General features: G+C 40.0%; 1 protein-coding gene across 1 annotated transcript; it reads left to right on the top strand.

Moving 5' to 3' along the window:
- The first annotated feature begins 15,939 nt into the window (after positions 1–15,939).
- Positions 15,940–122,449, top strand: doc2b (double C2 domain beta). Its single transcript, XM_022738995.1, has 9 exons — positions 15,940–16,258; positions 67,882–67,961; positions 89,683–89,757; positions 100,357–100,466; positions 103,590–103,716; positions 114,458–114,615; positions 118,487–118,568; positions 120,374–120,470; positions 122,316–122,449. Exons 1-9 carry the CDS (start codon positions 15,940–15,942, stop codon positions 122,447–122,449), a joined length of 1,182 nt encoding a protein of 393 aa, XP_022594716.1.
- Positions 122,450–124,924: the final 2,475 nt, after the last annotated feature.

Here is a 124,924-nt window from a genome sequence, read left to right as displayed (position 1 = left end):
TGTTTTAGTTCGAGTGATATTCATATATGATTTATCTTTTTGTGGCAAAAACAAATCTCTTGTCACATTATTGTATCAAACACTTTGTACATTTTAATTTTTTCTCTGTGTGTGTGTGTGCGTGTGCGTGTGCGTGTGCGTGTGTGTGTGTGTGTGTGTGTGCGTGCACGTTGGTGGATGATTGAGAGGTTGTTGGGTTCTGCTCCTAATGGTTGTGATACCTTTTTCGCTCCACATTGAACGATGCTGGGACAAGTCTTCCTAATTCTGACGTGTATCATATTCGAGCATGCACCTGTTGCTTTTTACCGTCATGGCCGTCTCCTGTGTGCTCACGATTGGACTCTTTATGAAGGATCTGGCAGCTCTCTCTGGACGGGTGGAGATTGTGGGTGTCGGATGGGAAGCGGGTGGGAGGTTGGCAGGGTGTGTGTGAGTGGAGGGATCTTAGAAGATGTGAATGAAGCATGCCATATTATTGCCAAACCGTCATAAGTAACGTTGGTGACCTGCATTTACTTGCGTCTTATCCCTCTTTGTGTGATTTCTCTGTCTTCATCTTTGGTTAGAATTGCGTCTCTAATTGCAAAATGCCTTAACATTGTCTGTTTTTTTCGGGGGGGGGGGTTTGTTTCACATATCACGTATTGTAAAACGCACCGGCTTTCCAGAATCAAATCCAGACACAATGCTCGTGTTTCCACCTCTGAGCTCCAAGAAGCTCCAATGACCACGCTTGCTGTCGTAGCTTTGAATCTGCTCCACTATATCACTGAGGACTGGAGTTAAAACAGTGGAGCCATATTCTCCTCCCTGGCTTTTACATAAAGCAAAACACACACAGGAGTCTCGTATATAAGGCTGCCATTTCACCTTGATATCCTTTCTGTCATATTAGCAGCGCTTACAGGCTAGTATTAAGCCAACTCTGTGCCTTCTGCACTGTCGAGCTGCATCCTCTTCCCTGTACATACAGTAGATAGGACCATAGGTTTAATGTGGCTAGGATGTCATTCAAATCCTTTTTCCCTCTCCAGTGGAACTGCTGTACATGAATTCAAGTTTAAATAAACTGTCTCTAAAGATCAACACCACCTTGTCCCTGACACTCCTTCTATCCATATAGTTTATTTTGTATCTTCTTTCTACCTGGAGATTAATGATGTTTAATTTGAAATTATTTCCTACAATAGCAAATTTATTCAACAAGAGTAAATTGTGTTTTTGTTGGGGACTATTTTCAGCTTGATTTACTTGATTTACTACAGTGCCCCCACTCATTGATATGTTCTAACAACATATACAGAACACCAGACCTATCATTCAAAGTTAGATTCTAATCCCAGTTATATGAATTTAAAAAGCTCTTTTAAAGATTTGCTCACATGAAAAAGTTGTTCACACATTAAACTATTTATCAGTGAGACTCAAAGGGCAGATGTCGGCGGGGCAGAATTACCAAGCAGGCCTAACCACCGCAGATCTCGATTAACAAAGGTCAAACTAGCCCTCGAGACCCAAAACCACCAAGCAGACCCATCTGCCCCGGTGGCAGCCCCTGAATTGGTTACTCTGAAACGGGATGAAGGTGTAGCTCCAAGAATTTTTGGAGGCAGAAATGGTTTGATTAATGCCTGAAGAAACTACATTTTTTTAACCATTCTAGCTATAGGGATGAAAATGTCTGCGTTCTGCTGGGTTAGGTTTTGTGTAGCGGCGCATGTGTCGCAGCTCGTGCTTTGAATTTCAGCTTGCATCCAGGAGGTGGGAAGAGACAATAAACAGCTCTTAAGTACAGTGTACCAGAACATTTTGTTTGATCACTTCCTTCCCCTCGGTAACAGAACCAAACACAACAACAAGCTGTTTGCCCACAACACACCCAGCTGAGACTGAACACTTTACAGCCAGTGTGATTCATGCTGGATATTTCCAATCAAGAAAGTTCAATGTTGGCAAAAAAAATCAGCCCTTAGAGGACAAAGTTGGACATTTTATCTTTTTCACACTGTCAACAAACCCCTTCAGCAGACCAAAACTGACAGATGGATCCTATTACAAAGTCTTGCATGTGTGGCCAAAGCCTGATTTGATTTATTTCTCTGTAGTTCAGCACATTTGTTGTCCATAGACTATTAAAAACATCTGCCACACCGTTGCACTGATGACATGTTCCTTCATTACAATAAACATGGCCATTGTAGTTTTTGAGTCAGTCCCACATGCACCATCCTGCTGCTGCTCAGCAGAGCACCAAGTGTGTGTTTATCCACGGCTGAAAATAGTCACCAACGAATGCACTGTTAACTGCACTTTGCTAAAAATGAACGTGAGCAGCTACTTAAGGAAATTCATGATTCATGTTTTTGAAATAAAATTACACTTTGTATTTGTTGGTTTTGGTCTTTTCATGGGATTTGTTGATGAGAAAACTGAAAGACTTATTCTTTAAGAAAATGACTAGAACATCACACACACACTCTCCATAAATACATAATTACAGTTTAGCATTTATGAAAAACAACATTCATGATTCATTTGGTGAGCCAAAGCAAGTAGCATCCACAACTACCCAGCAGACTGCGAATGTACAAGACCTGTGCAGGCACGGTAGTAGTTAAAGACTGTTCAAGCAGAGCTGAGTGCTGATATCTAAGATACACATCAGAGGGTGAAATCAAGTGTAATTTCAGAGCGAGGCTGTTGATTACAAATCAGCCACTTAGCAGTGCTGACAGTTCAGCAGGTCGGCGCTTGTGTACTGAGTAGGAGGAGGCAGAGAGGAACCAGACGGTGAGGGAGGACATGAGGATGTCCTCTGTTAACTTATAATATTTGACCAAGTCCGGTCTGTGAAACCCACTGAATGTCATTAACTGAAATGTTATTTTAAAATCTGTCTCTCAAAAATGTGTATTGAAAGTCAGAAGATATGGAGTGATTAATATATATTTTTAAAGTCACATCCTGTTGGAAACTGATTATTCCCACACAGATAAGAGGAGAAGCCTTTAAGTCAGAGACTTGTGCAAGAGCCAAAAATGTTATCACTGTTGCTTCTAATAGTTAAGGGTGGGGGTGTTTCAAAGTTAGTACAAACAACAGTAAGTAAGAACATACAGTATCACCCCTGAAAGAAAGACTGTGCTTATTTTATTTTGTATGCAGCAGCCAAAACCTGAATGACCTTTCCAGTGACTATCTTTTTTTAATGCACACGGCGAAGAGAAGAAGGATCCAGAGCACGGCCAGGATTTGAGCCATAAAACCTCGAGCAGTCAGTGTCGATGCCAAACAGACGTATAAACACACACAGTAAAAAAGAAATCCAAAAAATATTATTGACTGGCACAAACCCTCTTTGGCTTATAGTACCCTTCTCCTTAAAGCTAACTTTGGAGTTCCCCTCAGCTCTGCAGCTTTTTCAGTCTCTTTTAGCTCATTATTTTGGTTTTCCAGACTCCGTCCTTATCAACGGCAACACAGCAGGCAGCTGTTTTCAGCAAAAACCTCTGATAAACACACTGTACCCCATCTGCCCAGCACTAAACAAAAGACAGACAACATTAGCGACTGGAAAATGCTTTAAATGCAGACAAATACAGGCAGACAGGACAGACAGGAGTCCACGACATAAAGAAACGTGACGAGCAAAGCATAGTCTGGCAGGCAGCAGGAGGAAGTGGCTAGAATAAACACTGGCTGGGATGATGGGGAAACTGGGAACAGGTGTGTGAGTGAGCTGGGGAGGTCCGGTGTTAGGGAACGGAGGGAAAGTTCGGGGACATCTGATGGCTGGGATATAAAGCCAATCTACAAATGTGACCTGCAGTAACTCGGTATCATTTTAATATTGCTAACTCTTCAGATTCCCTAAGACATCCATCTGCCCCCCGCCCCCTCCCCCCACCCCTCCCCCCACACAGCACACACACACCACTACTCACACACACCACAATTTTTTTGTGATGTTTGGCCCAATGTAGGGGCACAATAGACCTTTTCATGGAAGACATTATGACACGTCATTGCAGGAAAACCACAGACATTATAACATTTATAACAGATTGCATGCTCTCTCACTGGAACGGTAACCGGGACATGTGATGGAACTGAGGCGTCATTAAGCAAATCAGTCGTAATGTTTATGAGATGCTCTAAGCTTTGGAGTGGAACCTGTTTGGTTGCAGTTGCTCAGCTTTGCACACAACACTGCACCGTACCAACAGTTACAACGATTCTCCGTTAGTCATTTCAAGAGCTCATTGGAGAAAAACCTACATGAACGCACAATAGTCTCTGTCCAGACAGGCCTTTTCACAGTGGACAGCTTCAGATGTTATCGAAAGGAAAAGCACAGGCGTAACTAATGACGTTAATAATGGGTGGATCCCATTTAGGGCTCATCAGTGCTGGCTCTCTCACAGTGTTTACTGGAACGCCTGAATGGACCTGAGCCATCATTGATATAATTAATAATACCCGTGCTTTTTTTCTGTTATCACATGTCCACATAACTACAGTAACAAAGACCTGTGAGGAATTATGTGGCCTGTTGTTTACAGGCTCATGAATAAACATTTTAACAGCACTAGGAGAAAGTTTTGATCAGGAAGAATCAAAATCAAAAATAAGACTCCCAATATATAATATTTAATACATGACAATACATTTGATAGACCTAAGGGGTGGGGGGGTAGGTGCTCTTTAAAACCATCAACAGGAGCAGGCACAGGTTCTTGGGAAGCAACAGCTAATAATAACTAGCAGGCGTGCCAGCTGCTCACTTGCATCAGTTCAGCTGATGATGTCACAAACCGCTCTTGTCCACACTCCACAATGTTTCAATCATCCATTTCAATTTTCCCAGAAACACCGGGAGCAGGCACACTCAACGATTGTGTGGAGGGAAAGCACACTCCTGTGAATACTAAAACCAAATTTGTTTGTGGAAGCAGAAGATCCACCGCATGTTGTCACCAGCAGAGGGCAGGGTTGGCAGACATATAGATGAGAGGCAGGTCTACTGTGTATCCTCTCTTATATGAATCTTTCATAAATGACTGTAGACATCACCTGAGGCAGATGACACAGACTTTACTGGCAGTGGATGTTTGAAGGGCAGAGACACTCAATTCATTTAAATCTAAAACTGAAAACTCTTGTACCCTGAAAATACTGTATTCGGTGTTTTGTCAGGAAGTCCAGTAAAATCCACCCTGACAGCTAAACATCTTTTTTGTTTTATGAGTGCTTTATTTTCAATTTGAAACATAAGCATAACACAGGCCTTGTTGTTCCTCAGTCTGCAGGTTGATGCAGCTCAGGAAGGACACAGATTGCCTCTGTCCCTGAAAGCCATTTATAATGGATCAAATCAGTCTCAACATTATGTCAGACACTGAAGGGCAGTGTCTGACATAATGTTGATCTGTTTTACTGTATGGCACCTGAGGAGAATAAAAATCAGTGTTTGAACTCATGTAAGGGCATGTAAAGAGGAAAAATACAAAACACTAAAACTGAAGTTTTTAGGTCTTGATCTATTTAGATCCCGGGCATTTACCAGAACCATAAAATTCATGAGTACAGTTGGTTCCACTGAAAATGTTTCAGCATGTTTTCTTAAAGTCAAGAGTGAAATTTTGGCTCTGCCTACTTGTTTTAATCTGATTACATGTGAGGTTTGTTTATTTTATTTATTTATTTGAATCCCCATCATTGCCAAGCTAGCAACTATACTCTCCCTGTAAACATGACGGAGGGAGACAAAAAAAACAACAACAAACAAGCAAACTACAACAACAAACAAACAAACAAACAAACAGGTAAACAAACAAAGAAAAGAAAAGAATCAACAATAAAACTACTAATAACGAAAACAACAACAATGACTACAATTACCAACACTATATCTAGTCACAAACAATTCAAAAATTAAAACAATGGCTATTAAAATCAAATAAAATGAAACAAAAATGAAAAATAACCAAGAAAGTTTCTCCTTAATGATCATATGGTCAGATTATTACGTAACAAAAGATGGTCTTCTGTGCCATTAGATATTTCTTTAAACTGTTAAAGGAGCTATTTGTAAGTTTTGCTATTGCTACACAGCCAGCGTTAGCATAAACAGCTATTTACTTACCAGTCCTGCCCAGAGCTTCAAACATTGTTGTGTTTACAAGACAACATGTTATCTTGCTGCTGGTTAGCATGCTAGTTTCAGTAAAAGAAAAGTAGTGATAGATATAGAAGCAAAACAAGAGGTTTGCTTTCCAGTGAAGGACAGTAAAGGAATAAAGTTTGATGCTGAACTCGCAGCATTTCTTTTAGACTGGTAAGTAAACAGCTGTTAAGGCTAACGTTAGCTATGTAGCCACAGCAAAACTTACAAATAGCTTCCTTGAATGTGTAATGTCTAGATGGCAAACCATTCCATATTTTCATTCCACCGTACATAACAGAACGTTGCCTCACATTCGTTTTTGAGACAGGAAGTGAAAAACAGCCTCCAGTATTAAAGTTGTAGCCATTACCACTAAATGATATTTCTGTCCTGACAGCAGTTCTACCTCAGAGCAGTTTTATAAAGCTAAAACTTCAATGCATGCGCCTGTTGATGTGGGATGTGAGAAGAGTCATTCTATGTTTGTGTCTGTGTGCTTGAACCATGTGCAGCTAAAATTAAGGGCAGAATTTCAGGCGTGAGTATGGGACATTATGAACAAGCATATTTGAAAAGGTCACTCTTACCCTTGACTCCCTCATTTACACTGAATTCCTGGGTGACAGCAGTGGCAGAGCCTCCTTGGAGCACTTGTTAAGAGACCATTAATCAGATTTTTCCAGACATGGCATGCAATTAGGGAAAGATTGTTTATCCCTTTTCTTTATGTGCACTCTTGCTCTGAATAACAACGGCGTAAACAAAGACTGCTTTAGGACACAGTTATGTACAAAGCTGCTTGTTTGTGTCCAACAGATAGCTAACCGTTGTTTAGCGGAGAGAAGTGAGCGGCCGAGGAGGAAGTTGCAGTCAATACAGTCAGTCGACGGATTTACTTCCCTCTCTGCAGATATTTAATGATCAAGGACACAGCTGGTTAAAAAAGGCAGCAACAGCTCATTCGCCAACAGACGCACATTGTCAGAAACAGCAGAGTGCACAGGCTGGATGAAATATGGACTGACTAAAGACTAATATTAAAAATGAAACTCACAATAAAAGGTAATGGGCTCGTGGAGAGCCAGGAGGTCTGCTTGGCTGGAGAATTATTCACTTAATTTGGCCAAAATCATTACATAGAGAAACTTTTTCAACAAACATTTTCTTCTTTTTGTCGTACATACAGAGAGTGTTGCCTGTCAGGATATGCTCTAGATGCACCGCAATGAACTCAATAAATCGTAATTCGAAGCTCAATTGGATCTTTTTTTTCTGGTCGTTGCTGTTGTTTCTACAAGTTATCATAAGTAATTTCTGAAATCTGGAGGTAAAACAGTAAAGTGAGCTCACTTGAAATGTCAGTAATTATCTCTCACTGCAACTACGGCAAGAACATTTGCTCAAAGTTAAACCAGGCAGTCGGTCTGTAAACTCTGATGAATATTTACAACTGTTTGGTTATTAATTTTACCATTTATCATTTAGGTAGATACATTTGCTAAAACCTTTCTGACTGTGTGACTTCAAGCGATGGTGCTCATGTTTCACAGATCTCAGCTATTAACTCAACAAGAACAATGTTAGGTTCATTAATACTGATACAATTTATGGCCTAAAAATAAGATCCAGTTTCTTACAGAAGATAATGTAACTTGCAGGCTCGGTTCAAAAAGTATTCATCAGTTGAAAGAAACACTTAATGCCAGAAGCCAGTGGAACAACAGCTTTACAGGAAGTGGAGTCTGGCTCTCGGTAGCTGCTGTTGACAGTTATAATTTATGATAAAAACCTGCAAAACACTACGAGTTAATAGTTTCAGTGGAGTTCCAGGCATGTTCCTTCCTCCTGAGCACCAGCAAAACACCAGCTCACTTGTTCCATTAGGTCAAGTTAGAATATAAACACAAAGACCCTCTTAAACACTGGAATTAAGATGCATGATTGAAGCATCAGGTTATAATTGTTTGGTTGTTGCCACACACACAATTAAAATGCAAAGTGAACAAAGATAATAATCTGATTGTCCAGACCTCCTCTTTTGGACGGGGATGCACTTTGCCTCATTATCAAAAGAAAAAAAAAGGTCCTATTGTGCTGTAGAACGATTGCAGTGACCTGGGTCAGGCAACATGTTAATTTTGTTGGACACAAGTGGATTTTTCCCCATTCTGTAATTTCATGGTGCACCGTGTCATTTGTTGCACTAAAATGAGCACTTGTGGGAAGAGTAAATACAAACTGGGTGATGCGGTGTAATTTTCTTTCCCTCTCAGATCAGCTTGAAGTGTAGTTGAAGGTGCTCTATGCATTTTTAGCAGGCTGACATGGCAGACACACGCACACACGCACACACATACACACACACACACACACACACACACACGCCTCTGCACATGCACATCAAAAATACAATTTTAAAATGCTTAAGACAATGAAGACTAGAAGGTAGAGTGTGCATTGGCTTCGATCTAGCTGTGATTTTTTTCTGAATGAAATAATCTTGTAAAAATTGGACTATAGGTTTATCAGATTTACTAAATTAAATTTATACTAAATTAAAAATATTACTACATTTGATGATGGTGGGAAAAAGAGTGTGTTTTGTTAATCCAATACAGCTGCGATTTTTTTCTTCTCTGGATTTTCATATATCAGAACTTCAGTGAACAGTAATACTGTCATATAAACAGGATTATTGTACAGAGTTCAGTTCATGAAATCATCTAGACATAGTCTACTGTCTTACAGTATTGGCAGTAATGCCATCTTTGAATGCATATAAATGCATACCTGGTTGTAATTATTCAATGAATTCAGTAAATTCTTTTAACCATTATTTAACCAGGAAAAGTCTCATTGAGATTAAAAACCAGAAACAGGCAACATCGTAATTAGCAGACATACATACATAAATTTGCAATGAAAATAAAGAATACATTACAGAAATTCATCAAATATTCATTACAAGAAATCAATATCTGGGATCAAATGGGCAATATGAATCAGACGAAACATCTACAGTCAGATGTTTCTGTCTCCAAGTCAGTTAAAATGACTTTAAATGCATCTTGTGAGCCCAGATCCCTGAGATACAGGTAGTTTTGCAACTGATTCGAAACAGAGGGAGCAGAATACCTAAACACCCTTTTACAATTCAGTACAGTCTTTAGGGACAGACAGTAGGAATAAGTCCTGAGAGCAAGCATAATAACTTGCCAGCAGACCAAGAATAGCCTCACAAATAAGAACATGCAAAAGATTAAGTCTACAGGTGGACAAAGTAGATTATCCAACCAGAGAATACATTGATCAAAGGTGAGTAAAAGCTTTAAACCTCAGTTTTCTTTCATTATTCATTTGAAGTTAAAATAAGCAGACAAAGAGCCTGGACTGGTGTAGACACAGAGTAGTACATCACAATATCATCTGCATAAAAGTGGACATTTGCGTTTAGAACATTTTGATTGACACTGTTGATATATATAATGAATAGGAGTGGTCCCAGGACCGATCCCTGGGGTGCGCCCTTAGACTAAGGGAGCTATAAGCGATACCTGCTGCCTGCACACACTGAGATCTGCCTGATAGATCATTTTAAAACCAACAGATATTTTCTGACAGTCTTACACTGATTTGCTTCAATATTGCCTTAGATAAGTCAATAAAAAGGGCTTCACAATCTTATTTGTTGTCTAAAGACTGAATAAAATCATACTACTTTTAAGGCCGCTGTAGTAGAGCTGTGTTTTTTCCTAAAACCTGATTGAAAGTCATATAAGATATTGTTAAGAAAAAAGAACTATTTCAGTTCACTCACAAGGGATTAGAGAAGCTTAACCAGCACAGACAATTTGGAGATGGGCCGATAATGATTTAATACTGTAGGGTCACCCCCTTTAAGCAAGGGAAGAACAAAGGCAGATTTCCATATAAGAGGAATTTCGTTCATGTCCAGAGAGAGAGAGAGATTAAAAAGATGCGTCAGAGGTTGTGCAATGAAATCAGCTTCTAGCTTTAGAAAAGAAGGCTCAAAATGATCAGGACCCTCCGATGTTCTGGTGTCAAAAAGTTTGAGGCCTTTATGCATCTCTGAGACTGGATTGACACTAAAGGACTGATTTACCATATCATGACCGTCAGAACAAACAGATGGGGAATTCTCATGACTAATGTTCAGAGAATCAAACAAGGAGCAAGCATTTCGACATTATGAGAAACTTAATGTGAAACGATGCACGGAGGAACCTCTATGCCATTTTTATTTTTAAATAAGGATTTAATAGTTTAAACGTGAAGGGATTATTTGGATTGTTTGTAGTTTCTGTGAGGAAGCGATCAGCTTTGGCTTTTCTAATTGCAACTGTGCACTCGTGGCACAGTTGCCTGAAAAGCAAAAAGAAAAAAAAACCCAACTGAATTAAGCCTGCGCTCATGAAGTAAATTGGATAAATCTGAACTGTGCATCATTTCGGCCTTTAACTCTGTCCTTTCTGAAGGGAGAGTGCTGGTCAACAGTTTCAGTAAAAAACATCATAAAAGAATTTCCAGGTATTTTCAATGTCAGTAATGAGATTAATTTTCAAAACAGGCCATGAACAAAACCTTGTTGTGTAAAATGTTTCATGTGGCTCTTAATAATGATGTGTTTTGGGAGTCCTTGTATTTATAACTGTGGCAACAAGACAGTGCTTACTAATGTCATGTGCGATTACAGAAGCAGCTGTGTATTCATGAGGAACATTTGTGGGATTAGAACAATAAAACGTGATTTTTCTTCAGGTCATTTCAGATAGTCCCACTAGACCTATTCTGAAATGTCCTGAAAAATCACATCTGATTGATCTAATCCTAAAAAATGTTCCTCATAAATACACAGCTGCTTCTGTATTCGCAAATGACACTAGTGAGCACTGTGTTGCTGCCACAGTTGCAAAATACAATAAATAAAATGAACTGACGAGCACAATGAAACATATTTTATAGACATGCATATCTGCTTCTGTACATAACTTTCAACAGCTCATTATTTCTTACACAGGTACACAGACATTTTTTTTTCTGTCATTCGGATGCTACAGTTGCAGCGAGGTGATGACATGCCATCAGTATCCAAATTGAAATTGCTTGGTGTGCCTCATTACCCACAGACAACGTGATCACCAGGCTGTTTGTATCTCCACAAACTATTCCATAAAGTCAGCTTCAGAGGGGAAATCATCTGCCCTGTATGGCATATTTAGTGAGCAGTATATTCATGTTTGAGGTGTTTCCTATTTAAACCTTTGGACCCCAAGAACATTAATTTAAGTTTGAGAGAGACTGGTCTGGCCCCTCCATGACAAAACTCTCAGTGACTCACCAGAGTGCACTTAAAATTGAAGAATACTTTGTGACTTGTCATTAGCAGGAAACAGGAAACACAAGCAAAACAAACAAGGTAACACACATTTGTCAAGATGTTGGACATGGACAGGGGAAGAATGAGTCACAGTGAGCTTAAAGACCCTCTCCGATGAAAATATAGTTTTTAACCTTGTTATCGTTAATGTTTTTTTATGTAAGACAAGACATGGGTTTTCATACGTCAGGACCCAATCCCGTCAATTTGTAGAGACAGAGGGTGAGGTAAAATAAACCCGAAACCTTGTCAGCACAGAGAGTGAGAGTTAGCATTAGCACAACCACTAACACTGTATCAGCCACTGTCAGTTGCGAGCTAACAAACAACATAAACAAATAACAGACTGCGCTAACCGTTACGTCTGCTAATCACCAGTTTTGATGCGCAACAGACTCCTCATCTGAGTCTGGGTCTGACTGAGGCTCAAACATGAGGCTGAGTCTGTCTGATGTTTCCTCTAATGCTAACCAACCTGATACACACCTGTCACCGAAACCTTGTCAGCACAGAGGGCAAGAGTTTGCATCTGCACAACCACTAACACTGTGTTAGCCACTGCTAGTTACAAGCTAACAAGCTGACAAACAGCATAAACAAATAACTACACTAAGGTCTGATACATATGCTTGTTGTTTGGTCACAACAAACTCCTGAGTCTGGGTCTGACTGAGGCTCAAGCATGTGGCTGATTCTCTCCGGCGTGTCCTCCGCTAACTATCTTGATGCGCGCTGCTCTTTCACCTGTCAAACCTAGAGTATTTTTACATAGTTTAAAACATGTCTGGAGAGGAACTTCAAAATACCCAATCAGTAATCAGAGTGCTCTTTCTTAACCCAATCACCTGCACGTGAGTGTGCTGCTTCCAGCTCATAACACACACTAAGTTTGCTCAGAAAAGTGCAATATAGAATACATCTAATTTTTATCATTACTGAACCTGTGATAACTGATTTTTTTTACTGACAATACTGACATATCGTCACCTTCTGTTTTGAAATGTTGAACAAATAGTTGCTTATTTAGACACACATTAGTTGTACAGCAACATTCATCAGCTTGTGGAGTACAGTGACTTTTTAGAGCTAAAAGGAAGTGAAGGAAGGCACGGCAAATGATTATTTAAATACACCACAGGACTCAAGATGAAGTGCAAAGGCTTCATTATGGTTCAGAGAATGTATTTGAAACCCACTTTCTGACGGGGAAAATCAGTACGTGACGGCGTTTGACAGCTTTTGTGATTTTTCAAAACAGAACGATCAAACAATTACTCCTGTTTTACATAGCAATTGGACTGGTGTGCAGAGATGTGAAAGCAGGCAGTGTCTGAACTTCTCAACTCTTTTTTTTTTATCTAGCTTATCTTCACACAACTACCGGCGCTGCTTTTTATGTGTACTTTCTGTTTTTCCAAATTTGTACAGCTCTTTGCGTTGTGGCTACCAAGACACACAGAACACACTTCTGGAGGAGAGATCAGGGAGGGAGTGTGATGCAGCGAGGAGGAAACTATGAGAAGCTTATTGCCCCATGCTTGTGTGTGTGCATTTGGAACAGGTATAAACACTTTCGCCGTGAGACGGGGTTGAACAATATACAAATTAGTCAGTTTGAAGGATCATGAGGCCGTAAACTGTAATCTGCATTTTATCAAAAGTCATTTGTATCTGCAAACTATTCTGTCCTGATGTAAGAAAAGTAAGTAACAGTTTGACAGTTTGAGGATTTAAATGCATACTATATTGGAAACACAAAGTACACGGAGTGCCAAGTTTGCCGAGGAAGAATTTGTATTTATTCTTGTCTTCATTCTGTAACTGAAGCTGATGCTATTTGTTATGGATTTCTTCGTTTTTGTGTTCTTGTAGAAAGGGCTACCTGCTGCTCTACTTGTGTTTACTGTTGTCTCTCTGCTTATTTGAGATAATTGCCTCAGTGTGGCTAGGGATTAAGAGAGGGCTACTTTAAATACCCCAGAGTCCCACACTGCCATCTCTCACTGCATTATTACCAAGCAATTGTAGTTTCACTACATCTCTCTGAAGCCCCCATTGTGTATGTGTGAACATACACACACACACACACACACACACACACACACACACACACACACAGACACACACACACACACACACACACACAAACCACACAAGCCTTTAATCTTCAAACTCACAAAAAACCTTTCCCATGATGAAATTTTAAGAAAGGCTCTGTCCTCGATTTTACAGTCACAACAAACTACCAAAGAATATTTACTATAATTTTTTCCTCAAAATAACAATGTCCAATCTTATTACCTTGTTGGACGCGGATGATTTGCCAAATCAAAATAAACTGATCCACTGGACCTGATGTTTATCAGAATGACTTTGTCACCTCTGATGACAGGCAGGAAATCCTCAGCGTGTGTCCTGTGGGGACGCCACGGGACTTAATTGAGGCCACCTGTTCCGAAAGGCACAAGAAGAGAGGCGTTTTCTGGAGGTAAAATCACTTCCACAGCAGCGATGTCAAGTGTCCTTTGCTGGTTCATAACGCATAAGGGATGTCTTTTGTGTTTCTGGTTTGCTTTAGAATAAATAGAAGAAGACACAGGCAGGTAGCACAGGTAGTGAACAGGAAACAGCTGAAAAGAGCACCACCACCTGCAAAAGCTCAAACTTCATCAAAGTTCTTCATCTGGTGTCAAATTATCTTATGAAACTAATATAACCATCTGTTAGGGGCACAGCCTCTGAATTTCAATCTTCAGAAAGCTGTAACCTGTTGCTAACAACTGACACAAGAGGGAGCTGCATCATCTGTTCACTGCAGACATGTTTGTTCAGTTTGTGAATGAGTGAATGGGATTCTCAGTAAATCCGCAGGCACAGCCTCTCCTGAGAGCCCGCAAGTCGCTTTGTTATGCAATGTAAGTTGCATTTAAAGTGTCTGAGCACTTTGCTAGTGTGCCTGGTGGAGAAAAAACGACTTTGATATATTGTGAATATAAATAAATTATATTCCTAGTTTTGGATTTGAAGCTGCACATGCATCTTTTGCAGGAGGGGGTAAGTGTTTGTATTGTTGTTTGACTCTGCGGCATCTTTATCCAGAAATCCCCTAAAGCGATGTCATTAAACTAATTGTTTTCTTCTCTGTATGTGTGAAGTCCTGTGGGATAGCTTGTGGATCTAGTACCACTGATGTACAATGAGAGGACAGGTGTAATCTTACACAAAGGTCTTGCCTTAGTGAAGCCGGATGGTGAAATGTGGAAATATTATGTTTATTAAACAAGTGTGAAAGTGTACAGCGTCACAGATTTCCACTGCAATCCATTAAAGTGCAACAGACGGCAAGCAATTAAGTAACGTGCGATAACATCAGGAAGGGCAAATAGGTCTGTGCATTTGAACAGACAAGTGTCATTGAGTGAAAGAATTAATGAAAATATGTGTTTTGAAAAATCAGGGTGTGATGGCAGAGAAGTGGCAGGAAGCAGGTGTGGTATTAGCCATTTTGGGGCCTTGGGGGAGATTTTGGCCGGGGCGGTCCCCTCTGCACCTTTTTCTCCTTGTGATTTTTAATTTAATTTGAATATTTACAGTTGAAACGTGTTCAGGTGAAAGAGTGTAAAAGACTCATTTTAAGTACAAAAAAAACCAAAACATCCTGGACATAATTCTCAAACACAAAACATCAGTTCATGGTTCACTGTCCAGGTTATCATTCCAGAGGTGTACACATACACACACACACACACACACACATTTGCACGTGCATGAGTCCGGCACTGCACTGGATCTTCCCTCCCACTGACAGATGGATGGGGTTAATATCATAATTAAGCACCTCAGCCGACGGTTCCTGTTTACCACTCGGTTGCTAGGCAGTGACATCAGCTGATCCCTCCCCCCCATCCTCTCTAATCCCTTCCCTCTCCCTCACACTCCCTTACACACACACACACACACCACTCTCTCTGCTCTCTCTCTCAGATAGGCAGCACAGACGTGGGCAGAGTGTGGGGGTATAGGAAGAGGAGAGAGCAGGAGGGTAGGTAGTAGTGTGTGTGAGGCTGTCAGACAGCATGGTCTGGGTCTGAGGACAGCACAGGAAGACGCAGCAGCAGCAGCAACAGCAGCAGCAGCAGCAGCAGCAGCAGCAGCCTCCAGATCTCCATGTAGACCAGTGTGGTGACATCCACAGATCACCTGGACCACAGCACCCACCCAGGACAACACCCACCTCTTCCAGGGAAGCAAGAGGAGGAGGAGGAGGAAGAGGAGTACGAGGGGGGTGGGTCTGTTTATCTTCTTTTTTTTTTTTTAATTTCTTTTCTCAGTTTTTTGGTTTTGGGAGTAGGCTCCGGGCTGGACCGCATGCATGACACAACGCAAAGGCGAGAAACCCACCATCAGCATCCAGGAGCACATGGCCATTGATGTGTGCCCTGGCCCCATCCAGCCCATCAAGCAGATTTCTGACTACTTCCCCCGTTACCCACGGGGCCTCCCCCCTGCTGCGCCCCACGCCGGGTCCCTGCGCTCTGCCCTCTCCACCTCCTCGGCCGCCGCCACTCCCGAAAGTGACCGCCCCAATGAGGACAACCCAGACCGGGCTTGTGCCGGAGCCTCCGCCTCCTTACAGGCCGGCAGGAGGGACGAGGAGCCTGATGTGGAGGGATACGACTCAGATGACTCAAGTGAGTGATGATTTCCCCTTTTTGGTATCTCCGTCCTACTGTTTACCATGGTGTTTTCCAACATGTCTACATGTGTGTGTCTATCCCTTTTAGTTCTTCCTCTCCCTCTCCCTTTCTCTTATTACTGCATCTCCATTTTTGCCACCGGTTGCCAGGCATCCCTCCAGCCGTGTGGCTTTGTGGCTTTATCTGTCACCTTTTCTTCTCTCAGCTTCCTCATCCATCTTTTTCTATTTCCGATTGCCCAGTGTGTGTGTCTGTGTGTGTGTGTGTGTGTCTCTCTCTCTGCATGTGTGTGTGTGTGTGTGTGTCTGTGAGTCTGTCTGTGTGTGCATGCATGTTGTGTGTCCCCCATGTGTGCGTCTCTGTGCTGCACCTAACTCTTTGCCTCTCAGTCGTCAGACAGCCAACTGTTGCTGCTGCAAAGGATACAGCTCCCCCTCCTTCCCTCCCTCCCTCCCTCCTCCTCTTCTCTCCTTCTCCAACTGAAAGGATGATATGTGTGTTTTTACTGAAGCAAACGCTTGCAATGTGTCTGCCAACGAGTGTATGTGTGCATTTTTCATATCCCCAGTGTGTACAGGGACGCTCAGTCTGTACTGTCGGTCGGTCTAACCAGGTTGAATCACTCAGCGCTTGTTGATGAAGCTTCACATTAGTCGCAGTTTTGCGCTCAGCGGAGTCTGTCTGCATCTGTAAGCTCGTCCACATACTGTACTGGCTTGTGGCAAGACGGGCAAGTTCCAGCTGTGTGAGCATTAGTGTTTGTCCTGTCGGTCTGTTGTGTTTTCCAAAGCATAAAGATGTGTGTGTGTCCATATCTGTCTTCATCACAGAGGGGAGGCTCCTTTGAGAAAGCCTTTGCTGAATGTCATTCCGTAAATCTAACACATTCGAGTGGCTGAATGATAATGGGAATTAATGGCACACAGAAGAGCTATTAGAGCAATAACATATCACAGAGCTGGATCAAGACCTCTATATACTGTGAAACCATTTTCACTGCCAGCAAATATCTTCACAGACAGATGATGCGTCTGCACCAGTGCTGAGAACTCGAATAAATGTAGTGCCAGAATGAAAGCTGCTGCTACCTGCATCATCTTTTTTTTGTTGTTTTTTTTTTTAAACAAACCTCAGGATCTATCTGACAAATTAGTGAAACCGTGAATTAGTCTCTGTTTTAGCATTCGGTTCCCACTGAACTTGGCCCGGCTGCAGCTCGCTCTGAGCGACGTGTTGCTCTCACTGTACACGAAAACAGTGCAAACACCGCACAGAGCGTTTGTATCAGACTCCCGTTCTAGAGGTTCGTCGCGTGTGCTCTCCGCACAAGAGACTTGTGATTGCAGGTTAATGTGTGACAGCAGGGCAGCTTCTCTAAGACTTAATCCATGCAGAGTGGCATGCGGAGAGAGAGGGGGGGGGGGTAGGTTTAGGCCATCTCTAATCCAGAACTGGACAGGCAGGAGGGGGGATGGTAGAGTGCAGGGGAGGTAGGTCGGGCCTGGCAGATGTTGCTCTCTGACCTCTGCCAGGCAACCAGGATTTCAGTCCCTGGGGGAAAAAAGAGATGGAGAGATGCGTTCTCCTAATTTGTCAGAGCAGTCCCTCGATCTGTGGTACACTTGACTTTTGCACAGGGATGTGACTTTCTGAGGGTGTTAGCTCTTTTGTTTACCGCACTTGGGAACTATTGCCAGCTGCAAGGAGGTACGTCTTGCCCTTGTTTTTGAAGCTTTTCAAACAGTCAACCAGTTCTGTCCTGGCGTTTGTTATGTAGTAAATGTTACTGTTAACCCCAGGTAAAATACATATTTCATACACTCTCATTTACAATAAGCTACAGGTACATGCATCTGTGAGCCAGGTAATAAATCCATCTTAGTTTCGCCGTGCAGATCCAAGAGGAGTGTAGACATAAAGTATCACCTTACATCCTCTACATGACCATAAGTACTGAAACCACAGGAAGTGCTTTCTACTTGTTGTCCCCACGTGCAGCCAAGCATAAGAGAGATAACTTCGGCAAAGACCGGAGCCGCTGTTGATCAGGAGACAGACCATTAGTCAGACGTTTGGCGGTTTGATCCCAGCTCCTCCTGTCCAAATGTCGGGCTTCTCCTGCCCGCATGTTGCTCCTGATGGGCAGGCCAGTACCTTGCATGCAGATGGGTGACTGACAGCGTGTGAGAATGGGTGAATGAGAGAGCGCTTTGTCCACTTATAGGTAGAAAAGTGCTACATAAGTAGAGTCCATTTACCATCGCCTCCCGTTTTCAAAGGGACGAGGTGCAGAAGCAAGGCAGGGTTTGAACTTCTCTTTCAAGATTTTTCCTTTTTTTCACTTTTTCGTGTATACATCCAAGTGCAACACTATGAATGGCTGTGAGGAGCCTCTGCCTAAAACTGTCCACCCTTACCTGATTTGTACAGTTCATCATACAGAGACTACAAAGGCTTCCAACCCCACTTTAGAGTGGAGCCATTCAGGAGCGGGTATGAACTCCTTTGCCTTTAGACATCATTTGAAGACACGTCATATGTCCTAGATCAAAGCACACTGAGGTCTCAGAGGTTACGTATGCAACTAGGAAAGACAGATGTGGACCTTTAAAACATCTGGATAGAACGTGTCTTTGGTTCTAATCCATCTAATGCCTTTTGGTTTCATTTACACTTGACTTTTCTTGGTAACAGTAGCAATCCAATATGCTTTCAACAGCGAAGTCTAAATGTGGTTGGATACATGCAACAGGTGATGGGATGTTGTGGCGTGCATACAGTTTCTGTAACTTTATCAAACTGCTGTTGGTGCGCAGCTACTAACTTACTTGTTGCCAAGGTGTCAGTTGAGGATCAGTCACAGCGCAGGTTTATGTAAGTGTCAAACCACAGCTTCTCTCCATCCTCCCTGCTAATAAGGCAATTAGACACAAACATCTGCCACAGCATCATCTTAATGATTTTACAATCACTTGAAGAGTCATCAGTGATGAAGGATAATTACGATTCCGACTCCAAGGAAAAGAAAAGTGTTGTCAATGTAATTAGAATTAATTGGAAATAAAAAATATTGGATGTTTGAGTCAACTGGTGTAGGCTGGAGGCACTAGAATGAATAAATGAAAAAATAAATAACAAATGGCCGTTTGGGTCTGATGCAACATCCAAAATAATCCCAAGCTACTGCTGCTGCCATGGGAGGACAAACCTAAGGTGTATAAACAAAATACTCCTGCAGCACATGAGACTGCTTTAAAGGAAGTCACTACTGCTATCAGTTACTGTACATTAGCGTCAACAAAACACTTTACCAAAGGTGATATACTTTGCATTCCTGGCTCAGGTTTTCGTGTATTTTCCTTGTTCCTGTGGTGACAGAAAACATCACCTCATCCTGGGACAGTCACAGGTGCACAGGTGCAATGCAGCTTTATAAGTCAAATATCATCAGTGATCATCAGGTCTTTTCCAGAATGCCTCACTTTGCACCAAAGCTTCACAGTCATCCATTAAGAAATTCTTTGTACAAACAGACTCAATGGACCAAAACGCACCGAGACAGATTATCTTTTTGTGTTTGTGTACGTGTTTTCGATTAGGGAGAAAAACTCTGACGTGAGAACTCTGAGAAATCAACTTAATTCTTTATAATTTGAAAAGATTTTGACGCCACAACCTTGTACAGCAAAAAACATTGCTTGAAGAATAAAAAAATAAAATAAAAATAAGTAGTGGAGTATGCAACAAGCATTAGAGGCTGATACTGTGCAGTACCTTGAAAGGATTTCTCCTTTTATATTGCTCCCATAATATGGAGCATTGAAAGATCTGCTGAAGGACAGCTGAAACCAAGGCTGTTTGAGAAAAAGCTCAGTATATAAGCCAGGAACACGTCCTATCAGTTATGAGCAGAGAAACAGCTTCCACTGGACAGCAACGGGCTCATAAGAATAACAATTATGAATGGTGGAATTTCTAACCACTTTCTCCTGCCTTATCAGCTCAGCATGTGTATGGGTTGATAAAGTTTCAACACACTTGTTGTGAGGTTGATCTGATAATTCTTGGCCTCATACGTATGAGTCACACACTGAGGTAAAGTAATTTCTCTTTGCTGGCAGTGCAGCAAGCAGCGCTGTGATTTGTTAGACTTTCGAAAACCTGCGCAGGAGATTTAACTTTGACTCTGTTGCTGTGTGAAATAAGAGGAAGGAACTCTCTGCTTCCTGTTGTTTGTGATTTAAAAGAGCCAGCGCTGCCCCAAATTGGCTGCTCATGGTCCTGCGGGACTTGATCCAGTATCTGCATGCGTCCTCTGGAGGGGGGGTGGAGCGGCGTGGCAGTGTACTCCCTCATGAACCAAATCACACAGGGACATCTCAATCCTCGCTAAGAACCTGCTGGTTAATCTGCATAACAGCAGCATTATCTGATTCATCCTGACTAAAACTTGAGTTTAATTGAAACGGAAAAGTGCATCACCCACCAAGTGTCCCTGCTCCCCTGCGAGAGGGGGTAATCAGACCCAATTGGACATCCGGATCTCTGCCACATCAATTAGTGGTTGTTTACGGTGGGTGTAGAGGGCCACATCCCTGCCGGGGACCAGGAGAAATAGCCGGTGTGACCCACATGACAGAGCAGGCTGTTGTGTTTTTTGAGAGATAAGCCTCAGAGCCGTATCTGTTGACAGGGCAGTGCCGGATGGGTTGGTGGGAGGTGGCGGTGGTGGTGGTGGTGGTGGTAATGTATGCACACACAGGTCTACTGCTGTCTCCTCAGTACAAGACTTGAGCTACAGTGTTTGCTTGTAGATGTCAACTGGTGAGGTGCAGTCAGAGCAGGAGGGAGCTGAGCAGAACAAGGCAAAATGATGTGTCAGAAAAAGGAAGTAAAATCTATATTTAGTTGAGGTTTGTGAAATGCGACAGAATTTTCTCAGTTGTTTCCTGACATCTTTGAGATTGTGACTCACGCGAGATAGAAAAAAGGATGTAGACACAGTTGTACACACTGTTGAAAGTGTGGATGGTGTTAGGTTTAACGCCGGTTAGCAGCAACATCAGATAGTCAGCAATTTGACAGACGTGGTCCAAAAGGAAAACCAGCAGAAATAAAACACTATCATTTAGTATGTCTGGAAAATCATGACAAAATGTTCGTGTCACAAACTGAAATGAATCAACAGGGATATACAGTGTGACAGACATGTTGAAGCTCAAACTGGCCTGCAACACAATATATTTTCATGTCTGTTGCAATGTTTGTAATGGCCATTATATATTATATTACATTATATTATATTATATTATATTTAGGCATATTTACACAGTTTTTATTTAGCTCCAGCTCTCCTCAGTACTTGCACACAGCCTTTAAAGGTACTTGGCAGGTAGATACAGTCCTTCTGTAGATTTAGGCTGTCTCGGTGTCTTCATGTAATCCCGGACTGACTCTGTGATGTTGAGATCAGGCCTCTGTGAGGGCCAGACCATCTGTTGCAGGACTCCTTGTTCCTCTTGTTGCTGAAGATTGGTCTTTATGACTCTGGCTGTGTGTTTGCAAATTAACCCCATGCATACAGCCTAAAGTGCCTAAAACATTTGTACAGCACTGTGCCAATGTACCTTTCAAAAACCTTAGAGGTCAGTGCTTTCTGCATACAGGATTTTAATGTGAAGTTTAGTGAAGCCTTTTAGTTAATTAAATGAATTATAGAATTGATTCTAAAACAAACAATCTTTGTAATGAGGATAAAACTGTAATAATTCTCTTTCTAAGCTCGCATAATTTTCTCAGTGGCCCGGTGAGAACACCTATCCACAAAAACATGATAATGTCAGAAAATGAAATGGCAGCACCGTTGTCGCCTGCGGGAGAGAAAAATAATTCAATATTTCCCTATGTACCATCCCAATTTACACTCAGAATATGAGGATTGTTGCTGTATCTTTTGTCTTTTCGGAGTAATATAATTTCAAGACTTGCATGACTAAATCAGAGACACCAAAATCATTCATGACAATACTCCATGCTGACATCCTCAGTGGACTGTGGAGAGATAAAAGGCATTTTCCGAACAGCATACCGACGATGCTTCAGGTGAATAACAATTCTCTCAAAGCAGCTGCTATTAGCAAACAGTTTAGCAGTAATGTGTGAATGATTTTGGTATCTGACCAATGGGATAATCTCCTAAAAACTGTGTATTCCTGTAAGGGCAGAGGAGAATGAAGTGTATTGTGGAGCCATCTGTTGCCGAACCCAGACCAAAACCCATTTCAGACCTTTGCAAAACAGAGGGCTGCATCAATCCACTTGAAAACATCCCTTGAGCCTCATAATGCTCAGTTCAATGTAAAGAGTGACTTCAGCACTGCCGTGCCCAGCACAGTAGAATCCTATTAAGAGTCTATCTGCAAGCTGTCATGCAGTAGTAATGACTCACTGTAGTGTCCCATGTTTTCCTGTGACTAACCCAGCACTAACAAAGCGTACTAGATTGTCAGCCAGTTCACATTATGGGTTATTATTGCTGGTGCTGTCTCTCAACGGGAGCCATCGAGTGTTTTAAGTTAGCAGCAGTTCTGCTTCATCAGATGCAAACTCTGCCTCTGCCCTCCCTTCATCCCACTAAGCACATTATGTAATGATAATGCCAGCTATTACACAGATCCATTTGGCGTCTGCGGATGTCATCAGTGGGAGAAATTTTGTTTGGCTTTAGTATGTCACACTTTGCATGCACACATTGAGGGAGTGTGTTTAAATATCGCAAATGATACATGTGTTTCTAAAAGCTTCAGTGTTTAGTTTTGTTTGTTTTTTTTAAATGAAAAATCCAACTGCTTTTAACCAGCTTAAATCTAAAAGTGCTTCACACCCCCCTGCTGAGAAGACATAGACTCACTCCATTTGCCTAAATTAAATCCCGGTGTCTGATCACTTCTCTGCCCACACCGAGTGATGAATCAAAACTTAACTAACTTACCCACAGCTGCATAGAGTGGGCACTCTGTCTACAGAGAGCTCAGATCACCACTATTAGATTTTTAAAATCTTGTCTCTCTAAATGTGCTGTGTGCAGTTTAATGAGGCCACGTTGAAGGATATCTGGATATGAAAGTTCAAAGCTTTCAAATTGTTACTTGTGACTGCCATTTGCAGTTACGAGCAAAGATGTCCAGTATAAATGATCAGAGGCGCAATATTATGAGAGGCAAGCCAGACAAATGTTTGGAGTTCCCGAGGGGAAAAGAGACCTCCGGCAACTATAAACCCCCTTAAACTTCACATAAAGACACTATACAGTGTTCTGCTGTTGCCCCAAAACCCACCTAATTGGGGCCCCTATGCTGTAGATATAGTGTCTGCCAATAGTCTGCATGTGGGGAGTCTTCAATGGGCATCGATGGGCTTCTTTGCCTGGGGCCCCCCAGAGTTTAGAATCTCCACAATGATGTCAATTTTTACATGTAATTTCATTAAGAACAATTTAAAATTATTTAAATTTATGTTTTCTGAATGGATGTTCTATGGGTTTTGTTTTTGGCTTACTGCTCTGATGTTGGCAGCTGCTGGAGCCACAAAATTGCAAAATTCAGTCATAAGGGAGGATGCCTGGTTGGAGCTATGGTAGTTTACTAATTTCTAATACCTGACTTGCATATTGTATAGCTGAGCTGGAGTCGGTTTCATTTATGGTATTAGCTGGGAGTCATTTAAAAGCAAACAAGTTCTGATAATCAAGTGGACACAAACATGACTCTTAATCAATCCTAATTTTGCTCTGTGCCTACTGGATATGTAAACTGGCATCAGTTTGCTAAAATATTAGCCATAACTCCTTTTATAATGTGATAACCTATTCAATGTTTTTATTTAAGTATATAGCATGAACTGATGGCATGTGCCACATCCTTTACATCCTAGCTAATTTACAATGCCTGTCCCTAGATGGGCATTTAAAATATATACATTTTTTATTTGCCCGTGTCTGTTTTGGAACATACATGAAAGCATGATTGGGCCGGTGCCCGGCGGCCTCCGACCTCTAGGGGGCCACCAACTCATTCTGCTTTTTTTTTTTTTTTTTTTTTTTTTTTTTTTTAAATCAAATCAATTAATTGAGTTTGTGTGTTTTCAAATGCGAACCAATGAATGAAGAGTTACTTTATTTGCAAATAGGAAAAATATTACGACTGGTTTGCTGGCTGTGTACGTATCATGATGATGACGCGTCAGGGCAGAGGTCAGGTGGTGACCGTGGAAATTTAGCGGCAAAGCCGGTCGTCCGGGCGGATAAAAAACATCCTGAAAAACAAACGTTGGAGCAGTGGAGCAGTAAAGAGAAAGACCAGCAAGGAAAATGATAACACAGAAACTGAATTTCGGACAAAATACCATTTATCTCGACTTGTTTCAGAAGTCGAGATTAACGCTAGCATGCTAGCAGATAAATGCTAGCATTAGCAAACGGCATGGAGATGACGATGCTAACGTCGAGGAGGAGGAGAAAGACCCTAACGTTTCTTCAGCCACAGCCCCGCAATAGTCACCTGTTTATCTGCACCACCCTCACCTTTACTTGAGCAGGTTACTTTTCAACTATTTTCCCCACATGAGGAGAATCGAAAATGAACTGAGAACGTGGACGAGGCAACAACGCTTGAACTCTATCAGTGCTGGCAATAGAGGAGGACGAAGTCTGGACTTCAATGATGTAGTGGAGGGCCAGAAAGAAGAGGTAGGCTTTCTCTCATATTGTTAATCACACATAATAGACTCTCCTAAGCTAAGGTATATATTCTTGTCTCCAAGGTTTTGTGTTTTGTACAATGAGAAGTAGTTGACATTGGTTCTTTTTGGAAAGCACAGGAGTATTTTATTGTTGTCTCTATTCCAGGATGTGTGATAAATAAGAAATCCTGCGTAATACAGGTTATATATATTATTATTTGTTATAGGTCTACCTATGCAAAGCAGTATGAATGTTTGTGATTGATGGAGAAATCTGAGTCATAGAACCTGATGGAAGTGGGGCAGTATGTTCTTGTCTATGCTATTCAGCTACACATTGAAGGTTAATAGGTTCACGTTGTCGCTGCTGGCCAAGGGAAGTACTGTTGCAGTCATGTGGTGTAAATCCTGTATGAGAGAATGTATCTACAGGTGTTGATATTGTCCGTCAAGTTGTGACCATTGGCTGTAACCTGTCAGCATAAATCCTGTATAAGATACAGGTGTTTCCAACAGATAGTGGCCTCCGCTGACAACCTGTAATTTAAAGCCTGGATTGCATGTGTGTGGAGAGTGGACCTCCAAGATTGTGTGCCTAAGGGCCTCTGCATTCTTAATCAAGGTTTACATACGTGGACCTTAACCCAGAGGCATTTTTTTAATCAAAAGCAACAATAAATGAAGCATTTTGTATGAATGAGCTAGCACTAATGACTAGGGCTGTCCCAAACGATTATTCTTTAAACGATTAATCTAGTGATTATTTTTTCAATTATTCGACTAATCTAACGATTATTTTTTATTATTATTATTATTATTTATTTATTATTTATATTATTATTTTCCTCTTTATGTGCTCGTGCATGACTGTCGTGCTAGAGTGATATGCCAGATGCACTTTGCAGACTACCGCACTGTTGGTGTCAAGATTAAAGTATTCCCAAACTTTGGAGGACCGTGTGCGAGCCTTTTTTGCCGCGTGTTGCTCCACACGCTCCGTCGTACTGCTGGTAGACGCCGACATGTTGTTCAAATAGATTACACAGACGCAAATCATTCACGTAGTCAATGACTTCAATTACGTCACCGCGTTGTCTCAGCCCTTGCGCTGCGCTTTTATCCGGGTAAACCAAAGACGATGGATATAAACGGTCCCATTAGAAAGTTCCGGTTTTGTTCTATTAACATTTACCCTGTGTGGTTTTACACGACGCGTCGACACTAAAATTCCACGTCGAATAATTTTTATAATCGACAACGTTGATTACGTCGGATAATCGTCCCAGCCCTACTAATGACCCTACGAGATGGTCATTTGTTCCAGCTGCAGCAGTTTCCCTGTGTATTCAGGAATGACTCCGCACAGCAGTGCTAAGGGGCCTCATTTAAATACTGTATTTGTCAATAATTGGTAGCCTGATTTTAAAATCAATTCTCCAGTTGTTCCAACATTTCTCCCCCAGTGTTATCTAAAATTGTGTAGTCTTTCATATAGTACTACACATGTACCTGTAATGTATAAAAAGTAAACTTGCTGTGATTTTCTCAATGGACTGATAGTTGGGCTCAGCTATGCACAAAAGAGTCCAGCACTTGTATTTCTTACTTGACCGAAGCGGCTTCCTTTCTTTCCTCTTGAGTTTATCCTCAGAGAACATGCATGAATTCATGTTCCTTAACAGTTTCTGCGTCCCACCTCTGCTGGATCGATAATAGGTCACTGCCTTGCTTCTTTGGACTCTTGGAAGTCACATCTTAGTATGTCAGTCTTTCAGGTACTCCTTCCACAGGAGAGACAACTCAATGAGTTGTACAAGACAGCTCTGCTGTAGGCAGGCCACAGACTGCACTGTCTGGCCCCAGAGTGGAGTGTTGGGCTGAAAATGCTTGCTGAGCTCACCTGGACTAATACCAGCCAGGCAGGAGGATTTCTTGTGTAGGTGTATTGTGTGTTTCCTTTATTGTCTGCTAAAGTAGATTTAATTTCCTTGGGGTTGGGGCTGTCTGTCTTGCCAGATGGTCTCCAGACAACTGCAGGCTTAAAGATTATGTATGGAATCTCTAATCATACTGTAGTAACGTCACATAGAAATTGCATTTTCATGGTTATTTAATATATTTTAAATATGAACAGGATGAGGGGGCAGAGCAGGTCGGTCAGAGGACAGAAATTGTCATCTAAGTCAAAGAGGAAATGCAATGGAGTCGTCAAAATTCATTCACTGACTGACTTTATGATGTTCTTGCTCTGCAACTAAAGCAAGAACATTACAGCAACTAGGTAGATAGATAAGCTTTGTGGAATTTACTGAATATATATTTAGATACATTTTTGTTTTCTTAGATCTATAACTGATGGCCATAATTTTATCCTATGGCATGTTTAAAGCCACTGTCTGTGGAATCTTTAATTTTTTTCTGATGGGATGACTTTCTATTTCTAGAAAAAGTTGATAATGCAACTCAACATCAATGCAGTCATAACTGTTTCCATCCACCTGCATTTAAAATTTTTGCAAAAATTGAACACTTTTGTTGTTTTTGTGGAGACACCATGAATTTTTGAGAAAGTTTTTACACTTTGCTTTGTAAAAACAAAATGTGACCAAGTGTGGACACAGACTTGTTAAATTATTAAATTAAATAACTTCTATGAAACTTCCAACGCCACTTGACAGACAAGAAAAAGCAGCAGACAGAGACTGTTACCTTTCTAAAATTAATACATACGTCATCACAACATCTCGTTGCGTCTTATTCTGCAGTGGTTTAATGGCGTACAACTGGAGAGTTAGTGCCACCAGCTGTTCATCTTGATGCACTCAACTCCTGAAATTCACATCTTAGTGGATGGAAATGTTTATTGATTAGCATTAATTAGCATTTTCTGTTGACTGCTTCTGGAAATTTGCTTATAATTAATGCTAAATTTGGATGGAAACCTGGCTTATGTGAAGCCCTTTAGATTATGCTATACAGTATCTCGTGATCTACATTGATGTTTTGGCCGGGAGGTGGCTCAGAGGAAAGCTAATGAAATATACAAAATGCAAATTAGTCATCCTCAGGGGAGCATGAATGAGCTAATTAATTTTGTGTCTATCAGATACTTGATATATTTTTTTGTGCAAGTGCAAATTTTGGCCTTTTGGTGGTGCTAGAGTAAAGATCAGGGGCGGTCACTAGTAAGATTTGAAAACATCCTCGAGGCAGTATTCATTTTCACAGCAAATCCGGTGGCCAATATCTGTCAAGACACCTTGGTCTGGACTGACTCTTATTCTCCGCCTCAGGAGGTGAACAATGACACAGTATTTTCCAGGAAGTAAAAGGAATAGGACTCTGAATGAAACTGAGAAAAGTATTAGTGACTATTATGAGATGAATGATTTGGCAAGGTTAAATTAGAGCATAAAAGTCACAAGCAGCTGTTCTGAATTCAGTAAGGCAATATTCCTGCTTCATTTGAAAGATGAGGTGAAACTAATACCACTGAATTATAAATCAGGCACTGCAAGACATTTAATTGTCATGTTGGGCATTAAAAGCACATTTCATATGCATGCTGTGCTACCAATAAAATTCATCAAAATATCATCACCACAGAGAAGCTTACATAAAGATCCATGACTCAAACCCACAAAGTGCAACAGAGCTTGAGTCATCTTTTCGGGAGACCGCGGGTCTGTAAAAACTCAGAGGGCCAAAAAAATGACATTTTCCCATGAAAGTCCACTTGTATCAATAAATGCTGGGGCGTTCTTGATGGTGTTACTTTAAACCTCCACTTTGGGTGAAGAGGGAAATGAAGAGGAGTTGTAACTGTAACCATACCTCACATCAAAGGAAAAGGCTTTTTTCTTTTTTTTTTCTATTTAAATACTGTAATTTCATTCGTTCAAGAACTTTCATAAAGATACAAACTAAAGTTCCTACTCATGATTAGGAAGTCCAGTATCTTAATTTTCAATAAGATATATTTATTATCTTTGTAGTTTCACCTAAAAAAGTAGGTATATACTGTAATTATTCAGTTCATACCAACATATTTTTAGATATACTTCATTAGCATTTACAGCAGCTTTTAGCTCAAACTACCCGTGGTGTCAAAAAAGAGCATAAATGCGCTGTGTGAAGGCCCTATGCAACCCTCGACTGAATTGCTTTTCCTCACATGCATGCTGGGAAGTCACTTGAGACAAGTTTCAGTGCACTCTGTCCTTCGGTCACCAGTTATAAAGTCACACAGTGATGAGTGGTCAGAAGAAGCACTGCGATGAGTGGCTGATAAGACAAGAAAAGCGCTATATAAAAGCAGTCCATTTAACATTTACCATCTACATATTCTTACTGGTAAAAATCCATTCAAATTCCACTAAATGCAATCTGCTTTCAGGATTAAGTATTTGACTATAGGACTCTAATAGTTCTACTGGTGTTTTATATTCACACAATCACCATCTTATATCCTGTATATTCTTCTTGACATTCTGGCTTGAACTTTTCATAGTGAGGATGGGTGGATGGAAGTTCATGAAAAGCAACTCTGTACTGCCAGCCACTGTTCCCTTTGATTCTCAAAGACACTTGGAGGTGTCTGTGGCAGCGTTGCCTTCCTTTATACACCCTAAGGTTTAATGTGATAATGAAGCATATTATTTAAATAGCTTGTACTACTTTCCACTGGATTAGCAGGAGCAGTCAACTTGAGTGTGTATCATAAAAAACACATCAATAACACCTTAAAATGTAAATCCTCAGTCTTGAATGCAAATCCTATCTTTGTAGTTGATCTGCTGTGACACTGAGTGAATGTTTGATGGAACATATATGTATTAGTAGTGTTTGGGGTGGGGGTGCTCTGTGAAAACATCACACTCTACACACCCACGTTCATCTGCCAATAATAGCACTATTATTGACGGTAACAACCTCTCAGCCTGATAAAGGCCCACAATTATGCTATAATATTATGAAAGCCGTCATTCTTCCCTGTATCTGATCACAGCACATTATATAACTTATCTGTAGGAAAACATTTTTGAAGGCTTCAGTCATTTCAAGCTACTTCCAGGCATTTAGCTGTAAAAGGCCTCTCTTCCTCAGATGAAGCCAGGTGTTGTTACACGGAGCTTTTTTTCCCCCTGTTTGTGTGGATAACCACTGTGATACAGATCAGATGGTTACAATGTAACTTATTGTTCTCCGTCCAAGTGAGTTGGAACGTCCAAGCGCCATCGGCACAGGACGGGCCATGTTTGACAGGAATGCAGCAAAAGAACAAAGTGGGCTGCATCAGGCTCTCTGGGTTCTCAGAGGACCATCCACCATGACCTCCAGTGTCTGTGCAGTATAACAATGTCTCAATTCCATGATTGGAAATGTAATCCAGGCAGCAACTGAGCTTCCTCCAAAATGTATTTGGCAAAGCAAATTAGTCCAGATAAACATCCAGTGTTTTGTTCCTATGTTATCTTGAAACCTGTTTTACGGAACTTGTGTTTCCATCTTCTGGCCGTGAGAGTAATTACACAAACACGGTTGGATACCGATACATTTCCACAGTTCCTGGATAATAATCCATTATTCAGGTGCATGCAATAGTTATGTTGCCTACTCTAAATATTTTACAAACGCCAACCTGTCCAAGAGCAACAAGGTGACACCTGTAACCAATGGCAATCCGTGTTTGTCCTCACTGTCAGTCATTTTCTTTTTCAGAGTTTTGATCAGATTGTGAACACCGAGTTTCTTTTTTTATCTGAAGCATCAGAAACTTTTCTACAATGCTTCCTAGGTTTTTCCACCAGAGGCTCCGCCATACTCCTATTCCATTACTGTAGCCTACTCTGTCTATGTTGTTAGATACATAAAACGCATTGCTACCAGTGTGCAGCACGGGAAAGTTGCCACAGGCACTAGATTTGTCTTATGTTTAGTTATTCCTCTGCCTCCTTTAGTAATAATGATACATGTAATGAAAGTACTTTATTTGCTGTAATGGAGATGAGGCTCATTGTAGTGGAAGCCCTCCTCTGCTTCCCTGCAGCTTCAGAGCAGCCAGGAAACCAGGAAAACCGCTGTTGCAGTCCATCCAAAAATTTTTACTGTAGTACCACACTTGCGTAGATCTGCTTTCCACCACTCCTTAGAAGTAAACTTAAACCTACAAAGTGGAAAAAGCCTACAGGTCTTTGCTCATCTCCACTGGATTAGCATTTGTTCTCATCCCACCAGGTACAAATCTGTATCTTACTGAGGGGAGCAGCAGAACAAAAATCCCACATAGTGCTCCAAACAATAATTTATAAGGCAGCTTCATTGCACCACTTCCTGCAGTTTCTTATCTTTGTGTGTGTTCTGACTCATGATGTCTCTTAGTTTGTTCTGAGTTGTTTTAGTCTTAAACCTGCAGTGTACACCATAGCACAAACACAGTAAGCACAAAGTATTTCATCCTGTCATGAGTGAGTAGTTCTACCTCATGGCAGTTATTGATCAAAAGAGCTTAGAAAACCCTCAGTGTTCAGTAGTGGCTAGTTTTCTTTTTCCAGAAAGAGTGGGTTGACTGCTCTCAGACTTCTGTTTGGCTAAAAGTGAAATAACTTTAAGCCAAAGAAATATCACTTCTCACTTAGTTTTTAAATATCAGAGTCCTAGTCGCCTACCAGAGGACCAGCGGAGTATTTACAGGAAGGAGAGCCAAAGTGGAAATGGGAATGCTGCCTCCCATTCTGTAGGCGGGGAAACTGACAGAAAGATAAAAATACATACAGTATATGTACATGAAGTGTGTCAAACAGGATGGAAAACTCTTGGCCACATTATTTACTTCATGAATCTAGAGCTGCAGCCTGATTACTATACCAATAGTGCTGCACAAACTCCCATTTTCTCTTATGTAAACCTTTATTTAACAGAGTAGGATTAGAGAATTGTGTAATATATCATAAGTTTTGAATTGAAACTGTCAAAGGATGTCTTTTATTTGCCGTCAGTGTCTCTCTAAAGCTCTGCCATTAGTGAATGAAATCTACACATACAGCACAGGGTAGGTTACTGCAAAACAACCACATGAGCAGAAATCAATATTTGTGTCAGTCACAATGCCTATCCGGGATATTCTCCACTTCCTGAAGTCACATTAAAATGAAGAAAACCCACAGACTTTAGATACAAACCTTCAAGCTTTCAGCAGATATTTAATTGCATAACTGAGTATAGAAATGAAGATCTTTCATCTCCTAATGCACCCACCAAGCTCTCTCAATGTCAGACACTCATTACAATGTGGGAGAAGATGAAGACCACTTGGTGCCATTGGTCATAACATGCAGTAGACTCCAGGACTGAGGTACACCACATAACTGGTTGATATACAGCATGTGTGTGCAGACCATACCAACCATCTGATTTTTGCCTTCAAAGTAAATCTGACTTTGGCTTGATGCGCTCTGACGCATGGGAAGTAGCTGATTGCAAGAACACGAAGTGTGATAAATGCTGCTTGGGTGTTTGAATCATCTGTGAGTTCTCGCTCAGGGTAAAGTACTGATCCAACCCTGCATCGAACAAGTGTGTCTTTGTTTGCCAACAGATACATACTGACAGTCCCTCAGACATATTCATGCTACTGTATGTCTATAATGGTGCTGTAGTTCTTCCTTTTGTTGGCCAGTACATTGTACTGTTCTAACCCCATGACCTAGCAGCAGATGGCCAGCTGACGGCTACCATGCACAAGCATTCTACATGTTAGGAAATAATTCACCGTACTACAGAGTGGTATTCATTCATTGAGATACTCGACTGTCTGATTGTACCCAGTAGGTCAGCGGTAGTCTTGGTGTCCCAGGTCGGCAAGTGTCCAAATTCTCATAATATGTCCATTAAAGAGATGTTAAATTGTCACATGAAATTAAAGCACCAATGTGAAAAACTTTCATGGAAATAATCCTCCAAATTTAAAGACAAAATATGTTCTTTATAACCACTTAAAATTAGATCTATTTCTTATATGATGCCCCTATCAATAGGACATCATCATTTGTCTGTGCCTTCCAAAAGTATGTGTGATTAGTGATTATGTGACAATGCTATAGTTAGTTAGGTTTGGGAACAAAAATGACTTGATTTTGGGCAGGGAAAATAAGGGTGAAAATAAGTAGTATTTCATTAAGGTTGGTGGACCTTCATTGTCATGGTTACAAGAATAATCACTCAGTTAAGGTTCAAGAAGGATCATGGTCATGCTTAAAGAAAACCAACAGTGACTGTCAATAGGAAATGGGAAACTAACAGTGCTGAGGTTTCCCATTTTGTTGACCCATCCATCCACCCTGACCTCCTCCCTGTGTGGACTTTGTTGCTCTATAATATTGTCACCTGAATTCCTCTATTCCTGTCTCAATTGCTGCAGCTCCCTTGACTCTGCTAAGATAGCAGTTTAAATGGCTCCTCGCTTGGCTGTCTGTAAAGATGGAGACAGGGGGGCATATATTAAAACATTTGTTAGCAAAAATGTATTTGAGAAATGTTACTTTCTGAATCCCCCATGGCCACACATGCTTTTCAAGTGACCCCAACCCCAAGGTTAAGAAACTATACTACACATTACATACACACTGAAGGCATTCTGAGCAGCTGCTTTTTGGTGACATGAGTATTTGCAGGTTGAGACATTAGCAGTACAGATATGAGTAAATATTGCACAGTGGGGCTTTAAATTACTGTTGACATTGTTGAACAGTGATTGAAAAACTAAAACTAAACATATACTGATTTTTAATGTAATCATATTAAGTCAAATGATACAATTGGAGAACATACAGTGCAAGGCCCTTGGCAATCAATTGTAAAATGAAATATAAACGAAAAGAAACGGCATAACCATGTGTGGTTATGTTCTAACAGACATGTTTACTGTAATGTGTTGCTCCATATTCTGGGCACTTTTTTCCTGCTGGTATAACATGTTATAGAAAATTGCTCTCTAATAGTCTATTCAAAGATTCAGTGTGCTTTGCATCATAGCTTTGTTGCAAAACAGAATTTTACCATCCCTCATCAAGGTCAACCCTCCCCTCCTGCACTCCCGCTGTAGAGATTGCGGTTTCTCTGAAAAGCTCCATTTGTATAGATCTGAGTGCAGTTTGATCGGATCCTGCTGGCTCTAATGAGTCGGCAACACCTTGGTAAGCTGCCCCTTGATCCCTTCAGAGATGCATTTACACCAAACACCAAATAAGGTCTCAAAGTAGCACAATGGTGCCATACTGCTGTTTGACTGCAGTGTCAGGGCCTCTCAGGTTCCTCTGCAGGCTTCCAGTTTCAAGTCTATTCATGCTGGTTCAGTCATGTTCTGTTTTATTGAATTAGTGCAGGAAAATGTTGAAATTTTTTGTACATGTCTGGAGTGTCCATAATGTCACCACACAAAAGCCTAGGAAAAACACTGTACACTGTATCAATATGGTGTATGGTGTCTGCATAAATGGCAGTGCATTGCAGATAACAAAGGTAGATATACAACACAGAGTGTGAGGCTTCTGGTACAGGCCTGGATAGAGATATGAAATGAATTCCTTGGTCTAAAGATGGATTGGATTGTGTTCTCTGACCTGCACACATGACATTTAAAATCAAAACAAACTCACTCAGCACAAGTACACCAGGGCTCCTCTTTGTTTAGAGTGATTGCCTGGAAAAGGAAATCATTTTAGTCCATTTTAATACATATTCAATAAGGGCCCATTATTCAAAAATCCCTACTTTCATTTGTGAAATATTCCAGCTCAGTGCCCATGTTCCAAGTTGGGTTTAATAGTTTGTTTGTATTAATGTTTTTGTTTTTTTCTTTGTTAAACAATAGAGGACTAATCAACAGGGACTAGACCTGAGCACTGCTATAATACCATCTCTGCTTCAGTTCAGATGGATTGATCCTTCTCATCCTGATGATGCCTGACTAGTATACAATCCCTGAATGGTACAGATGTCTGCTGTAACAGTGAGTTTCTGCTAATACCAATACAATATTTGTGTGAGAAACACATGACTCTTCATTAATGACTTTTACAGTGTTTTTACAACTGCTGACTTAATGTTCATTGCCCTTTAGTAGTGACTTATTTAACTCCTGAATTAACAGTTTATTACCATTTATTAATGACTTAGTTACATATATAATTACTGACTTAATATTCATTATACTTCATTACTGACTTACTGAGTCTGAAGCCAAAGACTTGAGGCTTTATTTGAAAACAAGACATTCTTTATTAATGAGTTGAGTATTAAAAACTCACCAGCTGGAGAGATCGCCCATAACCCTGCAACCCATTTTTCTTATTAATCTTATAAATGACTTCTTATTATCGGCCTAAACCTAATCTTTTAATCTTACCTTATTAGAAAGTGGTGCCAGCATAACAGAAGGTGTAAGGACGGAGGGAGGGAATGTGGAGAAACTCTGAGAACAAATGCTATCTTCTGGCATCAAGGCAGGAACATGAAAAGACTGAATGAGCATTTCACAGTGTGCACCTGACATGTCGTGCTTGACTGCACTCTGTGATGAAGCCCAACTTCTAAATGCTCTGGCAGGGTTCACGTGTCTATGAATGTCTTATGCTGTGACATTGTCTCGCTTTATTGCAGCTCGTGTGCTGTGTTTATTTCATGGTTTTTTATCAATGAAGGTGCTATCACACAGCCTGTGTTTTTCTATCATTACTGGTGCACAGTTTATGGTCAATATGCCCTGGTGGGTGGATTCTTCAAGCAGAAACTACACATTCTACAATCTATACCCAATCTGTTCTTCGTTGGGCCTCACTGATTTTCAAGATTTTTTTTCTGTGTGTGTGGCATTTTAGCTTCTTTTTTCATGATAGTTCACAGTGTGGTGAGACGGGGAATACTGTGAGACAGAAGAGTAAAAGGAAGAGGAGGGCATGTAATCAGGCCCTGAGCATGGCACAAACCATGGATGTCATGTTTACATCCCCTCAGGCATCAGGATGCCCTCTGAGTTAGAGAAAAAAAAAAAAAAAAACATAACCTGGACCCCTCTTTGGAAATCTGACTGCAGATCATTTCAAACGTCAGAAAATGTCCTCGAGGACTGACATTGCACTGTCACATTTAAACCTCAAAGAAGCACCACATGAATAATGGTGTCCAGTTTTTAAAAACACATTGGCCTTGCATTTCAAACATCAATACGATTTACTTCTCTGTCAGTTGGTCCATATCTCAACAACTATTGGATGGATTGCCATGAGATTTTGTGCAGACATTCATGGTCCCCCATCATCGAAGCGTACTGACTGGTGATCCCGCAACGTTTTATGTAGTACCACCAGAACATCAAAGTTTAACTCTGTCAGCTGACTAATATGTCTCTGGGAGTAATATGTGGTGTTACTTCTCAAAACATAAACTTAATTCTTCCTAAACTCTACAACCTGTAATGCACTCTGAGGTTCCCTTGAGAGCACAACACTAGAGGTGTTGCTTTTCATAACATCTCTCAGAGAACCACTCAGTGCTGGTCAGTCTACATTTGAAATGATTACATCCTCTTCCGACCAGCTGCACCCACGTGTGAATCTGTCATTACAAACAAGAGGTCAATCATTGTTAAAACACTGAGTTTAAATTCTCCGATGGTTGTGTGTTTAAATTGGTGTGTGCATCCACTAATGCGGCTGTACATACTCTACATCGGGGGGAGATCTAGGGCTCAAAGGATGATCAAATTTTCATATCAGGTGAGATGCACTGTGCTTTTCAAAATAAGGACCTTCAGGCACACTTACCTCTTGGCCTTTGTACATGAATGATCATTCTCTTCTTCCTTTCTTGAAGCGCAGTCTTCACTCTCATCCTCATCGTCTTCGCTTTGACTCCTGATTGAGAACGACTAATATATTGTTTTGAAGTGCCTGTAGGCAGGACTTCACATTGTATTACAGTCTGGGGAAAACCCTTGCATCTTCTATTTTCACACTCCTCCATTGTTTTTTTTTTTTTCTTTTATCCCTTAGGCTTTGGAATAGTTGACATTTTTGGAGATGCAAGGTTTTCATGTGAGAACAGTGATTTGTAATTTGCTGGCTTGTCAGCTACTAAGCTTCCGCCTCAGGCAAGCTTTGAGTAAAACAAGGGAAGGAACGGGCTCTGCTCATTGGCTTTGTATTAAATCTCTTAAAGTCCACCACCAGCTACCAACAAGGAGAAAAAAAATCAAATCTGAAGTCACATACTCATAGGGTGAGCACACACATTTTCTTCTTGTATCATTCTTTTGATTAAATCATTACCAACAGTCCACTTACACACATGGGATTTGGGGCTCTGCCCCTCTCAGTGTGTGTGTGTGTGTGTGTGTGTGTGTGTGTGTGTGTGTGTGTGTGCGCACATGTGTACATGAGGTGTGTTATATTGAGCCCAACACCACCCTCAATAATCAATCAAAGCTTTCTTATCATACATTCTAAACAGTCTTCACTTGCTTCAGGATACTAGGGATGATATAGTAGGTTTAAAACATTAATATAATGTGTTTAAAAGCTTAACTGGGAGATTCTGATAATCATTCACCATCAGCGACCAATTAAAGCTAGATTGCTTATTAAGAACGACTCCCCACTCCGTTGGTCATTTTTGAACAACATAAACACAAGTGCACTCTCTCTTTTCATGCATCATAATTATAAAGAGTGGCGGTTCTCACATTAGGAAACCATCTTTGACTCAGTGTAATGAGCATGGACACCGGCATCCTGAGAGCAACAACAAAGAGTTTCATTTTGTATTTTGGCTAACTCACAGGATTAAAGTTAATTAGCTACAGCTGAGTAAATCTACTGGCCACATGGTTGTCATTATAGCTCCTGAAGTGATGGACGAATACAGCTCGTTAAATGTTTAAACATTGTTATTGACATAAGACATTGTGGCTCTTGAGATATAATAACATTAAATCCTTCATCCCTACTAACAGGCATCAAACAGACAGTTTCCAAACATGTAGGCTACTACTGATTCATATACTATTCATTTCAAATATATGTATTACTGATTAGTTCTCTACTCTGTGAACAGCTGCCTTCCTTTTTTTTCCCTTTCTTCCCACCTCTGAGTAGCTAGTTCATTTCCATTTTGGGCCAACAATGCCCATCAGTACCACAATCAACAACTAATTTTGATTTGCACACTGTGCTTCATTTAGTGATTTTTACAGTGTGAACATGTTACAAACATAGCATTAGTGTTACAGTTAGTATTGCTAACTGTAAAGTAGTAGAGATGCATGTTTTAGTTCAGGAGGTGAGGACTGGGTCACTAAGTGTGTCCACTGTTGCCATCTACATGTTGTCAGAGATTGTATCGTTTGGCGGGTGGCGTCTGCTCGGTGCAGATTCAATAAGGTGTGGCACTGATGGCTCCATCTTCACTGTGTAGGCTCAGCGGACTGCAGTATCAGTCTGCTCCCACAAAAGTACAAAATGGGTCCCAAGGATAAAAGCAATTAGAGGTTACTTTTTTCTCTCCTCCTGGCTGTCTCTCTTTTGCTTTGTTCATAGCGAAACAATGATCCTTTGTTTCACAAATCTCCTCCTGATTTCTCACTTCCTGGAAGATGAATTGGGTTATTAATTGGAATTGAAATGCTGAACATTCTAATGAGCCCCTGCTCATTTTTCATGAGCAGAAGCACTTTTTACATTTAGCCCAAGTGGTCATTTCCAATTAATCCCAGGGCTCACTGTAATTGGCTCCCACGCCCAGACTGTCAGAATAAGAAGACCCATTATTTATTTGCTTTTCTTTAACAATGTCCACTTGCAACCTCTCTGTCGCCTGTTTCCTACCAATGATATGCCTCCCATCGCTTCATATAGATAGATAGATACTTTAGTTATCCCCTAGGGGTAATTCAGGAATTTATAACTGATTTTTATTCGTCATTATTTTTTATCATATGTATTAAGAAATTATAATTACCTATAATATTACTGATTCATTTATTACAAGTGAGTCATGTCCCCAACTTTTCACCCCCACCATTATGCCCCTCATGGCCTTGTGGCACTGTCATCAGCCACCAGATCTTTGGGGCTTATGTTGGGGGTTTGTTTTTGATCTGCTGTTCTTGTCTCATAAAATCAAACTAAACTGGAAGTGAAATCAAGGTTTGCAAAACAAAAACAAACAATAATCCAGTTGATGAACATAGATCCTTCCACGAATTGGGTAACATGATCATTTTTTGTCAAGTAATCTTCTCTGCTTTTGGCATTAAGATGGATAAAAGCGCTTACGCTCATTCACTTTTATTTGCATGTGCAACAACCATGCATCTACAAACACACTTAAAAACAAACACAATGACAAGCAATTAGACCCCACATGTGAGAAACTTTCTGTTAGAAACTACATGCACACACGGAAATACAATTCAGTCTGTGTATCTGTGGTGAAAATCTGGTATGGCCCTGCAGAAGCACTCAGCAGGCGTTTTCCTGCTGGCTTGTTCAACACAGTATCTGACCACAGACTCCTGCTGGCTAACATAATGCAATCCGTCTGTCTCCTCCTCTCTGCACTCTTAAGACTCTTTGTCCCCTTATATTTGATCAGAAGATGTTAAAACAACCAGCTTCCTTTTTTATTTGCATCACTGCTCACGCTCAATACAGTGCACATACATACAATCCAGACAAGTATTTGGACAGTTTTTTGTTCTTCAGAGCTTCAGCACATTCAGTTTGAAATAAAGTAATATATACTACATTAAAGTGCCAAGTCTCAGTTTACTTTGAGTAGGCTTACATCAGTATACTGTAATCAAGAAACACTGTGAATGGCTCTTAACATAAACTCCAGAGCGTTCGTTGGTATAGCAACAAGTTTACAAGGTCGGTGTTTAAAATGAATTCTGTTCTTAGTCATCCACATTTTCTGTGGCATCAAATGAGCCTTTTTGAAATCATCAATAGGTTGGTTTTTGCTGTAAACACAAACGACGGCAGACCTGTTGGACTGGTTCTAAAAGGCCTCTAATTGAATTATTAAAAAACTGTATCAAACTCACAGTCACACCACAGGGTATTTTGTTTCCCGAGTGCGGACTGGAAGGTGGCTGACTCCTCCAAAGTTGTTGACAATGAACAGTCTTGCCTTAGCCATGTGGCTTTGTGCCTCGCTCATATCCCTTGTGTCTGGAGGTGTGAATGAGGAAGCGGAGCCTGAATTGAATCACATGGAAATGAAGTAGGAAAAGCAAGTTTGAAATTGTATAAGCAGTTAAGAGTCGATAATGATTTACATTTGAAACTTGAAATTCAATGGCACCGCACTCAGCGTCTGCCTTAATGTTATTTTCAGAATTGTTTCTCATAATTGTGATGTCTGTATCTCATGATTATGAGATATATTTTACTGGATAGGTGAAATTGTTGAAATTGACGCGCTGGTGGCATCAGAAGAGAAGTGAGTTGGGAAGTACTTATTTTAACCAAACTAAACTGCCTATTTCTGTTATTCCTATTATGCTTAGTTTTGATATTTCAGGACATGTTTCTATGGGTAGGATCACTAAAGTAAATAGGATTCATCCTTGGGGCACCATGGATATATGTACCAAATGCTATGACAATTTATCCAGTAGTGTTGGAACAATGACCAACTGACCAAACATTACTGCCATCCCTAGAGCCACACCAAAAATGTGGCGAAAAACCTTGCAATTATGACATACAGTCCGCTTTCTTCATTCATCACATTTTATTTTGCTTGTTAGCCACTTTTCTTTCCTCACCTCAGCAGCATCCTGACTGCTTAATGGAACAGGTAAAGAGGAACACCCATTTCTCTGGGTTATGAATTTAGATAACTAATTAACTTTATGATATCTCCAGTGGAAGCTGTTTCAAGCCCTCACTGAAGATATGCTACTGTGTCTGAGCAGGCAGAAACCCTCAAACTGTGTTACAATCAAGTGTCTCAAACTGTGACCTGAGCAGGAGTTCACTGCAAAGGTTTCAGTGGAGACGGGTGTTTTGTTAACTCTACAGTGTTTGTGGATCATCCTCTGAGTTATCTGAGAACAGCTGGTATTATCAACCTTATATTGAAGTAGTAATTCTTTTGCACTCCTGAGGAGATGACTCTTGCACAGTCTATTAACTAGAAATCATGGATACTTTACATGTCTTCTTACAAATCTGCATGCTGCAAAGTTTCTATTTTTTAATGTACTTTCCCTGCCTTCCAGACAGACATTTGACAGATACAATCCATTACATTGAACAGAACATTTTGGCCCAAGCTCCATTATTATTGTATTGTGGAGGTGGTTTATGGAAACCAACTGCTGCCTGGGAAGTTGGAAAAAACTCATGGAAAATTACTGATATGGTGCCTCAAAGCTCAGAGTCTAGCAGGCAACAATGTAGGACAGACAGATCTTAGCCCTTATGCACATACATGTCATTTGAAACAGTGAGTTATGATAATTTTAATTGTAGATAACCCTCATGCCTTCATAGACATACATGCATTAGGAGGAATGGCTTGCCCATACCAATATGGCAGCTGCATTGACGCAGAAACAGCAGCAGCCGATGATTTATTATATATGGTTTGTACTGTAATGAGATGTTCAAGGATTTATAATGGGGCTTTTTTTTTTTTGCTTAAGTTTCAATGTTAGCTGGGCCAATGCTTTAAAGGAAGGAACTGGCTCTCGGAGTGAGACATCAGCAGAGCAACAAGATGTAGGCTGATGTGTATTGAAGCAGTTGATCAATCAGGTTTGAGCAATATGATCGAGGTCAAAATAAGACTTATGCTTTGATCTTGTTCCAGCTCATAAAAAAACGGCTATAAAATGGCATGCTGGAAATACATAATATGTCATAACAGTCATGTATGATGAAATGATATTACCAGTCTCCGCCACATCCTGTGTATGTACACTGACAGGCCAAGCGCAACTTTCCATCACTCCTCAGAGCTTTTAAAGGATCCCATCAAATGGGATGACTCTGTCTCTCAAGGCCGCTGTTATAAAATGTGAAATTGCCCCTTCAGAGAAGCTCTCATGCTGAAAGGCAATAGCCCTCCTCAGGTGTGATCCTCAGGCAAAATTAAAGTGCAAAGTGTCCTTTGGACTGATTATTTGATTGGCCCTTGCCTATCTTAATTTGGCTTCAGATAATTGGACAAATCTTTGGAAACGCTGGCTCACCGGGGGCTTTGAAGCAAGTGAAATGGACTGACGCACTTTCAACACAAAAGTAAATGTGTCAGGTAAAGAAATTTTGCCATGGCTTTATTGAAAATATCAATGATAAGGAATAGTAGTCATCACCACCTACTAGGTAATTCACTGTATTCAAACTGTATAAGGGCTAACTAATGCAAAATGGAGAAAATCTTATAATTATCCTCCACCGCCAAACACTCAGTATTGAACCTTTACTATTGTGGCTCCACAGAAGCTGCCGCTGTCATAATCTGGCAAAAATAAGCTTATCTTGTTGATCAGCACAACATTTCTTCATTGGAGGATTATTTCAAGATTAAAATTTCATTTAAAACCTTCCCTCAAAACATAACTGATATTATTCTTATGATACTCAAATGTTTCATTTTCTCTGTGACCCATCAGCGTTAACCAAAGGCATCATCTGCATCATTGACTTCTGACTGAACAATGAAATGAGCCCAGTGAATAGCAAGGCTAAACATCTTGATTTCTCCTCTCCCCCTCCCACCTCTTTCAAACATTCCACGCCACACAGCCCCGAAAACAGCAGGATGTGTCTCCTCCTCAAGCCCACTGTTACATATGAAATGTGAAACAGTCCCTTTTTGCCTGATGCCCTTTCTTTTAAAAAAAATATATTGTGTGACATTCAGGATGAATTAAAGCCTAGAGGTACCCTTTCCTACTGATCGCATGATTGGCCCTTGACCTGCTTTCTTCAGAGACGATGATTGGAATCCGCCTTTTCAATGCCAGTGCAATCTGAAAGGGGAATTTGGTTCCTCTCCCCAGTTTGCATGCTCATGCTTTGCAGCTCAGCAATTCCCAGCAGAAAAGCTGTTCCCCCTGCCACCTCATCATGCACCCCTTGCCTCAATATCCACCAACACTGCTGAGGAGAGGAGGGGAAAAATGAAAGCATTTTTACTCTTGAACCATATTCAAATCTAGATCACAGCAGCAACACTTGTGGAATGCTAAATTAATGGAGTATTCAGGTTGAATCATCTAGTCTGAGTTGTAGAGAACATAACACAGAGAAAGACTTTTTTTTTTTCTTTTTTTTATTTTATTTGATTACCACAACAACTGCAAGTAATCTGCAAGTTTACAGCATCACAGTTTGTGTACTAGTCCAACAGGATGATGGAAATGTAAGGGGTGGTTCAGTTGGCCTTTCACCACAGGGAGCAGCCACACTGAGTCACTGCATCTGTCTGTATACATTATTGCATTATATACTGTCTGTAGTTATGAATACTGAAGGATTACATAAACAATAATAAGATGGAGACAACTGGGATTACATTTTAGAATCAGGTTTTTATTAAATTTACATCTATAAAATCTCTACTGTATATTTGTATACCGATATAAGCAACAGCATATTTGACATTATATGTTTTCTCTTTATTGTCTCTATATACAGTTGCCCCTCTTCCACCATGTAGACATGGTTAAGCACAACCCAGTGAATTCAGTCTGCGTGGCTCTGGGTTTTATATAAATCAGTAGAAAAATGCCATTCTTCTAATGAAAGCGCTTCAACAATGAAAAAACACTTCTTCTTTTTTTATTTCTTAGCTATTATTAAAATTTATTCTGAATCTTCATTATGCTGATTATCACAGACCCATTGCATGCCTTTAAAAAAGAAAAAACGCCTACACAATCAAAACCAGACTGAATGGAAGGAATAAAAAAAAAACAAAAACAGACTGATCTTAACCTGGCATATGGACTCAGACTCAAGTGCGTTTTGACGTTATATCCAATCCCTTAATGTTTCTTCAAATCAACACAGAGAAGGGCTTTGTTTTCAAATTGATATGATGGCACAACACAATAAAGGTTCTGTTGGTGCGCATTAATAGCAATAAGCCAAACTACATTAATGCTTGTAAACGCTCATCTGGTGCTATTCTCAGTGGTACGATAAACACTTTCATTACTTGTGTAGGCAGATACAGTCTTTGCATAAAGACAATCAAAAGCTTTCACTTTACCCTGTATTGCCTGACAGTAACACTGTCTAACAGGCAGCCAACACAAAAAAGAGCCACAGAACACACACACACACACACACACACACACACACACACACTGGAACAAACAACCCACAATACATTAGCTTTCTAGCTAATGACTCCTTCTTATAAGCGTAGACGCATGTTTCATGTTACATTTACCCGGCCTCTTGAATGGCTACCAAACAAGGAAACATCCACTTAGGAAAAGTGCACTGCTAACATCATCTTACAGGCTAGATAGCCAATTAGCTAATTAGCTATAGCACACTGAACAGCTTAATAACTTACCTGGACATTGGTCCATAAATGCTAAATGCTGTTGTCCTTTTTTCTTGAATACCACTGTGAAAAAATGCTGTCTGTCTTTGGCTTGTAAGCAACAGGTGGCAACACGGGCGCTAACAGATCATTTCACAGCTCAGACATTTTGACAGGGTCATTGCTGGGTAAGCCAAAGGTGTAATTAATAACACTGATAATGGCTGCACTCCATTTAGGTTCAGTAATTATAAGGTCCTGTTACAGTGCATGCTGAGTCTGGCTGTGCCTGAAATCAACCCCTCATTACTACCTATATAATAGACACAATAATCAATAGGTTACTCTACAGTGAGCAGTAAATTGAGACCTATAAATCATCCTTGTTGCAAAAAGTCAATTTTCACATATATAATATGTGACGTTTTTTTTTGCTTCCATTGTGGGAAATTATTGAGATAATGAACAAAATTCACACTTACAGTTCAGACATTCAAGTACATAGAGTGCAGTATATAGTCACTAGGGAATGATTCTGGACTCCTCCTTGGCTTATTGAGGCACTTAAATGGAATGAAGCCATAATTAATGTTATTGATTACACTTGTGCTTTACCTGCTATGAGAAATGCCTGCTGGGAAAAAGGTCTGTTGACAGGTGAGCAACAGAGCATTTCTGATGTATCTCCACAGAGATTTTTTTTCTCTTCCTTTCTGTAACAAGAAACATTAATACATTGTCATGAAAATCACTTTGACACAGCAACAAATAGAATATAAGCTGTGATTTTATTTGGACTTTTCTAGCATTTTCTTAACACAGTGTTAAGATTCATTCGTCGTGTTCCGACACATTACTCTTCATGTATCAGGTGACCGTTCTGAAAAGAAACGCAAGGTCACACAAGGATAACACAGTCCTCTACACGACATACGTTTTGTCACCCCCTCCCTTAATTTCTCTCTAATCTTGAAAAGAAGCATCTACACGCTGGCTCAGTGTACCATGAGATGTTTTGGTATTCAACCCAGAGATAAGAGCAAGATCACTCAAGTCATGTCTGACAGCAGGTTATCGATCTAGAGCCAATTTTATTCCTGCATCAGGAGAAACGAACCGCTACCCCCTCCCTTAATTCTCTGTGTGGCCAAATCCTATCGCTCCTGCACATCTTTAATCCGCTGGACGGCTGGCGGATTGGCTGGGGGGGGCGGCTGAAAACGGTAGAGATGTGTGTGTTTGTCATTTGTCATTACCACTGTGGGGCTGATACACTGTATCTCCATTCATTCATAAATCTCGGCTCTATTAGGTGTGACTCTGTGAGTTCCACCGCTGCTTAGTCAAAGAACATGCATCTACTGTTCAAACATACACACAACCCAACATTTAATACATTTAGTATCTTGTAAAACAGTTTTCTGATCTCTGATTTTATCTTCAACTTCTGCCATGACAGATTATCACTGTCTTGATTATTTTTACACTATTTTCCCTGAAAGCTTTTTTCTTTTTTTGATGTCTAATGTCCAAACAACCTTCACAAGTTCAAATATTGCTCTGCTCAGCAATGGCTTAAGGAGGTCTACATTTGGGTCTGAATGTCAAGTCAAAATGTTACTTTTCAGACCTGAGACTTCATTACCAGTCTCCCCTCGTCGTCTTGTGGGGATGAGAATAGCTGACGTCCAAAACAGAGACGGAAGCCCTGTCACCGGTTGGTGAAAGAAGGCTCGTCTGACGCTCACAGCTGCCTAAGACAGCTTTACTAATTACATCAGTGATGTTGTGTTGACGCTTGCTAGCTGCTAGCTGCTAGCTGTTAAAACACAGCGATGCAGTAACTAGCCTGCAGGTGATCTTCATGCTGACTCAATGAAAGCAATTTACAGCCTCTATTTTGAGAGAATGAGATCATTATTCATTGTTTTTAGATGATTTATTTAAAAGACCACAAGATACTGCTTTACATGGGTAACATTTTTTCAGAGGTTCCCCCTGCAAATTCAGTTTTTATTAAACTTTATATTTATTTATTTTTCTTGCTTTTAGTTATAACAAATACTCGCCAATGATGTTTAAAATGCAGGAGCTGGTTAGGAAGATCTTGTAGATGTGAGCTTTATTCATGCAGAATGTTTTTGCATGTGCACCCTCTCATTTTCACACATTTACTAGCCTGCTAATTAGCAGTGTCAAAGTTCATAAATGTTCTCACCCCTCCGCTTAAAGAGCTGAATTACTCTATAATATGCAACTACAATCTGCATATACAGTATAACATCCCCTTAGTCTTTGTGCTTTCTTCATAACAAATCTAGTGACATATCTTACCTTGCTTGATTCCCTGTGTAGTTGTGTGTGCAGCGCTGTGGCTCTGCAGTGATTGTTCGCTGGTTGGATGATTAGATGGGATGAACTATAAGAGTGGAAACAAAGAGGCTAACAAGAAGGGAGGTACAGTAGCTGAGGGTAAGAATTGCACAAAGCACTGAGGGTAGGTGTTAATTTTGTTTGGTCAATGATATAAAAAGATACTGGTGTGGACCAGATTTCACAGGAAAGGAAGAGCAGCTCAGTTTGTTCATTGTTCCTTGGTGGGAGGAAATGACATGTGAGCCACACATGAGATGTAATGTATGCTGAATGTACAGCGTATATCAGTGGAGTGGAAATGGAGGCGCCGATGCAGACTGTCCGCATAGCAGGGGAATATTTGAAACATGATGACAGACCAGTAAGAGATGATTTGAAGGGAGAATAGGTGGACGCAAAACACTGAGCCTGAGAGGGAATCACGATGTGCGGTGAACAAGAGACTGTATCCATGAAACCTGTCAGACAGGTAGGAGGAAACCTATGTAGAGCTTTGCTGGAAACCCCAAGATGTGTGAGAGTGTGTAAGAGTAGGTGGTGGTTGACAGAGAATAGGCAGGCAGCCTTAAGTAACGCTGAGTCCTCCTTAAAAAGTAGGAGTACAGTCTCAGTTTGAAAGAGCAAAAACCTGACTAATGGAGCGTGCTTTTCCAGGCTGAACATGAGCGAACATCCACAGGTGTTGTTCTGAGACCTTCACATGGCTGCTTCTTATACTTACAGAGGCAAAAAAAGTGATTACCTGCATTTATGTATAAATTTGTCCTATAATAAAGTAATCTAAGTTACTATTACAAACAAACACAATCTATTTTAACTTAAAACACAAAAATCACTGTAGTGTTCTTATCCATATTGAAAATATTATTTAAACATTCACAGTGTAGGTTGGAAAAATGTTTTTCTTGCCAATGTATATGTCCATGTAACACATATTTTTCTTTTTTAAACCGCTCTACTAACAGCAAGCACAAAGTCACATGGTGCGCAGTTAAAATTTAGGTTGTGTGTGTAGAGATGTAACAGTTACCCGTTTCACGCTATATCACAGTAGAAATGCCAGACGGTTAGTATCACCGCTTAAATCTTAATTATCACTAACCATGTATTACCGTGATTAATTACTGTGGTTAATTTGTCTCACGTAAGGTTCTGTACAGCATCAACTAGCAACAGTATCTCAGGCTCTCTACTGTTTCTCTTTAGGCCTAATAATAATGAAAAAACTTCAAAATTAAAAGCTTCTGTTACTGTAAAGGAAATATGACTTGCCTGCTTGCAACGTAAAACACACTAATGTCACAAAATGTCTCTTGAGGGCCAACTCTGAATTGCATCCTTTGTCATTTCATATTTAAATTGTATATAGACTGAGCTGCAGTCTATTTCATCCAAACCTTTATGCAACAAAGTCTCCAAACAAACATTTATGGAAATCACTGAGGATATCCATGAAAATGACTGAATGTAATTGTCACTCTGAAAGCTGCTGTCAGGGACAAAACCACTCCTTTGTTCATTTCCATGCATCTCTTGACCCCTGCTAGCCTTAAATCATTCAGCCACACAATGGCCACATGCAGCCACGGTACATTTTCTAATATGATTGTTTCCAGCCAAATGCATATCCCCCGTCCACAACCACCCATTTATTTCCCCTCTTGATATTAGATCAAGTCTAGCTCAATGTGGTAAGCTATTTGATGGGGATACAAAATTGTCTGTCTCATCCATTCCCCAGCTTGCCCAGTTCCTAGCAACCAACAAGATTAGACTGTCTGTTTCTCAGTGGTTTAGAAAGACCCAGAGTGCAGGCAGATACCATAATCATATTATGCAGACTTAATGCATGCATGCAAGCACACCAGATAAACACATATGTGCCTGCACACACACTCAACAACACACATACATTCACACTCACACTCTCACAAGTGATAAGCCAGTGACTCAAAAGAAGATGTGGATATAGACAAAATTCTGCTATCTTCATTTATAATAACATTCAAAAATGTCACGAGGGTTAACCTGCAACAATTCACTTTACCCCTTACTGCATTTATAAATAAAGTTGAGCAGATGTGTCCGGCTGACATCAGTTTTTATATCAGATATTCAAAATTTTAAATAAATGTCAAGCGGGTGTACGTGAGTAAAATATATTTTAAAAGAGCACTCACTGAACCAGTGGATCCCAGACGTCTTTCTGTCCCTTTTGTGGTATTAGAAGAGAAAAGAAGAAGAAAGAAAGAAAAAGTCCTCCATGCATGCAATCACACCAGATAAACACACATGTGCCTGCACGCACACCAAACCAATCACACGCACACACACTCACACACACAAGTGGTAAGCCGGGATTCAAAAGAAGATGTGGACATAAACAAAATTCTGCAATCATCATAATAAAATTCAAAAATGTCACGGAGGGTAAATCTGCAACAATTCTCTTTACTCAATATTTTATTTATAAAATTGAGTTAAGTAATTCTGTCTGGTGGATATGAATTTTTATATCAGATACTCAAAATGAAAAAATACTGTCAAGTAGGTGTGTGTGAGGACTGAACTGAACCAGTGTGTCCCATCTCTCTGTCCCTTTTGTGGTTAAAGAAAGAAAGAGCCACATCCCACCACAAACATCCTTTTGTGACCTGGATACAAAGAAAAGTTCAGTCTGTAACATTTTACTGAAAGGTGGAGCAACACAGTAGCATCTAAAGTGTGATTCAGGAGGTTATGCTTACATGAAGACAACTCAAAGCACTTAAATTTGGGGAAAGATCATTATCCTGGTTAAATATAGAAAAAGTCATCACTGACATGACAGTTTTACAAGGTTTTATTTCATCAAAAGTTTGGTCAGTTTGTTACCTTAACTACATTTTAGTAGAATAAACCCAACCACACTTGTAATGCAGGAATCCACCCCATCCTCTTAACTTGTGTTTGGTACAAGAGCAAAATCAGGCAGCGATTACATTTCTCCTAAAAGGTATTTAGCAAAGCCAATAAGTAATATAAAAACATAATTTTTAAAGAGGCAGGGTTGCACTAATGTTAAAAGAAATTACTGCTATTTTTATAAAACATTCATGGTAAAAGAGGAGAGGAAGTACGACATGAGTCATGATCTGCCTAATGCAGCTCAGCAGGTGGCAATAATAGACAGATCAATCAGTCACATTGTACTTCCGCTTAAGTTAATCAGGGTAGCATATCAGTGTGTGTGCGGGCGGGGTGATTCTTGGGTGTTTGGGGGCCTTCGGAGTTTTAAAAACTGGGAAAAGTCAAGACAAACGTTTCAGTCTCAATCAGCTGGGGATGTGCAATGAGAAAGCCACGCTGCCAAGCTGAAGTAACTTATATAATTACCACCTACACATGCTTTTTACCCATAATACGCTGCATTTGGCCGCATCATATTTTCCTGCCTCTGTTCCTCGGGTCTGTGGCGGTGCCATAAACTGAGTTCAACCCCTGCATTTCCCGTCGGAAATGATCGTATTGCTGCAAACATACCCACCAGAATATGTTTTCAGAACAGGGTCAAAACCAGATTGTGTGCTTCAGAGTGTAAATGTAAGCAAAGCTGGTAGGTTACTTACACATGTTGCCTCTCTCTAACATGCTGTTCTGTCTCCCTTCATTTGAACCTGTGACTGATGGTAGATTAGTTGGATGTAAGATGCCTGTCAGTCCCTGAAGGCCATGTTTGTGATGAGCAGCAATAAAAAAAAAAATAAATGAACTTGAACTTGAAACCACCAGCTGGTCAAGTCAACCTTGGTCAATGCTCACAGATACTTAAATGAAGAATCCTTTTGTGCAATGGGGCAGGCAGGAAAACATCCGGGATCAGCAACATTAGAAGAGACTCCAAGCTGAGCCCGGCACTGTTGTAGCTGCAGGGACAAAAACTGCATAATGGACAATAACATGGACAGTGATGGTGAGATAAGAAAACAAGCCAGAGTAAAAGAAACATGATGATAGATGGGATTACTGTCAAATAAGCTGAACCATTGCTCGGTAAAAATCACAGTGTGTGACAGGCACCTGACAGAGAAAGGACAGACAGCTACACACACACACACACACACACACAGGTGGGCATGTGAAACTAAACCCACACACTCGAAGCAGATACATTCAGCAACACTGATGTGATGTTTGTATTGGATGTTGTTGGACTTCGTCTGCTCTCCATTGCCACACAACTCAACATACAGACAGTTCATGAAAACTGGTGGACAAAATAAGAAGGGAGATAAATATAAAAACAAGAAACTCAAACTCAACTCAATTTAAGATTCTTATATATGTTATATGAAACTGATTCGTCCTGCTATTGCTTGATGTTTGCTGTTTGTTCCTCTACTACTGTATCTGTAGGAGCCCTTGGCTGTGGTGACACACTGCAGATCCAGGCAGGTGGTTTGCGGTCGATGCTCTCAGCACTGATCAGACACAAAGATTAAGCACTGCATCAATCAAGCAGCACTCCATCACACAGACCCAGCTTGTCGTCGCTGCAGTACATCTCAGTGTAACAACACTGGAAGTCTGTAGCATGCATATTTATATAGCATACATCTTCCTAATGGAACACAACCAGCATTGCTCTATCATCTGCAGCTCCTGGTGCTGTCTGACTCCACATTTTAGACGAGTAGAGCACTGTGTATTTTGCAGCCATTGACACAGTGAAATCAATCATTTGGCCATAGAGGTTTGGTGACGTCATGACCACTCGCTAGTGGTGGAAAGTACATTTACTCAATTGCTGTACCTTAGTATAGTTTTGAGGTATTTGTGCTTTACTTGATTATTTCAATTTGATGCTACTTTATACTTCTTCTCCACTATATTTAAGAGGGAAATATTGTACCTTCTACTCCACTACATTTATTTGACAGCTTTAGTTACTAGTTACTTTCAAGATGAACACAATGGATAACACAGTATAACACGCTTTTAAATTAAAGATTACACCAGTGGTTTTAAACCTTTTTTTGCTTCTGGCATCTTACAAAAAGCAATGTGTAGTCAGGGTCACATTTCAGATGTCTATGAGTTGTAAACAGCTCCACCTGATAGAGATTTTTCTCTCTAAACTTCACACATGGTTTCATTTCAGTAAATGTTCAAATGTAGTGGGGCCTCGTGGTAATATTAGCAGGTGTGCTGCTACACTTTGGTTAAAAACTTTATTACACTAGACCAGATTTTATTGAAATTTGCTCTAAGCATTCATGGTCTTGAGAAGATAGATCCTTATGTTGTCTGTTACCCTCTGGTCTGTGAGTTTTTCAGTCCAACTCTATATATTTTTGGGTGTAATGAACACTAGAAGAATTCCCTACTTTTACTGAAGTTTTTATCATTTTATTTGATAGTTAAATTAGGAGAGGTCTGCGCTTCAGCCCTAAGCAATCATCATTTCTTTCCTACTACCAGCCAAATCTAAACGTCATTTATTTTAAAGCGAAAAAAATGTGTCTCTGCCCTTTGGCCTATTCTTTCGTGTTAAGTTGCTACTACTTTTCTCATCAAACATTTTGACATTTAATAGATGCTCATACAATAGCCCGCAGCCCACATTGAAATATATCTCAGCCAAAATGAAAGTGGGCGCGATGTCCGTAAATCATCCATCATCACTACCTGCTGTATTGCTATATGAAGTCAGGGGCTAAATATCTTTCAGAAATCAGTTCACCAGTATCCAGATCTGTTTTACTGAGTGTTTCCATTCTGCTATAACACCATATTGTGAAGATTTTGTACCCATTGGGAGTAATGGTGAACTTGGCCTCCTTTTGCATATTGCCTTCTGCCAAATGCTCTCTGGTTTGCAATTGCATTCATATTTAATAGAGGATGGAGGCAGCAGAGGCTCAGCAGCTCATCATAATGTTGATGGCATATTTTACTAACTGATGTAAAAAAAAAAAAGTCTTTACTGCTATGTTTCATGCAATATGGACTCTTTAGCATCGTGTGCCTTTATCTTTTACCTACAGCATGTGACTGACTGATGATTAACATCAACATAAGCCTATTACAAGCTGAATCTGAGGAGATGCACTGAATTCAGCAAACATACATTTCCTCTAACTTCAAAAGGTGGCGGTTGTATGTGTGTGTGCAGGGTGTCATTTCTTATCAAGGAGCCTTTCCTACCCTTCATTCTGTTGTCAGTTCTGTCGACAGAATTTTATGTCGCAGGGGGAAAAAAGCAAAAGCACTCGTCTTCCTGTCTAATCCACTGGGCTGCAACAGTGAATGTACAGCAGGGTGGAAAAGATAACTTCTCTCAGGGGAGGCTGCCAGGCACAACTCTTGATCACCGACTCTCTTCATCTTTGTTCTCTTCCAAATTTATGAATAAAAATGCAGTCAAAGTTTGCCCAATAGCTAAAAAGAAACTGTTTTATCTGTTGCAGCTTTAGGACAGAACTTTTAACTTTTAACTCCGAAGGGGATGATGGACTTTCTTCTTGCCCACTTAAGTGGATTAACACAGTGTGTGACAACAGTATCATTGAGGTGTTATACAGGCCAGCGTCTTCAAAGTCACCTTTTGCTCCTGACAGCTTAATCCTTTGTAACAGTATGTGCTCACCACCAGGGGTTTAGTTTCACCATTAAAATAAAAATATCAAATCAGCAAATGAAAAGAAAACCAGGGTGAACCATCTCGTTGACCAAAATTTGATGGTTTGGCTCAGTCATTAACTTTTTAAGGCAAATTTTAAAAAATTCAGATTCCTTCCAGAATCATTATCATGTTTAGGGTGTATCTGGTGTGTGTACTTTGGTTTGACTATTTGCTGTGTCCATTTTTACTCCATTTACTATTTCTATACATAACTGATGATGCTTTTAGACAACGGCCAGAGCTTATAGGTGTTTGCAGTGTTTTACAGTTCAAACTATTTCTAAAAAGATAAAAAGAGAGATTTATTGATTGATCAAAGTGTCCTGTGCCAAACAGTGTCCAGCCCATGTGGATGAAACACTGAACAAAAACAACCAGTTTCGTCATGTAAAAGTTAATGATGAACCTCTGCAAATTAAAAAAAAAAGAGATTCAGTTAACATAACTGAAATGTCCTACAACCAAGGATACGAAATCAAATATAAATCACACAAAGATATGAGGCCAGTATTACAGCAATATTAGCCTACTTGCAACTGTATCACAGAGTTGTGAGACAGTATTTCAATAGGTACATGTGTACTCTTGATTTAATGTGTATATGAATCTTTGATTGTGCATATACTCCTAGCTTAACTAGGTTGATGTTTCACTGAGCAGACCCAGAGGCAATTTCTTAATTTGACATCTCAAAATCATTAAAATGCTATACCAGAGAAGACCAAAAGAAACTGGTACATGTTTTTTCTTCATGTACTTCCTGTATGCTTCTTACAGTAAATATTGGTGCAGCACGGTGGCTTTGGAAAGAAGCTCTTATTTGGAGTTGTTCATGATAAATGTTTGAAGAGCTGAACAGAAAGATGACATGATGGATCTCCATCAGTTGTTTTATACCACAAAGCTGTTTGAGTATCAAGCTTTCCTTTTAATGTATCCATGATCAGTGGATGGAAGCAGTGATTTTGCTGTATGGCAATGAAAATGAATGATACTGCTCACTCTTACTGTTGCGCTTCGCAGTTGTATTGACAAAGTCAAGTCAGACACAGTACTGATTGAATTTGTCTCTCTGCAGTATACTACACATTTTAGCGGAAAGGCACTACTGTATTTCATGAAGGAATAACTGCTGTTTCACCACCGGCAAATCTATCCGTAATTCTCTGTTGGCCTCATTTGAGCTATTAGTTAGCACCAGTTCCTCAACTATCTTCCCTGTGCCCTCTGGTAGTGCACTGATCTCACTCATCTTTTCATACACTCACAGCCGTGTGTTCCTCCCACACAGAGATTTGGACGCAAGTTCATTTGCAGGGCCGTTGGGCCAGACTATGGCTAGACATTTATTTCATAAATAAAGAAAACTGTAATTTCTCTCTGTAAAAGCCTCAATCTGAATTGAGTAATTAAGTATTTTAGCAGGCAAGGTCACTGGGAGGACGGCTGTTACACTGAAGCCAGTCACTTCTGGAAAGTAAAGACGACATTTTGGAAAAATCTAGAAAAGAACAATATTTCATAATGACAGGGCAATTAAATAAAGTTCTTTTGCTTATCACCTGTCAAATCAACAGCTTCATTAAAATGAAAGATTTAGGCTGAACATGGACTCTGTTTCCAATTAAAGTCAGAATATGTTGCATTTATCTGATATATTATAACAAGATTTCCAGGATATAGAGTTCCATTCCTAATAATTGATATTAATATCAGCCTCCATCCAGATACATAATCAGCTGACCTTTATTCTAAACTAGCTTGCAGCTAAAATCCATGTGAAGTATTGATGGGAGCAGGTCAGAGCTTTATCAAAACAACACAAAAGCAATTTCAGATAGAAAAGAAAGACAGAGATTGAACATGACCTAACGTCTTTACAGAGCAATGTAGCTTTGTGATACACGATATAAACAAAGGCAGCATTTTCACACATAACAAAATTATTGAATGCTGTTAAACTTGTCTTCCTCTCCTCTGAAGGAGGGAATATTTGCCAAACTTTACCATTAACTTCAACAGCCTCAGCTGTAATACAGATATGAGCATTGGGACTATCCTGCTGTAGGTCTAATCTGCACTAGTTTAGCTTCAGTGTCCTCTTGGCAATGCTTGTGTAAATGTGCATGTAAAAAAAATCACAAGCAAGCCTTAGAAATGCTTGTGGAAGATGCTTTTTGACCATGATAACAGTTTGGCTCTGGGGATGGCATGTTGGTGTGTCACTTTGGTACAAATATCTCAACCGCTAATGGGTGAATTGCCATGAAATTTTGTACAAATTTTTATGATACCCAGCGGATGAATCCTAATGACTTTGGTAAACCCCTGGCCTTTCATGAAGCAACATCTACAAGATGAATTTCCATGAAATTTTGTGCAGACATTCGTGCTGCCTTCAGGATGAACTGCTATAACTTAGCATTACCAGATCAGCCATTTAATTTGTCCAATTCTTTGGTTTCTGAACGGATACCTGCAAAACAAATGACATTCTTATCAGCCTATGAACATTAGCATGGTGTTTACACATGGCAAACATTATAGCTGCTAAACATACAGCATAGTAACATTGTTATTGTGAGCATGTTTAGTTCATTTAGTTCAAAGCACCACTGTGCCTAAGTATAGCATCACAGAGCCACGAGCATGGCTGCTTTACTATTTACTAATCATGAGGGAAAAATGTTCATACATGCACAGATAGCTTGTTTTACCCTCCACCGAGAAGATATCTGCCGGTTCAGAGTCAGACATGTCATCAGTGACCTTATTCTGAAAATAAAAAGATAAGCACACTGGTTTATTAGACTACAAAGCATGTTAACAGCTTGAGGTTAAATCCATACCTCAGCCCAGTAGTTCTTTTACTTTCTGCTGTTTGTGTCTCCTATGCAAAAGGTCTTGAATTTAAACAGAAAAACAAGACATCTCCAATAAAGCCTATAAGAGCAATGTCTGACTTAGTGCCCTTATCAACAAGACTGCATTGTCAGTGCCTTCCAAAAGGCATATGAACGATTGAAAAAATAATTCATATGAGCATTTTCTGACCCGAGTGTATCGTGTTACAAAAGTCAAAGTCCATCTCACTAGCCTTCACCCGAGCTTTCATGTGGTCATTATCATGTGGTCTACACCAGCTGATTGAGTTTGCTCAGTTGTCAAAGAGATGGATCTGTTGATATGCAAGTTCAGTTGCTTATCCACAATCCACATCCTATACAGTAAGACCCTAAGTTTGAGTTGGCAACTCAAGGTCCACTTATTATCTTTTTCTGGAGATGTCAACCTGATGAAAGGGATGCAGTGATACTGTGATACAGTGTGAACCAGAAAACGCTCTCAGGCATCTACTCCAGCCTCCTCCCTGCTCCAGTGCTATAAAAATGTCATGCTACTTCTGCCCTTGCTTCAGATTGACAACTTAAATTTTTCACATTGTCAAGAGATTGCTTGCCAGAAAAAAATGCAAATAAAATGTTGTTTTATGTCTTAGACCACATGATAAATTGTGTTCTTTTTTGTTGAAAAAAAACAAAACAAAAAAACGGCACCACTGGAGAGACATCGCTGCAACACCTTTGCTGCTGCAGAGGACGAAACACCGCTTGTTGCCTGAGCTGAAACGAGCAGGGTTCAGTGATCCGTCAGTAAAATGTTGTTCAGACTTCCACCTTGGCAGAGATTGCTTTCTTCCTTCATCTTTTACCTACCATGCATACAGCAAACGTCACTGCATCCAGATGCGTCCATATGAGCATTAGCACATACACAGAATATTTTGTGGGTGTGTATCTATCTATAATAAGGAGAACCTGGAGAGTGAGCAACACAGACAAAGTACGTCACACTCCACTGGCTGTAGTAATTAACAGGAGTTTGACCTCTGCTCCTGCAGGCTCCATTAATCTGAACGGCAGCCACACATGTTCACAGATGAACCCTACTTTAAACATCTTACTGTTCTTATACTTGACTGACATCTTGATGTGACGTCACATTGTTTTCCATGACAGTCAGAAACAAACAAATTAAAAATGTTCAGTTATTGAACATATGTTGATAACAGCTCTGTTTTTATATTCAATGGTTTTTGTGTTTTGGCACAAATAAAGATTGTATTTGATCATTTCGAGAGAAAATGTGAATTCTTTGTACACATCGAGACGATGTAAGACGAGCTGATACCTTGGCAATGGATGTGAAGTGATGACAGGAGACTCACAGGTTGAGAGAGTCATTTTTCCAGTGGGGGTGTGTGTGTGGTGGTGATGGTGCCTCCCGATGCTACAGTACATTCAGAGTTTGGAGTGGATAACATTTACACATTGAACGAATGATTTCTTTCCTGTGGCTTGAAAAAGATGTAGTGACGGTATCCACCTATTTCACATTACGAAATATCGTAATATGGAATCTGTCACATTGCTGTCTCATGTCTGTTTGTTAAAGTGATGATTTTTTCTGTCAAAAGATTGGTGTTTTAATAGAAGTGGGTGAGGTGGGGGAGGGGGAGTTCCCTCACTGATTTTGGATCAATTTACTAAATATTACGGTATATGGTTTTCTGAATTTTCCGTGGCTCTTATTCAAGCCTCTGACTGACTTATTTTCCATAGCAATGGCAGCCAAGGATCATGGGTATCAATAGGCTATAAGTCTGATAGGCAGTTTCATATATAATACTGTGGGCTGGTGGATTGTCAACAAACCTTTGCGCCTGTCATTTCCTAAAATCCCTAAAATCCTAAGATCTGGAGTAGCGGTGCACCAGGTGTCAACAGGTAGATCTCAGAGATTCAGCATCCAGATAATTAAAACTATTACCCATAACATAAACCTATAGTATCAAACGTAATTGGGAGACTACGGTTTTTGTATTTTGAAGATAAAAATTTTGAAACAGGAAATCCCAATGTGTAAAAATCCCTTCTCTACACTTCCAGTTTGGGTTCTTTAATAGTCACTAGTTTTATTACGTTTGTAGCAACACAATGTTACAACACTTTAAAAAGAATATGATTCAAATGTGCACAGCGCTCAGGAGAATGTAGTATTAAATTTCCATGTATGTAGAGAAAAACTAAGAAAAAAGAACTTGTCTGATACGAATACCCGTATCAGAAGGATATAAAAGCAATTCACTGTTTATGTTACACAAATGGAAACCACACAAGACGGAACACTGACACATGTCAAGTTTTGGTTTTTCATTTCATTCCTGTTTTGCCCACATGCTGAGGATTTTGTAGGTAATGGTTTTGCAGTATTTTCATCCTGTTGACATGAATTAAAAATTGAAATTTTTGACTCAGCAGGTAATCTGTTAAATGGGTATTGCAAATGGGGGAGGTTTTGCTTTTTTGCCAGGTAGTAAAAAAAGAAAAAAGAAAAAGTGTTCACCTGACATGTAAATATCTGAGAAGAATGTTTCTCCTGTTAATTTAAACCATCCTGTTCTCTAATTTAGTTTTTAAGGTGAATTATTAAGCAAATGTGATCTCTTTGTATGTTAGAAATTATAATTAGGCCAACACGTTAAATTTATTACACTGCTGTTAAGATATTTAGACCATACATTTATGTCTGCTGGCTGCTTTGGTGGCCTTAGTTAAGTTTCACCTGTTTCAAATGAAATGGGCACTGACATGCGAGAATTGAATCATTAAATAATTGAATAATTGTTGTTAATTTAACGTGAGGGAATTGCTTAAGCAGTTTTTTGTCTGCTGTTACATAACACATATTGCTATTCAGTACAGAATAGTAGTTCCAAAACAAAATGTCATTGTTTTTGATTTAGGGACTTGTTTCTATGTTGATCTGGCCATGATGTCGAAGATGCACATATATTGCGTTTAACTTGAAGTCCAAAAATATACCTTTTATTGATGCAAACCATATTGAATTATTTTTTTCTTTTATGTTTTTTTATGGGGGTGCGGCCCCACACTGGCTCTTGAATCAGGGCCCCAGATGCTTAAGGCCTCCAGTGGCTGGCTGAGGATCTTGTTTGGCTGCCAGTATGTCTGAAAAGGGCTTTGATTAATGTGCCCCCCTGTTAAAACATTTAATAAGAGCTACCTAATGTGCTGCCATAACTGGCATATGCTCTGATGTTGCTGTGATCTTGTTATTACTAAAAAGTAAATGTTCCCTTGATAAAACACTTGTCTTCAGAGAACACATGGGTAGCTCAGAATTAATATGAACTCTATCTAAAAGCATTAAGATGTTACAGTGTTTCGGAAGTTTTATTTCTCATTAAGATGCAAATGTGTGCAGTCATGAGCTCCAGAATTTAATAATTTCCTCCTGTAGGTGGAGGCTTTGGTGGCGAGAGGGGAAGTTTCTATCATGTTTCATAAAACCAACCTGATGTCAAAAATAGATTACGTTGTAAAGTGTGTAGATCTCACTGTTCAACACTTGCAAATCATGTGACGACACAGGTCAAAATCCTTTTAGTCTCTTTCATCAGACATTAAATCGGCTCTGTGGTGAAAAGGCAAAACAAATAACATCTTTGACAGAACCTGTCATCCCCCATGAGAGTTCTCCACTGTAATGAGAGGCACATAATGGGATGCTGAAGCAAAGCATGCAATCTAATTGTTCATTCAAGCACTACATAAGTAGATAAATTAACACTTGGGCAATTTGTCCCTTAGTCTACAGTATAGTGTGTGTATGGTGGGGCTGCCATTGCTTTCTGATGCAGAAACATGCACATTAACATTTTAACCAAACTGGTTTTGTTTTTAAATTTTAGCCATTCCAATACAAGCAAATCTCTGTATATTTGCCCTGTATTAAGATGCTGATACCAACCAGAACACTATGAGTTAGTGCACTGCTGCGTTTAGGTTGTGGGTTGTTTAAAAGAATTGTTCAACATTTGAGAGTTATGTTCGAGGAAGCAGCTGATACCACTCTCAAGCCAGTACAATGAATATGAAGCTACCTCTAGCAGCTTAGTCAGGTTAGCACAAAGACTAGAAACACGGGGAAACGGCTAATCTGGCTCTGTCCAAAGGTACCTGTCCAAAAGCTTGTTGGACTCGGGTGCGCCTTGCTAGCCATAACAACTTAATTTAATATTAATATGCCAGGCCTGTTTGTCTATCTGCTTGTTTTTGACTTTCTCTGTCCTTTTTAGTTTTTTACTTTTTGTTTTACTAGCTTTGAGATGATCTGAAGGCTAAGAAATACAAGTGTAACAAGCCAATTTTTTAAATTACAACTAAGCTTAACACTGAGTTATGTGCTGTGTATTAGACAAGGTGAAAAACTAAAACTTGAAAGTAAATGAAGTGAAAACATTGGAAAAGTCTTTTTATTCACAAAAAAGACTGTTTTTGCACATGGAATCCATGATCTCACATTTTAGGTATTTATTATCTATTTCCATTCTTTTGCAGCACAGTGATTGGAGAAAATCACAAGGTGTTTGACCTAGTTCACATGATGAATTACTTTGCTCTCAATTTATGCAATCTGACTTTGAGCTATTTACTGGTAATGGCACCCTAATGGCACTTCCATTCCACCTGAGAGAGCCCAAAAAATAAATGGTGGTGGTGTTCACTTGGTGTGCTTATTTTATTTCCCTTGGATAGAGTCTGTGTTACAGCGGGCTCCATCCTCCGCTGCTGCCTGTTGATCAGTATTCAGAGTCTGAAAGAAAACTACAGAATATATTCAGCTACCGTCAAAAAGTCCAACCTTGCAGAGGATTCATTTCAGTCTTTTTTTGTGTATGTTTTTGCACAGAGAGAGATATAAACAGAGTGTGTATGTAGAGGTAGGACGTACACAGCATCGCAGCGTATCATGAACTTGGCTCTCAGCTGGGAGGTGACTGCCCGGTCACCCTCACTCAGCGGGAATTAACTCTGCGGTTTTGCCTGGAGGGAAGTAATGGAGCTGGAGTGGCGCTCCTCTTAACTGAGCATTGTGACGGCCACTTTGACAGCAGTCATCACTCAAACAACCTCCTGTCCCCATCAGCTGTGTCTCCTTCATCAGCTCTTTTAACACTATTATGGCCAAGAGAGCAGATCATTACTGGAAAAAAAAAACCTCCCTGACATGTGCAACATGCTGCTTGGCTGTGTTGCCACATCAGGCTTAAACGTGTGAACGTGTAAATTAAGTGATTCCTTTTTTTTTTTTTTTTTTTTTCCATCTCCAGTTCCTGAGTGTAGTAGAGGCCAGAGGCTGTTTCCACACTTCCACGCAGTTTTCTCTACAGCCCTCTCTCTTTTGGAGATCAGATTTGTAAAATGTCACTTGCTATAGACCATGGATTTCTCTAGAATTTGCTCAGGTTAATGTGCCTTGAGATTAACACGCATAAGCACTCTGTGCAATGAACACTACTACTGATGTTATGTTCATAGGTTAATAGGTACTAGTGGGAGAAATGGAGCTTTTCAAAGGACTGAAACCTTTTGAATCAACTGTGTTCATTATGGTATTATACAGAGTCTAACTGGAGACATCTGTTGGCCAACACTTGGTATATACAGTGTAAAGGAATAAAATGAGACCATGTGAAGCAGTGAGGAAAAAAACTCCTTTTCTTTTTTTCAACAAAAGCTGTCAGGAAAGTCGATCGCAAGAAACCAATTCGATCCCTCTTTCTGCTGGTTATATAATACAGAAAATATGAAATCCATGAGTTTGAAGATTTTCAAGCTTCAGCAAGATTACAATTTTCTTATTTGAAAGTGAAACTACAACAAATTTGACACCTACGCGAGCATGCATGCCTGGTTTTCAAAAGTGTTGGACTCTAATGTATTTTTACAGCTGACTTTTAATCAATGGTCTGCTCAGCAAATGTTCCCTCTTTGGATGTCCATGTCACTCACTCCAAAGCCTCGATCCATCGCTTCAAAAAAGAAAAAAGAAAAAAAGAAAAGTGGTCGATGTGTCTGCTTCAAAATGTTGCTTCAAGCAATGACTGCGATAACAGGCAGTGAGTTCCCTCTGCACATAAATCATTACACACAGCGGGAGCGGCATATTTTGTACAAGAAATGATGACGCTGTAAACATTTTAACAGCTTCTCAACACCTGTCATCCTTCATTCCCTGGGAAACGTTCAAATCACCTGATTTACGTCCTGTTTTTAACACCAGAATCCTCTGTTGCACTTTCACTTGATGTTTTCAATATTTCAACATCTTATTATATTCATCATTTCGTAGTGCGTAGACGAGCTTTCCCTCTGCACTGATTTATTTTGTTGTTGTCTTTTGCATGAAGAGAGGGTCAGGGTCTGAGTCAGTTTGTCTCAGAGGAACTCTACACTTTCTAATACATGACCAGGGTACAAATGATTAAGTTAATTTATGACTTCGATTGCCAGGAGTTGTACAACACGTGATTATTTGCAGAAAATTTGGTAATTATTGCTTTCAGTACTATTTTAAGTGGCCACTTGAATTAGATCCATCACACCACCTTTTCCTGAAAGTCACTGAAATTAGGCTGCACAGCAAGACTGGAATATGACTACGCTGCTGAAAAAAATGACTCCACTTTATTATACTCCTGTAGTGTTCACAGCTCTGTTGAATCTTACTGGACCTGTACCCCACAGCTATCCAGATGGCACATGCAGCTGCAGTGCAAAGAAGTGTTACAAGAAGCACCTCCGCAAATTGCCTTATCCTTACTGCCCCACTGTTACCTTGAATACAGAGATAAACACCAGGCAGTGTTACAGTGAATTAAATATTAATCATGGCAGGAGAGGCTATGTGTTGTTCCTCCAGAATACCTCTGTTCATCTCGCCTATGTCTGTGAAAAGTATTGCCTAACTACATCGGCTTAATTAGAAAAGTAAGGCACACTTTTTTATAAGTTCTTGCAATGGGGAAGCTTCATACTGCAGCTACTTTACTCAGGAAATACACAAATCAACATATTGAGGCTGCATCAGCAACACATCACATTATCATAACAGATATTACAAGAAATAAATGAAGCCATTCTTAAAGGTCCCTTCATAACCATCTTCTTGAGATTAAAAGTGTAAAGCCTTGTTACAAGCTGCATTTATTATGATGTGTAACAAACACTTCAGAACAATAAGCAGAGTAATAATATAACACCAGAGTAATAATGTAACACCTCTTAAAGAGAAAACCTAGCCTGTTTCCAGGACTCTGATTTGCCGCTCATCTCTCAGATTTCTTCAGGGATTCGACTGAGTCTAATGTCGTGCTCATTGACGACAAGTTGGAGAAACAACTGACGAATCAGGGCTTTTTGGGTTAAATATAGGGACATGATTTTTCTGTGCTGGAGCTACAATCGATTCCCACAAAAAAAAGCCAAGTGGTAGATAAGATCGACACAGCTGTGCAGGCTTTTGTTGTCAACTTACAAAAATACCACTTTAAATGAGCACATTCTTCGATTCACACGACAAACATTAAATGCTCCAGCAAACCACTACTACGTCGACAGCGCGTGTTGGGTCCCGTCAAGAGAAATTGGCCAACGTGCACACAATGTCAGACTGAATAATGAAGTAAAAACAAAATTACAATCCAATCTGATTGTCTGGGTTAAGAGGAACCAACGGTGGGGCTGACAGTGTAATAGGTGGAGCTAGAAGACAGAACATGATATCATTAAAATCAACTTGGGAACATGAATGTTCTCAAAATATCTGTTAGACAAACCGCGCGCAAAAAGCTAGAGGAGAAAAGAGAAAGAATTCATCCTCAGGGGAGCACAAATGCATTTTGTAAATTTCTTGGCAAACCTGCCTGTTGGGTTTCCTGTGATTTTGACCTTTTTGATATTTTTGATTTGATGGCGGTGAAAGAGGAAAGGTCATGCTATCATCAAAAGAATAAGTCTCAGGAGACCAAGTTTATCCATGCCAAATTTCACAGAAATCTGGGCAGCAGAGAGATTTGTGCTGCATGGACCAACATCCTTAGGCCTTGATGGTAGCAGGGCAGAGAAGTCAGTAGTCATGCTTTACAAGCCCTGGTCTCATGAGTGTTTCCATACTGAATTGTGTTTTTTTTTTTGTTGTTTTTTTTGTTTTTTGTAGCAGTGTGGCCTGTGGTTGGTGTTGGGGCTCAGGGAAAGATATGATGAACAGTTACAGAGATGACTGGCTGGGGTTATAGGTAAGGATTGGTTCAGGGAGGCACAGATTGATGTAGAAACATAACACACCATGGGCCAGATGCATAAATGATGCGTACGCCATTTCCCGCACATAAATCGGAATTTATAAACCCCGACTGTGCGGTGAGAATGTATTTCTTTGACGATGTGTTTTTCACATAACATAAAATAACCAACTTCACGGAGCTTGAATTCATTATCATCATTATAAGGTTTGCCGTTTACACGGCAATAAAAATTTGACAATTCATAAACGAAATAATTGTTTGTGCTTGATGTTTCCTTCATCATCATTTAATATCCTTATTGTTCATTGTGAGGCATTCTGTAAACTGTTTCATACTATTTTAATATTTACTTCTTTTTTTTTTTTTTTTATTGCTAGTGAAACAGGACTTTACATTTGCAGTGATTGTACTAAAGCAAACTGATGCACGTTTTTGCCTCCCATTTGTTTCTGTCTCCTCTTTCTTCTCTGTGCCTGATCACTTGTGGTGGAGACAGTGTTTTTTTAATGCAAAGTGACTGATTAAGGGAGTGTCTTCATCCATTTATGGCTAATTGTCGGAGTGGAAACAAGGCTCCAGCACATGCACCCGATTTCTCAACGAGTGAGATTTATAAAGTGGAATCATGCGAATGCATGGCTTTATAATTTCGATGAAAAGATTGCCTACGCATGTTTTTGGGTTTGTGCGTACACATAGTTTTAGTCATGAATCTACAGAGTTTTATTCATCTGGCTGATGCTTTCCTGGAGAATCTGGGTAAAACGGTTCAAAGCTGCACGGGGCGAAGCAGCATTAAGTATCAGAAAACACTAACTGTACAACTCTTGTAAAGCTATATCCATTGATCATGTACCACAACATCAATGCACTAGGCAGCAAACTGAATGTCTTCATCTGTGTGTGTATGTTGTTTGTGTGTGTGTGTGGTGTGTGTGGTGGGTGTGGTGGTTGTGTGTGGAGGTGATGAAGAGGTTCAGTTATTGTTGATGAGATCAGTGGTCTCCAGGAGCGCTGACTCACTGCTGTTTAGGAGACTCAGGACGACTCTAGTCACAAATAGAAACTTCATTCCAAACTGGTGGAATTTAATGCTTTGGAAAGCTAAACAACTATTGATACTGTGTCTGTTCAAGGGGTACTAATGTTGATGGAGAGCCTTTTTTTAGACATCAGTACAGCCTGGTGGTTAAACACGCCATCCTGTAAGTCATCAGTTTTCAGAGTGCGATGGGTGGGGGGCTGTGGGTTCATTAAGGGGCAATAAAATGTCTGCCTTTAACACAACTCAATGTGTTATTTTTTTCTTCCCTCTCTTAATTTGCTAAAAGTTATTTATAAAGTAAAAATCTATAAAATATTTAAACAAATATGGTCCCTGTTAGATTACAAGAAAGATGGTCTAATCAATTTCAAACTGTGGTCCACTGTAAAGGAAATTCTGTCCAGGCTACACCGCTGTCACTGATATGTTTGGCAAGTATACGATACAGTACAATAAGTAAAGGGAACATTACATCTGAGCCTTAATAATTTGGTTGAGAATTACTACTGTTACCCATAGCCAGCTTTGATTCCTCTCCACAATCAATTAATTTATCACAGCTGTCAGAATTTCCCTGAGCCAGACACCAAAGCCTTGCCCTTTCCAGGAGTGAAGCTCCTGCCACTTTGCTAACCTCTTCATCTCTGTTGGTTACAAAGATGAGCTTCTTCACTTGCATCATTTTACCAGAAATGCCAGTGAAGATCTTAACATTTTCTAACATACTAAATAAATATACTGTACCAGGCTTAAAGATTTGGAAAGGTTTACAATATATATATATATATATATATTTATTCAGAGCCTGTGAGGCCCTTTGAAGCCCACACACGTCTTTTTTCATGTTGTGTTTGCTGAAATGTTTTCACCCTGACAACATTTCAGGAATGGAGGGTCCCTTTGTCACTTGGCATTTTTAAAGGATGAGATTATGCCATAAAATGTTACAGTTCATTACTCAACACTGTAGTGCTTTAATAAGATGTAGTATCCTCTGCGTTTAAATAAGTGCTGGTTAATTGCAAGCAGGGTTGAAGTGGGTCTCACTTGGGTCTCAGCCTGGGACTGAAACAATGGAGAGAGGCCCACAGTGATGGAGAAACCAGGCAATTAAACCTCTAATTTGACCCAGCTCCAAACCAACAAAAACAGACTAATCTGAAATATCTTTATCTTAATTTAACCAATTTATTTTATACTATGGCTAATTTGCCTTTAGCCTCTTTAATATGCAGCATTTGAATTATGACCATTAATTTTTCCATTTTAACTACTCTTAACTACTATTTCGACTTGCACTGCCCACTTGCACAGAATATATCCATCATTTTTCAGCAAACTTGCAGGATTCTGCTCCAGTATGTTTTTGTTGTTTGTTTTTTTTTAACCACATATTGTAGTTTCTCACCCCTTTTCCTTCAATATTTCCTCTCAATCTTGTGTATGGTTCTGTCAGAAGTCAGCAAGATATGAGGTATCGAGCTGCAAAGAGCAACAGGTCAGGTGAATGTAGGGAGGAGCTCTTTATTTACTCCCCTGCTGTAGACTTGATTACCGCAGAACTGTGTGTGTGTGTGTGTGTGTGTGTGTGTGTGTGTGTGTGTTTGTGTGTGTGTGTGTGTGTGTGTTTTTGAATTTGGCTGTCAGCTCAGCCTGCAGGAAGCCTCAGTATTGTCAGCCCATAGTTCTGGACCAAAACAGTCGTCCAGGATTTTTCCCAGTTCTCCCAACTACCGCTCTGATTACCAGCTCACGGTGCTGCTGATGACGATGTCTGTTCACCACAAAAAGACTCGGGCATAAATAAAACATTTCATTTATCAATTATTGCTACTGTCCTTTTCTGCCTGTTCATTTCTATGTTGATTATTATGGCTATAATTACATGTCAGTGTTAAGAACACCAGGAGATTTCCCATCAGGGCTTTAGCAAGCAGGCAGGATTGGACTCCTTCTCTCCCCAGCGACGATGTTTGTGCGCCATGAATACTTTTCTTTTCAAGCTATTAATTTCCTTCTGTCTCCTCTCTCTTTCGTCTGTGTCTCTACAGCCACACTGGGGACCTTGGAATTCAGTTTGCATTATGACCAGGAGAACAATGCGCTGCACTGCACCATTAACAAAGCCAAGGTGAGCCACTGTGATAATGATGACGATAATGATGAAGTTAATTTGCGGACTTTAAATTCGCACACCAGTGATTTGTAAAATGCTTTAGTGAACACAGTTAACTAAATTTAAGTGGATCTATGAACAGTCGCACTTGAGTATCTCTGATTTTTATCTCAGTCCGTACAGTCCTTTGGTTATATAAAATACACTAACATGAAACTAACTAACTATGCAAACTGTGAGATTAGATTCAGAACAAACAGACCCTACTCATTACTCATACAAACACCTGTCATAACAGCCCAATGTGGCAATACGGAGCAGATCAATACAAATAAATATGTTTTTCGGACTCAATAAGATGACTGTCGAAGAATATTTTTTGCTGCAGCCTACTCTCGTGTGAGCCTACAAGCACTGGCAAAGAGGCTGTGGAAATGCAGCTTAACACGTCCCACAGTTCCCTGCAAGAGAGATATTTACATCTATTTTCATCTCAGGAAGCATTAATTATTTCTCAAGCATATTGCTAACAAACAGAGCAAGAATATGCACCCAACCAATTATGTTTCTGAGTTGAAATCAGTGTTAATCAGTAGGTATTATGTAGATCTAATGTGTCAAGCTGGTCGCAGATTTAGCAGCTGACGAGCCAGATATTTTTCTCTCGACCTCATGGAAACCACAACAGATCTGAAAGGAGAACGAATATTGGGAAAACTGTAAAAATATATTTTCTGGTCTGCTCTTGTTTGCCATTTTAATTTGCTGTTGCTGCTGTGTAAACATGTCTACCTGTTTTCATGATGATTTCAGAGCATAAATTGGGAATTATTTACAACAGTACAACAACAAACTCTTACCTTACTCATCTCTCAGTTGGTTGATCTGAGCCTCTCGCTTAAACAGAAATACTGTTCTTCTTACCCACTAATTAATTCCAGTTGGCTTCCCTTTCTTTCTCTTTATATTGAGCTGCTGCCAATCAAACTCAGCTCTCCCCACAGAGGTTTAAAACTAGAAGCCTACCAGCTCAATGCCAACTTGAACTGAAGCTGCTAGTGGATCCTTCTCACAAACCTTGACTTGTCATAGCAGCAAAGAAGCACAGGTCTGACTAGTAGCGCTAATGATGGCTCAGTTACATGAAGGTATGACAGTAAGCCGTGTGAGTTGAGCCAGCATGCACAATAGTAAAAGCCTGTATGCACACACCGGGTGTTCAGTATTCAGTAAATATGTCATGTTACGTGAATTTCATGAACAAAATGTGTATAATATACATATTATTTATTTTTTTTTTTTTTTAATGATAAAACTCAGTTTGTTTTTATGAAATGTAATTTCATCATTCTTACTTTAATAATAACTTAATGTTTATGGGAATTAATTTCTATTTCATAACAGAAATGTTTTATTTCATAATGCCCCTTTTCAAAAATGTGTTATTTCGTAATGGCATTTCTCCAATAATGCTTACATTTCATATCAAGTTTCATTTCATAATGTCACATTTTATGATGTAATTTTAAATTCATAATGTAACTTTTCATGACACTGGTGCTGTCACCACCATGTTTATGTAACATTGAACACTTTGGGGAAACTTGCACAGTTACAGTGCCAGTCAAAAGTTTGGAAACCTTTTGACTATTATGAAATACTAAATTATTGATGCCAATATTCAATGTGTTTTTGTTGAAGTTCCATTGCCAATCCAGCTTTTAAGTTCATGGTTATCATGCAAACAAAATCCTAAAGGTAACATTTTCAGGTTTTTCATTCAAGTACAAGGGTAGCAGTGATACATGATACTAGATCTGAGTGATTAATGTTGCAGCTGAATCAGTACAGTTTAAAGGGTTCCTATGGACAACCAGAGAGGTAGTGATGAATTCTTCGATAAATACATAATTATACATCATATTGGAGGTGGACAGCAATAACTAAACCATATCTGATTTTAATAAAAAGCCTATTTAAATGTAATATAGAATAAGTATGAGTTCAGGGGTGTTGTCCCCAGTGGTTCCCTCCCATGTTTGTTGTGATGAAGTGGTGGTTCTGACAACCACGGCTGCCGTCAACAGCTATAACTCTTCTTATCTGTCTGCCTCAATAGCTGGTATGGAGGAAAGTGAGCATCAGAGGAGCAAGTCTTGGCAGGAGTGTTGGACAGCAGAGTGGGCATCAGGCCATCTTGATTTATGGTGGTTATTTTCTATACTGCTCTGCTCCTGGACTTCAGCTGCTGCCCAGCCAAGCAGAGAAAATGATTTTCTCTTTCAAATGCTGTATATACACATTTCGATTATTTAATTTGTTTACAAAACCCCCTATGGGTCTTTCTAACCATAGATTTTTTTTTGTTGTTGTTGCTGTTGCTGCAAGAGCTGCAGTTGCTCCAATAGTAACTGTAACTGAGTTCTTTGATTACGCATTTCTCTAATGAGATCTTATGGTTCCTGGCTCAGGAAGAATGGGAGGAGGTTGACACTACAGGAACTTGAACTTTACTAAATTCTGGGGACTGATATTGGTGCCTGATGGGATGGTTACAGTGGCAGTGTGCAGTGGGACCACAGTTTTATATTTATGCAACAGTAGCTCATATGTACAATGCTCATATTATCAGAGCTCTGTTGGCATTTGGTCTGAAAAATCAATGTCTTTCATTGCAGAAACTGACAAAAGGTCAACAGACAACATAACTAAAACAAACAGAAGAGACTGAAGGAGGGCGCGAAAGACCATTCATCTGATAGTTATTTTAACTTGGGAAAAGAGCTGAGTTGAATTTGCATAAAATGGTTTTAGAAAAGAATCATTTGTCAAATGAATTTTTTTTTTCTTTCTTTTTTGAGAGCGCTCATTCTTCGCTCTGTCCGATTCCTCTCCATTTGGCTGAATGGCTGGTTGAATTGGAATTAGCTAGAAACACAGAGAGGGGCAATTTAGTCCTCTAATTTGAGTACCTTTTTAAAATTGCTTGTTAAAAATAATTTCTATCTCTTAGCTCTTGGCTTTGTACAACTGTTGTATATCTGTTTTGAGAAACCTTCCCACAACCTTTACATTTTAATGTGTCTCTCTTAACTGCCCCTTGATTCACCCACCCAGCATAATCCAGATAAAATGCTACCTGCATTATTGCATCTCAGTTCTGTCGCCAATCATGACCTCTGCATTTTCACTTCTTCTGTTCCTCTCTGCTCTATTATTACAAAGCAAAGTATATAGGAATTTGAGTGTTGTGTTCCAGCTGTACTTGGTAATCTACTTTTGAAATTAATTTGTGAATGGAAATCAAGGGCTCCAAACCACGCAGTAAGGATGAAGGGAGAAGGGCAAATAGCCCATAGACTGTATTAATTTAATTAAATCCTTTGCCTTGACGTGTCAACACAGGTAAATCCAGAACTATTTGATAATTACCTTTTAAATTCTTAATGAAGGTTACTTTTACAAGTTAAAATAACAGATGATGGAAACCGTGTATTTGTTCTTTACACAGTTTCAAACACTGATCCTTTGGCACTGATGTTTTGTATCCCGTAGGACTTTTTTTTTGTGAGATAAAACCCTGTGACTTGTGTTATCTCTCGGGGGTTTTCACCATGTCAAAAATGAGCTTTGTTTTATTTCCACACTGACATCCATCCCACAAAACGATTCAGTGCTGGAGGAGAAACTCTGGCACCAAAAACATAATTGTGACATTAAATAATGTTTCAATTACGTTTGGCATAAATGTTTCAGCTATAAGCAATGATAATATCTTTGCATCTGTCAGTCATATATAAAATTAAGTATCGAATAAGTGATTCCATCTGGGCAAATATATCACAATGAAACCTTGTTTTATGTACAACCTTTAGTCTTTTTACTGCTGTCTAAAAGAAGGAATATTCTCCCACTCAGCAGCAAACGTCTAAGTGCTTTATAATGTGAGCGTTTTACACAGTCTGTATTTAACACACATTTAAATAAAAACTCAAACACTGTGGTTTAAGAAACAGCCAGTCTACAGTTTGGACGCATTTACTGACCAAGAACTGGAACTCTTTAGATTTTCCATCCTCAGCGAAAAGGCAGATTTCTCTAAAACCAGATTATTCTGTAATGCAGGTTTAAGAGTTATTAAGAAATAACATATAAATAAGACAATGTTGAAGAAGCTACAGTTGAAGGTTTATCTTTGATATAAAAATTCTACATTTTTGGGAATTTATATTTATAATAATGTAATGTAAATGTTTCCTCACTTTTTACAATGTAGTAAAACAATTTGAAATGCAAAAACTAACAATGAATAAATAATAATTAAAAGAATAAATATGTTGAATTATGTGATGGCCTTTTAAGTGTAACAATTTTTCTTACAAATCTTACAAATTGTCTGAACATTTTACTGATACATTCAGTATTTGCAACTTGCCGTAAATGTAATCTGGTCCCGATTACACTTCCCTCTAAACATACTTGCTGTTGCAAATTAGTTGTATATAAATGAGTGATTATATGGGAGAGTAAGACCATCTTTACAGTGCTGATATGAGACTTAGTATATAGCTAAACAAGTTGTGTTTAAGTGTTAAAGAGGGCATCTTGGTTTCAGCGCATACTGTTGTGGCAGTGCCAAATGTGCTAGAAATCTTGGGTTCCTGCAGGTATTTTTCCCAGGAAAAGGGGAGTAGATGTTGGCAAGAATTACTGGGAAACACCAGGCTCTCTATTCCTGCCAAAATAACACTTCCTGGAAAAGTGTTTCCTCTGAAAACAGAAACAAATTGATACCAACTCTCTGTCCAACTCCTTTGAAGACAGCCAAAAAGCAGACCTCCCAAAATGTACTAGAAAACGTAATGGAGCGTTTCTTGTGTTGATGTATTTGGTGTTGGTGTGTACTTTTGAAGATCATTGTTAAGTCATCACTGCAACGGCCATTTGATTTGCTGCTGGGTGTGGATAGTGATGTCAAACTGATGGTGGGCCACAGCCAAACATTTCAGGATCAGACATTAACTTTTGTCAAGAGAGGTTTTGAGACTTAACTCACCCTTTTAGTTTTCCTAACATCACTCCATCTATAGTTTCTCTGTCTTCACAGGCAACCAACTCACCACACTAAGTGAATCAGATCACATCCATTGTAATGGCTCACATGACAGAAATAAGTCAATTTCAGTCCCTTGAAATAGGCTTTAATTGATTTAAAAGGGCGTACATGCATGTAGATGTACAGAGAGACAGAAATACTGTAGCTCAGATCTAACAGCACTTCCTCTGCATGGTCTTCGTGTCCGTTGGCTGCATTAGTAAGGATGTGTGGGATCATGATGATTCAGACACAGTAGAGTTTGGTCTAAATCTCAGCCGTTGGCATGGTAGTTTCCCCTTGTGAGAGTTTAGTGAAATACAGAATGACTCACAGCCCTCGGACATCAATAGAGTTATTCCTGATATTACAGTACGTTGATACTGTTAAAACTCAGTATTGTCATTAGATTTAAAACTACAAGGTGAAAAGCGTATTCATTACGTCTCCCTTGTACATTTGACGTATTGAATTCCCAGTCGAAATCTCACTTTACAGCTCACTCATCTTAGAAAGACAGGAGAAAATAGCATGAGGCAGAGCTTTAGGAATACAAAGACAATAATTAATTGAGATTATCCAAATTCTATGGTGACAATGGTGCCTCATTATCATGCATATGCCAATATAGCTCAAGGCGCAGATCCTCTCCAGGCTTTGTGTGCCTCTCAGTATGACTAGCAGCTACAGGGGAGTTGGTTATTGTTTTGAATTGTTAAATATGAGTGGAGGTAGGTTGGGACACATGTTGCATTTTAATCAGCCATGATCAGAACATATGATCCGAACACAGTGCAAGTGTGTTTCCATCCATCATTACTTACCTTGAAGTCATGTTGGCGGTTTGAGGTTTGCCTAAACTGCAGCATGTGCTTATTCTAACAGTTAGTTCTTTCCTGGATGCATCTCTTCTTCTGTGTCTTCCTGGTAAGATTTTAAAATTATCTCTTGACTAAAAAGTGCCAAAAATATGTAGCCTAAAGTTGGTCTCTAAGCTTTGAGTTTAAGTCAACACCTAGTAAGGACGGTTCACAATAAAAGTTTCCCAGTGGTGTACAAGTGGAAGGTTCTTAATATGGACCATTTTCGGTCTTCTATCCAGTGACAGTGATTTCATTGTGGTGCAATAAAAGTAGTGAAAGCTTAACATAGTGTTTCTTATGAATGGCACCTTCTCTCTCCTTTCCCATCACTTTGAACCAGGTAGTTTAGTGTGAGTTTAACAGTTCAGTTGAGGCTGTTGAGGTTATGTCTCTGCCCTGAAGCAGGGACTTAATAGTCCTTTTGATTAAACAACAAAATATGTTTTCAGTCCTCTACAACGGCACATAATGTTTTTTGATATGACACCGTATCAACAGGACGACATTGCCCTTTGAAAAATAAACCTCTTTTCTGATTATCCTCATCCTGAGGATAAGTGACTTGCCAAATACATGAATTAACAACGTATCCTCATTACATTAATAGAAAACATAATCCAGTTTCAATTACGTTGCCTACAAAACATATTTGCTGTTGCAAATTAGTTGTATTAATAGGTAATTTTCTAGGAAACAGGGTCGAACAGGGGACAGTCGTCATCTTGGATGAAAAAGAAACCAGCGCTGAATGTCGGTTGGAAATGGGAAACGAACAGTGGTTTCCCATGTTAAAGTCCCATCCATCCACCCTGACCTCCTCCCTCTGCGGATATTGTCGCTGTATAATATCACACTACTTCCTCTTGTTCTTGGAAGGCAGGAGTCATAATTAGTATTTGCCACTTGGGGGCTGTATCACTTGAATGTAACCATATGTCGTTCCTGGCCATTTGCTGAAATAACTGATGATCTCGTTTGTCTTGGGAGGACGGTCGCCATATTCTCATGGGTCAGCTCAGTGAAGTCGTGCTGTGAGGATGGAGTAACAGTGTATGAAACACTGCATGCCAGTGCTAAATCAAGCTACAAGACGCTTGGAGAAACATGTTACCCTAACCCTCATGAGAGAGTGTAAGAAATACTGTTTTTTTCTATATGATTTACATGTAATAGCTTGCCTGACAAAACAACACACTATAGTCTCAGTGATACAAGAATACAACTTTAAACAACTCCCCGCTGAGCTGGTACAGCTCTCCCTTCCTTTCAGTAGTGTAATACAACAGTGAATGGTCAGTCATCTTTTTCTCTTCGTCTTTAATCACAATTCCCAGACTTCCTTAAAATGTATATTCTAGGGCCCGACCGATAAATCGGCCGGCCGATTTAATCGGCCAATTATAGCCATTAGAGAATAATCGGTAATCGGCCAAAAGTTGGCCGATTGACACTGATGTTTACACTTTTCACTAATAAAATGCAGATAATATGGTATTTTTCTTAGAAATGATGTCCTTGTGTTACGTATCCAGTAGAGGACGCTCCGACTGCTTTCATGTCACGCTTCACAGTCACACCGCATCAGAGTGAAATAGTGAAGACTTATGCCCGGATTTCCACCGGGGCCGTTAGCGCCGCGGAACGTCAGCGTCGCGGTTTTGCTCCGTCCTCAGCCCGGCGTCAGTCCCCACCGGACGTGTTATGGCAGCGCAGCGCTGCCTTGCGAGCCAGCCGTATTCACGCGAGAATACGGAACGTGCGTGAGATCGTTGCTCTTGATACAGTGCAGAGCGGTTGATATTATTATATATCAACCGCTCTGATACATAATGTTGATGTGAAGTTAGATGACGTGCGTGTTGTGTTTTATTTTGAAAGGGGGCGGAAGTGTTTTACTTTGATACTGTGTCTGACTTCCTGTCTGGTGCAATCTGCTCTGTTGAGCTTGACGCGATTTAGCAACAGGAGCGTCAAAAATGGAACTGCTATGGATTGATAGCGCTGCGGCGCGGTGAGCCTTTTTGCACATCATATTTTTGATTTATTTTATGTTCAAATTGTTCATATGCTGCTTGTTCTACACACTTTCTGATAATAAAAGCATTTGAAAATAGTAAAATGTTCTCCCTTCAATTTGTATCTTTGTAACAAGTGTTTGGAACTATATTCAAGCCATCAAAGACAGGTATTTCGTCTTTTTTTAAATTGAAAAATGTAAAAATTTAATCGGCTGGTATATCGGTTATCGGAATTTTTTATTCCCTAATATCGGAATCGGCATCGGCCCCAAAAAATCCATATCGGTCGGGCCCTAGTATATTCCTTCTTTCCAAGCAATAAGTTCGTCTTTGCAGACTTGTCAGTCAAGTTATAATTCTGCAAAGTAAGATAAGTTGTTTGTTATTGTCTTTTAGTTTCTGTGCATTTACATTTATATGCTTATTTGATCCAATACTTTCTTGCACACATGGCAGTTTACAGGACAGCAGAACCTTTTTGTTTGATTTGGATTAATTTATTAATAATAATAATTTATTTACATCTTACTCAGTCTTCTATAAAAGTATGGAAATTTGCCAAAAGCATGGAGTACTATACACTATTATATACATATGATGGACGAAGGCTGAATTCATTAGAAATGTTTCAATAAACCGCTACAAGTTATTTCAATAACATTAACAACACGTGAACCTAAAGCACATTTTAGTTGGAGTCCATACAGACACTTTGCAAATGAAAGCATAAAGGTCTGTCTGTTATGAAAGCACTAGTTCATTAACTGTGTTTGAATGATGGCCTTGCCTGCTACAATACAAACAAACATCAGCTATTCACTTTTTTAGCTTTGCCTGATGTAAACATAAAATACCCTGCACTCTTATTTAGTACCATTTCAAATCTCACTAAGTGATACGCTGCCGCTTTCTTTATTTTCTCTTACCTCGGCTGAATAAAGAATTCTCTGCTCCCTCATGTAATAGCATTACATGCACCTAAAATCAGCCAGTCTCCGTAATCATACTCTGATTCTACTGAAGTCATCCTTACAGCTTGTTCTGCCTCACCACATCACCACACAACCATAAAATTATCCAAAGAACTTCTCCCTGCAGGAGGCTCCTGTTTGCGTGGAGAGATGCCGTCCTCCCTCTTCTGCCATTGTTGCGGTTACTCAGCTTCATAAAAGCTGAAGAATCACAGGCCAATTCACAATCTTACACCTCTTTCTGAAAAAAGAAAACAACTGCCAAACGTTGTAGCTCACTTCCCCTGAATTTCAACAATCCCCTCCAGCTTCATTGAAAATAAGAAACAGCCTATTAGCTCCTGACAGGCACTCTGTCTCAGCCTTCAATCTCCTGGCCCTTGGACACAGCAGCCTGGACGCCTTGCAACACTTTGTTGGCATCCACATCACTGCTCCTAAGTGATTTCAGTCACATCTGACTTTCCCCATTAATTATCTAAGCTAGTAACAGGTCGCAGCGGATGTGAGGTTAATTTTATATGTCTCTGTCTTCGGATTTCGTAGGTTGTTATTTGCCCGTCCTGAATGATGATCTGTTTTGACTCTGCAGACTGGTACACATAGCAAAAACACATGAATCCCACATGTTAAAAGTTTAAAGATGGATCCCTTTCTTTGCTCCTTTTCACCCCAGTAGCAGCATGGTCTGGTGATGGTCTGTCGGCCTGTCTATTCATCTGTAGAACCGTTTGGTGCACAGTTTGATATCTCAACAACTGCTGGTCAGATTGCTACCAAATCTGCTGTCGACATTTCTAATACTAGTCCTAATATAGATGCCAGCACCCAGCAGTGCTCATCTGTGGTCTGAATGAATATTGCCCCCATACTGAACCAACTGCAAAGCTTGTCTTTGACTGGTCAACAATGTTCAGGACTTCAAATTCCACTTCCTTACCTGGTCAAACAAAACGGACAACCTTGGAGTGTGATCAAAGCACGTTTCCTGAGTTTCTTGGAGACATTCATCGGTTCTCGGAAAAGTTACTGTGGCGAAAAAAGGGCCATTTGGTTCCTTCACAGTTGGCTTCAGCTCTGCATTGCTATCCAAGATTTTCAAAGCTTTACAGTCTGTGTTCTGTACAGTACAACATATTCTCTTTACTGCAAATGCATCTGTTGGTTATAAAGTGTTTGATAGACTTGTCCATTTTTTCCAGTCCACCACAAAGTGTTGACTTTTTAAGATTCAACCAAGAATATTATCTTTTCCTAACCTTACCCAAGCACTTTGTGTGTCCAAGCATAACCATCTCTAATAAGCCTTAGTTGCTATGTTAAGCTAAGTGGCTACATGTGATGGCTACATCCCCATCCACACACAGAACAATAAATGACTAAGTTATAAATATAAACAATGAAAATAAGACCAATAATAACAGGAACCGATAGTATTGTGAATGTCATAAGTTTGTATTGAGGAAACACAGAAGACTGGAAAACAAAGATAAAGATGGAAAGATAAAGCTAAAATAATAAAATACTCAATCAGAGGAGGATATTGAAGTGAGTAAAACCAATAATAAAAGGTAAAAGATAGGGTTTTAAATACCAAATGAAAATAAAAACAAAATATTTAAATGTTAAGAGAGGAGATGTCAGACAAAATAAATAACCAGAAATAAAAGTATTAAAAGGAAAACAATACAGAAAAATACACATATAATACACACACAATAACAGGACACACCAGTAAAACAACCTAAAGTCCCAAGGAGCACATGAATACGTGTACTAAAATTAATGGCAATCCATCTCTTAGTCGTACAGATATCTCTTGACCAAAGTGGTGGAGCGACTGACTGGCTGACACTGCCGTTCCAAGACCAATGTCGCCAGCTTGGCTAAAAACATGATCCTGTTTGTTCTGTAGACGAGGGGTGTCTGTGGTGCACTTGATATCTGGCTCGTAATTGTAAGGACGTTTTGAAGTACAGTTGTTTTTACTAAACAGAGATGATAAAAAAAAAAACAAAAAAAAAACAACATCCGTATGTTTTAGTAATCATTGTGATCAGCAGCACACCCTTGTTTACTGTGTTCATCAGAAGTGCAAATTGTGATGCTCAGCCAAAGGTGGCAGTGTATTGTTTTCACATACTAAAAGCTTTGCAAGGCTTCTGTTGGCCTCGTGCTTTGATACGTATATTGCTGATGTACTTCCTCTGTAAGTGTATCACCTTGTGTTGTTGTATCCCTTCCCGGTCATCCCACACATATTAAAGTAAACAGCTGCATGAGGAGTCTTTCTCTCTCTAAAGCAGCACCTCCCTTCACAGAAAAAACTGCCCTTATCAGTGAATCAGACTCTGTCTCACTATTCAATCACAGATACAAGACCTGTTTATTCAGCCCCGCCTACACTACAACCTACTTTAACACTCCACTGCAGTCTTTCATTCTCTACCTTCTCCTGCAGACTGCCCTTTCATAGCCCAGTCCGCCCACACTCATGTGTGGGAGTACACAAACACACACACTCTGGCTCTGCTTCTTAGAGATGTTTTTGCTTTTTTGTATTCACTATACTTGTTTGTATCTGTTCTGGTGTCACTGGTTTTTTACCTAAAAAGGCTTTAAAAAAACAACTTGGTGTCATTTGTAATCCCTGCATTACAGTGAATGGAAAAAACATCTTAAAAATCAGACATTTTTTTTTGTGTTTTGGTGTTGTTCAACTTGTCACATTTTGGTTGTAAATATTGATGAAATGTCCAACAGACTTTCTTAAAAGTGAGGAGCTGTTACGTCATGGCTGCAGCAAAATCAATTGTGATTCATATCTTAACAGTCAATACTGGTGCTGTCAAATCTTCCACAGCAAGTGTGTGGTAGATAAACAATAAATTACAAGTGTGATTCGTCCACTAAGGCATTTTTTAGATAGAGTATTTGCTTGGGTAGTGTATTGTTAATTTTGTGCATCATCAGCTCGAAGGAATAGTTCAACATTTGAGAAATACACTCAGTTTTCTGCCAAGACGATGAGAAGATCAATATCAGTATTATGCCTGTTTGAGAGATACACAGCTGGAGTTTGGAGGCAATTAGCTTACCTTAGCTTAGCATAAAAACAGGAGGCGATATTTTAAAAATACACTTATGCACCTGTAAAGCTCACTATTTACCATGTTATATCATGTTTGTTTAATGCAGTAGTTTGTCTTTTAAGCGGAAAACATGCTGTAACTACTTCTTCACCATCGCCTGTTCATCCGCCCAGATTCTGTGGTTGTAGCACAGGTTGCCAGATATGGTCAGTGAACACAGGTCTCTGTAAAGGCACGGTGGTATAAAACCTGGCAACCTCACTGTGACAATAAGACTTCAAGTTGCTACTCACATTCACCGCACTCAGCTGGTGTTTGCCAAGACATAGTTACAGCACGTACAGTAACTCCCTGTAAAACCCACTAATTGCTGTTTTTACATTTCTATTTCTGTTTGGCTTAAACACTTTGGCACTGTGAGGTAGAAAGCAAATGTGTGTATTTCCCAAAATGTCCAACTACATCCTTTTAAGTGGATGCCTTTTTTTTTTTTTTTTTTCATCATTTCACATAAGTTATTTATCTTTCAGTGTCGTTCAATGTGTACCTCTCTCCATCTGGAGGTGTTTACTTACATGTTGCACGTTGTTGAAACTCCTACTTAAAATCTCTCCCTTCATCTGGGAGGCGTGTGAACGTTTGTGGGCAGAAACACCTGCTGAAGTTCTTGGTCTGCCTTTAAGTCAGTACGTTGATTCAAAACTGTTCTTTTCTTTTTTACTCCCACTTTACTTATTGTCACAAACTATCACTAACATTTCTCTCCAACTGCAATTAATTCAATGCCAATTGTAAGTAACAAGTATGTGGTGTAGTTTACTTGAAAATTACTGTATCAATAGACCATCCATATTCAGGATGGCATTATTTAATTTTTCCTCTCAGTCTATTTCCACAGAAAACATTTTAGCTGAGCTGTGTAAACCAAACCATTTCTGAAAGACTCGCAAATGTTTGAACAAATCTTTGTTCTGTTTTATTTGCATGTTTATTCATGTTGTTTCAACAAATTCACATGGTCAATGTTCTTTTTCTTTTTCTCCTCCACCTCACTCTTTTGCATGCTCTCACCGTCTCTGTGTGTTGGTGCTTTATGTTTGCTGGAAAAACAGCTTCCTGTCCCCAGATACAAGAAGGTAAGCTGCTGAGATAAGCTCAAATCCCAACCGGTCCCCATTGATCAATACTTAGTCTTATCCAACCAATGTCTACACCCAGTGAACCCTGATTGAAACCATCACCAACCCCTAGATAACCCCCTCCGAGCTCCCTCTCATTACCACTGTGATGTGATTCAGTTACTCTGCAACAAAAAAAAAAAAAGTAATTTTTCTTGTGAATGAATGTTTAATGCTTCGGCTCTCTTCCTCTGTTGGTCCCATTCTTCTCTGCCTGTACAGTCGTGCATATTGTAAATAATAACTTGCTGAGACAAGTCAACTAATTAAAAGCAAACACTGTGATAACAAATAGTGACAAGAGCATCCAACGCAATGTAGTGACTGACTACACTGGCCTGAAAGGTCAACCAATTTACTGATTAATTAAAGGTAAACTCCATCTTTAGATACACAGTGCTGTCATACATTATAAATCAATGTTGTTCAGGTAATTCTTTTTTAATTAGGTTCTGTAATTTATGTTGTTCTTGCATTAGTGAAGTTCTACTTTTCAACAATAGTCTAGACTTGTCTAATGAAGTAGTTGGGTTTTCACATATTGATAGTATGGTGGCTGACAGATCAACACGCTGCAACTCAGGAAAACACAAGTAAATAAAACAACATCTTCACTACTCTGGCAACACATCGGTCACATTTACAATAAGATGCTGAAAATACAGAGAACAAAGTAAAGGTCGACCACTCATCAATGATTTTTTTGGAAAATTAGCTTATTTATATTACTGAAGATACTGGCTATAATCAGAGTGTTAGCGTTTTAGCAATTACTTGTGTGTTTTGGTGTCGGGCACGCTGTGTTATAACTCAGTTCTGCTGTTGTGTATGACTTACAGCGCCTCTGTAACTTGTATTTCTTTTCAAACTGGAAAAAATCTTGTCGTCATTTGCTTGTGCTTTTTCAAGTTGCAATGTGTTGAGCTCCCTGGGCTACAAAGTGTAGAAAATACCTGTTTCCTAATTGTATAAGGATACTTACAAAGGCCAAACATGCAGACTAAAATTACTCAGTTTGTTAGTGTGGTGTTGATGGACACGTCACTGTATTACAGAATGGACACTGTTGAACTCCATTCAACTGTGAAATACAATGAAAATTTGTGAAGATGGTGCAGTGGGTCTGGCACCAACTCAGAAGTTCTGACATTTTTTTGTACATTTTTCGAACCTTTGCGATAATATGTAACATAAATTTCTGCATTAATTTCCAATATTTGCACAAAATGGTAGGTTTATAGAAAGAACCTTGTTTGTTGATTCAGATGGACTAAAACCAAAACATTTACCATTAGATATTAAATTTGTCTTCCATTTTACATTTTACTACATCATGTCTCAGTCTAACTTGATCCTTGAGAAATAAAAAAGCATAAAGCATCAGTGCAATGACAAGTTACCTTCTAATAGCTGTTTAAATGCTAGCCTCGCTGCTGTTTTTCCACCGAATCAGTGAGACGTTATCAATGACATGACTGGCATTGAAACTAATGCGTCCCAGCGTGACCTGGCGACACAACCCCCACCTCCACCCTGCTCCTCCTTAAGCATCTCGATCATCAGCGTTGACATTTATTGGTGATGAATGGGACCCATCTGCCGGCCCTCCGTATTGCCTACCAACATCACTCCAGAATCGCCTCAAGTAGCCTTGACCTGAGCACCTCCACCGATCCCAGGTGGCCCCTGAGGCATTAACCCCTTCTTCAACATGACTGCCGGTCAGCTCCCCCTGGATGAGATCAATGCCCCGTCTCATCCATCCTGTTATCTGCTGCTCCTGATGATTGATGCTTCCTCCACCTGCAGGTTACCAGGCCAGTCAGATATGGTAATGAAGACGTATGCCCTGGCCGATGAAGAGGCTGATAGCGCTGCAGAAAATAAGCGCCCATGTGGTGATAAAGGGCTTAGAAAATAAACATGAGCAGTATTTGCTCAAAATAAACTGTATGTTCTGAGGTTTCATAAGATGACACCAGAAGACCAAACAGAAAATAGAATACATGCATAGAAATACAAAACAAACAAACAAAAAATAGTAATAATAGCATCATTAAAAACATATATAGTTGTGGGGCTGGGTTTTCTTGCAGTGCATTGCTTCTTAAATGTTAAACATGCACTATTGAACTCAAGCATTTCACAGTTCAAATTCAAAACATCAAACTCAAGCTCACTGGAGCTGGAGTCATTTGAGGGTTGCTGAGGGTTTGTTTATATCAGCAAGTGAATCTTTAACATAAAATATCAATATGAAATATGTAATTTATGTTGTATGTTATAGTGGTGTGCAGTACATGAAAGGCCAAAATCTTTGTTTTTTATTTTATGCCTTTAGTAGATAGCCAATAGATGACAGGAAATGAGCAGGGAGGGAGCTCCCTCGCTGGATGAAAACCAATGACATTGACCCATTAACAATTTAATCTGCGACGCTGAATCCTCAAGTTAAATGTAGTATGTATGTATTGAAGATAAAAAACTGAACGTGAGCATCTAAAATGTCCTTTACTACACACGTGGGAGGATGTGTGGACCTGGACTTCAGTCAGTATATCTCTCCAAACTGAAGGTTTCTTGGCTTCGTGTTACACCATGTCTTATTTTCTAAATACAGATGATGTGACGTGTATGATGTATGTATTTCTTGTTGTTTAAAAGCACCTTGGAGCCGGGCTGAGTCATGACAGTATGCATAACAGTATGAGTAATGTAACAAATGCTTTTACTGTTGAGCAATTTGTAAATTAATGTGTTTATTTTTTCAATAAGTCATTTGTCGTGATTAATTGATTGAATTACATTTTTCAAGTAAACCTGCTCAACGCTGTTGATGTCACTGCGTCATGAACAGGATTACAGTCATTTACTGATGTATGATTCAATCACAGAGAAATGTAATGAACCACAGTATAAACAAGCAGAGACTTCGAAACTTAGTTATATGTAAGTATTTCGTACCATAATGAGCTCGTACATGTAAATCACATGGAAACACACAGCGCCTCATGTGATTTAGATTAAATTCACTGATATGTTCTTAATTGAAGTTAATAGAGCAGCATGTATGCTCTTTGAATGTGACGTCAGTGTACATGCTCTCTTTCTGTTCATCGTGTTTTCACTTCATCTCCACCTCCAACCCCACACGACCACACATGCCAAGCCCCGCTGCACCCCTCATTTCCTCTGGAAGATGTTGAGGAAGCTCATGATTCCCTCGACAAAAAGAGCTCAACTTCACTTCACAGCATTTACAGGCTGTTATTCAAGAGAGCTGTTATAAATGAGTATGTGTGACATCGGAGGTGCGTGGATACACTGATGCATGTTACCCATCTGCCTTTCGCACTGGTCATTTTTCTCCAGCCCTCAGTAATTATGATCAAGCGGGTATTCAGAGGCTGCTCGCGCAATCAGCAGCATGATGCAGCTGTCTCTTCATCCCTGTCCAGCGCCACATAATGTGCCTCTGCTTAAATGATAGCTCAGGTGTTTGCTGAAGGCAACAATAGAGGTAGATGAAGACGGCGCATTAACCTCCCCAATCAAGTCTCATGGTGCCGTCGCAAAACCTCAGTGTGGAAAACACTGTCAGGAACTGTGGCTAAATGTCAGCAAAAAAATGCAACATTTCATCAGCCAGAAGTGCATGTCATGAAGAAAAAGAAATTCAGTGAAGAGGCACGTTAAGCTTTGAGCTGGTTCATGTTCCTTTTAGTTCACGTAAAAAACTAACAGCTCAAAGTGTTTCTATTTCAGATCAAACATGTTATATACAGCTGAATATTTGACGGGTTTAGTTCTGCCAGGCTGCTCCTTTCATAAAGGAGGAGAAAATAAGAAACAAGATTGAGATGAAAGGGTCACGGCTGGCACACAGATTGGGGTTGCAAAGTGAAAGTTGACTGTGTTGTATCACCTGATTTTCACAAACCACTGTAGACAGACCCCGTCTGCCTTGAGTGTTATGTCCCTCAGTGAGGCAGCAGGGCTACAAACATGTCGTAATGAATGTCTCTTTGTCACTAATTAAAGTAATTAAGTAATTCACAATCAGGATGAACTCATTTTCTTCTCACTAGTCCTACAGTGTGTTCAGTAAGATAGCACCCAGCGTTGTGTTAGATACATCCTCTCTTGTGAGAGTTGTTGCTTCCTTGTCTCAGCCCTTTGATTTACAACAAAACAAAATATTTATTCTTAAAGATGGACAGAACAGAAACTTTCAAAATAACACAAATTCCCAGCAGCTCGTTTCAGCCCTCCGGCAACTCACAACTTAGCCATCAAAACAAAGTTTGATAGACACGGCTCGTTTTTCTTTTATCTCTGAGTGAGAAGCCATCGTTTTCCTGCTGCTTTCTCAAGATGCAAACAAATGAAAGCCTTTGGCAATATTTGAATGCACATTTAATGATCAAACAAGAAAGATGGGGAGTTTTGGTAAGAAATTCTTTGTTGTTTGGTGTTTCCAATACTACATGTCACAATTTTCAGCAAAGCCCTCGCTGGCCGTACTAATTATGAAGGAAGTCAGGTGACATCGTTAGAGACCCACATAGTCCACGTATGGAGGAGGTCAGCGTGGATGGATAGGTCATTATAAAACGTTGGACTTTAACTTTGGAGACTGCTGCTTGTTTCACCTTTCAAACAGTATCACCTTAACCACGTGTTTATCATTGTAACCATGACAACAAAAGTCCAGTATCAGAGGGTGAGGACAAACCACCTATATGATTCTTCAGGTTGGAGGACTTTTTTTTTGGTTGTTGTTATATACCACTATACTGTCATTATTATGGTAGTATAACAACATACACATTACATGCATTAGATTAAGAGAAACAAAAATCAGCAGCTTGGATTATATTTTAGTGTTTTGTTTATTGTATGAATAAGAATATTTCTTCTCCTGATGCTTCCTGTTTGGTTGTGAGCGACGTGCGTCAGGACCGACAGTGTGAGGTGTTAATTCAAACACCTGTTACTCATATGCTGACACGTATCAAAACATGAACTTAATTTAGGCTGCGCAGTATGTACTGTACATTGTACACTATCAAGTCAAATCAAGGCGGCTTTTATTTATATAGCACCAAATCACAAGTTATCTCTGCGCACTTTTCTTATAAAGCAGGTCTAGACTTGGGGCGTCGTGTGGCGTAGTGGTCTAAGCAGGCGCCCCACGTGTAGAGGCTTCAGTCCTCGCTGCAGTTGGCCCCAGCCCAAGTCCCGCATCGGACGGCCTTTGCTGCATGTCATTCCCCCTCTCTCTGCCTCCCCATTTCCTGTCTCTCTCTACTGCACTATCAATAAAAGCATAAAAAGCCCAAAAAAATATACTTTAAAAAAAAAAAAAAAGCAAGTCTAGACTTCACTCTGTGTAATATTATTTGCAGAAACCCAACAATTCCCACCATGAGCAAGCACTTGGCGACAGTGGCAGAGGAAAAAAAAAACTTCCTTTTAAAAGACAGAAACCTTGAGCAGGGTGGATGGCCATCTGCCTCGACCGGGTGGGTGGAGGGTGGAGAGAGAGCAAGAGGGAGAGAGCACAATGCAAGGGGCACATAGACATGAGAAGTCATAATACTACAGCTATTGAGCCGGATCACGGGGCCGTAGGTGGTTTTGCAGTCACACATCCAGACTCTGCAGCTCCAGAGGCAAAAATACCTGCAGAGGGAAATGAGGAGAGAGACAAGAAAGCACAAAACAGGAGGGAGGGGGAGAGAGAGATGAAAAAAGAGGACAGGAAGAGGAGAGACCGAGAGACCCACAGTCTGGACGCCCGTGTGCTTAAGGGAGTAAACAAACAGAGTGAGAGTGATGCAGCGGTTTTCAGAAAATTTACAGTAATCTCATTGGCAGAATAACATGGACTCTGCTGTATTCACTGGGTTTAACTGGTTCATAGAGACTGAAAGTTAAGGTGTGAAGAGGAGATTTGAGTCTGGATTTGAAGGCCTCAACAGAGTCAGACAGTCTGATGTCAGCAGGGAGGTTATTCCAGGGGAAGGAAGCCCGATAGGGAAATGCCCTGTAGCCTGCAGACGCTTTCTAACTGAAAGAGTGAAGGGAAAAAAAATATCTTTGTATAATCTAAGACTCCACACTCTGGCTTTAATAATAGCTAGCAAATGTCATTTGCCCCTAGAAATTATGTTTATATTGTAAGAAATTGTTTTAACATTGAAGCTGTGATGAAAAACATAACTGCTAGCTGGATTATGATAATTTTGAATGAAAAGTGCAGAACGTTTATTAACGGCAGCAGAGGCACCAGGAGGTGGGTGACATGGACAGTGCATGTACAAAGCAGAGGACTGTGACAGCAGAGATCAGGGCCCACAGACAACGTCCCACCTCGGGTGAACTTTAGGCAACAAACGTGCTTTGATTAAGGTCAGGAAAAATAAACACACTGTGTCTCATGTCTCGGTGAATTTTTCCTGTATTAAAACAAACCACAGTTTCTCCCTAAACTTAACAAAGAGCTGTGAGTGTCTAAACATAACCATTAAAAAAAGTTTGGAGAGGCTTTGGAGGAGCTTTGTCAAGTCTGAGGAACAAATAAAAACCCTTGTCATAGTGTTATCTCACAAGCATTATCTCTGGACATGGATTCTTTTAACTGGAAACCTGGGAAGGTGACGTTTGAAAACCATGTTAATTTACCAGACAAGGAGGGTCTAATAAAAAGCTGCTCTTAGTCGCGTTATGAAAAATGTAGAATCCAGTGTTTTTTAGAGCCTGGCCCATATATTCAAAGGGACTCCGAGTCAGAATAACTTGGCTTCTGCTGCTGCAATGTTTCATCTCATGAGTCTCTCAACCTTATGGAAGTGCATTTAAAAAATGGCTGGAGTGAAGACCAAACAGCATGTTGCTTTGGAGGGAGCCATTCTAGATACTGTATATTGTGATTTGCTAGTTTTCGTTTAAAAACTTTGCACATCATTCGTCCTCTATCCTGTCTTAAAAGTTTGTGCATATCACTTATACTGTAGTCTAAACTAAAGACTAATTCACATTCACACAGGTATTATGTGAAAATCTTGTTACTTCAATATCAGTGATTTTCATGTTTTAAGAAATTCTCCCACCTGAGAAGAATCCTTGCGATCTGCATTGGTAGCATGTCACAGACTCATTCTCATAGAGCTAAAAGCAAGGCTGATTTTCCTATTTGCACATAAGATGACATTTGTCAGTGTCAGTTGCCCAAATTATCCCCAGCGGTGTGTATAAAACGAACAAATTCAAGAACTCTGATCCAATTTAAGCTTTTACCTCGTCTTGAACAATCCCCCCACCGCATGAGGTCGAAGAAACGCAAACAGGATCTTTAAGTACTCCATGTGCTTCATGAGAAGATATTTGCACTTGCAGCTGCAGTTTGTTTCACTTCTTCTGTTTATTCCCTCTGAATTTCAGTTTGGAACTCCTTTAGGTCCTTTCATTGGTGCGGTTTTATTCGCTCTATATTTGAGTGACCTTTACACCCTGTACCCTCTATGAGTCATATTGATTTGCTCTTCAAAGGAATGTAAAAAGCTCTTTTTTTTTTTTTAGTCCGTTTCAGTGTTTCTCAGGGTGATGTGGTGCTGTACTGAATGTCTCACACCACAGAGACAAAGAGTTTATGGAATGATTTATAGCAAAGTACATTGAAACGGTCCAAGGGGTGAAGGTGCTGGATCTCACAATGAAATGTGACACTTTCAGCTGCTCATAGTGTGTCATATTCAGATTTAAATGTTCAGAGCAAAATAAAACCCAGGTTGTGTGGAAACATTAACATACTGCAATATTGTATGGGAACTGACCACAGGCAGTTCAGTCTGCTATGCCGACTGGGTTACTGGTCAGACTAGAATATCTTGAAAACAGCGGTCGAACTGTCACGACATTTGGTATTAATACTCGAGGAATCTTTTTTTTATTTTTTTTATTGGTAAAGACAAATTGTATATCATACATTTTGACCACCGCCACCCATAGTAATTGTAAGCCACATCCCATCCCATGCCTACAGAGTCTTATGGCTGGCTGAGTGCATGTGAGTGCTGTGAGAATATCAAACGAATAGGCTTAAAACACAAATGTTGTGTGCGCTGCTGGTCGGTCCGTCCATTCTGTCCCCTCATACCGTAACATACCAAACTTTGAAAAGCTTGCAAATTGCAATGAAATTTCCTGAGCATGCTGTGGTCCTCAGAGGATGAACTCTTTCTCCTTTAGACACTCCATAAACTTTCCTTGTGCGCAGTTGTCTGAACAAATTGTCAGTTTTGCAAGATATTCATTATTTTCATTAAATTCACTTTGGATAATTGTTCCAGAGGATGAACCGTAAAGCTTTTGAGGACCTCTTATCCCATATCCTGGGGGTGTAATTAACACTAGGGCACAAAAATCTACAGAAAAGATCAGTCTCAAAAGTAACACTGTTGAGAAACTTTTTTGTCGTAATGATTCATGAATGCTTCTCTGTGTTTCTTCTTCAGGGGCTCAAGCCGATGGACCACAATGGGCTGTCAGACCCGTATGTCAAGTTGCACTTACTGCCCGGCGCCAGCAAGGTACGCACCTTGTTAATGAATAATAAACCTGTGGTGGATTTTTTCTTTTGTTTTTGACTTTCCATGACAGCATGTCTTTCCTCTCCTCTCTTAAGAAATCAAATACCAAAATATTGAACTGGTCTTTTAAGTCATGATCAGGAACAATAATAAGAATGAGCAAGGATGTCCGCTCCTCCTCCAAAGATTTAAACCAAGCTTTAAAAGCTGTCTGGTGTTGTTTCAGTCTGACGTTGAAGCTCTCCTTACAGTCTGAGCTTTCAAGAAAACATACTGGATGCTTTACTCTGATCCCCTCTTGTGGTTTTCTCCAGGTTGTAAATAGACCCACATTAGGAGAAGCCTAATAATCCATTTCATGATTCGGGGAACACCACAGTGAGGATATGTCAGTGCAAGGCTTCATCAATGTAAACAACATTAACTGACTGACCTAATGTACCCACTTACCAATGATGTGCTTCACTGGTGAAGACCTTGCCTCTTAGCGTCACGCTGTGAGCAAAGCGTTTCTCTGCTCAATGTCGCAAGTGGATGCACTTTAACAGACATAACTTATGTTGTGTTGTACAAGCACCACTAAAGCTCTCATGGGTGTCCACACGTTAGGACTCCAACCACTGCATTCCAGCCAATATGATCACATAATCCACATACATGAAACAAAGATGGAAATATATCTTAAACATCAATGAAGAAAACGACTCGCAGGTTGTTACTGAAGAGGCAGTGAATTCTTTTATTTGCTTGCGTCTGACAGACGGCCCAGAGGTTAATTTGATCCTTTCATTAAAGTCTTCAAATCTAATATAGGTCCTGTGAATGAGTACATTCCACAAAAGAGGCTTACTTAAAGCTGAATCTGTGTGATAATCCATCTGCCTGACTCATATCTCCCTTTCTTCTAATACCTTTTCAAACTCATCTCATTTGCTACCTTGATCTGAAACTTTTTAATTGTTTCGTGTCTGCTCCCGCCACAGAACGTCAGCTTCTCCTTCACAGCAGTTTTATTTTGTGTGGCTATACTTGACAGGTGTGTAAAAACGGTGATGAATAACCATGTAAACTCATTTACTGTTTGTCAACAGCCTCCGGATGTCTGTATGTGGATGTAGTCTACTGTAGCATTTAACATATTAGTATGTAAACATGCGAGGAATTCATTGGTGTCCTGTACTTTCATGAACTCCATGCTGTTAAATTTTTAAACTAATAGGCAAGAACAAGGATTCATCCTCTTTCTTTCTTGGTTGTTAAGATATTTCACTCGAGCAAAAAAGCAGAAACAGTAGACTGATGGTGGATGGATGAACAGGCGTCTCCAGAACTGCAAGCGAGGCAGAATTTAATGGAGCAACCCACAAAAGTCTGAGAAACCCCCGCATATATGATGAAGGAAAATACACCACAGCAATGAACATTTATCACCAAGAGACCTAATAAAAAGAAAACATTGTTTTCACTTGGAGGAATAGTGCGAATGATACTTTAGAGGAGGCTTTTTTTTATGCCTACATGCTGTTGACAGCCGTGGGTGGGAGGCATTATGTTTTCAGGACGTCCATCCCATTCTCGTAAGCGTGATATCTCAGGAAGCCTTGAGGGAATTTATTCAAATTTTGCAGATACATTAATTCGGACTCGGGGATGAGCTGATTACAATTTGGTGGTCAAAGGTCAAAGGTCAAGGTCACTGTGGCCTCACAGCCATGTTTTTGGCCACAACTCAAAAATTCAAATGCTGATTATGACACATTTTCACATAAATGTCTAAAATGATGAAGTGATTACATCTTATATTCAAATGGTCAAAGGTCAACTTCACTGTGACATCATAATGCTCTGCATAAACACTTCTGCTCATTATTCAGTGGTATAAATCAGGAACAGAAGGAGAGCTTGTGACTGTATTTCCTCCAACTTGACTGGTTGGTAATTCTAGCTTCTGTATGTTTTAGTTTTCATGCCATGACTGAAAAAGTCTGTGGAGCTGGTATTTTCACTGCAAACCTGTAGATTTCACACTGTAGCTTATGAATCAACACATTATGCAGCTCTGACAAACTGACTTCTCACTGTTATATGAATATACAGAAACCGAGGGAGGCATGATAACATTGTCTTCATCAAATCTCTCAGTTACGACTGAGGCTGCTCTGGATAAATAAACCATCTCTGCAGACAGACAGAAACAGTCATCATGTCTGCCATGCATATGCCATCCTTTATTGTTAGCTATGCCCACTGTGTGCTCAGCCACACAATGTGCTGCGTGCAGTCTATGTACAAAAGCCAGTGTTAATAACATTTTCAGTCTGGAATAAATTACTGTCTGCGGCATGTGTGTAGACACTGATGGTGCTTTGTTGTGACATGACACGTTTTCTTGAAATGTAAAAAATGGACTAATTAGTGACAATGCAAAGATAGAGTAGTGATTAGTATCACGAGAATGTGCAATTAGCCATTCAGAGAGCGAGGACGCCCAGGGCCTGATGACTGCAATGAAACACTAGCATAATAATTGTCACCCAACAAATGGAACAGGCCAATAAACCAAACCAACCGTCTGCCTGCTGCTCGTTTGAATCGGCAAGCTCCTCCCCCTTCAACCTCTTCAGTTACAGGAGAAATCTGTCAACTGTAGATATCATCTGTGATCATATCCGCCCAACAGATTTGGGTCCAGAGCAAGATATCTCGACCACTAGTGACCAGATTGTTGTCAATATTCATCACACCCTGGGGATGATTTAAATGATTTGATCCTAGCAGCAAAATCTGTGCATTTTTTCTTTTATTGAAAAACTACTGTTTACACAGCAAATTGTCCTGGTTATGGTTATCTGACTGTAGAAGACGCTGCGTGTTCTCCGATCTGCAGAAATAAACATGAGGACAAAGTGTTGCTGAGAAGAATCTGTTGAAAATACCATGTTGTCAAACTGAGAATAAAAATTCTCTAAAACTTTGAAAGTAAATGGCACATAACTATGTCATTAGTGATTCATCTGTTCATTTGTTCTAAATGGAAATTTTATTTAATTTTCCAGAAAATAATTGCTCTTGCTGTCACAATATTGAGTTTTATATTATTGCTTTCAATTATTGAATCCGATGTCATTAATCAGTGATATAACAACATCCAAACATCTGTCCAATGTGAAAAAAACCCACAACTCCCAGCACCTACAACGCTCACTAATTAAGGGGTTCTTCATGGTGATACAATGATAATGCTGGAGCTTGCTTCTTGACGAGTATACAGGTGCAGTGACTGTGAGGATGCCAGCTTTGGCACAGTAGTACAACAATAAAATACAACCCTTAAGTCACTGATTGTATCTCATTACCCACTCTGTACCCAAGGGCGGAGCTCACACTGTAAGTACTGGGCGCATTGATTAACTGTTGTGTGTCAAAAATCACATTTTTGTCAAAGAGAATAAATGAGATCCAGAGTGTTCATTATTGAGCTTTAGTGGTGTTGGGAAGTTAATTGTTTTTTCATTTGGACAGAGCGACGTTAGCTGCTGCTACTGAATATATTCTATTTCTTCTTACCTCCACTTCTTTATTTAGTTATATTTACTACATTAAGAGCACACTACTTCCTGTACTAGTACAGTACTAAACAGTGATCTGCAGACTTACGCGCAGTGTTACAAACATTTCTCTCAGTATCTATAGGCTTTATTTTTTACCATCATTCACCATTTCTTCAAAGGCTGGAGGAGGTCAGGATGCAAAGTTCTTGTTATCTACAACACTGAGTTTGGCTCGCTCCTCCTGCCATCTGCTGCAGCTACTAACCCTCTACTCCATCTCTGCTGATAAAGTGGTTCTGTGCATCCTCTTTGAATGGATGCCATGGTGTCACAGACAGCGCTCACATTCTTCAAAAGATGTGTTTAAATGCATTTCCTAAGCTGATTTAAATGTACTTTTAAAACTTTCTGAACAGCACAAAATTATTCCAACAGTCTCTGACAACGTTTTCACTGGTTTCTGCACTGTATTTCAGATCATCAGGTGTCATATCTTATTTTCCAGTGATTGGTTTGAGTTTATGTAAGGGGTTTTTCTTCCTCCATCCTAGTTTAGAGAGTAGCATAGCAGGCATGAGTTTATATGAAAATGTCATTGATTATTTGATAAGTCAAGTAAAACTCCATGAGGGCGAGGTGCCCCTACGGCTATGTCCACATCTCTTCTGCTACATTTAGGCCTCATGTCCACACTACTCTGCTGAACCCGTGTTAGTTTGAAAACTCCAGGGTTGCTTTTTAGTCTGGACGGAAACAATAATGTAGACACCCACGGTTGCTTCCTGATTGGGTCCTATCAGCCTCGACAACCAGTGTTGAGTACAACATGAAAAACCTTACTGACCTTGTTGTATGTGCTAGCAACAGTTAAACTAAGTAACATTTGTTATTGGTCGTCTAGACAGAGATCGTTTTCGTTTTAAAATAAAGATGTATTTGTGTGGATGTAGCCCAGGATTGTGTCTCAGTAGGAGGCCTCACTGAGGCTTTTACATCTTTCTGCCAGTAAAACAAGATGCCGTCACCTTCCCCCTGCTCTGATATTCTCTCCGCTTGCTCTCAAAATAATCATTAGGCTCGGTCTAAGAGCCTCATTAAGACCCACTAAAGAGGTCATAAGTTCTGCTTGCACTCTAATCAGAAGTGAAGTTTCACGCTCTGCTGCAAAGCCAGATCATAGTTTCATCTCCTCTGAGACCACAATCAAACACAACGAAACGCCTCTAATTATTCCAGATTAAGCAGTCGTTCTCTGACAGGGATTAAATATAGTAAAATGATGATGTAGGATCACAAGGTGATGAGGTGGTGCAGGTGACAAATTTGGCGTGCAGTAAGTACAACAGCTTTCTAAACCATTTATACTTTCATATTGAATTTCTAAAATAGTATTAGGTATTGTGTGAAATCAATGCCTCATGAGCTGGACTCAAACATTGTTTGTTGCTTATTGTATTTTGTAATCAATCACAATAAAAGCAATATTTGAGGAGGTCGGAGTCAAACAGACGGTCAGTGCTAAAATTTGATTGTTCGAATAGATTTTCACTTGCAAAGAGACACCAAACATTTTATGATGTCTTTGAAATGAACTCTGTGTCTTTTCATTGTGTAAAATGAATAGTTTTATCCCCCAAACCGCTATTTCAAACACACTATTGAAGCTAGAGTAACAAAGGGGGAGGTGTAAACCATGTCTGGCTATAATTGTATCTGTCCAGCAGCAATGAGAGGTCACTGTGATGAGCTGTCTATCAACTTAAAGCCCTTGAGTCTAACTGCAAGATCAGCCACGCTGGCTGTTAACATTCAGGTAATATGACATGTAAATGCCTCAGCTTTATTCTGAGTTTGGCCTTTTTATTCTCTAAAATTTGTTGTAGCTCACCAGCGTATTTGACACCTCATTCATACGTACAGACTGAAACCGTGAGTGGTGCCACATCTGGAAGCTGAGAAAGGTTGTTTCATGCCCTCTGACCGATGGAAGCGATAACGAACAACACCTGTTTCGATTCCCTGGTGAAACAGAGGCTGCAAAATGTTTTTTTCCACTCCGCTCAACTCAAACAAAGTTGTTGAAAAGCTGACTGTTGCAGCTTCCCAATGTTCCACGTCACAGCTCGAACGAGCTTCTGGGACACGCATAAGCCGAACGATGCCTGGAAACGCATCGCTCTGGGAAATGTGACACCTACAAAGGCAACGAGAGAAAATAAATAACCAATTTGAGGTTTTAAATTATGTGCAAACACACCCACAAGCTTCAGGCTCGTGAGAGATAAGAGACTGCCTGCTTCGTTGTGTCTGTCTGAACGCACCGTGAGCCAATGAAATCACAACCCAACAGGTGCTCTTGTATGGAACAGGATTGTGATTAGCTGCCTGTCACACTGCTCTACACCAAGCAGTAATATTCATGCTCCTGCTTTCTCAGTGGTAAACTAGTCTGAAATTAAACAAAATTACCATGTGCTGTGTCACCTTGGAATTAATTAAAAAAAACAGAGTCATAATAACAACACTGTCATTCTTTTTAGATTTTGATAACGCAAAGTAAATCATATATGAACTAGTGTAAAAGCCCTTTAGTTATATTAGTATATTAGTTTAATTTTTTGTTTGTTTTTTTGTTTTTGTTCTATACCATGTCTTATCTTTATTATTATGAAATTGGACTCAACAGCTTGTCTCTCTCTGCAACATCAGGAATTTTCCAAACTCTGTATAAATGAAGAAAATGAACAATTTACAGCCCCAGCAACATTTACTTCAGTCTAAATAATTTAATTTAACAGATTTTGATTATACTTGATCATTTTTGTGTTTTTTGAATTGTGTGTCTTTTCATGTCTTTATAACAGAATCACCTTTGTCACAAACTGGAGGCACAGAGTTTGAAAAATATGGGCATTTACAAGGCAGTGAGGGTCTAATGAAAAGATGCTATCAAGTTGCATTATGGGAAGCGTAGGCTCCAGCGTTTTTTGGAGACCATGATCATATCACAACCATAACTGTGTATTTATTATTGTTTTATATTGATGATGAAGGTCCGGTACGTCCAAGGGATCGTCAGTCCGGATATTTTGGCTCCTGCTGCTTCGGTCTTGACCTTTTTTTTTATCTGTCTTTTGTAAGTTCGCCAACTTTAAGGAAGTGCAAAAATCAGATCACTGGAGTTTATGGCTCAGAAAAAGTATTTAATTGTGGTGCATAATTTTATTTCTGCTGTTTTTGTGTCTGATATATGGCTCTGTTTGTCATTTTTACTAGTTGGCATGAAATGTGCACAAAACCAGTCTCAGCGAAAACAGATTATTTTTTTGCTTGATTTGTTTTATAGAACAAATAACACAGATAAGAAGGGCCTGTTTTCATTTAAATTGGGATGCTGAACAGTTTAAAAAAGTGTGTGCTTGTATGTGCGTGTGTGTGTGTGTGCGTGCGTGCGTGCGTGCGTGCGTGCGTGCGTGTGTGTGTGTGCTTCTGCAGCCCATTGGTTCTCCCTCCTGCACAACTCTTCTCCTTCAGGTGCGGGAGCTTTTTAAACTAAAGCTAGTTAGAGCAGAGATCCAGAGGTCCGTACAGAAATGGTGCAATAATTGGCTTGTAAGCGACGCTTTTTAGCCTCAGCAGCAGAAATGACTTGTGACACCAGTTGCTCATTTGTAGCACTGCCCTCCGTCTGTGAGCAGGTGCTGCTGGTCAATTATTCCCCCTTTTTAAAGCATGCTGATCACATGTGCAGCCTGTCACTCTTTATGTCATTTCACGGGTCTGGAGCAATTAAGGCTTTGTAACCCTTTAATTAAATACTTGTTGCATCACACCTTCAGGTCAGCCTACTTCATTGTGATTTATTGACATCCCTGCCAAAGTTACTTTCACCTGACTACACTGTCTGTCATTCAAATGATGGTTTTCTGCTTCTCACAATCCTGCCAATGATCCACTTAGTCGCTGCCAAGAAGTGTGTTGAAAATAACCAAGGTGTCCCCTCCCAACAGTGAGGAACACCTTGACCTTCAGCGACACTGCTTTGACAGTGGTAGCTGAATGGACAGGTTGCTTACAATGTCACATATTGACAATGTTCACCACATCAATTGTGTTTGGTAATTGACTTGTGCAGTAAATCTATTTTCCTGCACAGGCAGTAAATCCCTCTGTATGTATGTGGGTTAGGGTGAAATATTAACTCTTCATACTGTATAGAATGAAATAGGCCGTAGGAAGTTTGTGTGCAATTACACACAATCTACACATGCTAGGATTTTTAAAGCTTATTTAACATATAAATTTGACTATTTTAAGGAAAAGATATTAATCAACCTAACCATCAGTCGTGATGGTGGTTGCTAGGAACATGTAACTTATTATTTTTCACAAGAGCTGAAGAAATGTGCCAAATTAAGGCGTCTATGAAAAACCCCCTCAAAATGTAAATGACCCTACAGAGGTTAAATACCTGGGACTCCCCACCTGTCCGTCCGAACAGAAGAGGCCTTTTGGATGAGAGCGTCTTCAGGAATCTAAAGCAGTTGCCTTTAACCACTTTAAAAATGGTTATTTATGTAAGTCAACCTACAGCAACCTGATGTGGATGTGTCAGTCTCATGCTTTTTTCATAGATATGTTTAGGTAGCCAGCTACCAGTGTAGGAGAAGGACACTCACATTCTTAAATCCCGCCTACAAAGCTCTGATCGGTCAGTTGTTTCTCCAGCAGCTGTCAATCAGCAGAACATCAGACCTGTTTGAACTGTTGATTAAGAGATATTTCACTCCAACACGATTAAAAACCCAGAGAAACCTTTAATGTAAGACAGAAAGAAGGAAGAAAAGACATGAATAATTAATGCAAAACATGCAAGAATCTAATTTAATAATTTAATGAAATTATAGGATACAAAATGTGGTTATCAGCCTTTAAAACATCATTTTGAACACTGTGTGTGTGCAGCATGCGTGCGTGCATGCATGTGTGTGTGAGCGTGTGTGTACAACACCCTTCCTGTTGGAAACAACCACTGATTGGGGGAGAAACAATCAGCGAGAGGCTTATTATTACGTGGAGGCCTGCCATCAGACTTGCAAATAATCACAGCTAATTGAATGAATTCAGCAAGATCACATGTCCTCACCCACGACTCACCAAACAGTATCATCACCCTCATCTTGTCATGTTCAGTGGGGAGCTCAGAGGATTTTCCCGCATGATATTCCACTGATAAACCTGTGTAGTTTGTCACAGTAATTTTTCACCTCACTAGATTGAAGTTGATGCAAATCTGGCAAAGTAAATGAGTGAGACTGCTGTGAAACAGTCAGGTGTTTACTTTGTTATTTATTGATGCAATTCTTACCTAGAGGAAAGAAGAGACTCATACTGGATATATGTTTAACAAACATTTTTCCGAAAGGGCCTTGAGCACAAATTGTCATTTAATGCTATGTGATAAGTTTGCATTTTTATTTGTTTTAGTTTTTTTAACGATAAAAACAATGAAACAGCTAGCTTGACTCTGTTCAAAGTTAAAGTCTATAACTACCAACAAATGTAAAGCTTACAAATTAAACTTAAAGTAATTATCTGTGGTTTTATCGGGAATTCTGTGCTCAGCACTTGTTGAACTATAAACCAAACCGTTGTTCATGCACCTAACCTACGAGCCTGCACTTGAGCTGAACATGCTGCACAGAAATGCTCATTTCCAACAGCTGTCCAGCAAGATTCAATAAATCACACATATTCAGTCGTAACAAAGCTACAGTAAAGTAGAATTATGACGTAAAAAGAAGCTAGCTTGAGTGCAGCGACATGAGAGCGCTATCAATCTTCTCATCTCACTCCAGGAAAGAAAGAGGATAAGGGTTTTCCTTCAAAGTGCCAATTTTGAAAATTGTCTCTTGTTTGAATTGGGCACTTGAACTGGCTGCTGCCCAGTCTTCCTATTTGATCTTCTCCTCCTGATTAATATTGCATATTCTATATTATATTACTATTCCAGGACTCTGTACTTTCAGGTTTATGTTGTATTCAGTAAATCTTAACGTATGCAGCTTGTCGTATTGTATGTGTATTAATAATTAATGACTTTGTGATTATTCGATCCTGTATTGTTGCAGCCTGTGGCTCATGTATAAAGATATATTTTGGCTTGACTGAAACAGAGGGGCCAGCCCTATATTCTTGAATGTCACTGACTGACTGAGTGAGTGATGATATTTACACCACTGGTCAGCAGAGTGCCGAGCAGCAGTCTACCGAGCCACTGTGGTTTCCCAGCTGCCTCTGATAAAAGTCTGTTACCTTCTGGAGTTTAAGTAAATAAAGACTAAACTCTTGTGGATCCCAGACGGAGGCTGTGCGCTGTGTGAGGGACAAAATAAGAAAGATAGTCTGTCTCTTCTAACTTTCTCTCTGAGTGATCATTTTATAAGTAAATACAGCTGGAATCACAGCTCAGTCTTTGTCTTTAATGAATGCCTTTGGTGATTTTGTCAGTGTTCTAAAATCAGGATTTGACCACAGGCAGTCCTGACATATACCAGGTTTAGAAATAGTCTTGTTTTACAGACTGAGAATTTAGTGCTTGATGAAGCTCTGACAGAAACGTTGTTCTCTCTAGAGTTGACAGAAACTGGCTGAACAGCCAGAGCTGAGCCATTGTAACTATCTTTTAACTTCAGAGAATTCAACACATTGCTCTGTGTTTTTCATTCACTTCCTGCGTTGCTATGATAATGGCTGTCGCTCGTAAATGCAGTCTGCTGTTTATTTTTCATTCCCGGCAGTGTTCAATATGCAGCAGTGAGCTTGGGTTTGCATGCGTGCCACCAGACGTCAATGTATTGACAAATTTTCACCAGGGCAGAGAGGCTTTGCACATTTTCAAGGATGTTTATATAATTCTGGCAGCATTTCAATGAAGCTGACACCTGAGGGATGAGCTCTCCTGAGTTGTCAGAGGGAGACAGTAGTTAGTCAATGATAATGTTCAATTCTGTTCATTGACAAACTCTCTCTGTTTATTGTCTTTCAGGCCAATAAACTTAGAACCAAGACCCTGCACAACACACTCAACCCTGTCTGGAGCGAGACCCTGACCTACTACGGCATCACTGATGAGGATATGGTCCGCAAAACACTCAGGTACACAAAAAAAAGAAAAGAAGAAAGAAAGGAAGGAAGGAAGGACAATAAGTAGAAAGAATTAGAGGGAAAAGAAGGAAAGAAAGAAAGATGATTAAAAAAGGAATGGCTGATAGCAAAGTAAAAGGAACGGAAGGAAGGAAGCAAATGGCTTAAAGGAAAATAAACTAGGGAGGGTAATGAAGGCAATGGAAGAGAAAGGAAGGAAGGACTGAAGGGGAGTAGAGGAAAAGAAGCAGGAAGGTAAGAAGGAAATGAAGGGAATGGGGGGTTGAAAGAATAAAAGGAAAAATGAAGGAAAAGAAAAAAGAAGGAAGCAAATGAGATGTCAAAATATGGAAAAAGAAGGATGGGAAGAAAGGGAAATGGCAAGAAAGGAAGAGAATTTAATTAAAGGGGAAAAACAGAGGAAGGGAGGAAATGAAAAAAGTGGAAAGGAAATAACAGAAATGGACATGAAAGAAAGAAAAGAAATGAAAGGAAAAGAAGAGAATGAAGGGACACAATGAAAGTCCTGGAAAAGAGGTAGAAAGAAATGAAAGGAATTAAAGAGAAAGTGACAGAAAAAGAACAAAGGATGTAAAAGGAAGGGAGAGAGAGGACAGAAAAAAGACAGAAGGAAATGAAAGGAATGTGAGAGAAGGAAGAGAATAAATGTTTAAACGTAGCTGCTGTGGATCAGTTTGAAAAGGGTTGAGAAAGTCATCATCATGTTTGGCAGCGTCTCTTCTTCCTGGTTCCCGAGGTAAACTGTGTTACCGCCTCTGTCTGATGGTGTTGTTATGTAACCTGTTGATTCCTCTTCACCACAATGTCTGATGCGGGTTCCCGTGCCAGGGTGAAACCTGAAGGTGTGATAGCCCCCGATCAGAACAACGGTCGGGAAAACCTTTTGTTTGTGTGAGACGACTTCCTGTTGTGTCGGTTATTTGTTTTCGCTACAACACCTGAGAATAGACTGAAACCTGGAGCACAAACTCCTGCTTCCCATGGTAAACATGACACTGTTATGCAATGGAGGTGTTACTTCACTGTTCTTTGCTCCTTTATTTTTACCAAAGTGTTAACACTGTGCAATCAAGTGGTGGAAGTAGGTTATGCAATCATATGCATAATCATTTTGGTAGCTACAGGATATGTCACGGTGATAGCTGGGCCGTATATTATGGAGGATTTTACTTTGCTTTAGTTTTCTGAATTCTAAAGACTTTGGTGATCCTCTGAGTTTTCCTCTTGTGCCTACACGAGGTTCACATTTGTGGTTTTAAGTGGTTTTAAGTTGAAACAATTTGTACAGACATTAACATTCCCCTCAAGGGGAATTCTTCTTCTCTTCTTCTAGTGCATAAAATGTTCACAGCTTTCTGTTGCAGTGCATCACATTTTATAGATGCAAAATTTAATAGTCGCACAACACAAGCGATGACAGTGACGACACAAAATTTACTTGTCAATATAAAGTAAACTATTGAGTGTCTGTTATATAGGAAATAGTGAATGAAGCCCCCTCTGTTGAGCCTCTTAGACTCATCCAACACTGTTGCATCATGGGCTTGTTTTCTTTTCCAGAAGCTGAAAGTGTTTCTTTCTACTACTGCCACCAAACTGGATGTTCAACCATCCTATATGCACGTTAAATTTTGGTGGATTAATGGCAGAGAAACTGTGTGTGTGTGTGTGTGTGTGTGTGTGTGTGTGTGTGTGTGTGTGTGTGTGTGTGTGTGTTGTAGAGCAGCAAAAATATGGTTGTACTGTTGCTGCATTGAGAACCAAAACACAAAGAATGTCTGTATCATTAGCAGCTTCTCACAGATGTGATGTGACAGACAGCTGTGTGAGCACACACCAAAAAATCTATTCCCAAAACGGTGCCTTGATAAACCACTTCCCAGAAACAATAGACAAATGGTCTCCCCGTTTCTGAACATCGCTACTCATTTCTTGTTATAAATTGACTGTCCACGTACCAAATAAGTTATTTTTTATTGAGTTTCATTGTGATTCTTTTTTTTATGCTGCCCCCCACAGCATGAGTACATATTACTCATACCTTGGGTTGCACAGTGGCTGCCTGTTTTCCTCCATACATCAGGTGATTATGCAGCGAAACGCACTTGAAAACAAACAGTATTCCACAACATGAGCATGAATCATGTCATTGTTAGGGCTGTGAGTGCTTACGTGGGGACTGCTCTCTGCATTTAGTGAAGACATAGTCTGTGTCCACTGAGAGCAGCGTCCCCCCCCCACCAATAATTGACTTTCATTATAAATTTAATGAAACGGCGGAGAGGAATTTAGATCTCCAGTCTGGAAAGTAAAACCCGAAGCTCAGTGTATCGCCTCCCTGTGTGCCTTTTGTCCTCAGTGGTTTTGAATTGTGAGCTGCCTTTCAGTTCACCATCAATCATTATCTTTTGTGGGCAGCTACACTGTGTCGTGTAATGATTCTTCTTTTTTATTGATTGAAGAATACGCTGGCAAATATACAGTAATGTTTACAAAGGATGTTGTCATGCATTGAAAAGAGGATGTGTGTTTACGTGTTCAGTGGAAACAGAAAATAGGCACATAATACAAATCAGTAAACAGGCTGAATGTACCGTGCACCAGAGCACAATTCAATTCGAGCTGCACTAATTGAGTAAATAAGATGAGCACAGCAAGGTACTGTATGTTCAAGTTGAAGTCGTGATTTGGTTTTAAATTATTTTGACGTGAAGAGGAACAATGTCATTTGTCTCTGAGCTTCTTCTCATCACAAGTTTCTCTTCTAATTTTAGTCTTTTGATCCACACATGGCTCAACGCTTCCTAAAGTTTAATCGTCCCATCATTTCCTGTCATACTGATTTAATCTGACAAAAATCTTATGAACCCCTTCTCTGTAGAGCTACTCTGGTTTTACTTTAGAGACCAGAGGCCTTAGAGATTCAGTGGGAGTAGCTCTATAGTGAAGTGAAGATTTTAGTGAGAAGTGAATCCCTGTGATGGAGGATGATGGGCTCCAGGTAGAAAATGACTTGTTTTACGGTTTTAAGCCTCCTCTCAGCAACAAAACCTTAACCTGAGCCTCATTTCATTTATTTGCCCTCCTCCACCTACTCTGTTCTTCTCCTCTCAGGATTTCAGTGTGTGATGAGGACAAATTCCGCCACAACGAGTTCATCGGGGAAACGCGAATCCCCCTCAAGAAGCTGAAGCCCAACCAAATCAAAAACTTCAACAACTGCCTGGAGAAACAGTTACCTGTAAGTCTGTACCGCCACATGGCCGTGGTTTTTGATGTTGTTGTAAAGATTTGATTCTCTCTGTTTTTTTTGTTTTTTGTTAAACAGAATAAGTAAAAACTCTGTGATTGAATGAACATCATGTTTATATTAAGTTTTCTATATACTCCTCTCTACTAAACAGCACTAATCATTACTCTACACTTCAAATATCAGTATACCATATTCATATACCATGCTTTACTCCTGTATATACAGTATTATACTATCACAGAATATACTTTGCTGTACTATACTGTACTCCAGCACATATTATATTGTACTATATTGTACTTTACTATATGAAAATATACTATACTACATTGTAAATTACTCAATTATATTCTATATTGCACTATACTATACTCCAGTATACTAAACACTATGTACTATACTATACTATACTATACTGTACTATACTCCAGTATACTGTATACTATGTTTTACTATATTCTGCTGTAGTATACTGTACTTTACTATCTTAAATCATACTGTACTATAGTCCAGTATAAAATAGATGCACTGATTATTATTTTATTACTGATATTCTGTGCTGTAGCTCATATTCAAAAAATATCTACCCTCCGTGTTGGCTGATTAATCTGATTAAAGTCCACTGAGTGTCTTGATTTATATTAAATGTTACACTGAAAAACAATCAGGAAATCAGTGGAAAAATCAAACAACTACTTGAGCAAGAAAACCGCATTTCATCTAAGAATATTATGTAAAAAATGATAAAAAATTCAATCAGGGCCATTTGATTTTTCTCCAATGAGGGACACAACATGGCAGCAAGCCTTTGACCTTGTTTCCCTGTGACTATCAATAGATTACAGATTATTATATTTCTACTCCTGTAATGTGATTAATAGTATGGGGGGGGGGCAATAGCTAAATTGATTTTTATTGTCATTGTACTGACATTTCTAGCTTTTGCCCCTTTACCCCTAGATGCCCACTGCTTGTTTCAGAGCATGTTCATATCTCAGCTTTTTGTCAAAGCCCTGATTACAGTGTTGGATCGGAGTAAATAAATAAAGAAGACATGCTGGGCTGTTGGTATTGTTAACACCTTTTTTTTTATTAATATTAATTATTAATATTCTTAATAAGATCATGAATTGTGTTCCTTAGAATTACACAGTTATTCTGAATTCAGGCAATAATAGGAGCAGGTATTTCTTAAACTGCTCTGAAGTTGTGTCACAAACAATAACTAATACAATTTGACTTTCTTGAGAGCCAAAGGAGGAGTTAGTTCTGCACACAAGAGATAAAAGCAATATAACAATGGTCTTTCCATACAGTGGGCTCCATGTTGGTGACTGCAAGAAGAAACAACAGTATCCATAAGGATTTAATTTAAACCACAGGACAGATTAGAGCGCTGGGTTTTGAGGCCATAAGTGGGGTGCAGGAGTGGATTATGTGTTTTGAGAGCATGAGAGTGAAGTGGAGTGTCATTGAACTGTGATTGAATATCCCTTTCAAAGTGCCTACACAGCTTATGGTTTAAAAAGAATAATACAGTGTAATTCTGGACCATCCATATTTGGAGTATAGAGCACTGCCTTGCGTTTGGAGAGACAAATTCCTGTTGCTCTTCTCATATGCTTTGTTCTCTATGTGGGAGTGTGAAATAGCATCCAAAAATACAAAATATGCTTGCGCAAAACTGGTATCAAACGGCCACGGTGCATTCACCGCTCCGGGCCCTGATGTTGTCAAGGTTTATTTAATATTAGTACATGCTACGCTTTCAAAATGACCATATCTCAGATGGGTATGGTGGTTATCATTTGTCATACAATAATTTCAGAGTAACATTGCCAAAAGAAATCACAGTCACAGTCTCACAGTCTCAATCTTGATATTGTTTTGTCTAAAATCATGACTACTGGGTAAAGCAGTTTACAATTTGCAACATCTAATCTCATAGTGTTTTCACACCACGAAAAGCTCGTCCTGACGGCGGCGTACATGACGCTCATGGCTGAATATGTACCTTCACGCTGACTAAATGTAGAAATGGTTCAGAAAATAGAAGCTGGAACCTGCTTGAAACCAGTGACTGTGGCTTTTCAACAGGTATATACAGCAAAAAGTGGATGCTTTTACTTTTTTACCATTCAGTAAGAAGAAGAAAAGCTGGAGGGTGTTTTCAGTAGATCTGGTAGCTCCGATCATCACAGCATGCAGTAGCTGTAGAACAGATATGTGTCAAACTCAGTAACTGTTTTTCAGGGCTTGTCTGTTCTGTTTCAGTCAGGTTGTTGTGCTATTTCGGACCACCCTGTCATACGTCTAAGACTAGCAAGGGAGAGTATAAAGCACAGCTTGGCCATTTCCTCATAGAAGTGCTTCAAGGCAAAGTGGAGCTGGTTACAGAGAGCTCGATGCAGGAAGCGTTCTGCTCTGCTTGCTCTTGAAGTAGCGGATAAGGAGTTCTGTTTGAACACAGGATGTTGTTTTGCTGTGCTGGGGAGAATAGAGCACCGACCATTTAATCATCTCATCCAGCAGCTAGCAGGGCCTAGTCTTATTGATGGTTTTGGCCTGACAGTGGAGCACTTTGACTGGCTTGTTCAGCTCATAAACAAGTCAGTCGGCCCACAAACCTGTGGACTGGACCTGTCACAGGCTGAAATATAGTTAAAGAAATGCAGAAAAACAATGTTCCGTTGTGACCTAACAGCCTGCAAACATTTCTACAAATTGTATGCTATTTATAATCAGTTTAACACTATCACTAAATCACCCAAAGTACCGCCAACACTTGGAATTTATAGTGCCTAACCCAGACGAGGACCAATGCATGTGCAGTAAAGACGTACATGAAGGAAACCAAACTATCCAGAAACAGGCTCAGACACATCCGAGATACTGCTCCCATTGTCACTATAGATAGATACCACCATGAAGGTGAAATGTCTACACATGCTGACATAAAGGCCTTTGAATGTCAGAGGAACTGTTTGTATGTTTTGGTAATCTCAAGGTAATCCCAAGTTGCCTGGACAGCTGTGTCCTTGCTAACACTGTGACCACTCAACCATGTCTATCTAATGGATGTGTCTGCCAGCCTCGACTCTGGATCTGCCACCAGCACTGGCACCAGAAAACAGCGAGAGGGCCTGAGCAGTGTAAGAGCCAGCAGCCTTGTCTGGCAATAAATCTCAGATCTGTGTCTCTGTGCAAAACATTTCTCTCTTTCCCTGGTTCAGTCGGACAGTGAGAGGCTTAACTATAAAAGATGACCAAAAATTTGTTACTTGTTCTGCTGCCATTGTGGAAAATGGCAGTGTTAGTTTTTGTTTTCTGGTATCACTTTGTCTAATTACAATGTGTGCTAGGCCATGTTTAAAAAGTTTTCTCAGCACCAGCAATAACATTGTTGAGCTGAATAGTCCAGGACAGCCATATAAAAGGTTAAGGGTGATGATGTTGGTCGGTCCATCCAAAACTCCCAGCAGGTCCACAGAAACATGTGTTAATAAGTAATGAAATGAAAGAATGGACGCGTATGGCCCCCAGAGGATGATATCTAATGACAATGATAACCCCTAATCTTTTGTTTAGCATCGCCATCAGGTCAAAGTGTTTTCTTCAATAAGCCTGGGACCATTAGAGATGACTGCGAAGCCAGAAGCTGTAAATACATCATGAAGCCATTATTACCTTTTTAAAGTTTTTCATGTCAGAAAGAGTTTACACTGGAAGCAGTTACAGGGCAACATTAGCAATCATGTGGAGTTGTGGTTCTGGCCTCACTCTCCTTTAACCTTTCCGGTTTATTAGCTCCTTAATGCTTCAGTATATTTACCAGCTAGTGGCCAACTTTGTCTGTCTGCCACTTGGTGTTGGGCAGGTTGCATACTGTAGGTTTTTTACAACTTTTTCAGCTTGCTAGACTGAAAAAGACACTGACGGGAACAGTGAGGATGGACCAAACTAAGTAAAGTTGCAGTCCTGAAAACCAAAAAAAAATGAGCTGAAAGGTGCCATTAATCTCCATCGGGTTGCGTGGTGATAGTTATGTGTAGGTTTGTCACTATGTGCGTCCCCTTTCACATACAAGCAGTCATGTGATCAATTGTTAATTTAAAAAATATTAAGTATAGCAGCTCCTGATTATTCTGCTCCTGGTACGTGAAAGGAAGCGAAGATATCTTTAGTGGAGGAGAACGTGACTGACGATGATGCATTACAGCCTCTACTGGCAAAACTGACTCCTAGAAATTAACAGCAAATGTGTTTTGTTGGAAATGCCTCCCCAACCTCCTCCTGGTGACTCCACTGCCATTAATAAATAACAGCGTTTCATTCAAAAAGATTTTGCTTCCAAATGTAATCCGGCCAGTGAATATGTTTCCTACAAGACATTTGCTTTTGCAGTTTAGTTGAATATAAACATAATTTCTAGGAGTTCAAGGCCCTGAAAACTTCAATCAGCTTCTTACTAGGAGTTGTTGTCCCCAGCCACGTAGTAGATTTGGCAACATATTTTGTTTTTAAACCAGATGCCTTCCCCTGATGCATCCCTGTGTTCGAGGAGCCTGGGATTGAACCGCCAACCCAGGGATCAGCAGCCAATCTGCTCTACCCCTTGAGCCAAAGCTCCCTGCAAGCTTCTTACTGGGAGTGATGTTGTTTGTTGTTACAAATGTTTCTGCCAAAGTTAGAAACGTTTCAGCTACTTTGCATGAGAATTTTTTATATTGGAGTTTTTGTTTGTTTTCTTGACTTCTTCTTTAGAAGTGGATGGGACTCATTTGGAAAAAGATGACGTAATTTATCTCCGTGCACCAATCAGAGTTTAGCGACATTTGAATCACAGTGTGATGACTGTTGTTTGCATATGTTGCAGTCAAATCTGATCAAACCACATTAGGAAAGTCTTAACAGATAAAAATTAAGGATTCTAACTTTGATTGTCTTTATTTAGTCATTAGTATTTAATATTAGATAGAAAGTTTTCAGGGGCTTTAACGGCACAAATACTAAACCAAACCAAAATGTCACTATGTTGTTTACTCCATCTGATGCATGTGTATTGTGGACTGTAATAAGCATCTGAGCATCCCGGGGCCTAAAGTTTAGACTTTTATTCTTGTTTTATTTGAAAATAAGACGGGGAGGGGGCCTGCAGCAATATTCTTTCGAGCCAAAAGTATCCTGGTTAAGCCTCTGAGCACCAGGTTCTCTTATCTGATTTTACCTCCGCTGTTATCAATACTACTTTTTCTGTCCTCTCTGTATGGGATGTGTTTGTGAGTGAATGCCAGTGCCCTGTAAGCCGCGGCCTCTTCTCTTGCATCAGCACAACAGTCAGATCAACACCTCTCAGACGACAGTGGGGCGCTGAGGGATCCTACCAGGATGCTGGCAGGAGATGCATTTTGGCCCAGCTTCCTGCTCATATCCTGAACTACCCACGCATTGTCTCAGAGAGCTTTAGTCATGACACAGGAGACGACCTGTGCCCCTTTAAGCATGTCAGGATTTGGTATTTCTTATCGTTCTGCTTTAGTAGGGAGATGGGCAAAGACAGAGACACCTGAGGCACTTAGTGAAGGTTTTCCGCTTTGAACTGTAAGTCTAGAAATTGGAATTAATTACTGGCTCAGTAACCTGGACCAGTCAAAAGAAACCCCCCCTTAATCCTGGGATATTACCAGATCTTGTTCCTGGTAAAATTGCTGTTTTCCTGGTAACCCCTAAGGGGCTGAATAATACCTGGAACCCAGTCAATACATTCAGAATAATATTGTGTTTTGTTGCTACATCTGTGCTGCGTTGTTGTTAGTCTGTGGAGTTCAGAAAACAATGAAGCAAGCAGACAGAGTGATGTATATCTCCCATGATTATTTAGCACCGCACCAACATTCATTCAGAATGATGTTCAGACAGTCACATCGGAGGTGTCCGGTTGTACTGTGCGTTAAATTCAATTAATGGACATCCTCTAGCCAATCTTAATTGAATTTTCCCCCCAGGCAATGGTACAGTTAGCTGGAAAATGTTAAGCAAACACTACAGCGCAGTAGTGTATTTGGTTATGTAAGTTGATTTAATGTTGATGGAGATAGGAAAAGGGAGCAGTGGAGGCCGTGCAGTAGCAAACAATTTATGTCTTTGTATCCGTGATTAATGATGTTACATGGTAATCATTTGAGTCTTAGTCCTGAATGTGTCCTTTGTTGGTGCATGTTGTGTACATGCCATCTTAAAAAAACAAAATCTGCCATTAGAGAAGGAAGGCTAGCCAGGCTAAATGGACGGTCTGCGAGTGTGAAATACAAAAGACACTGAGTGCTGTAAGGATGTGTGCACTTGTCAGATACGCTGACCTTGATACCAACCAAGCAGCCTGAGGTTTGTACTTCCTCCCTCGCTCACTTTCTGTCTTGACACTCTTATATTCCTGTCAGCCTCTAGGTTTGTCACACACTTCCCAAAGTGTATCTTGTTAAAGGAGACAGAGAGACAGAGGCAACAGTGGGTTGTCCTAAACATGGATAAACAGTGGACGAAGAGACAGAACCAAATGGGTTTGACACTAAACCGAGGCGGCATCTGAAACATGTTGGCATGCCAGATGAAATGGATGGCAAGTACACGAGTCCAGTGAGACGTCTCGCAAAAGTCATCTGCGATTCATGTAGAGAGAGTCGGTTCCCTGTAGATATCTGATTAGTATCCAGCTGTGGACACTGCTGGACAGATTGTTGAGCACTGTCTCCTACATACAGTGCAAATCTGTGGAGGAGACAGAAGTCTGTGTCTGCAGAGGCTTTTTCTGCCTGTTTTTCATCTTCATTTCATTATTCTTATTTTGTCTCCGAATGTTGAGGATGTTTTGGGATGTCCGCGTTGAGCAGGGAAGATTGCAGCTTGCAGCTTGTGAGAGCATGATTATTGAAATTGAAATAGTAGCTTGCAGTTCAGCAAATCATAGCTCTCAATTTATATACATGGGTATATGTTTAAGGTGTGTACACACAGGTGGTATAATCACATTTCACAACTAGAACTCTTTTTGGCTTTAAAGACCAAAGAGGAGGATTTTTTTTTTCATCTGGTTTGTACAAGCTGTTACAAGTTTGTATAAGTTGCTATAAAACTTTAAATTTCTTAAAACCTGCAGTAAGTGTTTCGGCCAATTGGGGGCAGCATAAAGAAGATTTGAACACAACACTGACACGTTATCACCTTATAAAGATGATAAAGTGAACGTGTTGCTTATTTACACATCAAGCAGTAACAGAGGAACATTATTATTCAATTGGAGTGAACCTGATGGAGATATAAGTCCAGTCTTCACTGTCTTTTAGCTCTGTTTTGGGTCTCTACCAACTCCTGAGTGAAATATCAGAGTCTTTACCTGCTGAATGCTTTCATTGTGTTCACCAGCTAGTTAATACATCCATGAATTGTCTCCATTTCCCTCTTGTGTGTCCTCATGGGACATTCTATGACAAGGGTAAATTGTCACAGTTAAACATTTCATTTAATACATGACATTTGAAAAGACCAAAGCTGAACCAGACCGAAGACTTAAAGGTGAACCTCACCGATCCTACACATCAGGCTGTTTTTTTTACAGGTCTCAGGGAGTACTACGGCATATGTGAAACAAGTTGTATAAAGCCTTTTGTGGCACCAGAGTGAGCTGCGCGAAGTCTGATAAATTGTGTCGAGTGATGTCTTGGTTTTGGCTTTAAAAATGGGGGAGAAAAAAAAAAACTAATCTGGTGGTGTGACATTAGAAAGAAAGAACTTCTAGAAGCTGCTCCTCGTTTCTGGTGTTGCTGCATCGATTTTGATCCTTTTAAAAATAAAAAAAAAATAAAAAATCTCCATTGTGAATCCAACAGTGTTGTTCGAGTGCAATGCTAAATCAGTGGAGCACTGTAAGCTCTGCTACTGTGCTGTTCTACTACTGCACAGATCTGCTGGGGTTTGGCCAGTGGGGGGTCCAATGTCAGAAATGTTAAAAATCTTAAGAGGATTATGGGCTTTAACATACAATAAGAAGTTGTTATCAATGAGGAATTCATCTGTGATGTTTTTGAAGTCACATCATGTATTATAACTTTGCAAATGTACATTTAACTCAAGTAACAAACTGATTTGACCTACTTTTTCTAGAACTATATGTCTCCCAAGTTTATAACTTTATAGCTTAGCTCCAATGCGAAGTAATTTGCAGTTTGTCATAAATGAGACAGAGAGGAGGAATGAGACAGAAAATCCCAATGAATATCAATTTGAAATGGCACAAACCAAATTGAAAGAACTCGCAGTCCTAATGCCCACATTTCCACAGGGCCATGCATTTTCAAGTAGGTTTTCATAAGCTAGAAGTTGTTAAGCCTCCGGGCATTTGCTCTGCTGATATGGGTGGCCTTATACTGTATAAAAATAAATGCTGAGGTATGGGAAAGCCCAGTGCATATTCACGCAATCAGCAACTGCGGGAGCGTTGCTGGTAAATTGCATTTCCAAGTCACTGGGCGTAGCCGTGAAAAAAAAAACCCAAAAAAACAACACAAAGCTCAGATAGCCCAGTGGCGTGTCCTGAGAACAAGCAAGGCCAAATGAAAATAGACATCAATTAATGATACTGAAGTGGAAGTGATATCTCTCCTTGCATCTCAGAATATAAATGCATGTTTGCTTTCATCTTGTAATTTACTGACCTCTTGTGGCTGCAGTAGGTTATTGTCTCTGGACCTGGACCTAAAGTTTCTGTCAGTTTCATGGGCGTGGCTGTGTCCTGTGGGAGCAGCATTTTTTGGAAGTTTGCGTCTTGATGACGAATGACTGGTTATAGCTACCTCAACCACAGCATTATTAAACTTAAACTCTTAAGGCATTTAGTTAAAGTTAGGGAAAAAATATGGTCTGGTTTTTAAACAGAAGAGGTTCACAGTGACTTCAGGCGCATGGTGTTTATTTACATTTAACCAAAACCACTCTCTTTCCTTGACCCTAACCAAAGTGTTTTTGTTGCATTCATCCTAAACTCAGCTGGGACTCCGCTGCTGTTAATAAATACAGCACTTCATTCATTCAAAAATAAACTGTTGCCCCTAAACATAATCCAGATGGTATTTGCTTGTTTCACTTTACTTGTAAATGTACTTTCCTGGAGACGGGCTTCCCTTGTGACTTCAGACACAAATGTAGCACGATTTACATTTGACACCACAGCATGACAGGGAAAACAATTTAGTATAACAGAAATCTAATTTCTAGGAGATAGGATTGTCGAGTCCAGTTCCTCCTGCATACTTTATTCAACTCCATCTCAAAGGTAATGTATGAAAGGAGAGACTTATAAAGGGAAACCCACAATCCACAGTTAACCCGGACCCCTCAAAAAATCCCCACATCCAAAACCCTGATTCCAGAGTCGGGAGCCATAGCTGTGCTCTGTTTATGTGCAGTGAAGGAAAAAGAATGCTTGTAATGAGCAGACTCCCAGTGTGAGACCATAAATATTTCTGCATCCATGTAGAAAGATTGTAAATCTGCCTGGTTCTAGTGAGAGTCATTATGTATCTCTGTAGCTGTCCTTTTATTATTTAATAATATATATTATTATTATTATTATCATTGCTGAAGTCCAGTTACATATTATTTCATATTTGATTTTTACAAGAAAACAAAATAAAGTAGTTAAAAATCACATGTCACCAAATGACTTCAAACAGCAGGCCTACATATGTATAACAAAAGAAAATGATGATCAACAGGAACAAAGGAGAGTGATGGAGGTGGAGTACGATGGTGGCTCTGTGAAGAAATTCGTCTCTTATCTCAGACTGCCTTGGTGCACTCACACAGCTTTCCCAACTTTGTCATCTCATTGTGTTTTTCTCGTGTTGCTTTAAGTGAATTTCAGTCTCATCTTGGTTTAGCTAGACAAAGATGTGTCTGTGGACTGAGGCGACTGGTAAAGGCGTTCGTAGCAGGTGGAGGTTATCTGACATGACTGATACGGATGCTGTAGCACATCAGAGAAGCTGACAGTTTCAGACGTTTGTCTCCTTTTTGGTCTTAGATTGAGTCTTGGCCACATCAGATTTAATACTCAATCATCCAAACAGAAGAGATTGTTTGAGTTCACCCGTCAGGACCTGAACGTCTGGTTATCAGGCAGGTGTGGTGTTTGGAAGGAAAACGGGCTCACTCTTGGCACACGGGTCATGTGTCAGTTCAGATGTTTATCTTGTCTCTGAAGAACATGGCAAATTAATTTTGATGAGGCTATTAACTCGCCATCTACAGCGGAGATGGCATCAATCAGCCAATCAGTGTTTGGCTGATTTTCAAGACACACAACTGTCAAGAAGACGAGTACTGAAGCTGCAGCGGACTTTTAATGATACCCACTTACTTTTACAAAAACATGACAGGACAAAAAAAAAGAATTAAGTCCATGGTTAACATAGTGAGAACATTTCCAGGTAAAGGTTTTGTTGTCAACACGGATTAATAGCATTTTGGAAATTAAAGCTTTGGTTATTATTTCCCAAATGATGATGGTGCCAGAAGTGAGAAATGTCATCTGGATATGACGCGCTGTGTGTGTGTGTGTGTGTGTGTGTGTGTGTGTGTGTGTGTGTGCCTGCCTGAGGGGAAGCTCGGCTGGCAGTGTGTTCTTACAAGAGCTGGTTATCATTCCTGAACCTTGTTGTTTTTATCACTGCAGGTCAACAAGACAGAAGACAAGTCCCTGGAGGAACGAGGACGCATCATGATTTCTCTGAAGTACAACACCACGAAGTCTTGCCTGGTGGTGGGCATCATACGCTGCGCTCACCTCGCCGCCATGGACGCCAACGGCTTCTCTGACCCCTACGTCAAAACGTCAGTATTGTATGCAAACAGTTGCAAATACACTCAAACAGGAAATGGGGATGTTACATCATCGACTATAACAACAATAACATGTGGTATGTTTTCAAAATACATTCAGACAGAATGTTAAAGGATAATTACAGTTTATTACAACAACAATAAACTATGAAATCTGGACCCAAGTGATGATGAGCCACAATTACACTGAAGAATCTGACATGAAATTTGTAAATATATAAAACCATAAAAATGAAGAACTATCCAATTGAACTCAGGTTATAGTTAGGAGGGGCGACGAATAATTACTTTCCTAATTTGTCAGTTATTTTCTTGATTAACTGATTTTGGCTGTAAAATGTTAGAAAATAGTCACAAAGAGTCCAAGGTGACTTGAACGTTTTAAAATGTCTTCCTTGGAGAATGACTTGAACAATCCGTCAGTCATCAAAGTATTTGCTGATGAATTATCTGTTGATCAATTAATCATTAACAATTCCAGCTCTGCTGATTATTATGAAATGTTGTTTTATCCAGTTTCTTTTCACAATAACTGAAATTATTGCAGGTCATTTTTATTTCATTCCAGCTGTTTTTAATGTTTTTTTTTTTTTTTTAAAGTGATTTTTTTTTTTTCCCATTATGCCACTTTGATAACAAAATCTCCACAGGGAAGAACCAGTTATGTCAGTGGTGCCCTGCTTATTCAGACCAAAGCAAAAGGCCAATCACGTAACTTGACTTTGTTGTGAAAGTAGCATTATGAAAAAATTTGGGTTATTGCTGTGAAATAGAAACAAACTTTGACAAAGGACAGTTTGAGCTAAAACTGCTGCAATGAAATAAAAATAACCTGCAGTGAACTCTGTCGCATGATAAAACAAAAAAACATATTATAATGCGATGAATTATAAACAATCACATTCCTGGATTATTTCATATTTTAATTGTCATTTTATATGTTTTGTCTGTGTTTACTCATGTTCACACTTCACAGTTAAGTTGATCTTTATTTTGACGTTTTGTTGTGGATACTTCCGCAGCATCTACAACCGGTTACATGGATTCATTGTTTTAAACCAAGGTGCAGGTCAGGGACAAAATCTGACCTTATGATTGCATGGGAGGAAAGGTCACAGGGTCACCAACATTATTACAAATCTGCCCAGAGGCTTCATAAATACTGAAACTAAATTTCATGGCAAATTGACTTTCAGTTGTCAAGACATCTTGCTGTCGAGTAAAGTGTAAGACGGACTCATCGTCTTTCGGGCCGAACATGGGTTTGCTTCACGTAAAACAGCCTGTCCATCGATTCCTCTCGACAGACACTTGTCCTCAGAAACACCGGATGCTCGTCATTATAATGCTATTTTTAGAGGATGTACGACACGATGCAGAAGTGCTGAAATGGATTAGCTGGCAGTGCTGATGTTTTAGCAGAAAAAAAAGGTAAACTAACCGTGATTATCAACAGCATGAAAGACACACAGCACAAGAGGCCATTCACGGGGCTGCGATTTGACGGAGAGTCCTATTTATCACACCTGAACATTTCCCAAGTCTTTCATCTGGCTGAGCAATGAAAGTGCAATTAATTTCCGACTCTGCCGTGCACACCTCGAGAACAAAAGCACAACTCGTTTCGGGAGGAGAGGTGCAGGCAACAATTTTCCAACCGTTTGTGGTTGAGAAAATCTCCCCGAAGCCTGAAGGACACGCTGGCAGATAACAGATTTACTGACTGGCTCATGTGAGAGGGAATAAAGGAAATGTACACCCGTGTCAGATAGACGTGATTGGCTTCTTGTCTCTCACTAGCCAATGTCTAAGCAAGAGTCTATCTGATGCATCAAGTCACAGCTGTCACCTGGACAGAAAAATGCTTCGCTCTATTGTGCTGGTGATGTTGGGAAGATCCTGAAAATGCTCCTGCTGTGTGAATGTCGAATGAAGAGACGCATTAGTTGACAGGATAGTGGAGTACAGGGTGAAATGTGGCAGTGTAGATTCCCTCCTTAATGTCTCTACCGTCAATAACAAGTGCCTTTCATCATGCTTAGATGTAAAAATATTTTTAAAGATCGATGTGTCTTCGGTTTCAATGCACAGCTGCTGAACAAAAGCATGATAATGGGCAGTGCAGCGAAACCGCTGTGATTCACACAGTGAAATAACATTTAAAATCACTGTAATGCACAATAGCATTGTTTGCATCCCGACTTCCACTCTGAGCTCGTTTTGCCTCGGGGTCACTTGTCCTATTACATGACAACAATTAGGTTCGCTGCAATATTCTCATCAACCACAATTTCAGCCCCTCCCCACTCCCCCTGGGGTAAGTTTCCGAATAACAACCCACTTAGCCCCCCTTTAAGTCTCCGTGTTACCTTGGGAAATTGGAGTCTGTGCGGGTCCGGTGAGCACGTAAAAAGGAAAGAGGGATGTGACGAGCCACTGTAATTGCTGACTGGATTGAAATATACCAATATACCACATCAGAATGAACATTATTGCCTAAAACTGTTTTTATTTTATTTATTTTTTTTTGCCCAAATGAACCGAGTTGCTAAACAACATCCATTACACAGGGCTTGATATACAGTAAGTAGAGCCTGCCTTTTGCATCATTTATGAAGGCAGAGCAGAAACAAAGGTCCAGCCTGTGCGCGCACACACACACACACACACACACACACACACAAGCTGTACATTCATAAACACGTACTGTATGCCTGCACCCAGAGCAACAGTGGCACTAACAATCTGTTTTCACCATGGGGTCACACACTGCTGTGAGTGCAAATTTAAACCGGTAAGTCCCCACAATGGTACATGTTTTGGGAACACCATCATATTTAACAACATGCGCTCGGTTGCCAGTTAATTAAGCCCAGCAATAAATTGTAACTTCACAAAGTTTATAATTTCTTTTGTTGAAACAGTTGTAGAGATGTGTTGATTAAAAACTGTGCTGTTGAATTGTGTTGCATTATTTCTAATATTTTGTAAATCCTATTTATACATGTATGAAACACCTTTCAGTAAAACACAACCCAGTTCATCAGCACTGTAAATTACAGCCTCCAAAATGATCATGAATTAAACCAAACTCTCTCTAAAACAGTTTAAATAAAAACTGAACATGTGGAAGTAGGATTTATTGCAGGGCCGTAAAACTGCATTATTTGAATGTACTCTGACTCAAGCTGCCTCACAGTTGTCTAAAATGAAAGCCATTAGCAGAAAGGAGCACAAGAACACTCAAAGTAACTTTGTAAAGATAATAAAATCCTACCAGAACAAACCCGTAAAACCTCATATTGACTAAAGATTTAGGTTTTATGTGAGTTACAATCCGCAGATCTGCACCGCTGCGATGCCGTGGGAGTATCGTCTGACACTGGAAACGTCTTACTGTTATGAGGTGAGGTGTCTTCACCTCTGTAATCTCATCAAAACGACAAAAATGAAATGAAGGTTTGTTGTTAAACTACCCGTGTATTGGACATCAATCTTCATGGAGAAGAAGTGATAACCACAACAACAACAGCATCCATGTATTACCGACCCGAAAAAGAAATGTCTTTAATAAAGGCACAGGTGGAGTCTATAAAGTCAGAAAAGGTGGTAATGTGATGTAGTGTGTGTATTGAAATGCAGCTTTGGTTGAATGTAGGGCAGTACCACAGCACCCTCTGGAGGACAGAACAATATAACAGCTGGGAAATAAACAGTAAATGATCCTTATACATTGTGGAGTTAATGAAGAAAGACTCCTTGCTGCTCCATCCACAGAAACAGGAAGCAGTGAAAGCATTGAGGTCAGTACTATTACATGTAATAAGTCTTCCTCTGTCTCCTTTGCTCTGCTGTCCTACAGGTACCTGAAGCCTGACGAGAACAAAAAGTCAAAGCACAAGACTGCTGTGAAAAAGAAGACGCTCAATCCCGAGTTCAACGAGGTACAAACCACATCTACTGCGCTGTTTTCTTCTCCCGCATAAGTTGATGGTTTGTCTGATGCTTTTACGTGCTGAGCCAACCTCCATAACCCGGGGGGCTACGAAAAGCCATTCAGAGAGGGCACGGCTGTCAGATTGAACTGAAGCACATTTTTCTTACTTCATCACTGGATGACTTTTCCAGAGAGTTGTGGAACTGAAGCTGTAAGCTGGATGTTGGTAGAATATGTCGCTAAAGCTGTCCTCAGCCAAGTGTTTGTTACTGAAGGTGTAGCTCAGGTGCTGGGCAATCTTCTTCTATCATCCACTGTAAAGATTGGGATTGTTAGATGTGTCGACGCAACAGCCTTGAAAACATACGAGTCGTGCACACACATTTCTACCAAAGTTTAAACAGGGTTTTGGTCGTTTCTGTATCCGTGTTTTTGGTTTCATCTGGGAAAAGGATGATGTCTCTGCAGGATTTTTTGCAAAACTGGAATCAAAACGTGATCATAATTGTGGGGGAGTTTCTCGCAGTCATGTCTTTCAAGCCACACCCACACAGCCCTGACTGAGCAGATAAACTGAGTTTATGTCTCTTATGTTGTTGCTTATCCACTCATGAATATTTAATATATAGAGACAGAAACTTTTTGAAGATTTTAAGGAGCTTTAAAGCTGCACTAATCAGTTTATTTTTTTTATTTAACAATGGGAGGAAATTACCACATGTGATGTGCTGCTCAATAGTGACAAACACACATAATTACTAGATGTTAAAATGCTAGAGTTATCACCAACCCCACAGTTCCCCTCAACTCTACAGAGTGTTTTAGCATCTTTGAGCTGCCAGAGCAGCTGAGTCTCACAGCTGAACGACTCGTTGAAAACCGAAATGATTGATTGTAAATACTGTTGGAATTACAAATGCATTGCCAGAGTCCCTGAGGACCCGGCCATGTTTTGCAGAGAGGATGCCAAACATGTTTTCAAGGCTGTTCAGGCCCCTCGGTGCTCCGTGGCACAGGGTAGCTTGGCTCGGAAGTACCCGCCTGTATACGAGGGGACGGCCCCGGCCAAACGCTCACACAGGCCAGCGGCTTGACATTTCCGCTGACATTTTTTGCACCCGTATTCCTCCGTCACCTCTTGGCCTTTCTGCCAGAGACGAGCAACGGGGGTCTTCCTCCATATCAAGGCATTGATTTCATTAAGGTGGAGCAGCAATCTTGATTGAACTGCAGATTGAAATGGAAAAATAAATGCTTCCACTCTGCACAGTGCAAATTGATATAAGAAAAAAATGCTAGTTTCATTTAGTGGACAGTGTATTTTATTGATTACACTGTCATTCTGTTAATGTACCCCTTATTTCCTCTGCGGTCCAATCTAGATACTTCTGCCACTTGTAGTGAAGTGAATGAGTCTGTGCGAGAGTCCTGATCCTGATCTCCGAGAGTCAGAAAAGGCAGCAGTCATTAGCCTGCGTACTATTTTAGGCACCAACAAAAAAAAATTAAAACTCAATGAGGCGCTCAGAATTATGTGAATCAGTTTCACCAGAAAATAAAACAAATGTCAGTTGCATTCAGCTTTGTGATGATAATTATGGAAACCCAACACCGTGCAGAGGAGTGTTTTGTTGTGAAAGTGGTGAAGCAGAATCAGACTCTCATTCAACACGTTCAAGACCTTTTAAACCCACAAAGGCTTCAGCCGTCGTGGTGATCTGAAAAGATGAGATTGTAATTGTAATTGTATGTGATCATACCGGAGAGAGGAACTACTGGAGCTCTCATTTTCTGCTGTTCTGCTCTCTGTAGGAGTTCTGTTATGACATTAAATATGCAGACCTCACCAAAAAGACCTTGGAGGTGACTGTGTGGGACTACGACATCGGCAAGTCCAACGATTTCATAGGTAAGCACAGGGTGGGTGCGCTGCTTTCATCAGAAATGACGACAGTGTGAGATGAGTTCAAATAGCTCCGCTGATAATTCCTCGGCATCAGCAGCACCACTGGCCGTCTGTTCGGTCCGAGCCTGCTCAGTGTTTTGGCCCTTTGCTGGGCCGGAGGCTGAGAAACAAACAAGCCCTGAGCCGTGCTGAGAACTAGCTGGACTACCATCATTTTCTCCAGGTCAATTTGAACATCTTGCACTGATGGCCAGACCTGAGGCAAAGCGCTCACCCTGCAGTTAGTAAGTGATGTTTTAGTGAAGTTTTTATCCCGCTTAAAACCATGAGAATGACACAAATAAAGGAACAGGATGGGAAAATAAGCCGCTTTGTTTTGGAAAATAATCTTAACTAAAGCCACAGAAACTGTCCTCTGATGAAGAAGACCATTAGATGCTCTAGGAAAAACTAATAAGTGGACCTTGAGTCAAGATTGTTTTGCCATACTCTTAAGAACTGATTAGCGTTGTCATGAGGACAAATCATCATCATCATTCCTCTGAGACTGATAATCGATGTCATTTCATTCATTCATCCTGACACTTGTGCTCATGCTACGTCTGTTGGGGGGGAGGGGGGGGGGCTTGATGCATCTTTGTGTTCACTTTCCTGTTGTTGTTTTGGATGGATTATGTTTGTAGCTAGGAAGCTTGCTAGCTGTGTAGCTAGGAAGGTGACGTCGATATCATGGCTTGAGAAAAACTGGACCTCTCACCGAGCCGTCCGACTTCCCACTGGAGAAGAAAATAATCGAATGATAAAAATCCTCTCGATTGCTCCATATTTTTGTTGGACCAAATGGATCCAACTGTGACTATACAGAGTCACATGTTAATGCAGTAACGGGCCTGCTCCACATTCCTAATCCGGCCTACTTCTGAGTTCTGATTGGTCGACAGCCATCAAGAGACGCAACACAAGAACCGTTTGAGGTTTACCATCCCTGTCGTTTTGGAGACTTTTTTACATTTTGAATATCCAGTCTGTAGCAGTTGTCTCTATCTGTCGACCCACTAAACCCCACAGCAACTTTCTGTCTGAGTTTTCTGATCTTATGTTGATTGTTCTCATAAATTATGAAAGGATTATTTTACTGGGTGATTTTAATTTTCACATTATTAACAACACTGATTCAAAAGCTTGTTGTTTGGTAACAAGTATAGAGTTCCACCCACCACTGCTGCAGAAATAGATATCTCCTTGATCGAGTTAGTAAGTTTATTTATATAGCAACTTTGAAAACATCTCGAGTTGACCCTAAGCGCTTTACTATCGCGGCACATGGATTAGTTTTACAAGTGAACATAGATGAAGGAATAAATTGTGCTCAGATAAAATCAGAATCAATGCAGCAGAAATGAGAGATAAAAGAGAAACAGTACAATAAAACCAACAACAGATTAAAATGCATCAGTGATGTTCCTGTTCCACAGCAGGGCACAGCGTAATGTTTGTGACATCAAATATCATCATTATTCATTCAAAACACATCCTCACTTCATTGAGTATTTAATGTCATATTAACTGACCTGTTGTCAGTGAGTAACACGCCTCATAGATCACGTGGAAGTCATTAATAATAACAAATTAATACATTTATGGAAAATCCCTTTGGCTGCTGTTTATTCTCCTCTAGCATGATTGTTGACTTCACCTGCAGATGCAGCATCTTTAATTCCATCCCTGTTTTCAGCTGCTATGAAAACATTACAATGATTTTGTCATGTGACACATTACAAACCTCCCTACATGTTTAACTGAGAGCTCTGCTCATTGAATCATCCCGTCTTTGTTCTCGTCTTTCAGGTGGCGTATCTCTGGGTATCAATGCAAACGGAGAGAGGCTCAAACACTGGTTTGACTGCCTCAAAAACAAGGACAAGAAAATTGAGCGCTGGCACACGTTGACCAATGAATTACCTGGTTCTTTAAATGACTGAAGACCCGCATCCTGTCCTGTCGTCCAACCAGTTGCCGCCGCCCCCCCCACCCCGTCCCTCCGTTCCTCCCTGGCTGCACCAGATCAGACTCCTGCCTTCATTTTCCTGACTCCTCCACTCAGCTCTTCTTCTCTGGAGTTTTTCCTCATGTTGGCCGCAGCGACCTGTGACACTTATCTTTGGGAATCTATTCCCTCTCAACAGGGCTCAACTAGAAAAAATATCCAAAACCTTATGCTTGTGTTCCACAACACTTTCACGTATACAATAGGATTTTCACGTCTTTTATTTTACTTTAAAGAGAAATTCAAACAACCAAATCAATCAAAGGGGTCGGTGGTGAATTTCCAAGCCTCATAATTCTGTATGATCAGTGAAGAAAAAAGGAGCAAACGCCTTCGATTCAATTAGAGCTTGTACAGCAGTTAATAATTTACCAGTGATTGACCTGAAACAGCACAAATAAAGCCTGTGGCTGTGAAGTAAAACAGAACTTTAAAAGAGTAGAGATCCTAACAAAGGATGTAGCAGCATTTCATACTGTTGGAGTGTGCAGAAAAGTTTAGTGGAACAGTTGTCATCTTCTCAAGCAAACCCTCCATGTTCAGTCTGCTTGACACTAATATTTAGTGTCGTTGAGGAGCAGCTGAAGAAACGAATCGACCGCACATTTGAAGGTGTTGCACTTCAACACGATCGTAAAACCGCTGGGTAGCGCAGGTCCCGCTGTCGTTCACCCCTCGAGTAGGTGGCTCCCACGGCAACAAGAAGTTTGTTTTCTCCTGTAGTTTCAGTCATCCGGCCACGTGAGAACAACGTCATAGGAACAGAGAACCTCCTTAAAGTAATTATTATTTATTAAGCCCTCAGAAGGCTTCAAACAAACAGCGTTTGTGCTGCCCGATCGAGACGGCGCGTCCAAACAGCTTCATCTGTCAAACATGAACGTTGTGTTCAAGTGACAAACACCTCTAGCAGCTGCAGGAATTATGAGTCCTGTCCACCGAGAGCAAAAGGTAATAATGACGTTATTATGTCCAAACCAAACCAAATGTAAATACAGCAGTTTCCGGAAAGGCACTGACATATTATGTGGCAGTGCAGACGGGTGTCAGACTGTATCAAACAGAATGTACAGATGCTTATACTGTAAGTACTTTGCCATTTAATTTGCAGGATTTGTTGGTCTGACTGCATCTAAAGGCAAAAGTGTTAAAGCTTATTCTGAATATTCACACTGGAAGGAGAAAAGGTCTGCAGTCATAGCCTCCTCCTGGTTGCATCGCACTACCTCCCCCGTCCGTCTCCTACAACTGTGTCTTTTCTTTCTGTAGCCTTGACACCATGAATCGTACAAATGGATATAACTTCTGCATAATCAGCATCACCAAAACACCAGACCAGATGTATCGTAGGTAATCGGGCTCGAGGAGACTGCTACGTTTACAGTTTTCCACTCACTGTGACAGAGAGCAACGATCCCATTCAGCAGAAAGTTTCCAGCGGAGACGTCCTTGTGAGATTTGATTAGGTTTGCAAAAGGAAACACACCGTCACTCTCCATTCAGTATCTCCATAGCTGCCGAAGCCCCAAAATACAGTTGCATTTTTAAGGAGGAACGAATCAGCTACTGTGTCTACAGACTCTTACCATAACCCCTTAACACAGCATTATACATCTGCCTTTAGATGAGACAACAAGCATTTTGTTTCAAATATACCGAGGCCTTCACTCCTTTAGAGGGATATAGCTCCATAATCAGACAAAACAACCCCCAAGATGCAAGGCATTATGGGTATGAGGAGATGGATGTTGGTAGCTTAACTTCTACTAGAGGATTTCAGGACGACCGATGGCCCAGTAAGCAAACTGTCTGGCCGGTGTCAACTGAATAAACCAATGCAAAAATCAACTTCACATAAACTCCTCCTCAAGGCTTCATACAGAAAGTATTCATGACATTACAAACACCGATTCCCTGTGTGTCTCTGTGTAGACAAATCAATATGAACTAGGTGTCAAGGCGCCACCTACTTGGATTACTCACTGATTTTTTTCAGTGTAACCCCTAAACTACAGAGCTGCCTAGTGTGGTCATCCTGACCTGATCGCAAGTGTTTCGTCCGTTCAGTTTCCAGACTACAAAACGCCGGTTTCTTCTCTAACAGTGAATAACTAAATCACATATGCATTTTGAAGTTTAACTCAAATTTTTGGTGAATCAAAGGGCACAAGGCCGCAGTGTTGTTTTCGATCAGCTGGCTGCAAGTCTGTGGTCGAAAGTGATATTTACTCGCGTCTTATGAGAGAATGCAGAAGGGCAAGATTGAATTTCTAATGAAATGGCCGTGCACAGTGTTCGCAGGGTGCCACCGAGTCAAACTGGAAGAAAAGACGGTGAGCCAAAGGAGTGCAGTAGCTGCTGTGAGCCTGTGTTCGTTCAGGAGCCGAAGAGAGGTCATGGATGTAAAAGC

The sequence above is a fragment of the Seriola dumerili genome, unplaced genomic scaffold, assembly GCF_002260705.1.
Source record: "Seriola dumerili isolate Sdu_G_001 unplaced genomic scaffold, Sdu_1.0 BDQW01000040.1, whole genome shotgun sequence".
NCBI lineage: Eukaryota > Metazoa > Chordata > Actinopteri > Carangiformes > Carangidae > Seriola > Seriola dumerili.
The sequence above is the reverse complement of the archived record's forward strand: the minus strand, read 5'-3'. Positions and strand labels throughout refer to the sequence as shown.

Excerpts from the sequence above, each read along its gene's own strand:
- doc2b (XM_022738995.1), top strand. The coding sequence starts at position 15,940 with ATGACACAACGCAAAGGCGAGAAACCCACCATCAGCATCCAGGAGCAC. Across the intron at positions 67,962-89,682 it reads GCACCATTAACAAAGCCAAG|GGGCTCAAGCCGATGGACCA; the intron begins GTGAGCCACTGT and ends TTTCTTCTTCAG. Across the intron at positions 103,717-114,457 it reads GCCTGGAGAAACAGTTACCT|GTCAACAAGACAGAAGACAA; the intron begins GTAAGTCTGTAC and ends TTATCACTGCAG.